The following is a 144,179-nucleotide window of genomic DNA, read 5'->3' as shown; positions in this document are numbered from 1 at the left end:
GAGCTACACGAAGTAACAACAACCATATGATATCAACATTTACCACAAACTCACATTTTCTTGTTGACAGTGTGTGTCCGTGATTGTAGCCTACCTGTAAATCTGGCTAACCCCCACTAACGTTGTTGGCGGGCTCGGGGATGAAACACGGCTGGCAGTAGCAACAACTTCAGGTTCATCTCCCGCAGGAGGAGGAGTAGGGCGAAAGAAATATCCATCTAGCTTGGACAATTTGACCTTTTGGTACTCCTTTTTATCTTTTTCTTTGCGTTTTGTAGCTCCACTTTTGTGTTTATAACTGCTCATGCTTAGGCAGTGCTCTGTTGAATGACAAGTGATTGATGATGACGTTGACGTTCATTTACGTATGATGTTGATGGACGGCTGTTGATGACGATTTTACCCAAAATACATTTGGAGACAATAGAAGGGTATCACTTGCAATTGTTCATGTTTTAATGTTAAATATGAGTGTGAAAATAGCAGCACAAGTTCAACTCATATTATAGGCTACAATGCTTTATACCTAATATGACCACGAACGTCAGTGCACTCAGTGGCGCGAGGCAGCAGGGCCCGCCGGCGAATATCTCGGGGGCGGAGCCTGCTGCCTCGGCGACGGGCCCCCATTGGGTCCCGACCGTCCCGGGCCCGGGGAGCCCTGCCCCTACAGCCCCCCCTGAAGTCCCGCCCCTGGGCCACAGGCTGAACACGTTGAGGCTACAGGCTGAACACGTTGAGGCCACAGGCTGAACACGCGCGCCAGACATACACACCTGTCGCTGCTGTGTGGAGGAGATTTCGCAACGGAGGAGTCCCGCGGCTGAAGGCCGCCATCCGCTGGGGAGACCTGCACAGCTGTTTTCTGCTTCTGCCGGTGCGGAGGCCTGATCGGGGGATATCGCGGAGAAACCGGAGTGTTGCCACACTGCTGGTTGCCTATTCCTTGCTGCTGTCCGTGGTTTTGTTTCGGGAACTTCGTGGATGCTGTTGTGCTGAACTGGGAAAATGGCAAATGTCGTGTTTCTGCTGTGCCTTTTTTTGACTGTGCTGGACAATGAGAAGATCGTAGTCATCCTGAAAAATCTGCTGGATTCGGGTCTGTTCTGTCGCCGGCAGTGGACATCCCCTGTACAGGTTCGGATGGGTTGCACAAACATTTGCTGGTTGCACTGTCGCGGACATTCATCTCGTCAAATGTCTGTCTTTCTCACTTGCCTGCCACGATGGTCCTTCAGAATTGTTTTTTGAACTCTAATCTCACTTTCGCGAAGTTTTCTGGTGACTCTAAAACAGTTGACAATGTTTGTGTGTTGATTAAGAGGAAAAGGTGCTTGGTATTTGTATTGTTGTTGCTATCGGGGAATGTACAGCCAAATCCGGGTCCACCTAGTACTTTTAGTCAAATAGCTACTCCTGCTGATTTTATTTCTAGATCGGGGTTAGGTTTAATTCATTTAAATGTGCGTAGTCTGTTACCTAAATTAGATTTTGTCCGTATTTGGGCGAGTTCAACTGATGCTGATGTCATTGTCTTATCAGAAACGTGGCTTGATAAATCCATCCTGGCCTCTGACATTTACATAAATGGTTACAATGTATATCGCACTGACCGTCCTAAAAAAGGTGGTGGCGTTGCCATTTATGTGAAAAATAAGTTTTGTGTAACAAATATGGTTTCCAAATCGGTTAGTAAACAACTGGAATTTTTAGCTGTGAATGTCGAAGTCACAAAGGGTCAACAGGTCATGGTGGTGGGTTGCTACAGACCCCCCTCAGCTGTCAAGGACTCCTTATCTTCACTGGCAAAACTGTTATCTCAACTTTCCTACAAGGAAATAGTGCTGCTTGGTGATTTTAATTGGGACTGGTTAACTTCTGTGTCAGAGGACTTTAAAAACCTGTGTACCTCTTTGAACATTACTCAGATTGTAGATAGTCCTACTCGCCCAAACATTAAGTCCCCAAATAAATCCTCCTTAATTGATCTCATTTTAACAAATGTGCCACATAAATACTCATCTGTGGGAGTATTTGCTAATGATGTGAGTGACCACTGTGTTGTAGCCACAATTAGGGACACTAAGATCCAAAAAGTGAAACCACGCATTATCACAAGGAGAGATAAAAAACACTTTGTGGAGCAGGGTTTTTTACACGATCTGTTTGATTTTGATTGGGGTAAGATCAATCTGTGTGCGGATGTAGAAACTGCATGGTCTTATTTGTATCTTGGTTTTATGAAAATTATAGATAAACATGCACCTCTGCGTAAATTCAGAGTGAAGGGTCGAGACAATCCCTGGTTTTCCGCTGAACTGTCCAGTCTCCTTCATGAGAGAAACAATGCCTGGGCTAAGGCTAGGAAATCAGGCTCAGAGGTAGAATGGCTACGCTTTAGGCAGCTAAGAAATAGCTTCACATCACAAATAAAAAGTGCTAAATCATAGTTCTATTTGTCAGTTACCACAGAAAATCTGAATAATCCTAGGAAATTTTGGAAAGCCATAAAATCGATTTCCACTGGTGATATTCCAAATGAGCTACCTCCATGCCTTACCACAGAATCTGGCATTATATCAGTCAGGGCTACTATGCTCAATTGTTTTAATAAGCATTTTGTGTCTTGTGGCTCGCTGTTTGATTCTGTCACTGACTGTGCTTCTGCTTCTGTGAACGCTCCAATCCTTGAACAATGTGGTCTGGAAAACCCTTTCAGTTTTACCCCTTTTACTGTTGGTGTTGTCCATGATGTTTTATCCAAGTTAGATCCTAGGAAACCGGCTGGCCCGGACAACCTAGAACCTTTCTTTTTAAAGATTGCTGTAGATTTGATTGCTCCACCGCTTACTTCTCTTTTTAACCTCTCCCTTAGCACAAATACAATTCCTAAAGTATGGAAGTCTGCTTATGTCTTGCCTTTACTGAAAGGAGGGGAGGCAACTATTTTAAATAACTATAGGCCAATCTCGAAATTGTCAGTTCTGGCTAAAGTGCTTGAACGACTAGTGAGTGAGCAAGTAAAGGACTTTTTATGTATAAATGATATCCTGTCGAAACATCAGTCGGGCTTCAGGAAAAAACATAGCACCATCACTGCCACAATGAAAGTTGTAAATGACATCACTAGTTTTTTAGATAATAAGCAGAGTTGTGCAGCTCTGTTTATTGATCTCTCTAAAGCGTTTGACACCGTTGATCATCGCATTTTAAAACAGAGGCTACTCAGCATTGGCTTGTCCAGCCTTGCAGTGGGGTGGTTTGTGAACTACTTCTCTGAAAGGTCCCAATGTATACACTTTGATGGGCTCACTTCTGAGTGGTTGAGCATTTCTAATGGTGTACCTCAGGGTTCTGTTCTAGGTCCACTTTTATTCTCCATTTATATTAATAGCTTGGGTGATAATGTGGAGGAAGCTACCTTACATTTTTATGCAGATGATACTGTGATGTATTGTGCAGGTACCTCAGTTAAGGAGGCTGTTGTTAAATTACAGACTGTTTTTAACACTGTTCAGACTCGGCTCTCAGCGCTTAAGCTTCTTTTAAATGTGGATAAAACCAAGTTAATGCTCTTTTCAAAAGCTAAAAAGTCACCAGAGCCTGTTTTTAGATATTGTAACCATGCAAGGAAAAAAACTTGAAGTGGTAACCTCTTACAAATACCTTGGTATCTGGCTTGATGACTGTCTTTCTTTTAAACTGCATGTAAATAACCTGCTTAAAAAACTGAGGGTTAGGCTAGGTTTTTTTTATAGAAACAAGTCCTGTTTCTCTCTTGAGGCCAGGAAAAGGCTAGTCACTGTGACCTTTTTACCTGTGCTGGACTATGGTGATCTATTTTATATGAATGCGCCGGCCAATTACCTCACCAAGATAGATGCCGCCTATCATAGTGCACTAAGGTTTGTGACAGACTGTAAGACTTTGACTCATCATTGTACCCTGTATACAAGGGCAGGGTTGCTTTCACTTACTGTACGGCGGCTAAATCACTGGTATCTTTTTATTTATAAAGCAATGTTAGGGAAACTTCCGTCTTACATCTGTTCCCTGATCTCACAGAGTATTGTAAATGGCTACTGCCTGAGATCTAAAGCTGTGGTTGTATTACATGTGCCAACTGCTAGGACTGTATTAGGAAATACAGCTTTTAGATGCGCAGCGCCGCTAGCATGGAACAGTCTACAAAAGGAATGGAAGCTAAGCAGTTTGATTCCATTTCATGTTTTTAAAGCTAGGATAGACGCTATACAATCAGAAAATATTGGTGTCTGTAAATGCTACTAGTATACAAACTGTAGTATCATATAATGTCCTTTGTTTTCTGTCATGTTTGTATTAATGTTTGGAACTAATTGAAGCAGGTCACCATTGTAAAAGAGGTCTATGATCTCAATGGGTTTTATCTGTATAAATAAAGGTTTTGAATTGAATTGAATTGAATTCCTGGTTCTCACTCATGTGGCCCGGGATCAACTCCAGGTATGGGAATAGGATAATAATTAGTATAGTTTAGTTTGACTAAATTATGCAAAATACCACATAGTATAGTTTCTCAAAAATATACAAAAAAACAACAATTAACATGTCCCATATGGTCTAGCCGTCAGGATTCCTGGTTCTCACCCATGTGGCCCGGCATCAACTCCAGGTATGGGAATAGGATTTTTATTAGATTAGTTTAGTTTGTCAAAAATATGCAAAAACGATATATTTTGGTATCTCGAAAATATGTAAAAAAAAAACAATTAACATGTCCCATATGGTCTAGTGGTTAGGATTCCTGGTTCTCACCCAGGTGGCCCGGGTTCAACTCCCGGAATAGGATAATAATTACTATAGTTTAGTTTCTCAAAAATATGCAAAAAAACAACAATTAACATGTCCCATATGTGACCTGCTCTATCGAAATCAGTCGCATTGACCCGAAGACACATTTTGAGTTGTATACACTGTTGGAATAGGAGATTCCTAGCTTTCTAATGATATCAGGATTGTTTTTGTTCTCCTAATATTAAGCGAAATATGTCACATTATATAATGACTGTCACCGAGTCATCATTTTGAGAAAAAGGCCTTCAAAGTTTCCTCTTCTCTGGAATCCATCGATCTGATTGATTATTAGTGGAGCAAATGATCAAAATACTACAGAGGGGAGATATTTTCGTTTGGAGGGGAAGCTCGCGAGTGTGTGTGTATACGTGTGTGTGTTTGTGTAATTTTCCGTTTGTGTGTATTGTGTTTGTTTCCCGGGTAAAACCCTCACGAGAAACACCGGCGGCTGTTATGCCTGCTGTGACGTTAAGTTACTCCGTTCTCCGCTTGTAATTATGCCGAAGCTTCAAAATGGTATTTATCATCTGAATTTGCCGAAACAAGTTTAATATTCTGAAAGCCAAGACTTTGTTTAATTGAAATCAGATGAAAACAAACTGTAACGGACCCTGCCGTGTTATCTATGATTACTATACACCTTACATTCATAATGTCAGCCGGAGGGAGGGGGGCGGCGCTGCGGAAGAGCAGATTGCGAGTGAGAGGTGCCTGTCTTTGTCCCTTTACAAGCTTCAAACATGTATTTATTGTGTGATTTTGGAAATAAATGTTTCATATTCTGAAAGCCAAGACTTTGTTTGTTTAAAATCAAATAAAACACCCGAACCCCGAAAAAATTGTTTTTTACGTAAATCCACGTTTATTTTGAAATGAGCCGTTGCGACTTCCGACTGATTTCGATAGAGTGGGTCACATATGGTCTAGCGCAGGCATCCTCAAACTACGGACTCCGGTCCGGATCCGGACCGAACCACCACTGTCTCCGGACTCTGAGCAAATTATACTTTTCATATGTATTATCTCTCTGTATTATATGTGAGACATCGCCACAACGCATTCGCAACGAGTCAAAATTCTCCGCTATGTCCACTGCAAACAGCGCTCTGCATGTCTGACTGTTCCACTGTGTTCCACCTGTGTGTGTCAACGCTTTGGTCCAATCACATTCAGCATCCAGTCAGCGTTTTTTTCCCCCAAACAATCTGCGAATCAGAGGCACAGTAGGGCGGGTCTTCGCGGAATGCGGGTGGGAAAAATGTGTGTGTCTCTTTCAACCTGTCTAAGTCAGAGCGAGAATTTAAAATAAATAAATTCAGAGCGAGAGTTAACAGCTCATCTAGTTCCATCTGTACTGTAGCTAGTAGCCTAGTTTCACCTACCGGGGTGGCAACTGACACCCCAGCTGCCACCCCAGTTGGCAGCTTTGTTTTGAAAGAAAAGTTGTGGCTCATCGGACATTTATGAGAGAAAGTCTCTAATGTCCGAGTGCAATTGAATGCAGCACAAGATGCACGTCATGTAACCCCTCCCCCGGTCCTGGCGCGAGCGTGGACATACGATTGGCGGCGATTTCATTTTGAACTGGACGGCGCAAAACGAGAAGCATTCGGACCCAAGCACTGAAGGAATGAGGTATTTGCGGTCTACAATGACAGAGAAGAGACTGTCAGTTTGGCTGTACTCAGCATTGAATCAAAACGCATCTAGAAGCTGTTGATCTTAATACGTTTGTGAGGCGTTTCGCTGAACAAGATGGTAATCGCCGCATTCAGCTGTAATAGACATGTCAACTTGATGCTCTGCTCACGGATGAGCATACACAACTATTAAGATGATGACCTTACGTGTGTAAATATATTTTTTCTTTGAGGGGGTCTGCCCCCAAAAAACTGTTTTAAGTCCTGAGAAAGTCAAATAAGACGGTGTGTAAAACTACACTGCCCAGGCAAAAAAAAGTAACCACTTTGATTGAACTAGGCCAGTAGGTAAGGACTTTCCACTGGATAATAACTGAAGTATAAAATAATGCATGACTGAAGTGATGGAGACCATGTTGAAGGCAAACAAAAAGAGGAAATAACAGGTAAAATCAAGCAAATCCCCCTCTCAGATTCCACAGCAACCAGAAGAACATAAATACTGGCTGGTGATTTGATTCATCAGCTTTGTGATGGAATAAAAAATGCACAGTGCATTTCCTTAGCTGTGGGTGAGTCCACTGACACCACTGACAATGCTCAGTTGCTGGTGTTTGTGAGTTTTTATGATGAGGTAAAGGGGGAGTTTGTTGAAGATGTGTTGGGCCTGACGAACCTCAGTGGACACACAAGGGGGAATACATTTATAAAGCAATAATGGGAATGCTGAATGAAAGAGGGTGCAGCTGCCTTTATTCATAACTGTGCAGCTCTTACACTGCGACTCTGAGGGGTCAAGCACAGACACAATAACAATGAAAACTGCTGCATACAGATTATTTTTGTTTTTGCAACCTCGTGTTAAGAATCTTGTTGTAATTGTTTAAAAGTTTGAATGACCGTGATAAACGGACCTTTGTCTTATTGAAACATTTATTTTGGACCTTTAAGATTTGTATTTGAGTACCCCTGGTCTAGCGGTTAGGATTCCTGGTTTTCACCTAGGTGGCCCGGGTTCAACTCCCGGTATGGGAATAGGATAATTATTAGTATAGTTTAGTTTGTCTAAAATATGCAAAAACGATATATTTTGGTATCTTGAAAATAAGTTTAAAAAAAACAATTAACATGTCCCATATGGTCTAGCGGTTAGGATTCCTGGTTCTCACCCAGGTGGCCCGGGTTCAACTCCCGGTATGGGAATAGGATAATAATTAGTATAGTTTAGTTTGTCTAAATTATGCAAAACACCACATATTATAGTTTCTGGAAAATATGCAAAAAAACAACAATTAACATGTACCATATGGTCTATCGGTTAGGATTCCTGGTTCTCACCCAGGTGGCCCGGGTTCAACTCCCGGTATGGGTATAGGATATTTATTAGTTTGTCGAAAATATGCAAAAACGACATATTTTGGTATCTCGAAAATATGCAAAAAAATAACAATTAACGAAGCAGGATTTTCGCTTAGCCGGCTAACTTCATGGAAAACTCCGGTTTTCCGGTCCTACGAAGCTGGTTCTTTTTTTAGCGGGCTAGATCTCCATGGTAACTTATGCTGTGCGGCTAACCTGCTCCGGAGCAGGTTAGGTTGCAGGCTAAGAGATCAACTCAGTGAAAGCACCGCCTGCTGACCAATCAGAGCTCAGTGTGCGGAGTTTAAAGCAATCAAGTCATATTACAGAAGAAAGGAAATACAGAAAAACTGCCGTTGCAGGAAAGACGGCCGGCAAAAATCACTGACTGTGTGAATGTGAAAATGAATAGAATATCACCTCCCATCTTCAGAGCAATCTGACTATTAGCGTTAAGAAAGCTTACTTAAATTATATCTTCCACAACATAAGTACACTGAGTGCAGACGTCGATGTGTCCCATTATCATTCATATCATATCATATCACTTCATAATGTATTGTGCTGTCCCCGGTATATGTAGTGTATATATCTTAACAGCCAGATAAACTCCCTCCGTACACCAAGACTCTGAAGACGTGAATCCTTTGCCCACAGGTTTAATGATATAAGGAAGGTGTGAAACTAAAAATAAACAAGACAAAATATAATCAATTCTATGATCATTTCTACATACACAAATATGCACAATGTATCAACACAGCTTTAACATTAATTGAATTGCCTTGTTATATTTACTGTAAGCTTTTTAATGTATTTATTGTAATTCTAGAACTTAAACAGTTATAAATGGCATCATATTTTAAACATATAATCAGCCATTTGTACATTTAACTCTCATTGCATTAGCCTTGTACAATATTGAGACAACTCGGAAGATCTCCAGCATTAAACACCACAGAATACAATATTTCCTAAAAATAATCATCTGTAATTGTTAATAACACAAACATAAACAATACTTACATACGATGCGATCAAAGGCATTAAGACGTATGCAGATGTAGCTGGATTTCTAACAAACAATAACACATTGTTCACAGAGCCATGTGTTGCCTATTTCCTCTCTAATGATCACCTGACACACCCATCTGATGATGTCATCCTGATTCTTAAAGGGACCACGACTAGGCACAATAGGCACACAAAGAATAGCCCAGAAAATGCAAACAAGAGTAAACTTAGCTGTAACAGAACACTCCCCGTCTGGCGTGATACACGTCACCCAAATCTAGAACACTTCCATTACCTAGCCATCTGGGGGGAGAAGAGGCACCATCTCTGCAACAGGCCTAAGAAAGAGCGAAGTCCCTCCTGGTTTGATGACCTTCACCTCGACCTGATGCAACTTCCCGTTTTTGTTAGGAAAAGTCTGTGTTGTCAGTCGAAGAGGCCATTAATATCTTGGTATTTGATTTGACTGCCACTTCTTGTATGTTTGAATGATTATATCTGCGGCCTGATTGGATTCCTCAACAGTGAATTCTGCCTCGCAGCAATGCCAGCCCTTACGATAGCTGTTCTTTTTTGGGGTTGCCTTGAACACACATGCGATGTGCAAGAGGTGAGTAATAGGAGTGAGTGACTCCCATAAAGAGGACTTGGTAGATCGCTGGGAACCAAGCTGCTTGTGAGCTGTTGCAGTACTCAAAGTAGACACTTGAAGCCGGATATCTGGGTCTGGACTCGGATCCACAAGATCATAGGTGCTCTCAGAGATACTTGGCTTTGGCTTGGACAGAAACTTGGGTCCAGTCAGCCAGTTAGTGTCTTTTAAATGACCTGGAGCCACCAAACGTGTTGCATGATCTGTGGGGTTCTGATCTGTCGGCACAAAAGGCAAATGGTCCAGATTGGGCACAGTACTTCCAAGGTGGTCAGCATCACAGGAGGTTTTCCCATCTGAATCCTGAGTGACTTGGAGAATAGGACACTCTAGTTCTGTGGTTTTCGTGTAGAAGCTGTTGATCGTCAATGGTTTGTTGACGCTTTCTAGACAAACATTGCCTACAATGACCCACCCCAGATCTAACTTTTGAGCATAAGGCTGGTTGTGTGAGCCATTTATCTGTTTGCGAACCTTATGAACTCTGATAACGTCCCGACCCAGGAGAAGCATGATAGGGGCTTGTGGCTCAATGTCTGGGATGAGGTGCGCCACTGACTTGAGGTGTGCATGATTGAGAGCCACATCAGGGGTTGGGATCTCATTTCTGTTGTTAGGAATGTCATTGCATTCTATGAGGCTGGGTAATGGGATGTGGACAGTTCCATCCAGAGACTCAACTTCATAGCCACTGGCTCTTCTTCCTGCTGATTCCTTCACTCCAGCACATGTTCTCAATGTGTAAGGAGCACTCGGACTTTGGTCACTGAACATTTCAAAGAACTGTGAACGAACTAATGATCTGTTGCTCTGTTCGTCCAAAATTGCATACAGTTTAATTGCTTTGTCTTTGTGGCCTGATGGATATACATTTACAAGACATATTTTGGAGCAGGATCTACCTGCCAGATCTCCGCCACAGACGTTTGTGCATTTGGTGGTGACATGAGGAGGAGGTGAAGTTTTCTCCTCCTCCCCGCCATGCTCTGGAGGAGGGACCACCTCCTCCATCCAGGGTGCTGGTCCAGGGTGAAGTGCTGTATGGTGTCTTTCACTTTTGCATTCAAAACATTGAATTTTCATTTTACAGTTATTCGCGAAATGTGATGACGAAGAACAGCATCTGAAGCACACATTATTCTCTTTTAGGAATGCCTTACGCTCATCAATGGGCTTTGCTCGGAATGTACCACATTTGCGGAGTGGATGTGGCTTTTCATGTATCGGACACATTTTATCAAAGTCCTCAGATCTCTTTGGGGGCTCACCGGTTTCAGTAACGACTCTGGGGAAGATCTCTGTTTTGTGGACAGAGACCTCCCGATATTTGTTTGGTTTCCAACCTGTCTTATCATTCTGTTTAGCTGTGTCTGTGTGGGAGGCGAAGTTGAAGCTCGGATCATTCCTCATGATAGCCTCCTGGCTGACAAAGTTCACGAAGAAGTCAAAGGGTGGATAGTGGACAAGATTTTGCCGCTTGTAGGATGCACCGACTGATGCCCACTTTTCCTGCAGACCGAATGGAAGCTTCTGAACTATTGGGTTGACGCCTCTGGCTGTGTCGAGGAAGGAGAGACCAGGAAAGTATCCTTCTGCTTTGGCAGATTGAAGTTCCATTAATAGATCACTTAACTTTGTCAGTTTGAAATAATCTTGATTTGTTATTTTAGGAAAGGTGTCAATGCGTTTGAACAGAGCGTCTTCAATGACTTCTGGTGAGCCATATGTTCGCTCGAGTCTGTCCCATGTCATTGCTAATCCTGCTTCAGGGTGATTTATGTGTATTGCTCTTATCTGTTCAACATGTTGTCTTGCCTCGTTACCAAGCCACCTGTGCAGAAGATCCATCTCCTCACTTGGTGTCAGGTTTAAACCCCGGGTTGCGGTCTGGAAAGACCGTTTCCATGCTCTGTAATTCTGAGGTTTTTCATTGAATTGAAGCAAACCTGTAGCAACAAGCTCGTGCCGTGCAAAATATCTCACAAAGTCATTCAGGTTTGAGTCGTTGTGATTGTAATTTGGAGACATAGGATGGGGCGATGAGGAAGGATTACCACTATGGTTTTGAGGCCTGTAATACTGTCCAGGAGTACAACGGTTGTTCTCAAACTTTACATTGCGTGAACCACGACCACACTCGTCTCCGTTGATGCCAGGCTGCTGTGAGGTAAGATGAGGTGATTGGGATCCAGAATTGGTTTGATGGAGAATGAAAGGTTTGGCTTCTGGTTTGAGCTGTGAATGTGAAATGCTGTCGCCAGGACTTGGCTTTGTATTTGCTGGTACATAATGATCACTTAGTTGAGGTTTAGCCTCCGTTATTTTGGCTTGGTCAGCAACATATTGCTGTGTGCGTAATGCTGCTTCCAATGATCCAGAGCTTAAACAGTTTTTACTCCTTTCTTTCTCAATGTCTAAATCCTCAGCAGCTTCAAATACTTCTGCTTCAGCTATAGCCGCAGCTGTCTCTTTCTGTATGTTGAGCATTTCCATAGATGCTTCCAATTTAGCTTTATCCAGCCTTAGATTAACTTCCTCTTCGGCGTAGGAAAGACGTGCTTTAGTATGGAAGCAAACAAGAGACAGAAGTATTTGAATTTTATTAGACACCGAATTTATAGCATTGAAAATAATTACTTTGAAAATCATGAATCTGAATTTGTTTTGCTCCGAATTTATCTATGTGAAATAAAAATGTAAAAATTCAAGTTAAAAAAATTCGAATGTTCAAATTCAGATCCCAAAAATTCAAGTGAAAAAAAATTCGACATCAAATATTTCGGTGTTTAAAATTCGATGTAAAAAAATTCGGTGTGTAAAATTCGACGTCAAAAATTGCGATGCAGCCTCATCCGGGCTACTCAGACAGGATACGCAATCGAGCCCTAATGCAATCAAACCGACTTCTGGCCTATCAGAGCCAAGCGGCAAACCCCGGGACAGTGCGGTGAAGCCCAATGCTGCAAACTGTAGGCGATGGATGCAGATGGGAGCAATTCCCGTAGACCCTTTGTTAAAATGTCCAACTTAACATCAGAAAATGAACATTCTAGCCTGGATCTACACAAACATATTCTGTATATAGTTAGATTCCCCCTTCATGACAACGGGGACTGCTGCTCCTAGCTCCTCTCTGCTAGCTCCGTTAGCTCCGTGATGCTACAGCGGCTCAGCTCTTGAGGAGAACACTACTTGAACTCGGCCATGTTTGTTGTGTTGGTTCCTGGTGGACTATTCGTCATGCAAATATAGGATTTATCTGCGGTTGAAACAGACCGTCCATGAATGCAGTTTCTTCGGTAAGTCAACCCTGCGTACTTTATGTTATGTTACTGGTGTTTTTATTAAGCTAACGTTAATGAATGTTTAGAGTTGGGGTAGCATTTGAGCAATCGTAGCTCCATCTGTGCTAACGATGCTATGCGTAGCATCCAAGAGTGTAAAACATTAAGTGGGATGCTACTGTATACCAAAAGGCTTCTGTGCGAGGTTGCTAAAATAAGGTCATCCTTGTACGTTAGATAGTTAGTTTGCTATTTAGGTTACTGTATGCATTGTTAAGGTTCATTTAAATCCGCTATGCTCTACTATAGCATAAAATAGACTAGCTAACGTCAACGTATTGTTGAAGAGAGGCTTAGTGTATATTAAATCAACCTCACAATGAAATATGTGTATCTTTAAAATATGAACGTCACATTTCAAGATAATAACGCTCCCTTAGATATTGTAATATGGTTTGTTGAACTGGAGTTATTTATTGCAGCTAACCGCCTATCCGACGAACGACCCAAACATTGTTGTTTTTAATATTATTACCAATGCCTCTTTTAATTGTGTTATCCTTACACTTGAGAAACAGCCTTATCGTGGCTGTACAACGGAACATGTAACTTAATTCCTGCATTTAAGGACGATGAATAGCGTAGTAGTCAATGCTTTAGTGACAAGGAAATGATTTGTTTAAATATTATATATGACGTTATCTGTGACTTCAGTGGAAATGAAGCTTATCCATTGCATTGCATTTGTTCAATAGGTTTGTGTCTTACCCTTACGTGTGTGATACATATGAATATGGCATATGAAAACAAATTAATTTGACTGACTCATGAAAACCTCATCCAAAGTAACAGTCAAATAAAAAGGACCTACACAATCAAACTGATACAGTATAAGGACTGTGATATCCAGCCATTTCTGAAGTATAACAATAAGATTATGACCTGTTTTTAAAAGAAGATAAAAAGTTGTTTGCATGGAAAGAAGTCTGTAACCCATGCATGTAACTTTACATCTGTTTGTTCAAAGTGTCCTCAAGGTGATCCAGACAGGCTGGACCAGAGGAGGAGAGACAGATCTGGAGTCCTAACAGCAGAGAACTTCAGCACGGATTCCAAGGTACACCTTTTTCATACTTTGCAAAGAATGCATAAAGTAATGACTCCAATACACTGACATACATGCCATTAAACATGGCTGAATACTAGATCACCTACACATCAGTGATGTTGAGTGGACTTTATTAGCAAAAGGTTACATTTACATTTTACCAAGCAACATCACATAGTGAGAGCTGCGACCCTTTGTCTTTCAGTGAGACAACCGAACAGAGCAAGCTTCCACAGTTGCACTAAGTTTTGATAACAGTTAAATATTATTTTAATAATACATTTATTTCAATGTTGATGAATTTAGAACGGTTTATTCATAATCTGATTATCTTTGTAGTAGGGCTGTGCGATTATGGCAAAAATCATAATCACGATTATTTGGGTCAATAATTGATATCACGATTATTTTGACGATTATTCATTGACCATTTATTGAACTTTAAAACAAATAATATTTTACCAATAAACAAGATCAACAAATATGTTGGAGCGCACTTCCAAAACCATACTAAACATATATTATTAATATGATAAATAAAAATAAATTAGACCAAAATAAATGAAATCAAATATGATGCAGTGCACTGTCACAACCTACTGAAAACTCCTTAACATATAGCCAACATTTTGGTAAAACATATTCAACATATTCCACTCAGTTAAACGTTGAAGGCTGGCCAACCGTCATGGTCCAGAAGTAACAGGAAATAAATGTTGAACTACAATTTAAGACCAAATAAAAATGTTTAGGCCACCATGGCAAATGCTGGTAGGGCTGCTCGTGTCATCTCTTAAAGATTTTTTGCAAGAAACAACAGCCTGTTTACATGGTCTGGTTTCAGAGATGAGCGCAGGCAGGTGACAATATTGCCACCTGTACTGAAGACCCTCAGCCACGCCCCGACACATGGGGTGACGCCGGCCAATCACAAAGCTTTGATGCGTTCAAGTGCATTATTCTGGCACAGGAAGATTATGTTACAGGACATTAACGATAAAACTGAATATTGTTGTTCTATTTTTAGACACATCTCGCGATCGACTGGTTGGGCACCCCTGGGCTAGACCATAGGTATGTTGTGGTAGCAAAGTAGTCAGCTGAAGCCACATCTCTCTCAACTTCCCCACGGCATTTGTCATATAGTGCAGGCAGCGCAGACCTGCTGAAATAATACCGAGACGGCATCGCGTAACGCTTGTCCAACGTGTTGACAAGTTGCTTAAAGCCCTGGTTGCTAACAGTGCTAACTGGGCACATATCTTTAGCGATGTGGAATGTAATGGCAAAGTACTTGCAAATAGTGGAAATAGTTTTACCCTTCTTTTTAACGAGTTGCTGCTCTTGTTCTGACATCTTCGCTCGCGCTGAACACTCACAACACATGTCACTCCCACGTGGCCGAGTGGGCTTTTAGGGAGGGGCGAAAGCGCACCCAGCAAAAATAATCGTATTTTGTCAATTATGCTGTTTTCATAATCGTCGCAAGCCATAATCGTAATCGCGATTAAAATACGATTAATTGCACAGCCCTACTTTGTAGTACACTGGTGGATTTAAAAAACACATTCAAATAAAAAAATCATTATATTTATGAACAAACAAACACACCTCTTTCTTAAATAACACACTTGCTCAGCAATAATATGTTTTTTGATATTTCTGTTAGGAAAGGACAGGCCTGAGAGACAGGACTGCTTCACCATGTTCTCTTTCTCTGAGGGTCCAGAAGAACATCCAAGAGGGAAAGGAGAAGCTGATGTGATGAGATTTAAGAGCATTACAGGACATTCACTAAGAGACACTTATATTGTAACACAAAGACCTGCACACTGAATAGTTTTATAGTCTAACAGGAACTTCATTTGTGTTGTTTTGTGTTTTACGTTGCACCTCAGAGACAGTGTGATTGTCAGGCCTATAAAGTTTGGCAAAAAAAAAGTCAGCTGATCAAATGCATTTGCCTCACTTTATGAGCTTCACATCACTTGTGCCTTGTGCCGCCGAGTTTGGAACGTCATAAATAAATGGTACCAATCTTCAGTCAGATGTGAATGTGTAATCTAACATTTTCAGTAAGAATAACGGACAAAAGGAGTGCAAATACAATTTATTGAAATGTGAACTAAAAGTTATCAAGCATGAACCATCACCATTTTTAAAAAAAAATAAAAACGAAATAATATACATAAGTTACACTTAATGTTAATCTGTTAATTGACAGGCTAGGCCTGTGCAGGTGGTAACAGCTATGCCCAGCATGGGCTAAGTTCTGTAGGTGCAGCTGGTGCAGGTCCTCCTCCATCAGGTCTGGTCCTCCTCCTTCAGGCCTGCAGGGAAAGACCCTCAGCCCTCGCCGGCCAAAGCAACAGACAGGACGTTCATGAAGCTGAGGTCTCCCACAAAGTCTCTAATCATCCATCCTGTGAATATGAGAGGGGAACAAATAGTGTAATAGATGCTTTGGACAATAAGAAATATAAAGTTAACTGTTGAGTTGCTCAGTTTTTTAGATTGACAGGGTTTAATAATACAAACAAAAGGAGAGAAATAAAGATTGGTCTTTCAATAAATTGTGTTGATTTTGTCTTTTGAATTGTTTGTCTAAAGTCAAGTAGCTAGAACTGTTACTTGTAGTTTGAATGATACAGTCTGGTTATAATGTGTGGAGGAGGCATCACAGGTAAGAGCACCATGTGTTGTGTTCCATCCACAACACATTGATGTGTGTGTATTTATTTATCTACTATTTCTTGAATCATTACTGTCAGTCCAAAACAAGAGATTTTGTTTTGGTAACATTTTCAAAAAAAACATTATCTCTTTTCCACTACACTATCTTGAATACTTTAGTTTTTACGTCACTACATTTATCCAACAGCTTTAACATTGTAAAGGTGTCACTTCGGACTCTGGGTAATTATGACAGCATGTCCTACTCAGAGCCCTAGAGTCTCTCGGGCTCTGGTCCTACTATTTTGAGAGTTTGAACAAACCAGACCTTCATCTATTAATGTAGAAAATAGTCGGCACATTACACCATTATGAAAGTAATAATTAGTTGGCTCATTGTTCAAATGAGCTCCAACTACAACAGTTAAGTCAACTCGTGCATCGGTAATAACAATAAATCAAATGATATAATATAATAGTATAACTTGTGTCTACTTTAAATACTCTAACAACACTTTCCTAATTATACTAGCATACTTTTACTAAAGTAACATTAACATGTTTAAATGTAGGGCTTTTGTAAGAGAGTATTTCGTATAGTGTAGCATGGTCTACTTGACTTATCTAACCGAAGTGATCGTTACGTTACTTTGCAAACCGTCCCCCCCCCCCCCCACACACACACAAAAGGACAGGGTAACGTTGTGATTCACTTCAATTAATGATAACTACGGAGCTTGCTAACAGCAAGGCACAAGGCTACTTCACTCATTTAGCTAGCTAATGTAAGATACAAATGCTGTCGAGCCCTCACTGCTTGTAAGATAAAGAGCACAAACTGACTACTTACCCGAGCGGCGAGCCCCGCTGTTCTCCGTCATTTTTCTCCCGGGTTGTTGTGATCACATGACTGACAAAGCCGTGCTCTGATAGGCCAAGTCAGTTTGATTGCATTAGGGCTCGATTGCTTATCCTGTCTGAGTAGCCCGGATGATGCTGCATCGCAATTTTGGACATCGAATTTTATACACCGAATCTTTTGACATCGAATTTTTTGACGTCGAATTTTTGGGATCTGAATTTGAACATTCGAATTTTTTTCACTTTAATTTTTACATTTTAATTTCACATAGGTAAATTCGGAGCAAAAACATTCAGATACATGATTTTCAAAGTAATTATTTTCAATGCTATAAATTCGGTGTCTAATAAAATTCAAATACTTCTGTCTCTTGTTTGCTTCCATACTTTAGCTGCTTCTGCTCTCGCTCGTGCCCTGACTGCAGCGGACCCAGTTGATGATGCTCTTGATCGTAGTTGGGAGCCTGAAACACGGGAGCGCGTGTTTAGCGAAGAAGCCTTTTCTGTCATGGCACCGTCTGATAGTGTACCTCTCTTTAGACACTGTTTTGACGGCCATCCAGTGGCTGTATGTGAATATGCTGTCATTGTCTGCCAGTTTACACTGCGTTGTCCTGCCCGCTAGAATACCGTATTTGCACTGTGCTGTCCCCGGTATATGTAGTGTATATATCTTAACAGCCAGATAAACTCCCTCCGTACACCAAGACTCTGAAGACGTGAATCCTTTGCCCACAGGTTTAATGATATAAGGAAGGTGTGAAACTAAAAATAAACAAGACAAAATATAATCAATTCTATGATCATTTCTACATACACAAATATGCACAATGTATCAACACAGCTTTAACATGAATTGAATTGCCTTGTTATAATTACTGTAAGCTTTTTAATGTATTTATTGTAATTCTAGAACTTAAACAGTTATAAATGGCATCATATTTTAAACATATAATCAGCCATTTGTACATTTAACTCTCATTGCATTAGCCTTGTACAATATTGAGACAACTCGGAAGATCTCCAGCATTAAACACCACAGAATACAATATTTCCTAAAAATAATCATCTGTAATTGTTAATAACACAAACATAAACAATACTTACATACGATGCGATCAAAGGGATTAAGACGTAAGCAGATGTAGCTGGATTTCTAACAAACAATAACACATTGTTCACAGAGCCATGTGTTGCCTATTTCCTCTCTAATGATCACCTGACACACCCATCTGATGATGTCATCCTGATTCTTAAAGGGACCACGACTAGGCACAATAGGCACACAAAGAATAGCCCAGAAAATGCAAACAAGAGTAAATTTAGCTGTAACAGAACATGTATCATATACAGTGGCGGCGGGTCATTAGGGGCAGGTGGGGCACAGCCCCACCTAGTGTCAGAAGAAAGTATTACAAATAATGATTACAAAAAAATACTAAAAAATAAATAAAAAAACATATAAAATATATTTTAAGGTCATGTTTAATAATCTGATTCGTCTGTACATTTCTGTTTTAGTCTGTGTTCTTCTAATTAGTGTCTAGAGTGCCGTTTTGAGCTGTTTAGAGCCATGTGGGACAAAACCCGATCCTGCCCCTCCCTCTCACAGTCTAAGTGAACGGTGATTGTAAAAACTACACTGCGCATGCTCAGAGTATTTTTCTATTTAATGTGTGTGGCAAAAAAATAATGACCGTAGGGGCATAGTGCTCCCATCCCCACCATACGTCATCTCTCACATAATTCAGAATTGATTGGCTGTAAGTACTCACGTGTGCAGTGCTGCGAAACGTCACGTGTAGTTTGAAGCAGCCAAGAGGAGACGAGAGAGCAGCATATAGCTAACATCACCAGCGATTAAAAGAAGTAAAAAACTGAAAAAAAATGAATGAAGTTGACCATTTACTGGAGCACACATTTGAGACACTTAGTCTCGGAGAGAAACTGGAGGTAAAGCGCCTCGGTGCCCACCATCCACCGGATTTCCAAATGGTCCAGACTGCGGGCAAAGTTAAACGTGGGTTTAACGCTGAGTGGTTTGCTAAAAAGAAATGGCTAACGGCGAGCATCCAGAAGAATTCCCTCCTTTGCTTTCCTTGCCTGCTTTTTGGTGAAGATCAAGGTACTTGGTCGAGGACAGGTTACAAGGACTTAAAGCATCTTTCGGAGAGGACAATGAAGCATGAGAGCAGCAACAGTCATTTGGAAAATGCCGTAAAATTGGGATTACTTGGAAGGGTGAATGTTGCAGCTCAGATTGACAGCGCCTACAGACGCGGCATTGATTCTCATAATAGGAAGGTGGAAGAAAACAGGTACGTGCTTGGTCGGATCATCACCTGTATTAAACTGTGTGGGAAATGTGAGACAGCACTGCGGGGCCACAACGAGTCGGCGGACTCTCTGAATCCAGGGATATTCAGGTCAATTTTCGAGACAATGTGTGAGGGCGATTCCAGGCTTCAACGGCACTACGAAGCTCAGCTTGTTTTCAAAGGGACATCAAGCACCATACAGAATGAACTCTTGGACTGCATGTATGATGTGTACAGGGAGGAAATAGCCAAGCAAGTGGACAACACATCATTTGTTGCCGTTCAGGCCGACGAGACAACCGATGTCTCCTGTAAATCGCAAATGGTGATTGTGCTGCGATACATTATGCCTGACCTCACAGTTACAGAGCGTTTTTTGGAGTTTGTGGAAGTAAAGGACAAAACTGGTGTAGGTCTCTCTAACAGCATCAAGGCTGTTCTGGAACCCCTGAAGCTGAAAGAAAAGCTAATCGCTCAGACCTATGACGGGGCGGCCGTCATGAGCGGTAACGTGCGCGGGGTACAGACGGTGATGAAGGAGACGTACCCAAACGCTCAGTTTGTTCACTGCTACGCCCACCAACTGAACCTGACCCTGCAGCAACTGTGTTCAGCAAGGATGAGCATCCTGAAGGTGTTTTTTGCAGATCTAACTGCTTTTTCCACTTTTTTCTCCGGTGCTCCAAAACGTGTTGCAGCTCTTGCAGAGGCAACACAGAGACGCATCCCACGGCCACCGGCTGTGAGATGGAACTTTAAAAGCAGAACTGTGAACGCGGTTTGGGAGACCCGAGATGCACTACTTCAGTGTATGAAGCATATACGCGCACAACCAGGATGAGATGCGGTCACCATAAGTGAGGCATACGGCCTGTCAAAGAAACTGCGGGACCGAGCATTTATGCAGCTCCTGGAGTTTTTTTCGTTGCTTATGCCAGAAGTGGATGTTCTATACAACACTCTGCAAAAACGAAGCATCGATGCACCTGGGATCAACAGCGCGCTCTGCCGTTTCAAGGAAAATGTTCAGAAAATGAGGCAGAAAACTGATGCATTGGCCGCCACTGCTCATGATGGAACAGACGAGCCAGGCCGACGAGTCAGCAGCACAGCGCCGGTGATGAAGGAGGCTTGTGACACAGTCATCTCACAGGTGGAACAGAGGTTCTCACAGAGTGACCATTTGATCGCTGCAAAGCTTGTTGACAGCTCATTCTTCCCACAGCATGTCCTGTCATTTCCTACACCTGAGCTTGACTGCGCCGTGAAACTGTGGCCTGCGTTGGGAAACAAGGAGAAGTTGAAGTCTGAGCTGACCGCGCTCTACCGCCACAGTGAGCTTCACACTGGAAACACTGCCCTGTCCTCTGTTGAAATCCATTCACGAGAACAACTTGGAGGAAACGTTTGCTGAGACTGTTATTTTGGTCAAAATAATAGTGACAACTCCCATGACGACATCCGAGTCAGAGAGGAACTTTTCCACCCTCAAAAGGATAAAGACTTTCACTCGCAACACCATGGGACAGCCGCGACTTAACGCATTGGCCATGCTTTCAATTGAAAGCCAGTTGATCCCCAAAGTGATAGACACATTCTGTCAGAGGAAGGACCGCCGTGCCGCTTTTCTTTTCAAGTGAGCCTTCAGCTTTGGTAAGTTCATTTATGTCATATATTTTGTTGATCTTCTGTGTTTTGCCTCTGCTGGATCGATTGATATTGTGACCTCGATGATGAGTGTCTGTGTTTTCCTTATATTTACAGTCTATGGTGTTTTAATGCTAAAGCATTACGGTTGTTGTTATTGTTAAGAATTACTTTGTGATGGTGACCTTTACTCCATGTATGAAGGTGCATTACTATGACATCCCCACGCTGTGTACGTAAATGTATGCGCTCACAGTGTTGCTCCTGTGGTCTTCAGTATGTAATTTGACACTCCCCCTCTCTCTCTCCTCCCCCCCCTCTCTCTCTCCTCCCTCTCTCTGTCCCCTCTCTCTCTCTCTCTCTCTCTCCCCCGACCTCTTTCTGCCCCCCCAGTTTTGTACACCTAGAAACGCCACTGATCATATATCTCCTTATCTGAGTCAGCTTCTTGAGCCCTATCTGGCCGTGCAACACTTACAGTGTCACATACTGTATGCGGAAGTATTATTTTAAGCAACACATTAAGTTGACGAAACACTCGAGACAAATGTAATTAAAGTCAGATCGTGTTTTAGACGGGGCAGTGATATCATAAACCTGTTAATGTACGCATTCAAACGCTTTTTCTTTTGGCTTTTATCCTGGATAAAGTGTTTAAGTCATGGATGTTTAAAGTTTAACTTCTTCATATTTGACTCGTATTAAAGTTCACTTTTCATTCAGGAAGTATGACGCTGCGCTGTCAGTGCGCTTCTCCATATTTGTGATTGGTCGAATGCTCCAAATACCACCCTTTCATGTGAACGCGCACCTAACTAGATAGGACACGGCTGGCTTGAGCGATCCACTTGATAACCAGCGTCGTAGTACAGTTTAGCGACAGCGCGTATGTTTTGGATTAGGCCAACCGGCTAACTCAAACATAATCAGGTTAGGAAAATCCAGCTTCGTAGTACAGGCCTCCGGTGGCACTGGTTCAACTCCCGGTATGGGGATAGGATATTTATTATTTTAGTTTAGTTTGTCGAAAATGTGCAAAAAAATAACAATGGACATGTCCCATATGGTCTAGCGGTTAGGATTCCTGGTTTTCACCCAGGTGGCCCGGGTTCAGTGTTTTAAACCTGCTAACACGTGACTTTATGTCAGATTCCTGTGTCTTATGTGGAGAAACGTGTGCAGTGGTTTGCAAAAAGTGCCATGTTGATTTGCAAATTGTGTGAAAAGCTGAAAACGTGTTTAGAGTTTTGGAGATTTAATTGAAATAATTGTGCTTCATGTATTATTTTAGTGTGTTAGCAATCGAGAAAAACTGTAACGTGCTTTAGATTATGCTCAGCAGTGTGTAGTTGGGTGGTCAAACCATCTAATATTAAAAATGAAGTGTGTTATATTTGATGCAAAAATGTGCATTTGGTAAGTGTTGATGTAGTTTTGAGTGCAGTTCTTCACTTAGCAGGAGAAATGTGGTGTTTTGCACTTTGGGTGTGTGGTTTTGTGAATTGTGTTTAGTGTTCTGAGAAACTGAGCAATTAAAAAAAAATTAGTGTTAGCAATCGAGAAAAACTGTAACATAAAATAAATCTCACGTGCCCCCTGCAGTACTCCAATGTACCCCTAGGGTTCCGCGTACCCCCATTTGAGACCCACTGGTCTAACGGTTAGGATTCATGGTTCTCACCCAGGTGGCCCGGGTTCAACTCCCGGTATGGGTATAGGATATTTATTAGTTTGTCGAAAATATGCAAAAACGACATATCTTGAAAATATGCAACAAAAAACAATTATCACTAGCGGTTATGATTCCTGGTTTTCACCCAAGTTGAACCCGGTATGGGAACAGGATATTTATTAGTATAGTATAGTTTAGTATGTCTAAAATATGCAAAATACCACATAGTATAGTATCTCGAAAATATGCAATAAAAAAACAATTAACATGTCCCATATGGTCTAGCGGTTAGGATTCCTGGTTCTCACCCAGGTGGCCCGGTTTCAACTCCTGTTATGGGTACAGGATATTTATTAGTATAGTTCAGTATGTCTAAAATATGCAAAAAATGACATAGTATAGTGTGTTGAAAATATGTCAAAGAATTGCATAGTATGCTATGTTGAAAAATATGCAAAAAACTACGTAAAAGGCATGAAAAGGCAAGTCTTAAACACGTTACATTAATTTCTTATTCTTAATGCTAAATGATTCAAGTCCAAAAAGCATAACCCATAATGTCAAATTCTTAGGATTGCTACGTGTATGGGAACAGGATTTATATCAGCGTCCGCTCAAGATTGTGAGAAAAATCAGATAATGAAAATATGAGTCAATGTGTAATCAAAACATATCCTCAAAAATGTCACAGTATAGTATGTTTTAAAGAAAACAAAAAAGTAATAGTACAGTATCTGAAAACAAGAAGGTAATTTAAAAAAGGTCGTAGTATAGCAAGTGGAAAAATTGCAAGAAGCCCTGGCTTAGTGTGTCGACAAAAAGTCCTAGTATAGCAAGTATTAAAAAGTCAGAGCAAATTATATCATAAGGTCATAGAATAGTATGTCAAAAAATATGGAAAAAGTCATAGTATAGCAAGTATAGCAAGTATTAAAAAGTCAGAATGTAGCAAGTATTACAAAATCAGAGTATACAGTACCAAATATTAAAAAGTAATCGTATAGTATGTCAATAAACTCATAGAATTGTATGGGAAAAAATATGAAAAAAGTCATAATATTTTATCACGGAAAACATTCTATGGTCTTGGTATAGAATGTTGAAAAATTGTCATAGTATATATAGTATGTTGAACATTGAATGTAAAAAGTCACATAATTTGGTAAAAGAGGTCATAGTATTTTATGTCCAAAAGAGATGTTTTGACATCACTGGTGAGCTGTCACCCCAGCTTTGTGATCTGCTCTAGTTGGTAGACTTGGTGAAGGTGGCTCTCTGCCGCTTTATCGCCTCACAGCTCTGAGGGTGAAGAGGACCCTGTTGGAGATGTTAGAGAGCCAAGACATCAAACTGTGACAGAGAGTGAGGATCTCATCACCAGAGAGCTGTCACTGCCACTTACATTGGCCATTGGAGGAAGGAGGGGAGACTGTGACCGAAAGGACAATATAAATTGACAGCGAGGATGAGCGATGGAGATAGGAAGGAAGCCATAAAAATGAGAGGCAAAATATTTATTATGACACTGGATATCTGCTTCCCATTGTCTGAGCCACCCCTGCCTCAGTATTCTGAGAAGGCTGAGTGGTTGTATGATGCAAGAGAGGAGCACTTAATTCCCTGTGATTTGTTCTGAATTGAGGAAGCTCCTGCCCTGTCCTATATAGCAGTATTCTATGTGCAGTTTTTTAAAAAACTTTTATTGCTTCCATATCTCTTCTTTTGACTCAGTACTGTATCTGAAAACTCTATCCATGGTGCCATTCATCCAAAGGAAAAAACCTTGATCGTGATTAATTATAAAACACAGTATTTCGAGCAAAAAACTATTTTCCTTTATAGAATTAAAATGTAGATTTAATTTCAATATTAAAAAAGACCTCTGCCTTAACATTTGTCCTTGAGTAATTTGGTAATTTGGATTGTCCTCTTTTCATCATCTCTTCTTTCTGCTCACAATTCATTTATACATAATTTTACAGAAATCGACTGATAATTATTACATTGCTGGATGTCATAACATGTTTTTGATGATTTATCTGTGTAAAGAATACAGTATGTCCCGTCCACTCTACCACTATGGCATGTGCCTTGTTTAATCCGTGTATATGTTATTAATGAGAGTGGATCTGGATGACATTACCCAATAAAAACGACTACAGTACAGTATGTGTATGAAGGCTTGTCTATTCATGTTGAATGCTGCTGTAAGATTCATGTTATAGTTTCTTAATGCAAACAAATGAAATCCTCATGTTCTGTTTTCAATGTTGCATATAAATATAATTTATTATTAGTCTTAAAAATTCTTTCTTACACTTTGTACAGTAACATGACAGATGAAATGCAAGCAGTTTGCGAGGAACATCATGAGTGCCAGAAACAGACAGGCTACATTATCACTATACACAATAATAATCATGAAGCTGAATAGCAACTAGGGAATGCAAAAGGATAGCCCACTGAGAATGTAAAGATTGTTTCAGAAAGATGCAAAGTTTGCATAGATGGCTTTACGAAAACTGGGACAACTGCCATAAAAAAAATCCAATACCAATTGAGAACGCTTGAACAGTACTGTTGCATGAAAGGAATGTAGTGTTTACAACTGTCACTATTTTTTTTAATCCCACAGTCAGTGTCATAACATTGATGGCTTCTGATATTAATGTACAAACACAGAAGTTTAAATCTCTGTTCTCCAAAATCACGGATGACTCATTCAGTTCTGAACACAGGAAATACAATTGAAAAAAGAAAGTGTTATGAACAATGTTAGATTTTTAGATTATCACCCTCTGTGTTACATTTGACCTCATACACTGTATGTCAATTATTTGGTAAAAAGCAGTGGTATTCAGTTGCATTGGTCCTACAAAAATATACTTATATGTTTCCCTTTTCTAAAGTATTTTCCCCTTCTTTCTGCCAGCATCAGGTTCCTTGAATGTAGGCAATATCACCTTGAACAACCTACAAATCCTCCACATCTGTCATGAATTTTACTCAGTCGAGGGAAATAGTCTTAGTCACCCTCTATTAAAGGGTGATATACCGATGTAATGAGCCAAATTGCCCGATAACAAACATGCAAAGAAAGTCAATAAAAATCATTACCAATGCAACTTATCAAAAGAATATTTTAAAGATCTAAAAAAAATCATGTAAAATAAGCACACATAATTGAAAATCAATAATTATACATGACATGAATAAAAAGTATTAAGAGTAGTTACGACAGCGACACTAAAGCTGTAAAATGGTTACATCATTGATTTCCTTCTGTACATGTAAATAAGTCATTACTGCAAGAGTCCACCGGGAGGTGCTATGATACAGTCAAACATAATGGAAACAAAATGTGAGGACACTGCAAAATATTCCATAACAGGCAGCATAAAATACAAAAAAAGATATGTATAAATAGGCATATTATTAAATACTATGTTATCACAGAACATATCCTCATCCATGGAGTTGCTATGGAGATTGGTTTTGGAGAGTGAGAGATGATTCCTCTGATCCAAGCCTTGCCTCTTTGACCTTTTATAGCGTCTCACTACTTACTCAACTTGTCTATAGCAAGGGCATCATCCACATATCCGCACAGTCCATCAAAAAAACAAAAACGGAGAGCTGTTTCCAGGGAAACTAGAGCCAAAAATATCAGGTTGTTGAACCAGAAAGGGAGACATAAATGACAGAGATTCTTGTTTACCCTCCAAGTTTTTACAACCTTTGTTGCCAAGGTTTAACTGGGTCATGGCTGAGTAGACCTGGCTGTTTATTTTTTCCTACTTCTCTGAGTGTGCACACACACCCACCCACACACAGTATCTGTGAGCGTGCATGTGCATATGTCATTGTGATTTGTCAAATGACTCGCCAGCTTTCCGGCGTCCCCCTCTCTTATCTTCTTTTATGTCTTCTTGCTCCCAGGAGTGTCACACTCCCTGGTGGGCAGACGTCAGTGTTCAGTCGCTAAAGGAACAAGGCTGTCATGTCGCCCCATCTCCTCCAGCACCTGGGCCAATCGACCAAGGTTGCCATCAGGAAAATGCTGCGCCTCCCACAAGTCCAGGATGACTCCTGTAGGACTGGATTTGGTGGCAAAGTAGTTAAGATACCTGTGTGAAGAATTGTGACAAGAGACAGGAATGAGTCAGAAATAAGTAGCAAAGGGTTAACAGAGATTAGTAGGTTTACTTGAATCATAAGGTGGGACATGGCAAGTCTCCTAACATGGTTTGAAAAATGATTTCAATCGTTTTTAGCTTTGCAATCTGTAGAAATATTTTCTAATGCAAACCATTTAAGACTCATTTTCAATGTTTTGCTCCATTACTCTCTACAGTCAGCCATCTCTCTCTCTCTTAGTCAAATGGTTGAACATTGGAAAAAGGTGCTCTTTAAGGATTTCAAGTAAATTAAGTTTCTTGCAATAAACTGGGCACAAAATAAATGTATATAAAGTTAAGAAAAACAGTGGGGAGACTATGCAAAATATCTGCTAATTGAGTCGCTTTAAGAAACTGAATAAATAAATACATTGAAATAACTTATAGAGAATTTGTGATGGAAATTATGATTTTAAAAGCCCATCTTTCACAAAGGGTTCACCCAGTTTTTAATATTCAAAATAAACACTTATAAATCCTTTAGTTTATGTGTGAAAAAAAAATCTAAATGGAAACTAATGAGCCATATTTCTACTCTTCTGTTCTGTATTTATCATCACTGTGAGTGAGAGGTTGGTTCAAGTCTCCCTGCTCGCTTCTTCGCTCCCGCCACACTCTGTCAGTGGCTTCGTCAATCTGCAGCTGCTGCCTGTGATAAGGCCTCCCCGCTGAGCTGGGGACCTTATAAATGAACACTCACAGTATCTCTATCACACACACATAAGACTATCAAAGACTCATGGGTGACGATTTGAAAGGAGAAGCGTCATTCTGTCTTTGTCTCTCTCTCTCTCTCTCTCTCTCTGTCCGTCTCAGTTCAGTCAAACTCAATTAATCTCAATTCAGCAGATGCCTATCAAAATGAGTCACATTCCCACAGAAAAGTCCAAATCAAATCAAAAGAGTCTAGTTATTTCCCTGCGTGATATCTTCCCTACTTCTAATGAAAAAAGCACAAGGCAGTGCAACCCACACCATGATGAAGAACAGGGAGGTTGTGTATGTTTGTTTATTTCTAAAACAAATCTATGTTATTCCTTCAGTTCATCTCTTTATTTTTAAAAAACATTTCTAATGGATGATTAATGAAAGCCTGCTACTGTGGCAATACTAAAACCGCTTAGGGCCTAAATCAGATTGTAACTCCTTTTTCTCTCGGACCGCCTTGGTACCCTACCCACCTGTCAAGGTTTAGTTTGTGGGCAAACATCCTCCAGTCGTTTCCCCGGGTCTGCGGTGCATCCAGACTGCCACACAACTTCTGTCGGATAGAGACGGGGATGCGGAAGGCATTGGGCCCCACCAGTGTGGTGATGTTGCTGGCTGGGTCCAGCAGAGATGTGTCGATACTCTGGGAATTCTGCAGAGAGAGGAGGATGAAGGTGAGACACACTTTTTTTTTTAAAGCATATACATAATTGAATACCATCATGTAGCTCAACATCGATACGTAGTACGGAAAAATGTTATTCGTGGTTTGTGTAAAAAGTAAAAATTATTCATTGTTGTCATACATTTATCAACATGAGTAAATTCTTTATTAGGATCCCCATTAGCACTAGCATGAGCATTGACTACTCTTCCTGGGGTCGTCACACACACTGTCAAACATACATAAAACAAAACTAAAACAAAACAGCTCATAATTTCATGCAATTTACAATGCTATATGAAGTGAAAACTAAAATGGTCATCCAATTTTAGCCATCATAAGGCCAAACAAAAAAATACAAATAATTGTACATATTAATAAATACAGAGCCACAGGCACAGTACAATTAGACTTTATAATACTGAGATACCTTTTTATCAAGCTTTTGAATTGTACATGAGAATTTCCATGAATGATATGGACGGGTAAATAATTCCAGCTGACGAGCGAGTGATTTTGAAATATATTTTGACATTAGGTGATGGAGGTCTGGCTACAGAAACCATAACAAGACCCAGAGACTAAATGAATCAAGGCACCGCTCTGCAGTGCATGTACTGCAATTCATCTCATTACTGAGCACAATGACCGAATGCTCCGCCATCCCTCAAGCTCTATCCTCCTGGCCAGATGGCCTTTGTGAAACAAGCGCTGCAAGACTTGAGTTTGATTATCCCCCCTCTGCTCTGCAATTGCCTGTAATAGGCAGGAGCCCCCATTTTCCTCCATCTTACTCTTTGTGGACATGTCAGCAAATAGGACATGCAGAAGAGGTTAAAATCACCACAACAAGTTAAGAAAGAGTATTGTTTCGAAGGAAATGCATTATCTTTATTATTCCGTTTCCTCTCATACATTTCAACTTAGCTGATCCTTATTGTGATCTATTGCATGTATATGTAGAATCATTCTTTATGCTGTTATAAATCAAATACGTGTTTAGTCTATATTTAGGCATGTGTAAACCCTACCTCTGACAGTGTAGTGTCCAGCTGAAAAATCTGTCCTTCTCCTTCCACCTGGCGCACGCATATCTTACAGGCCAGGTCCACAGTGCTGGAAGAAAACCGCTCCAGGGTAAAGCAACAGTGGAGGTTCCTCTGTGAGCCGCTCCACACTTGCTGAAAGGAAAGCTCCTGCAGAGAGGTGAAAAGGGTCGTATTTTTACTCAGCTTTCAGAGAGCATGTGGAAATGTTTAAATCCTATTTTTCGGAAAGGCTTTATGACGAGTTTACCTGGTACTTGGCTAAGAGTTTGCTCTTCCACAACGTGTGAGGGACATCGTGGATGGAAAGTCTCAGGTTGTGGGTGCTGTCTTTAAAGCTGAGAGTCTTTGGTTCATCTAACAATTTCCCCCCCATTTGCTTCTCCATCTGCAGTACCTCCTGAAAACACAAACACACACTTGTTAAGGATATTAAACCCTGTATATTGACCCCAAAACAAATGTGTCTTCTGTTATGTTGTAAACACTCTTTTCTTGCTTGAATTTAATCTTCAAATTAAATGTTTTTTATCATACATTTATCATTTTCCTTCAGGGCTTTATGAAGCTGAATATATGGCAATCTGAAACCATCTTCAATGTCCTTGCAGCAGGATCACTATCACTTCTCATTACCCATTCCCAAACTTAATAACCGTGTTTAATATCCCTGCTCGGTATAATAATCCGTCCTCATCTTTCCTGTAGGTAGATGAGGTATTGAACAAAAGGAGACAACAAGGAATAAAGGTGGCTTTTTCTGTGTTGGCGCAGCAGATATATCTTTCTAGCACTAAGGAGCAGCTTTTCAAATGCAAGTGCTTGTCTCCCCTTATTTTGACACGCCAACACGAATATTTCTTATTCTGCCTCCCACAGTTAATCTGTTGCCTGTGCTTACACACTTACTCGAAATAAGATCATTAGTGCTCACAAACACATTTAGTTTCTGCTACATTTAGAGACTGCTCTTGTAAAGGTCTTTAATGACATCCACTTAAACACAGACAGTGGCAGAACTTCAGTGTTAGTATTATTAGATCTCAGTGCTGCGTTTGACACTGTTGACCACAGCATATTACTAGACCGACTGGAGAACTGGGTGGGACTTTCGGAAACAGTTCTGAATTGGTTTGAATCCTACTTAAAGGACAGAAACAACTTTGTTTCTATAGGTAAATACACATCTGAGTTGACAAATATGACATGTGGGGTTCCTCAAGGCTCCATCTTGGGGCCTCTTCTCTTTAACATCTACATGCTACCACTGGCTCAGATAATGAAGAACAACAAAATAAGTTACCATAGCTATGCAGATGACACACAAATTTACGTAACAATTTCACCAGGAGACTATGCTCCAATTCAAACACTGAGTAAGTGCATTGAACAAATCAATGACTGGATGTGTCAGAACTTTCTCCAATTAAACAAAGATAAAACTGAGGTAATGGTTTTTGGAGCCAAGGCAGAACGTATAAAAGTTAGCGCTGAGCTTCAGTGTGCAATGTTCAAAACAACAGATAAAGCCAGAAATCTAGGTGTAGTCATGGACTCTGACCTGAGTTTCAACAGTCACATTAAAACTGTTACTAAATCAGCCTACTATCACCTAAAGAATATATCTAGGATTAAAAGACTAATGTCACATCAGGATTTGGAAAAACTTGTCCATGCTTTTATCTTCAGTAGACTGGACTACTGCAATGGTGTCTTCACAGGTCTCACTAAAAAATCTATTAGGAAGCTGCAGCTAATTCAGAACGCTGCTGCTCGAGTCCTCACTAACACTAAGAAAGTGGATCACATCACTCCTGTTCTGAAGTCTTTACACTGGCTTCCTGTGTGTCACAGAATAGATTTCAAAATACTGCTGCTGGTTTATAAAGCACTGAATGGTTTAGGCCCAAAATACATTTCTGACCTCCTGCTAAATTATGAACCATCCAGATCTCTCAGGTCTTCAGGGACTGGTCAGCTTTCTGTCCCCAGAGTCAGAACTAAACATGGTAAAGCAGCGTTCAGTTATTATGCTCCAAATATCTGGAACAAACTCCCAGAAACCTGCAGGTCCGCTGCAACTCTGACTACTTTTAAATCCAGGCTGAAGACTTTTCTTTTTGTCGCTGCTTTTAATTGAACTATTCATATCTTAGACTGCACTGTAACTTTTATCCATGTACTTTTTTCTTTTAATGTTTAATTGACAGCACTGTAACTTTTATCCATGTATTTTTTCTTTTAATGTTTATTTTATTAGCTTTTCTTTTTAATGACTGATTTTAAATGCCATTTTCTTAATCTCTTTCATTTTTTGTAAAGCACTTTGAATTGCCTTGTGTTGAAAAGTGCTATATAAATAAACTTGCCTTGCCTTGCCTTGCCTTGCCTACATCCCCTTTTTGCAAACATAGAGACAAAAGAGGGATACACACATGCAACTTGCTGATTATTTACCTTGAGTGAGTCCTGTGTGTCGTCCAGGCAGTACACTCTGATGTGATACTCCATGGCAGGGCAGGTCACAGGGCCAAAGATGGCTAGTTGCAGGCGCTTGGTGGTTGAGGCGCTGAGAGATTGGCCCACCAGACAGGAAGTACCCAGCGTCTCTGTCAGGATATGGCAGGACTCGTCCTCCATTTGGATATAACACGGCGTGGTGAAATTCTCTTCTCCTACCACCACCACATCCTACATGCGGACAGAGAGAAAGAAAATGAAAAAAGTGAGGAAGATAATAAGCGGCAAAACAGAAAAAAAAATATTATATAAAAGAAAAAGATGAAAACAAAAGTAGCAATTATAATGTTTCTCCCTCAAGTGCTGTCTTTTCATTTGTTAGCAAGTGAGTAAAGCCATTTATCGCATGTTCTTCAACATACAGTATAATAAAACATTTTGTTTTATTCCTGGAAATATGACTAATCAATCTATTTAGTCTACACAGAGTAATTTCAAAAACCCCTACATTAATTGAAATAATACCCATTTCATCAAACATAAACAAACAAATTCACAAATTGTTCCCTAATTTACACGTGTTGGAGCCAAGCAGAATTTTATTTTATTTAGTGCCTAAATGTATTTAATGCATAACAACACTGCATTTAAAACTCAATTTGTCACATTTGTAATTATTATACTGTTCAAGGGTACTTGCCTTTAACTCAGTATGTATATAAAATCATTTTTTTGGATAATACTCAGAGCTAAAACTTCACCTAATATGACTGAATTAATACCTAAGTCTGAAGCAGAGATGTGAAGAACAGGCTATTATCTAGTTCCATGCTCAAATTCAGTTTAATTGAAACTGAACTGATTTAAATGTTCAATTGAAGGGAGAAAAAACAATTATGGGTCTAGGCCTATTCGGATAAGCTGTGTCTTTAAAAGTGTAAAATACCTAGGTTCAACACCCGGCCAGAGTGTATATGAGGTAATAGAAGATTGAGTATCAGGACCATTTGTAGTTGACCCCTGTAATGGCACTAATGTCGGGAAATGTTTCACTACCACTAAGACCATCTCGTCTTAGACCGCCCCTCTCTCTCCATCCCTCTTGATCTTTCTCTTTCTCTCTCTAATCCAAACACTCCTTTGAGCAGCACATTGGCATTAATTCAGCCTATTATGAGAGACAGAAGAGGAATTACAGTACTTTATTGTGAGCTAGGCCGTTTAACAGCAGTATTATGGCTGATCATTAGACTCTTTAACTGCTCCTAAGGGATGGCACTGGGGCTCCTTATTGGGGGATAATTAGAGCACACAGTGGAAAAGTAGGCTTTTCCTGGCACAAACAATGAAACATGTAAACAAACACACATATTCACACAGCATAATTTATTCACACATTTCTGACTGCATTCATCAGCAGAGATTTCTCTTTAGAGGCGTGGGAGGATACATCTTTGTAGGAGAGTTACTGAAGCAGAAAGCCCCACATGTTCCTCATTATGTGACCTGCTGTCTTCATCATCACAACACCACGTTCTGCTCAACGACACTGTGTGTATGTTATGAATGTGTGTGTGTGTCTTGACGGGGGACGGGTGCAGCTTCCCTGATGCCAATATAACTGATTATCTCACTAGGTGGTGATGACTATAAATATCCGGGAATTACTTCTTCAGAGGAGCTCATCCCTCTTGTTTCTACAGCGGTGATGAATACACATTTTGACAGAGCATGTCATAAAAAGCAATATTTCAAACATGCAGCATGGAGGCTGGCCTCAGTGGGAAGACAAGCTCATATAAAGGAAGCTACCGTCGCCTTGGATATTACCATCTGTATTTCTGGCAGGTCAGAGATGTAATCAATAGCAAGCGTGTAATCACCACGGGAGACGAGGAGGGCGCGTACCTTCCAATATATGATATATAGATATTTTTCCTACCCAATATTTGCAATGACCAGACACATCATGAGATCTGTCAAAAGGTAAGAGAAAACGATTTGGTAACTTTAATATCCAGAGTTAAACTGACTCCAAAACTGAAATCCTGTTTCATGTTGGTGTACATGTTGTTAAGAGTGTGTCCCAAAGTTTTTTTTTGTTCTGTATTCTCGGCGGGCCAAGATAATCACTTCCGTGTCCATGCAAGTAGTCTTGGATATAAATAATCGGTTCACCGCTCTGATAATATTATCTTGGCATGAGTTGTTCAAAGTAACAGGCCTGAAGTTTTGAACCAACCAGCTAATCATTGTGTTGTTGGTAGAATTCTGAAACACATGTGCCCAGGTGTGCATTTTCTGTGGTGCATGGTGCTAATTGCCTTGTGTATCTTGATCTGAGTTTTACTGAAAATCCAACATGTAGCTGCTGGGGAAAGAGTAATAGAGAGTGTTGATTGTCTCTACAAAACAAGCTCCTATACAGACTTTATTCCAGGTTGTGTGCACACGTTTGGATACAAACAGAAGCCAGACTGGCTGCTGATACAATAGGTTACACCAGATTGCATCAAACATTCTGTACATGTACACACACACACACACACACACACACACACACACACACACACACACACACACACACACACACACACACACACACACACACACACACACACACACACACACACACACACACACACACACACACACACACACACACACACACACACACACACACACACACACACACACACACACACACACACACACACACACACACACTTTATCCCAACAAATGTCACCTTTAATCAATAGTCGTTTCCTCTTAAAAGTTTCAGTTTACACTGAGCTTTATTGGCTGCCCCTGAGCAATACATCAATGTCACAAAGACATGTGGGGCCAGTCTGTGCTCCATAAGTCATATCATCACATCAGCAGTAGAGATTGTGCAAAGACTGTCTGAAAGTGATGTTAATTCAGTCCACTACTCAATAATGAGCTGACACTGGGCCATATATTTCATATAGGCTGGGGCAGAGTAGTTGGATTTTCAATATGCGAGTGGCTTGTATGGAATGCCTGTGTAGACTCAACTTTGAATTTATATCTTATTACTTTAAAATATGCCATGGAATCCAAATTCTTAGAAAAAATGTAATATTTGTGTGTTCCTTCTACTGCTTTTAATTCTGCTCATTAAGGTTTTATTTTATATTGTAAGCACCTTCTACTTGAAAAAGGTCCAAGCACTTTCCTGCCTGTGAGAGTTCATTAAAAACCCAATTGAATGAAAGCTTACTCAGAAATGTTCTCTTGGCAGGTACTAAAAGGCAGTAATAAACGGCTACAACATTATTTGTATTGTATTATTATCCTATGTGTCCTAACAATTTGTATGTACAGTAGAGAGATGAAAACTGAAACCCTTTTTAGTTTAAGGCAGTTTATGTAATGAGGGTGGAAGCATAGGTTCTCTACAGATGATTTGTTTGTGATAATTGTACCTTTTCTGTGTGAGTGTCTGCATCTGTGTGTGTGTGAAAGGCAGAACACAATCACACTTGAGCCTTCAGCAACCCAACTTATCCTCATAAGCAACGTTAATGATGGAGCCTGCAGGCAAAGATTTTCCAAATACGCAAATACAGTACAAACAAAGCGCACACACACAAACGAGAATGGTCCTTTATAAATGGTATAACATAACAGTTTGGGGAAAAAACAGTCCCAGCCTGTTCCCTGCTATCAGAGGTTTACTGTTTCAGCACCTGGTTGCAACAGGGGTTCCCTCTGAGTGCTGCGCTGCACAAACAAAGCAGGGGAGGTTGATCCCCTTCACCTCCTCCATGCTATCATACCATGCCAATTCATCTTCTTTTTTTAATGCTCTTCCTTTGCTCTTTGCGTAGTAGAATTTTCAAACTACCTACAGTAATGCTCTATGTATTTGATGGATAAACCACATGTGTGGATCTTAGTTAAGGTTAAAACATATCACTTTACCTTCACATGACTCATTTATAAACTTGGACCATGGTGAAAGACATAAGAGTCTAATGCACAGCTTTCGTCGCATCTCACCTCCCAGTGGTGCTGCGGTGACTGGCTCTTGAGCTGGATCAGCCAATCCTGTTGGCCGTCAAACACAGCACAGTGGTGCATGGTGATGATGAGGGGACGGGTCAACAAGGCTCCGGGGGGCCCACAGCTCACCACAGGGCTTAACACCGTTTGGCCATCATCCACCGAGGGCCTTAAGGTGCACAGAAAATAACACACAGACAAACACACACAATGATTTTTAGTGGTGATGTGACAGCAGTCTCCTTAAGTGACATGACGGTGCTGACAAGGGTGAAGACAGCTCTGGGGAATTGATGAGGAAGACGGCACTGCTTACCTCATGTTGTCCTTCCTCTGAACTGTCACATACATCTCATACACTCTGCCCTGAGGAATGGCCCCTGCTGGAATAAGCAGACTCACTCCTGTGGAGCACAAAAACAGACAGACACACACACAAACAAGTAGTGTTTAGAGTTGTGAGGTACACCAGTGGAGTATTTACAACAATTTGTCCTGTGTTTGGTAGGATGTGCAACAAGACTAAGCCAAGCTGCAATGATGGATCAGTAAGAGAAAAAATGATTGGCATTGACCCGGAAACAGCCACTAACTAGTCTGTACACCTAACTCCAGCACACCAGTCAAAATGGCTAATTATCTTTTTTAGAGAAATATAGTAATAATCACAATTCCCTTGAGCCCTAACTTTATTGCCTGCTCCTATGGCACCAGGGAATGGTGTGACATTTCATTTCTAAAATCAATGGTCTCTCCTCTCTTCGTAGCATTCTCATATTGCTGCAGCAAGCATGATTTACATGTTTTCCATCTCAGATTGATTTGATATGATGTCCTGGCTGTCCGACTTGTTTTTAAGACTCTACCCCCAACATTCCCTCATTCACACACGTAGACTTACACATACAGACACAAACACACACACTATCTCTCTCTTTCTCTCTGGAGGGGCTTCTCAGATAGCTCATTGATTTCCCATGTCCTTGTACTGAACTTTTCAAAAGGTGACAGACAGCTTCTCCTGCTAGCTAGCAAGGCAATCACTAGTCTGCCACAGTGACGTCTTGCACACTGCCACTCTTCCTCACACTAAAGCTTCAAAGAGATGGAAAATGCATTTTAAGATGCAAAATACCAACAGCCACACTGACGATGCTGCAAAAATATTTCATTACTCAGACACACGGACAGATCAAATATCAAATGGACACTTTCCTCTCCCTCTGCCTATGTAACATGATGAGGTGGCTCAGCGAAACTACCAGCTCAGAACATTTTTACAGGAATCAAAACGATAAAAGAAAAAGTTAGAAACTGGAGAAGTCGGTGTATCCTTTAATGTCAGTGCTAGTTTTCTACGCCTGTCAACACGCATCTGTGGCGCGTCCCAAACAGCCCACATGTGTTTGAAGTGAGGACAGCATGGCTAATGTAAGCTGCCGAAACAGTATACCTCTAAGTCAGTACACTACTTCCAGTGCTCACACCTTAGCTATCCATCAACCCTTGCCATAATGTGTGTGGTTAACACACTGATAGGTTGCATATGGTTAGGCATAATATTTCAAGGTCACATCTGTGTGTGTGTAAAGGTTATACTGGTAAAGGTGGTAGAGGCAGCTCAGGTCTCAAACATCTGGAACACAATTTATATTGGATTTCAGTCCAGTTGGTTATTCAGAGATTTACAACAGTCTTTTCAACTTAGAAACAAACTTATTGTTAATCATTATTATTTCCTCATGTGTATGTGATATTTGCTTGAGAGTTGATAAGTAAAAAGAATGACAAATGTGCACATTTACTAAATTCTGCTACAGCTCCGACCAAAACAGACAAATGGCAGATAATGAGATTTAAGATTAACTATGAATTTGCAGGGACTTGCATATCCATCTCAATGATTAAAAAAGTGAATTGTTTTTTTTTTCAAATCTCTGCATGTTTTGAAATGCTTAACCGATTTGTGTCCAGTTAAACAAATGAAAATGTACTGATTCAGAGACCAAATGTGAAAACACTTCTTCTTATGGTCTGGTACATTACCTGAGTTGGGCACAATGAGGTGTCCCCCCTGAGAGCTGAAGGATCCCAGCGCGGTGCAGGATGGATCCCTGGTGCGGAGCAACGTCTGGGTCTGCGTGCGGCGGCCCATCGTACAGTCATTATTGTCCAGGAGGCAGTGTGGTAGCTTAGGTGACAGTTTAGAGGCAATATCTCCTCCCAGGTCATCCTGCGGAGTCACTAAACCTGAGGAGTTGTACACCTTAATCTTCAGGTTGGGAAGAGGGTCGAGCAGAGGGGAATTGGTCATGGGTATTTTGTCAGCCACATCATGAAGGGCGTAGACGGGGCCGCGGTACATGGCGGCCGCTGAGGTCAGGTCAGGGGGTGCTGTTAGGAGATCAGCTGGAAAGGAAAAGAAAGTGACAACTGTCAAGCAATGTCTTAAGAGAAGTTATCTTCTTTTCAACTGTGAGAACTGGTAAGAAAGAAAAATAACCACAAGGAAATGAAGTGTTGGCAGCAATCAACAAGACTGCTGCCTGGCTCTACTTCGTTGTTTATTCAGTCATTAGGGAAGTCCACTCAGCCACCAAGAAACATTACTCAGTCAGAGAAGTTACAGGCGCAGCTGTGATTCATGAGGAACAGATGGCATCACTAATGCTCAGTTTACCCAGTAGGTACAAGTATAAACGTTCAATCGCTGGGCTGAGTGGGCGGAGCAATGGCAGTGGGACCTCTCTGTCCTTTAGCTTCTCCACCACCTCTCTGTTTTCCCACAACACCAAGTTTCTACATAATATAGATGTCAATGTAAGTCACATAAAGCAAATAGATGTAGTAGTGTAATTAGTAGAAGAAGTGTTTGTATTCTTATTAATAATGCTTTACAAAACATAATTTAGGCTACTGTATCTATGTGGCTAAAAGTTGCATTCATTATTAATTAATTCATGTTTCAAATGCTCAAAAGGTCTAAGAAAACTAAATATAAAGCATAAACAGACAGTTTTTTTATCCGTTTATCCATCACCTTCAAATCTTGTCTTCACTTATCTTTCTCAGACATCTATTGATTAAGACAGCCAGAGACTACACTCAATATAATTATTCAATATATCTGTCAACCCACATAAACTAATAATTGCTTTATAAATATGTGTTAATCTATTTAATAAAATGAAAATCTGATTAATTTTAAGTTAAGGAGTGTTACACAGGGGGTGAAAGAAGGACAATCATTATTCATCGTCAAATAACATTGTGACATTTATTGTTGCGGTTCAACTAAGTAAGTCCAATGAAACCCTCAGACATTGCCAGTGCCAGGATAACAATGGATAGGGCGCATTAAGCAAAGATTTTGGTTTTGAATAAAAAACATTATTTCATGTCACTATTGTTGTCTCTTTTTTTCCAGCTTTTCTTTTCCCTAAAACTTCAGACTGACTATAAAGAAGAATTTATCTTAACTGTGCATTTCCCTGCTGCCTTTTTGTCCAGCTCATTACCAGATGTCCTCAACTCTGCAGTCTCACTTTTAAGGTGTGCGTCACCAGCCCAAATGTAATTAGAGTTTAATATGCATCATGCAGACTGGCCTTATTATGCCTTAATGAACAGTTTGGCCTCCCATCACAACGACAAGCATGTTAATAGTTTCATCACCTCGCCCGCACAAACATGCTGTCTGTATTCCTCTCACAAGCTTCCTGCTCATCTTCAGTCAAAATGGCACATTTACATTCACATCATCACTAACGCATGTCATGCCAAAGCTGCTGAGTCAAATATATCTTGATGGGTTAATATGGGTTGCTTATGCAAGCGACTCACAATGGCTGACAGCATGTGTGCCATCCAATGCAGGGTAAAACCTGGATACTTTAATATTTTTTTTCCCCTCAATCTAACAGAAATGTGTCTCTTATATCGACCGGGTATATTTGTTGACTTGTTCACTTAGGGTTCAATTAGATTTTAAATGATTTAACTACAAATTGTACATATATTTTGGTCTCAGTGTTGACACTTAATTATTGAAGCTCATTCACAGGTGATTTAAAAAGACAGAAAATCATGTATGCATGTGAAAACAAACTACAGACATACATTTATACAAACACATAAATATATATTCTGTGGCCTACCTTTGCGGGCAGTCTTGATGCTGACTGGCTGGAAGCCTCCATTGAGGGCGGAGGTATCAATGATGTCAGAGTCAAAGTCGCGGTGGTTCTTCCTGTAGATGAAGAGCGCCACGACCATAGAGATAACCAGGCACATGATCACCGCGATCACGATGCCCACATACAGCGCTACATCATCTGTACTGGGAGCCACTGGAAGAAGAGGAAGGGGTGGGGGGGGGGCAAAACACAAAGGAAAATTGTATTTTAAGATCTAATAAGTTCAACATCAACAGCTTTCTTTCCCCGAGCTTACAGGAGTTGTGATGAAGCCATTATCTGCAGACTAATATCCTGGCTTAGCATAGAGCCGGATATTAATAAGCATCTACTGGGAAATAAAATGCATACTGTCTTTTTTTAATGCCTGCCCGCTGTGTCAAATAATCTCGCTTGTATTTAATAATAAAGGACACTCTTGATTGTCCAACGTGAAAATAGAAAATTATGCTTGTAACACTTTATTGTCTTTCAGTTTTGCCATCTAACACTTCATTTTGGGGCACACAATTACTAGTGATTTTAACAAAGTCCCTGGTTAATATATCCTTTAATAACACATTTAATAACACATAATATGTTGTGTGTGAGAGGGAGTTAAATACCACGAATCATACCGATAATTAGAAACAAGAAAATACATATAATTATGTTAAACTCTGTGCACAACGGAGCAATTAATAAGGAGGGCTGGTCCACTGCCATCCAATGACACGCTGTCCTAACAAGCAGACTCAGAAGCGAGATCCAAAGTTCTGAAGACGGAGATATAGATGTTTTCATCTTCAAATTACCACGCCCTGTGTTGGAGTTCAGAGACTGTCTCTGTCTTTGTTCTTAGACACTGTAGATAAGATCTAGACATAGCTTGCATTTCTCAAATTGTCTTTCATCTCTGCCTCCTTCCCGGAGTCTTTCTGTCCACTTTCCAGCTGGAGAAACCTCTGTGATTAGCAGGCCTGGCATGGAAAGAGCGACTGTTGGAAACACAGACTCAGACAGGCACTCATTACCGATCAGACCTTTTAATGGATGCCTACTGACAGTCTGAACTTTCTGTAGTGTTGGGTAAAGAATGTCCTTCACTGTCACCAAGTTGACAAATGGGGGGGAAAAACATATTTAAAAGGTAGCGAAATGTCAGAAGGCATGTGTGAGCCTGTACTGTATGTGTGCATTGTTCAATGCGTGATTACACACTGTAAAGTATATGTCATTGGGCTTACCAAATGTCAAAGACCAAAGCATACACACACTTTATTATTTTAGAGAAAGTAAAGTTATTTTGATAAGAGCCACATATCTGTTTTTGAGATCAGTTAAGTATGCAAATGACAGAGAATCTGCACCAGTAGAGGGCAGCATCAGCCATAGATCCATACACAAAGCTTTCAGGACATGATGCCGAGCATTTGTGTAAATTAGCCTCATGTGTCTCAGGGTTACAGATGGCACTCAATCTGTGTCTCTTGTGTTCTCTTGCACAAAGGAGAAAAAGATGGAGAAAAGCAAGAGAAGGGAGTGTTTTTGTGACACTAAGAAGCCATACGTTTTTCTTTTTTACTACATCCTTAGCCTCAAAGTGTAAAAGTGCTTAGATAATTATTCTACAGCTATAACTCAATGTTTATTTAGTCGGATGCAGTTTTCGAAAAATCTATTCAAACAAGAACACCACTCAATTAGTAAAAAATCCTTCATATATTTCAAATTCTATCCACATGAAACTGGGTATGACCTTCATCAGGGCATTCATTTTTGCTCCCAGCATTAACATAATCATTAGAAAGTAGAGTTTCTGTAGGTCAAGATGTACTGAATGGCAACAATTAAAGAGGCGGGGGGAAGACTTTGTTTCCCTCTGCCCTGAAGAAGGACATGTGTGGCCTTACCCGCTCTTTTCAGCCTCGACTGAGACATCACATTAAAGAGGAGTGTCAAAATATACCCTCATATACTGGATGTTAGGACTCTAATCCTTCCTCCAGCAAGAGACGAGAACAGAAATCAGAGCAGGGAGCCAATGATGAAAGTCTGAAAATGTAATTTCACTGTGCTTCCTCTGCCAAGCTGCCCCTGCAGTTATTTAACATATATCCCCTCAGTCGAACAATCTTCTAGCCACGCTTTGATGATAAAGGCAGCAACCTGCTAAGTGTAAGCATTCAAATGTATCACTTAGATGAATACATCCCTTTGAACATGAGCCATTGTCGGAAAAGGAAAAGTACAAGAAATGGAAATGAAAGGGATTATTGAACACTTCATCAGGACGAAGAGATTTAGAGGGGAATGGTGAGATACAAAGAGAAATAAGTACACACTAGGAAAGGAACTATGGGTTAAATTAGAGCCAGAATCGGTGCCGGCTGAAGTTCAGGAGGAGCAACAGGGTAAAGGGCATCAGCTGTGAGAGACACGATAGAAAAATAGCAAGGAAATATACAGCTGGCTCGCAGAGGCACATTATGAGAAAAGACAAAGCGGAAATCAAAAAAAGAAATGCCCTAAGGTTGTTATCTGCAAGTACAAAAGACAGAATAGCAGTAATGAAACATAGATGGACATGAAAAAACAAAGGGAAACACTCTTTTGTTTTGTGTTGTTTTGTTTGCAAAGACGCAATGTTTAATTAATGATTTATCTTGGTTTAGAAATGGCCGCAAATTCCTTGTGCAAAACCTGCCAATGAAGATTAGAAAAAGAAAAACATATAAGAATGAATGGAGAAATAATGTGAACAAATAAATGATACATGAAAAAAACTCACATGAATTTCCAAAACCACTCTTTTCCTTTGCTTCAGAGGACTTCTGATATAAGGAACCTTGAAGAGATTGTGGGTGGGAGAGAGAGTAGGGAAGGAGGGGGGGGGGGGGGTGAAGGGAGAGGGAATGATGAAAATCAAATTCAAGCCAACATAAAAACAAACTCAACAAATGAGACAGCAACAAACTCATGAGTAGGAGTGATGACACTAGGAAGCGATATTTCTTGATTGTGCCCCTCCTCTCCAGATCTGTGTATAGAGTATGGAGATGGATGAGACGAACGGGGGGGAACATGCAGGTTCTGTGAGGAAGTGGCTCTATCCATCAACTGGGCTTAGTGCCTCAGCAGCAGCAGGACTGATCCTGGCAGGTGAGGGGATGGAGGGGCTGATAAAGTGCGGGCTCCAACAGTCAATAGAACCAACAGCCTTGTATATGTCGCTGGAAGGTGGATGGAGAGGTTGGTGCATGGGACAAAAGGAACCATTACGTTAGGAATGCAGGAAAGGGAAAAATGTTGAAGAGACAGATAGATTTTCTTGGGTGCCACCTGGGCTTTTGGTTGGCTTTTTTGTGGCATTTGTTTCGGAAGGCAGTGTAGAGTGGCAGTCAGGGTTAGTGCAGTAGTGCACATAATATCCAGTCTCACAGGGACATCCATAAACAACTATACAAACAATGAAGTCCTTATTGGAGAGGGAGAGAGCCACAGGCAGACAAGTGGACCGACGGGAAAATCAATGGCTTGATAGATGGGGCTGGTGTGTTCATGCAATCAGGCACCGGGTAGGCCGGGCCGGAGCAGGGGGAGGTGACTGTCAGGGTCAGTCTAACTGATGGCCCATTTGAACCCATCCTGTAGAGTTTCTATTCATCCTTCAGACTACAGTAGAGAAAAGCATGCTTCGGTGGGTGGGCTCCAAGGGAAATCTCAAACGCCCAGGGAAACAACGATTATTCCTTACTGACAACATAGTGCTGGAGAGGAAGGAGGGGTCATGGTACAGGAAACCACTGTCTGTGTTTCAACCATTACTTACTCCTATGTGGCAGGTTTCCAACCGTAGAGAAGGATACTGTCGTCTGGCAAATATGATGTCATTGTTAAAATAGCAAAGGTTCTTTTTTCTTCCTTGGTGGGGAATCTACATTTACTGAAATCAATGATTATGCACCAAAAATATTTACATTTAATTCAAACGTATCATCCAGTATCGTGTTAATAACCTCGTGTTCCAGGAAGGCTGAAGCGATCCTCCGCGTAATGATTTCCCAGTGTCTGGTGTTTGATAGAAATAAAGCATTTGCCCTTGCTGAAGTACATGCTCCCCCTCCCTACATCAATATGTCAAGAAAATGTCATGTCTGAGTGCAGCGTTACCCTAGACCTGGAAAACAACATTGGGAATCAACGAAGGTAGAACACAGAGGAAGCACAATACAGAGATGGAGACAGGTCAGCCTCAGTGAACTGTGAAAATTATACCCCTGTGTTAGAGTTTGGGAGAGGCAGAGTGCAACTTCTATAGATCAATCTGAAGACACATAACTCTGTTAACTCCAAACCCCAAACTCTCCGACAGTCTAAATGTGATAAACAAGCAGCAAAGTTAATTATAACCCAACTCTCTCCATTTTGACTCGGGTCAGTTGTGTTTCTGTGCAGCGTTGGAGGCTGAGCATCAGGAATTCTATTTCCAACTCTGGTTATATCAAATTCCTTTGCCAGATTTCTGCGATGGATTGCAATTGAAATGATTTAAATAAATTCAAACAACAGAAAATAAGATCAAGCTGCAATGGAATCCACAGACACGTGTTTGCTGAGATCCCAGCCCTGCACTGGAGGGAGCAGATCAGCGGTCTGAGGTGAGTTCAGATTGCATGCAACCTCCATTCCCAATCATATTTGCCATAATGTGAGCTTTTAGATAATGGGCCGTTCTCCTAAATGCTAGTGGAAATGGTCATTAGCATTGACATAAGTGGCTTCACCCTCTTAGCTTCCAAAAAAATCAATTCCTGAGATGATCCTAAATCTATATCCTTATGGCTTTATATTCTTTGCAAACTCACCATCAATCTACCCAGAACTAATGCATCTGAGGCAGGGAAGTGTAGGTTGAACATATGCTGTGCCGCAGAGGGAAATAAAATAAGATGAATAACACAAATAGCAGGGCGTTATTTTTCAGATTGCTCCCTGATGTTTCTATACATTATAGACATATGACCCTGGCTATAAAATCAGCTAACGCATTCCTCTCATGCTGATGTTAAATGAAATCACTGAGTTGCAGTCCATACAAACGGACAACAGTACGGTATGCGTTTACTTTGGACAGAGACACGCAGGTCCATCTAAAAATGCATATTGGAATATGATGTAATCCGTAACGTATAATATATAATGTCGACACCATATTGCAGGTATCAGTTTAATACCCTATAGTGCAGCAAAATCTCACATCAGCTGCAAACAGTAACAGCCAGCTGTATCAAATGTTAGACATCCAGCAGCTGAGCCTCTGTTATATTATTAGTGTCACAATCACCATCTGTAGTAGATTATACACATGACGGAGGCATCTGTGACACTGAGTGGGTCTAAAACCTTCAGAGATGTTTATTGGGGAGGATCTTTATTAAAAAAGACACAGAGTTTAACTAAGTTACTGTGCAGTATTTCCAGCTATTTCCTTCCCATCATCTTTCCTCAGAGATCAAGGTATCAAACACTGTAGCTATACAACACACGGTAAACACACACGTGTGCATCAGAGAAACTGCAGGATGACTCAAAGCTGTGAACGTATTATAATGGAGAGGCAGCAGAATTGTTGGCTCGACTAAACTGCACGGCTGTTTTTAACTTGCTGGAAGAAAGAGAAGCAGAAAACAATTTGCTGCCTGCATCAAAGTATCTGGCTGCACCACAAACTGACATTGGCCTTTTTTCGGCTAGCAACAAAACAGGAAAACCAATTACAGTAGAGAATTGTTATTTATGAGAAACAAATGTTTTCTCATCCTTGAGCCTTTTTTGTACTTTAAAAACATTGTAAGACTAGATTATTATGTACAATAGTGGCTCACTTTCCAACACATGTCATTCCAGGGAAAAGGAGAAAGTCTACACTCGTGTTCCCTCTCACTGGACCTGAGGAATAAGCACTTTTTAAATTAAGGTAATAATCAAAGCTGCCTGGTATATGTGAACCCCTTAATTACAATATAATCACATTTTATTATTTTAATAACAACTCCCAAATGCCTGTGACAAGAATAATTACTTAAAGCACTTCCCCATGTGGCCAAGGCTTTTTTTAACATACACTTAAATGTGCAGCAGAGAGAAAAGAAGTGCCGGGGTTTCTGCTTTAATGTCCCTTTTATCCAACATTTTGTGTGTATTATGAACAGGCAAATAAGGAGATGGAGTGCAGAAGACAGGGCGAAAGGCATTTTAGCATGCCTTATCGTTTATGTATGAGTGAGTCGAAACAGAGGGAGTGAGAGACAGGGTGAGAGTGCTATGCGGGGATGTGAAACACAGCGGGTGAAACTCATGGGTGCAGAAATGTCTCTTGTTGGCTGGTCAGAGAGAGTAGCAGAGGATTTGTCGGGTACTCACTCTGCATGCACATCCCATCGGTGCAGTTCTTGGACAGGAGCACCATGCCCTCACAGTCCTTTCCCCCGTTTTTGGGAGCTGGAGCGCCGCATTCCCTCCTCCTCCAGTGGGTGCACTCTGTCCCACAGGTGGACCACTTACTCCACACTGTCCACAGGCCATCCACTACCACACAACAGACAGGACAGATGTGGGGGGGGGGGGGGGGGGAGTGAACGAAAATGGACGATGAGAAGATGAAGAGAAACGAGTGCATGAGTGGGTGAGTGGATACGTGATCGAGACAGCGAGAGATATGTGGGAGAGAGACAAACACGTAAGGGTGGAGGCACAAACAGAGCGAAATATGCAAACACAGAGTTGTATCATATTTTATGTTTTTTTCGTTTTTTGTGCACCTATACCCTTTTCCTCCCACTACGAAGTGGGTTTATTGTAATGTGATGCCATACCTGGGCAGAGAGGATTGCATGCCAGCTTCTGGATGCCTTGCCCCTCACAAATGGCGCCGCCGTTGAGTGGAGCCGGGTTGGTACAGCTGCGTGTGCGTTTCTGATAACCACGGCCACAGCGGCTGTTACACACTGACCACTCTGTCCATGTAGACCATCCACCATTTACTGGAAGACAATGAAATGAAACATGTTAAAACACTACCTATACCAACCTCATTCTTACATTTATATTACATTTTCTAAAATAAATTAAAAGTTGGAAAAAAGGGAACAAAACCAATAAAATGCGCAAATTAATAAACATAGGCAACATAATTAAAGACCGTTTTTACAGACAAAATCAGGAATGCTAAGTAAAAGCACTGAGCGACACACAATTGCATTGCTCATTGTAAATGTGTATACTGTTTAGTTCTTGTGTATTTGACCCTGATATCTCAGGCTGTTACTTTGCCATGCAGTCAGACAGTAAATTCTGGTCAGATAGCGACATTTTCTATTCACTGATTTCTCCTAATGCCTTCCTTCCCTCTCTCATTCATCTCTGTCAGCGACTAAATCCAGTGCAGAGTGACACGAGGGCTTGTGGCTGAGAACAAGTCTGTGGCATTTGAGATGGTGGAACTGGGCCCCTTGGAGCCTCCGACTTTCAAATGTGACATGCTTATGAGTGAAGCCCAAAATATTGGACTCTAGAGGAACACTGCCAAAGCCCCACATTTCTGTACTGTCTGCTCTCTTTCCTCCGTGGATTATGGATCTATCTCCTCTCTCCCTCTTGTTCTCCTTTGCTGCCAGCTTGTGCTCCTGTTTCCAGTGTCCTTGTAGTAGGTTTGAGCTGGAAATCACTGAGCTAAAAACAGATTGCCTGTCCTTCTCACTTTTTCATCGGTATTATCAGACACAAATCTCCCTTATCCTTAGGGTTTCTCATGCTGCTTTATCGATGTACAAATGTACTTTCATATACTGCACAACTGTGCATAAAGGACAAGTACCCCATTGTTGGCTTGGTAAAAAAAGCAGACAGAACTTACAGACACAGAGGCTTGTTGTACTCTCAAGCATGACATCAAAGCAGTTTTTTGCCACTTACTGTAGTCCTAATAGAAAGCGTAAGTGACAGAAAAGCCTTGCACAGACAGCGACCCTTGTCCCTGAAATCGGCTTTCTTGGATTTAAAATGTGTGTTTCTACAACGCCCTTACATTGATCCCCACCAGCCACATTGTTCTCAATGTGCATGAGACAGCGGCGAAAAGTAATGAGAAAATTATAGATCTGAAACTTAACCCTGGTGAATGTATCAGTTTCAAGCATCTGTTCACTCTTGTGTCTCGTGTGTGTACCGATCCACATGCAACACCTCTTTACTCAGTGTGAATATGCACAGCCTCCAGCAAGCATTAAAGTTCCAGGCTGTACAATAACAGTCATGTTAGCTGATGTTAGGGAAACAGTGGGTGAGTCTGTGTGAAACCACAGCGGGGGTCCCTTTAAGTATGGCTCAGCCACATCAGCACCTCGCTTACAGTTCGGAAAATGACTAATCTTCCATCCCTTGCACACCTTCCGGCAGAAACAAAATGAGAGAATGTAACATGCCGCAGGAAAAAGAGGGATTTGCTTTACGCAGAGTGACTTTGAAAGTTGTATTTTGAGTCGAGGTGCCTTCTTATAGTAATTCAACACTTTTCCTCTGCACTAGTGTCTGACTTTACTGATCCCTCATGTGGCCAGTAAGGAGGAAATGTGTTTTTGGATCTCATTGACTGGTCTTCAATGTTAAATTAGTCGTTTTTACCATAGACGATAACTGTGGCGGTGGTGCTGCGTCTCTTGGCCACGATGTTCTTAGCAACACAAGTGTAGTTGGCAGTGTCAGAAAGGCGGGCCTGTTTGATGATCAGGTTATGGTCGATCGTGATGTAGAAGTTTCTGTCATCTGCAGGGTCAATAACTTCCTCGTTCTTTAACCACTCCACCTAAGAAGAAAAAGAGAGCAGAACATGAAAAGACAGGCAACAGAAACGTCTTTCAAACAGTAGCTGTAATAAGACATTTTGACCTCAATTAAAAGTGTAGAAAAAATCCCAGCAAAGTGTTCAAACAGCTATTGTTTTTCTTGTTTCCGCCTAAACTATCAAGTAGCAGTGTTCGCAAGAATTAGAGCATTTATGTCTCAGAGTTCCTGCTACAAAAAGTCAATGGCTATCATGTTCTTTGTATTCCCCCGTAGAACAAAACACCACAGAAACAGCAGCCTTACTAGACAGTCCAATTCCTGAAGCTGAGAGGTTCTCTGACCTTTTCTTATGAACTTCATTTCTCTAATGATACAAATATTGAACTCCTGGCGCTATCACAGAACAGGGAGCCTTTATTTTGCTGTAATTTACCAAGGTCCTTTTTCTCTTCAAAAGGTGTAAAGGTTATGAAGGTTTGGAAAAGAATAGCAGTGCCGTCTCATGATGCAGCAACACAAATATTTGCTGGCTCTCTGGTTTTCTTCAAAGGAGCTGTCCAGTGGTGGGAAGGCCTGGCAAAAAGCTAACTTCCTGTGTATTGTGATATCCCATGAGGAGCAGGGCCTGATAAGAGATAAGACCCTAAGGAGCAGTACAGGCAAAGATAAGTAGGAATGTTTATAAAGGGTCTTTCTCATGGAAGATAAAGTATCTCAAAATAAAGTGGGACAATAAGCTGATATAAGGCCTGCCGAGACAAAGCGGTGTGCAGGCTCACTGTTGTTGTTAGATAAACAAAAACAGCATGTAGTTATGCAGAGTCGTACAACGCATTGGGCATATTGTAAGACCAGCATTGTTAGAACTTTCTCAAAGGGAGAGATGCGCTGATTGTGACATGCACTGAGTTACATGCATCACCAGCTCCACAAGTATCTGTGTTTGTTTGAGATGACAGATATCAAAGACGCCATCAGAGTCACACCTCAGCTGCCTGCTCTCTTATCCAGTGGGAAAACATAGGAGAAGCTAGAAGAAACTATTTTTAATACTACACAATTATTTCATACCTAAACTCTACGTTCCCAATCTTACAACACAAACACAGAGCAGTTCATAAAACACCTATTCCCATGACAAACTGACATCTTAACAGACACTGGATACTCAATATCAGGAGAGCTATACAGTAACCTCTGTAAGCGGTGTATATTCTCTGCAGATTCGGTGCTTATGATTGTTTTTCTCCATAAACATGTATTAGCTGATTTAATCTCATGCAGCTGGAAAGGATGGGATTCACGCATAACATCTAGTAGCTTAAATGAAACCTCGCTCTCACCATGCAATAAAGCTGCATGACATAAATTGGGATGTATGCATTACATCTGTCACTCACTCAGAGACTGTTTTTAGACATCATCTTTATTCCTCATGATGCTACTTTTAAGTGTAACTCTAACGACCAGGTGTTTATATTGGCGCTAACTTTATTTAATTGTAAACTACATGATTCAATTAGCTATAATACCACACAGTTAATGATAAATGCAGTATGATAGGTGACCAAAGGTACAAACCATCTATGTTTATAAATCTGTTTTTAAATCTGTTTTTATGTATGGTTGTAATGTGTAACATGTCTGCATTAAATGACTAAACCTATGTTACGAATTGTGTTAAATTGTGTACTTACATTATTCTAAATGTTTCAAATTAATTTTTAGCATCGAAAGCTCCCAAAATGTGACTTTATTTTCAGTCTCGATGCACCTTTTCACAAAACACTTTTTAGATCTTAATCGTTTTTCTTTTTTGGAATGAAAGAGTTAATTCTTTAGACATCCTTATTTACCAGATACACAATGTTTACAACCTTATCTTAAAGCGAGTAGCCCCTCTGTCCTGTGTCCACTAGGGAAAGAGATTAATCTGCTTCATTCTGTGTTTAATCTCAAAACATTTATGCAATGGTTACTCCAGGAATTGATATCAAAGCCTCTCCATAAATTATAGCTGTATATAATTAGGCATTTCATTAATTTGCTATTAAGTTGGCTTCTGTTTTTATTGTAGTGCAACAAATCTGCCTTGGCACCTGCTGAAGTGGCAGTCAGACATCTGTCATGACTTTCGGGAGAGGAGCCATATTAGATGTATATAATAACTCACTCAGCTGTAGCTTCAGGTGACATTTGCTCCCCTTGAGGTCTGAACACTGAAAATATCTTTCATAAATATCCTCTTATTATAAACGGTATTGTTTTTATTCACATATTATACATAAGGTAAATAACGGTGCAATATGTTTATCTTTATGATGAATTCAGATTACAGGAAGGATAGTCGATGCAATGTATTCATTGCATGAGGATTATTGAGGCTTTTGTGATTTAGTTTGTGATAGAATGTCACTATTCATATTAAATATGTAACACATTGTACAAATAAGATACACATGAAAGACAATGGGTTTTGTTTACATCATTAATATGTTGTTATTTAGCTCCTTTCAGCGTGTGCAGAGCACCGAGCATTAGTAAGTAAAAGGTATTTTCTGTGAAAAGAGATCGACAGCTGATACAAAGAGGTGGTTATCCAATTGTTCCCCAATCACAGAGGCAGCCTCTCCAAACGTGCTGCGTTCAGATGTCAAGAGCACTTTTATATGAGGAGGTAATTAAAAATTGAACAAAAGAGCTTTTCAGCACAGATGGAGGGGTGGAAGGAAGACGGAGTGACGAGGGATAGAAAGTGGTAGAAACTCATGTCAGAAGTGGGAACGTGTGTGTGTGAGAGAGCAAAAGTGAGCAACAGTTCACCCATCATTTATTCTGTACCAACTATAATTAGGACTCATTAATAAAACCAGAGATGAAAAGGTAAGCCAATGTCTACACCACAGTGAAAAGATTTCAAATGATGAAATGTTGCAGAAGACTACATCTCACATGGCATTCATCCAACTTCCTCTCATGCCAACAGACTCAAACATGCACACACAGACACAAACTTGCACACACACACAGATACTCACAGCTCGTTAGCGTCTGATTGGCAGTGAAACATCCGGAGAGGTAATTGGCACATTTCTTGTCATTAACTAAGGGAAATTGCCACATGTCAGCTGTCATAAAGAGAGGGAGTCTTACTGTCTGGAGGGAGACAGCCAAGTGAAAGAAAACAATTTAAACTTATGAGAAAGTCAGACAAAAAGCCAGACAGGTAGGCACAAAACTGAAAAGAGCAGATTGAGGAGTGAGAAGGAAAGCAGGTGTACTATCAGTAGGAGGACGGTCACTAGTGTGCCAAAACAAATATGACACATCATCACGAGGAGGCAAGAATAAACACACCAGAATAAAGACGGGGAGTGGAGAAAAATGTTACAGAGAAATGTTTTGAAGAGGTAAACAACAATGCATTTGTAGGAAAAGTTAAAGACTTCATTGAGAGGTAAACAAAGAAGAAAGACATCCAACTGAAAGGAGGCTGATTTGTCATCTCGAGCTCTGGAAGAAGCACACACTGATGTATCGGATGGTATTGAATGTAATAATGAAGGTTAAAAAAGACCTATCAAAGGAAGGTGCTATATAACGTTATGATTTCTTAAAGATGAAACCAGATGCATTAACATTTCGTTTTCAGGTTTTTGGAGGGAGCCTATATGATGGTCCACATCCTCAGCCAGGTGACGGGTTATGACGCACATCCACTAGTAAACATGACAGGCTGCAGACCGGGCTGTAACCATGGAGTGGAATGTGTCAGGGTGTGCCAGCACAACACCAATTAGCCCAATATACACAACACACTGTATACAATCCACTCACTTGGTAGGAACCAGTGCAAGGCATAACCATTCATTACTCATCGCTGTTGTGTCAGAAATAGAAGGTACAGCCGAGTGTGGGGGTGGAGAGGGGTGTGAAAAGAAATGTTCCACGGAAATGCGTGAGACTCCTCTACAGAGAAGTCATTATGAGCTCTACTGCTCCTTCGCATGAAGTCTAACTATCTAAGCAATGTAATTTATTCCTTTGCCTTTTTTTCTCAGGATATATCCGCCGCAGGCTCGAATGACACACCTGGAGAGGGAGCCACAAAAGGTTACAAACTGATTATTCAATCATTCACTACGAGACAACAAGCCATATGCTCGGCATCTGCCTGCATGACAATAATGGAAATGTGAGCTGTATAAATATTAAGAAGCTGAAACGCACCATCAAGGTGTGATATCTCGAAGTGTGAGTGGAAGACTGTGTTTATGCCTGACTGTATTTCTTGCTTGTATCTTTGGCTGTATGTGTGTTTTTGAGGGTGGATGTGGAAGAGGTGAAATGGGTTGGGGGTTGGGTGAAGAAAAGAGGGTGGGGTTAGGTAACAGGGGTGGAGTTGGAGTGGTTGGTGTCCATGCAGAGGACGGATCACTGAGACTTGAGCCAGGAGTAATGACATCCTCCAGCTCTGTCCTGCCTAGAGCTCTCCACAGTCTGCTGAAGGAGAACAGTCATTTCTTAAACTAGCTCTAAGGACAGCCAGACACTTCACTGCTGCAACCCAGCCTTCTCCATTTTCTCTTGCACATGCCTCTTAAAATATGATTCCGAGAATGACTCACGGCCAACAGCACAAAAGTCATAAAAATGGGGGGAGTTTATGTTTTTACCACTGTGTTTGTGTCCTCCTTTTAGGGGCGGATAAAAACAAGTATGTAATCTTAGGTATAAAGTTCATCCTTGGTCCACAAAACAGTTGATTATATTTTGATCATGATGATTGGACAAGATGTCACCAAAATACTGAACATAGTTTGTAAAGCCAGAACCTTTGGGTAAACTCCAGTGTGGGTGGACAATGATCTGGCTGCAGAGAAGCATGAAACACATGTGATTGTATGAGGAATATCAAATAATAAACTAGTAAAAAATAAGGTTGCAGCTTTGCCAGCTGAAAAACTGTGTGATACACTCTGTGTACTTGGAGTCCTTGGTCCTTGGTTTCCTTTAGCCTTTTAAAAAAGCTCAATAGATAACTCCCCCAATGGAGAGGGTTTGTGCACAGAGAGAGGTCAGAACTCTCTTAGAATAAAATGCAACCTTCAGAAATATGAATTAAAATGCTTGAACTGATTCACAATCTCTGCTTGAGCAGCTTAAAAAAATGTCGAGTGAGAAATCCCTCATTTTCATGTCATTAACTGAAAATACCACCTGACATTGAGCAATTCAGCTTCCTTGTGATTCAAGGTTGCTTTGACAATTTAGATCTTTCACATTTTATTTCCTTTGCAACTAAACAAAGAAAGTGTTTAAGTGAAAATGGTGAAGGCTTGTGCATCAAAACATGAAGACTGGCGAGGAGGATTTCAGGACATGTGTTGGTCTTGTATCCTTGTGGTATAATTTTTTGGTTTTGATTTTGTGTATAGGTTAACCTTTTTGCATCCTTCTAGAGCCCTAAACAGTGCTTCTTATCCCTGTCCTATCATCATGAATATTCTCTCCTCTTTCTCATAGGTGGTCCGATGAAATACATATGCACAGAAAGAAAACAAATTCCAGTCGTAAGTTATACATGTAAATGTTTGTTAAGGCCTGACCCATTGTAGGTAACAGTAGGAAGGGCAGTGACGTGCACAGCTCACACATGTTTGGCTAATAGATTAAATCACAGCATTTGCAGGTGGAAACTGCAGTGATTGACAGGTGAGTGCCTGAAGGGCAATCTTTGGTTAGTTTCCAGAGGGATTTGGTCTGGCCTCCTGACACTTTCTCTCCCATGGGTAACCTTAATGGAAATGCACTTCCTGTTTCACTGGGCACTGAAGTGTTGTTACTCTTGACATTCCTGGGCCCTCTCATAACTACACTCTAGCATTTCAACTAGGAGGAAGCACTCAGCTATTTTTTTGACAAGGTGACCTCACTTGCTGCTGTTTGCGCTATGCCTCCACTGCGCCTGTTATGTGGAACTGGACCTAAAATCAACAGTAATCACTGACATTTACATGGTCTGATGTGTGGTCAAGGTGGATGCCGGATCTCCATAATGCTCCACAGTAAAGATATTCCTGCCAGATCAGATTATCTAACATAACACGTAATGGCCATAATCGACACATTAAGTCAATAACAAAAAGTAAGAAAATATTCTTTGAGCATAATTGCAAATCTGCTTTCCCCATGGATTCATAATACTGCATGTGAAACCGTTGAAATTGGGGCTGGCTCCTGTCCCAGCTGTCTAATTTAATCGGACTTTGTTTTCTCACTTCTCTGTATGAGGGAGTGTGAAGTAAAGATCTTTGTGTTTCTTGGCTTTCTTCTCAGTAAAGCCAATGGACTTAATCATGGCAGCAGGGCCTCTTCCCTGCAGAGCATCAATGACTTGTTACCCATGATAACACGGCAGGACCTCGGCTGACTGAGGAGATGCCTGAATTAAAATCCTGCTTCCATGGAAACAGGCTCAGCAGCTTGCGGTGCTGCATCACCTCTGAACTCTTGTCTTTCTCTCGGGGCTGTGACAAGTGCACTGAAGTGGAGATGGAGATGGAGGGCATGGGAGAAGAAAAGACGAAGGAACAATAAGCACATTTCTTTCCACAAAAGGAGATTTAAGTCCATTTTATGAGCCTGCCACATGTTCTTAAGTATGAAAAGAGGCCACTTTTATTTCTGTGGAGGCCCTTAAGATGTTGATTAAAGAGCTTCATGGAGGTATTCAAAGAGAATCAGCAGTGTTGGCCAGATGAAAAGTCTTCCATTCCCATCTTTACCTTTATTACTCTATGGGCAGCACTCGGCAACTGAGACCACGTAACACAGAAACTGAGCCTTTGCTGCCAAATCACTCCCTCTCCTATCCTTCCTAGAATAGTCTCAACAGTTACATTTTCCTTCTGCTATTCATTTCACATTTCTCAAATATTCATGGCAATGGAAAAGTGTAACAATGATTTTTAGGGAGTCTGGTGAGTGTCTAAAGTATTCAGACCATACAAGAGGTTCAGATGACTGAATCCTTGTGCTATTTATGAAACCTCACTCTCAGTATTTCAGTCATCGAAGCGCCGGAGACCGAAGTTCCATTGGTAACGGTCTCAAGGAGAGCCAAAATAAATGCAGGCTGCTTGTTTTCTTAGTGTGTGTGTGTGTGTGTATGAGACTGCGTGTTTGTGTGTATCCCACGTCTCAGGGAGTATCTGCACACCAGAAAACCAATGTATCAAGTGTGAATAACCTGACGAAAATAAGGGCCAGGATATTTCAGACTCAACTCCTAATGTGAAAACCTCTAAGATGTCTGAATGGAACTCTTTCATAACTTCTGTGAGGAAACGCTGCTGCATCATCACAAAACAATCATGATTATTCAGCATAATGTTTAGATTTAAGTGCAAAAGCTGCTGCAAACTGCCAACAAAGACTCAAAACCACTTAAATAGAATCACAGAATGTCATTACTGTGGTAAACCATCGTGAAAACCTATAATGTAAATCATCTGAAAAGTGGGAAGACAAGACTGACACTGGATAACATCAAGTAGCGCAGTTCCACTTTGTAATCTGAGATCAAAACCAATTGTGATTGACTAACTTTGATTCTCCAGAACGTGGGCTTCGTAGCGCTGTGAAGGTGTGTGTGTGTGTGTGTGTGTGTGTGGGTGAGTTATTTAGCTTACTCATCGTCTAAAACAGCTGCATAAATGTGGCATCAAAGCATATCATAACAAAAGTGATCTTTATTAAAACTGATGTAAAAATATTAACAACCCCAATGTTATATATTATATTGTTAGCTTTAACACTATTTGAATCATGAAATGATAAAATGATAAAGTGAGAGACTTTCATCAAAAAAACGTACGTTTATAATGAGATGGCAACAAAAGCATGTGTCAACTTTCAGGTCATCATCAGCAAATATCTTTTTGCCAGACAGTCAGCCACAATAAAATATATTTAATAGATAGAATAGACTTTCAGTGCTCAGTTGAGTTGAGCAGACAATGCCCTTGATGGTACTCTAACATAAGAACATCCGCGTGGAAATGCTGCAATGTGAGTTTTTGTGTGGTTGCAGCTTGGCTTCTTTAAGAAATGTTGAACCCTGCCACACAGCACAATGTCCATCACATCCAGTCCACATGTTTTTACAAAAGTGCTGTAAGTGTACGGGTTTATGGCTCAGCCACAGCCTGCCATCCTGCCAGCCTCTTCCTCGCTAGGCAGAGCCTGCAGGAACCACAGAGCGGACTGACAGCCCACTGGAGGCCTGACAACAGCCCACTGGATCCAACCCCGACAAACCTCAACAGCTCCTCTCCCTCAGCCTCTCTCATCCCCCCTATATTATTTTTTGTCTCTGAGAGGGTGATATATGACAGATTTTCCCTTCTCAACGGCTGCTACACATTGCTGCAGATTCATATGTAACCACAGACTTAGCCCGTCTGCTTTTTCCTAAGTTTTTTCTACTGCAGGCATGTGTGAGAAAAGGCCTGACAAACACAGATGAAAAAGCAGCATTCAGTTTTGTCCTTTTTTCCACTGAGACAGCTGGGTTTGAGCTGAGAAAAAAAGAGGAAAAACAACTTGTGGAAAGGAACTGTTGTCTTTTGTGTAGCCATTAGGTAAGTATGGGTAATTAAAGGAGCTGAAAAAGTTCCTTTGTACACACACAAAATCCAACTTGATCATAGAAGGAAAAGTAAACAGAGAAAACAAACATTGCGCTCAGCGAGAATATGGACATGCAGGGAGAATTTTAATCCATTCATACAGTCCTTGGTTTCTTTTTTTAAGACGTGGATTGCCACACATCATATCCTAAATCTTCCTCTTATTTGTTGAATAGATGGCTTTATATTTAAAGCTGAATTCCCTTGACAGCACTCAAATACATACCTTTACCCGGTCTGAAAACCGCTATTAATGTTGACAAGCCTCCTACAGTAATTACCATTCATTGTAAATCTGGGTTGCCACAGCAACTCTATACTGTATCTCAAAAAGCATAGATGTGTCATGATTGGACTCAAGCTGAGTTTAATAGCTGCACTGAGCCAATCCAGGATTGACAGAGAGGCCACAGACAGGCGGCAAAATCACCAATACTAAATGGCTGTTACAGCAACACTGTCAGACTGAAGCTTGGATTGTATAAGGAGAGTCTGCCGAGTGCCAGTCCCAAACTTTCCTCCATTTAGCCTGTCAGCACTTTCAGCGGGGATAAATGCTGTGCAGTTCCACTCACTTAACTCGGCTTTTCCAGGTCAATCACAAGCCTTAACAGAGTTCAGTCCCAACACCCCATACTCAAAAAAAAAATACACCAAAGCCACCCCACCCATCAAACCACCCTTTCATCCTCTATTTATGTTCCTGCAATCTCAACTGAGCCTTTTCAAATGCAGCTACCACAGCGCTCCACTGTAAGGCAGGCAGGAAGTAGAGCAGGGAGGCGATATTGGCTGAACTAAGGTAACAGCAACACAACTGGTTTTCCCTCCTACAGCAGATAATTACAATTTTTCTCCCTCAGACCAAATTCCAGTGACTGGCCGATGTCCAGGAAATACCAAAACAGCTTTAATAGCCCTGGCAGTGGTGGAAAATACTTCCTTATCTGTGCGCTGGACTGTGTCAGATTTATTCAGTTCGTTATTTCATTACAACTTCTGTTATAAACGGCATTCACAATGGAGGCAAATTCTGCTATCCACACAGTTTCCACCTTTTATATCATAAAAGAACAGAACCACACTAACAAAACATATATTACATGCTAATGACTATATATGCTATACAAACAATTATGTGGGAGTTAAACAGTTTAGCCTATCCATTATATACCTAAAAAAACACACCAGAAATGATGGGGACATTTCAGCAGAAGCTAAACAAAAAAAAAAAGATTCAGAGAAGCTCTTCACATAAACCTCTTTTCTAAGCACCAGTTTACTGGATTTGAAGCGAGAACTTTTGACCAGGCTTAGTCTGGATAATCACAACTGCCTGTGTTTCTATGGTGAACATGTTTGAGTGCATATTAGAACTAATCCTTTCAAACAAAAAATACAATTATCCTTATAACTACAGTTCCCTGGCTCAGAGAAATGTATTTTCAGTCTTACCTCAGCAGCTGGGATGCCTTCAGGTGGGCGACATTGGAGGAGCACTTCCTGTTCGAGGGACACTTCCTTCCCGAGAGGTTCCTGGTCAAATGTCTTCCTCAAGTCTACAATGAACAGAGAGAAAATGTCAATATTTACATCAGTGACAAGTAGATATGAGGGTTATATTTGACAGCTTTGTTTAATGTTAAATGCTTAGTCAATCAATAAAATAGTATTAGTATTCTCAAAAAAACTTCACAAGAAATGCAGGATAACTCATGAATAATAATGTGCAGAAGAAATAAAAAAAAAACTGCCACTCTCCTTCAGCACACAGATAACCCTGCCTGTAGTAGATGGAAGGAAGATAAGGAGACTTGCCCTCCAATAAAATATCAATTTTTTGTGGAGTGAGAGCCCTGATGGAGTAGCGCAGGGCAGAAATAGTGGAGCTGACAGGGCAGGATTACTGGAGGTGTCATGCTACACTGAAACCCAAAGCCCTATAGACATATATCATAACCTGCTGCACAGACTGAGACAGGGGCAGCGGGCATCATACACAACAACATCAGGGAGGGATGAGAGAGAGAAAATTGACTTAATGGGTAGTTGAAGTACTATTTGGGAGCTTTGGAGTCACTGAAGCATCAAATCTACAATCAAAACCTCCAAACTCCACATATAACATTTCCAAAGTCTTCACAATATTCCTGGCAAACACACTCTTTGGCCTTTTAACTGATGCATTCAATCTAAAGCAGTAACCACATCCACCACAGTATGCTTTAAAATAACATGTTTTTCTTACATAACATTTATATAGAACGTGGCATGAACTGAACTCTGCCATCGTTAAGGCAGGACAGTTCTGCTAAGAAAAGATAAGAATGACTTAAGAAGAAGAGAAGAGAGAACTAGAGACTGAGAGAATAAAGTGAACCATACTGTATAATGAAGCTCAAACCTTTGAACTAAGCGAGAGATATACATGTTATGTGCGATGCAGCTCTAATAAAACAGCACAAAGGATGCAACAGTAAAACAAAAATAATGGGAGTCTGTGCCATTTTTTTATTTCTAAGTTTGTTGTACCAATACATTTCTACCTAAACCTAACTGTGTCCATGGAAACAAACCCAGAATTGACGTGTTTTAGCGATTCAATCTTTGGAAAAGATAAGGCAATTCTTCTTCAAAGAACACCATTAATAAAGTAATGGGCAACTATTGACATGGTGTGCTTGGATAAAAAAGTGATTTATTATATTAGATAGCTTTACAATGGCAAATTGGTTTTGAATTCATGCGAGTATAGGGTAGACTGAAGCACCTACAGATGTGCAGTGACACAGATTGTATGGCAGAGTTTGTGCTTTAAAAATCAAAGAAGACTGCCATTACAAGTCACTACGGAGCCTCCCTGGTGACATTGGTGAGAAAAATATTAATAAATAATAAAATAAATATTTCTATTTCCGTACAAGTCTAATATTCTTGGGTATAATAGTTATATAAATGGAATATGCTACACAGTGTATATCACAATAAATAACTGTTCATCAATGAACAGCTATGGTAAGGACAAAACATTCTCACTACAAGTTTATTTTAGGCATCACTTCATGCGATAAAAAGAGCCATCACCCTAAAACCTGATCAAGATGGAGATACAAAACGATTTCATCACTTGCTTTCCTTTTTGTTCAATGGGTATTACATAAGTAGACATTGTACTCAAATTGAGACATTTCACTGTTGAGCATAGAGAAACTAGATCATGTTCGCATTACAGAATATATCATCAGGAAGGATACACCCGGGGGCCACAAATAATACCTATAGTCATTTTAAGGTTCATTTTTTATTTGAAATGAACCTTAAAATAACAAATTCAATGAGTTCCCTTGTCCTAATTCAACATTAGTGTGTGTGTGTGTGTGTGTGTGTGTGTGTGTGTGTGTGTGTGTGTGTGTGTGTGTGTGTGTGTGTGTGTGTGTGTGTGTGTGTGTGTGTGTGTGTGTGTGTCTTCAGGGGAATATGCCATAACTCCACACATTTTAATGTATTATAAAATCTAAAAGCATGAGTGTTGAATTGATGCAATTTCAGTAAAAGTCTGCAGTGAAATAAAAAAAAGGAATGACTAGAGGGGTATATTCTGGGAAATAGCTTTATGGAATTTGATTCAAGGACAAACTGTTTGTTTTCTAGGATGGAGAGGAAAGGTAATGAATAGGATAGGAAAGTAGCAAAACTGTATCAAAGGGGTACTGTAGTTGAAGGTAGTAGAGGTCTCCCACTGTTGATTGGATATCAGAATTGTATTGTAGAGATGGATAATAGTTCAAACTGCATCCAACAGATATAAGAAAGCAATAGCTACAGTATGACTGGTGAGGAGGAACAGCAGTAGCTCCTTCTTGATATGCAGCAAACAGCCAAATCTAATACATGAAATGCTATTTCTACATATAAAGCTTCTAGAGAGTATGCAAGTATCCGCTGGGCACTGGCCTAGATGCTCAGTATGCAGTATTGCAGCATGCCATTTAGTGGTTGAGAATGACCAGTAGCCACTTTACTGGTGGCGGTGTCCTTGGCACGGTCCACAGCAGATTCAGCTTGGACTAGAGTGTTTTACAATCGAAGTAAAAACTCTGATTACGGAGCCACACAACCTCCTTAACTCTAGTAATGGGAACACAGTACGTTTTAATTCATGCAGATTAAAAAGAAATATTGTTTGGACAGTTACATTCCTGTTTGTGCTGCTAGAAAACCCACAGTCATGTTTTTACTCTTTTATTGTCATCCAGACTGTTCAAGCCACAACTACTACCCAGCTGATGTAAAACTGTACTGAACATTACAAAAAAATAGCCTGAATTACATATCGTATAAATAATGGCCAGTGTTTGCGAGTACATTTGAAATATTCATGATTGTATTACTCATACTTCTTTCAGCAGAACAACTACAGCTTGTTAAACTAGAATTAAACAGCCAGTTTCTGTTGTGTTATTTCCATCATGATTTGCAAACCTTTGCCATTACTCACGATGAAGCGCAGTAAGTAGCATGCAAGTGATTATTTTGCACTGTACTGTATGTTTTATTGGATGTGGGTTTCAAATGATGGCTCTCCTTTCCACACTTCTCATAACCCTGAACGGTATACTGTGGGACACTGAAGGGTGTGGGACCAGCTGAGTCGACATTCCTGCGGGAGTCACACCATTCCCTCCTCAGCAGACAACCACTTTCTGCCCTGCACGCCCACAGAAGGATACACATATGACAACCATTACCTTAAGTAGATATGTTTAGCTACTTGTCATGCTAAATTACACCAGCCTCACATTTCAGAAACATCAACTCTTAGTAAATCATTACTTACTGATGCAAACTTAAAGGGATAGTGGAAATCCGCGAATTTTGGGTTTAACTTATGTATTTTTATTAAAAATAAGCATAATAAACAATTTTTTTTTATTTCATGCGCCTAGTTTCCTTTTATTTTCAATTTTACTGTGCCCTCTCAATGAAACGAAATACTTCGGGAATCGTCGGGAATCTTCGGGTGATGACGAGAGCATAGGAAGACGGGCACAAACAATGGCGGACATTCAATAGCATTTGCATGTGAATAGCCGAGTATATTGCCATAAATATGATGATTGATTATCAGTAAAAAATTCTACGTGACACAACGACATTGGATTAACCTTGAGATGCGTTTTTATTCCGTTGAACACAACTTTTGATCACAAATCAAAAAAGGTAAGACGTAATTATTGTAATATCTTTGGAACCGGATGTTGTTTACTTTCTCTTTTCTGGCTGATAGCTCCAGGAATTCGAGGTCTTACAGTGATGACATTACATGTGTGGAATCTGTGGAGTCTCAGCTTTAAATCGTATATCTTGTTTGTGCAGTTAAGATAGTAATAAGGGCATTTCTACCGTGTGTTGTGTGTAAAAAAGCGTTAGCATTAGTTAGCATTGTTTCGCTCAATGCTAATTCAAAGGCTTGGTATTACTCTTGTGTTTTTTCTAGCTAACAATTGTTCTTATTGTCAGTTAGCGGAGTTTCTTACCTTTAAAAGGGTATGAAACATTAATAGTTTCATAAATGTTAAGAAGCCCTGTGACATGTGAGAGAGAGAAAACGGTGGGAGGGGTCCACTGGGGGGACCTTCGGGATTAACTGGTTAACAATGATTAATATTTGTAAAGGCTACAGGTGATCTTAAGATGCGTGAGCTATGCTTAGGGACCTACCAGTCAAGATTATTTGTGCGTAGGGGTGCATCATCTGGCGCCTGGTCCTGGTCATCCTCGCCATTGCCCATGCCGTGAACCATCACCTCGGGCTCGGGCTCGAACAAATAAGGACGTAATGGTCCATCGTCTGGCTCAATATTGTCACCATCGTCGCTTACTGAACCGGATTCAGATTCAGTTCCTAAAACGACATTTTCGTAGGAAAGCCGAGAGGATGTTTCTGACTCGCTATCATCACTGGATACCTCGTACAATCCTTCTTCTTTGTCTGGTATATTTGCCCTTCCACGTTCATTCTGCATAGACGCCATGGTTTGTTATCGTATCGTCTTCCTAAGTTTTCGTCACTTCCGGTTTGGCTGAGTCGAACATTTCGTTTCTAAAAAACTTCGGGGAAGCTGCAATAAAGTGATTCTAACATGCGTAAGGCATTTATTATATTTTTTTAATCAGGTGTGATTGTTTTGGTACGTAATTATGCTTGTATATAAGTTAAAACGAAACTATTTGAGGTTCAATTTCCACTATCCCTTTAAGTATGACAAGAACTCTACCAAGTTTTAAATAATGAGTAACGTCACCAGCATTAAAGTTGAAGTTATGTTGTACTCGTAAAATTAAAAGGCCACAAACAAACAAGAAAATCAATTTCCAGCTTTCTCAGTAAACATTACCCTCCGACAATCTTTTGGCATTTCAGTTGATTTGATTCACTTATTTAATTTGCTTCTGTGCACATGCTTTTATTGCCTCTCTTTGGCGAGCAATCACTGCTCCCAAACTATGGAGGCCAATCAAAATGCTTTTGTGGAGGTCGCAGGAAGAAAAGGCAATCATGGGGAATATACAGATTCTCCCTTAGTCCAACAGCCACACACAAACTCTGACTATACTCTTAGCCAGAGTGGCCTATTTCCGCAATTCTAAAAGCCAGTTCTTCAACACAACAACCGCTCAACTCGCCAGCGCTGGCTGTGACTCACAGTCTGATTAAACTGTATATGTTTAGATGATGGGAGAGGAGACGAAAACAAGCCCAGTTTCCATTAGCCTAACAGAATGGAGCCTGGCTCTGACAAGAAGCCTGTCTGAAGAGAGAGCACAGGAGAGGAGCTAATCCATTCAGTGGAAGCTAATGGGAGGGGAAGAGGGGTCCATTGTGATTTGAGGGATAGGTTAGTGCTGGAAGGCTGCTCATCATGGGTGATTATAGGAGGTGGAGCAGCGGGAGTGGGCTCAGCGGGAGACGGGTGCATGATGATTCTGATTCACCAGGCTAGTATAACATAAGCCGTAATGAGAAGAGCTAATGGTGTTTGCAAAAGAGGGAATACACTGAAATCAAAGATAAATCGTACAGCAGTGGCGAGCCATCAGGGCCCTCTAGGCCCTCTGTGAGGGCCTAAGATATTCTAAAAAATAATATTTTAAAACATTAAAAAAAACATTTTTTTAAAAATATTTTTTGAAATATTTTGTTGTTGTTAAATGTTTCATTAGTTTTACAAAATAACTTGATTTAATTGTATTTAAAATAACATTTCTAAATAAATAAATCCTTCGAATCTGCCTGTTCAGTTTCTGTTGGAATGTGAAGGGTTAAATGCCGTCTCTGCGAGTTACTGTGAAAACCATGGTGAAAACGGGAGAGCTTGTTGGTCCCTCTCTACATTCACAGAGGGCCCGCTATAGTAACTCAATGAGAGAGTAAAGTCAAATGACAGTACAATTGACCAATCATATCTTCCCTCTAAATGGGCGGGTTTTATTATCGCGGACTTTATGACAGTTCCGCCCGCCGTGAAGTCTATGCAAGTGTTGCAGTGACGCATCCTAAAACCCGGAAGTAAGCTGCGCTCGGATTCCCTCGACAGAAAGCAGTGGGATTTCTCCATAGGGTTTTGGAAAATAGCTTGAAATAAGGTCTGTGGAAAACGAACCTGTTAGATAAATGCACGTTTTGTTCAGCCGGATAATATCCACATGTCTACCCTACTTTTATTATTTTCGAATCATAAATCTAATCGATAGGTATAAAAGTCACGGCTCGCCACTGTCGTACAGCATACAGGGGTAAAGCATAGAGACTAGAGAGAGAGTTAGAGAGGAATACAATAGATGGAATACATTGAATTCAAAGAGAAACTGTACAGAAAAAAGCATAAAGAGAGCAAGAGATACAATGATGCAGAGAACAAAATGAGAATTAGATGAGAGAACAATTGAGAGGGACAAGTATATGATTGCCAACTGCCTCTAAGTAGATAAAGTTAAAATCGCAGATATTGACTCCGTACTGTGCTGCTCCGCTGTACCTTAAAGTGCAAACAAAATCATTGTGACAGTGGCACTGAGTTGCCAGCCAGACATTAAGCTCAAGTGATATCCCTATCAAGCCCTATCCAGCAGTATATTTGATGCAGACTAAAAAGCATACTGCAAGCCGGAGTTGCATCCTCTGTCTGTTTGCCTCAAAACAGGACATGTCAGTCAAGATACCTTGAAATAACTTAAGACAGGATTGAAAGTGTGATGATCTAGGTAAAAGAAGTCCCTTCCGGTGAAGTTTTGACAACAATGTGTAAGCTGTTGTGTTATGCAATGTGTCGTTTTTTCAGAAGCATTCCCTTGATGTCACAACTACAATTATAACTCTGCCTTCCTCCCCGTGTCCTTTGGGGTTTCATTACTTTTCAGATTTTGATTGGCAGATCCTTTGGGAAACGGTTAAAATGAGCCCAAAGTTTAGAGGCAACAAAATATTTCCCATTACTTGGAAGCCAGTGTGTAATGCATTTCAGTAGGAGGACAAACGCACAGGCAGAAAACAAATGAGGACCACCTACAGGAAGAAGAGGGAACACTGGCATAAACATGTGCCGCAGCCTCTGTGTAAACACTGCAGCAGCTCTTCCCTGTTCCTCCAGGTTATACTGTACACAAGGAAGCTGATTTGGATTCTGCCGGCTTTTTACCAGCTCAAGTTCAAAGGGACACTTTAATCCCATGTTAGTAAAACCTTTTTTTCACTGCTTCCATCTCCAGTATCTGTAAATCTGACACAATACACAAGTCGGTCTGTTAGACGCATTTCCTTGGCAGGCGAGAGACTTTGTTTGGAGAGCAATACAAAGATGAGAGAGACGATAAAGACGGAATAATGGGCTGAAGAGCAGGATGGAGGGAGGGGAGAATACTCACAGGCGATGCGGACATGGGATCTGCGGCTCTTGGTGGTCCCTGCAGAGCTCCAGGCCACACACTGACACCAGAAGTCCTCCGGCCCAAACAGCTCCTCCACCTGCTGCCGAGTGATCTCTATGCTGGCCTCTCTCACTACCAGGCCTGCGAGGAAAGACAAAAAAGAGAGGGAGTTATAGCACATATCAAAAGAGAACAAAATGACCGACTTAAACAAACCAAGATAAAACAGTTGATATCATAAACCTTCACTAAATAAATCCATTAAAATGTATTCCTTCACCTTGGAGCGAAACATTTCAATATTGGATCACATCAAATGATTCAGTACCATTTATATCAGTCACATCACATGCTTTGACACTTGGTATTTGTGTGCGTGCGTGTGTCAGTTAGGCCCTGATGCCAGAGCGCTGAGCTGTTTGGGCCCGGGCCCTGTGGGGGAGGATTTGAGGCGTCATGGCTACCAAAATCCTGTTTGCTAACTCCTCTGATTACTGCTCATCTGGGTGCCAGGACCCAAACAAACAAATCATCCCCAAAACAAATGCCTCTACCCACAGCTGCCCCTCTAGAGCAGATTATGCTTCTGCTGCTACAGTGTGTGTCCGTCGATCATAGGATTTGAATGCATACATTAATGTATGTGGTGCATTCGCATTCACTGAAGTTACAGATGCTTCGTATGTAATGTCGTGCCTTTATCCAGGTTAATTGATCTCATTTTTATTTTTATTTAATGGAATACTTCTGAGGAAAATGTTAATATGAAACCCTTGACTAAGACATTATGCAACAGTGAACACCATCATTTGATACAAGACATGAAACGGAAAGACATACAAATGATTACCCCCACCAAAAATGTTCTATTTGTTAGCATTATAACTTAAAACAATTAGTTGTATGGTGTAGAATAGGCAACTAAAAACCATCATTTAGTTTAAAAGATCCTAAACATGGGGATGTATCATTTTGTATAATTTTTCGCTTATAGAAACATCATTGGCAGAGGTCTTTGTTCTCCGAGTGACCTTCTAGTTTTATAACCCTTTAATTCTGCTGGCCTCCGGAAACCTGAATTGCATGTTGGAAACACTTTACAGGACGCGATGACTTGATTCGACAGATTTTTTCAGAAGAACATGCTAAGACGATGCGTTGGATATCCAATGCCACTTCATCCCCCAAAGTGCTGCTCTATTACGTTTAAATGTGGGGCCTGAGCAGCCCACTGGAAATAAAAAAAAGTAAAGTTGCCATTTTCCTGGAACTGACATGCTCATGACCATGGTACCAATGATGTTAAAGTGGACTGTGACATTCAAATGATGCCCAGTTGCTACTGAAGGGCCTTTTGTGTGCTTAGGAAACATTCCCATTACTCCCATGAAGGATGGGTCTACAGATTTATGTTGTCCGTCTTCAGATCCTGTCATCAGTATTACCAACCGCTATTTGTCCGGCCCTGCAGCTTTTAATCCCACTCTTCAGTTCTTCAGTTTTGGTGATGAATTGCTCTGTAGCTGTTTTTCATTGTTAGCTGGAATAATGCCAGATACTGGGATTCTTCTGTTGTAGTTGTAGTACATTCAATACATGATTTAATGAGTTATGCTCACTTTTCTCGTAATGAGCAGTTACAGCATGTGCAAAGTTATAGAGCCTGTCTTTATTATTCACAATTTAATTTCAATTTTGCTGTCTCTTACTACAAAACTGCATCTCCCTGAAAGCGTTCAGCTATTGTCACATGGCTCACTACCATGGACAATCAAACAGGGATGTCATTTTAATTAAAGAAACATGTATATATATATATATAAACATCCCCAACACAGTCCAGTGGAAAATAACACCATTGCCTGCTAATTCATAAACAATATGCAGGCTGCTGAGGAGACACAAATGACATGGGCTACACAGAGAGCATGCCTTAATGGTGTGGCTGTATGTCAAAAGCCCAGAGAGAAGCCTACTAAATTACGCTTGTCTAAACATAGGTGTATTATTAGGTTGGTGAACTAACGTAGACTATTATAATGTGTTAAAGTTAGCCAGCTAACTATATTACTTGTTAAATCAGAAACAGAAGCTTCTCTTGACAGTTGTTCCATTATACGGAATAAAATAAAAGATAAATACAATAAAATATAATGCATTATCAGTGATTCCCACAGCATGTTAATACTTTGGGGGGCCCCCAAAGTATAATGGCTCCCCCCAAAGTATAATTTGTGTGTTTTTTTTTTTTTTTTTAACTCAGTGAGCACTCATTTGCATTTGCATTGGTGGCAATGAGTGCTCAGTGAGTAAAAAAAACTTAAAAAACCATAAATTATACTTTGGGGGGAGCCACCCATAAATTATACTTTGGGGGGAGCCATTATATTGGTAAACAGCCTCTATGGGCGCGAGTCCAGACCCACTTTTGGAATCAAATGATGACGTCAGTGGGATTATCTCCTTTATCAACTCCTAAGCATCCCCGGGACAACATCACTAGCCCCGCCCCTAAAAAGGTGTGAACTTGAGCCAATCAAGGACTACTACTACTAGGTCGTCCTTAGACAAGTTTGCCAACGGGTTCGCCAATCCTCACGGTCCTCCATACACCCGGCCAGCTCTGTGGAGCTTTCCACCCCCACATCCTTCCTCAGCACCTCCACGTATGTTGGCGTGGGGCGCCCTCTTGGTCGGTGCCCGTGTGTTGGCTCCCAGAGTACTAACTTGCCAGCTGGAAGTTCCTGGTGTCGATGGCAGTGACCTGCACATTTCAGTTTCCTGGATGCCACCTTGTCACTCAGCCTGGGTAGCCCACCAGGACTAGCCCCGCTCCTAAATTTTTGAGAGATTTGTGAGGAGATTTTTTTTCACGCACCCCCACCCACCCCACCCCGAGTCGTTCCCCCAAAGTATATTTCATTTCTGCGGGAATCACTGGCATTATACTGTATACACAAATTATGTTTCAGTTTTGTTTACATTTACTATTTTATAGTATTATTTTTATAACGGAGCTTACCAAAGACATACATGTGACATCATTATCAGGTCAATGACTCACCGTGTTCAAATGTTCATTCGATGAGTAACCTTATCTTTGCCTGAAATCTAGTTCAATACAAATGATTCACAACCTGCTGAACAAGAGATCAAATTGACCCTTTTAAGGCATACTGTGAACCTCTGCCAGTAATTTAAAATCTGTGTAGTTTAAATTCCGTAAGCTCACTCATACTTTAATATATGTATCAAGAAAGCTTTAATCATCAATTTGTATCTTTTACCTAGATGATTGGAAAATGATAATTGCCATGTTCCTTTAATTTCCCAAAAATGTAATTCAGTTGAGCTTTCATGGCAAATTGTATTGCATAGTGATAGGAACGAGTATCACAAAGCATACAAATCATTATAATATAGTCTGCTATGGAGAAGAAATCTTAAGGAATAGAGGTTTCTACCCAAGTGAGACTGACGGCATCTAAGCTCGGTTTTTATGTCTATCCAAATACACATTACCTTCATATTTGTGTACAAAGGTTCAGGATCTGTCTTACAGTGCAAGTGGATTTACACAGTACTTCTCAGAATTTGTGATTGAATGAAAAATGCAAGGAGACTGGATGGTTAAAAAATAAACATGCCATTTTACTTCAGGTTCAGTGCATTCACACAGCCTCCTTGTTCTGGCACACACAGCAAGCACAGTGACATCCCACACACCAGCTTAGCTCTCATGTAAAATTTACACTGTGTGCCGACAGGCAGAAGAACAGCCGCGTCTGTTGTGTGCGCATTTTCCTCTGCATGTATGTGTGTGTCCACATGGGTCCAAGGATGTGTGTCTGTGGTTGTCTGTACTGTATGCCAATGTGTCTGAGAAGATGTGTAGTGTTGGTTGAGGAATGTCAAGTATGGATGTGATAGAAGTGTGAACATCACACACAGAGTAGGAGAGGGAAAATCGATAGTGGAAACAATATTAAGAAAATGAATTCTCTAAGGGTGTAAAACACATGCCAGAATCGTTTAATTCTCTATGTGTGCTCACAAAGTTTATGAATAGGGTTATAGTTGTGAATTATCTGTCTATAAGAAAAGCTCTCTGTACCGTAGAATAGCTTCAAGTGACGATGAAGACTCTAAAGAGTGGACTACATGACTTCATGGTTGATACTAGAGCAGGATTAAACTCTTCCTGACGTGGTGCACTTGAAACACATCAGCAGGATCACTCTAGCAGAAGAGAAAGGCTCTGAAGTGAGCCGGCTGACCTCATCCAGTGACTTCATGTTTGCTCAGCTAGCAGCTTTTAGTAGACTGTATAGCATTACAATGATAGCAACAAAGCAGACACAGACTTCCACTCAATTTGAAACCAAGAGGGCCAAAGCAAGTGTGGCTCATGTCACGACCAGCGATGAGGGGCTACTTCACACGTCAACGTGGCCATTAGCAGAAATGATTGTACAATAGGTCCCATTAATAGGCTGGAGTAGGCTCCTCATTGGAGATGATTTATTATTAATGTGGTCATTAAAGTGAGCTAGCCTAGCACTGGCTAAGATTATTGATCAGACAAGTCGGGGAGAAAAGGAGGCATTGGTCGTTGAAGGAGAACTAAAGGAGGAGGAGGGGGTAAGTGCTGGGATTATCCGACCAGATGAAAAGTATACTCATCTTTGATCTTCTAACTCATATCTCAAACAGAGTGACAAGCTGTCTCCAGTGTATATTACATTAGTAGTTTCTACTATACTATAATTAATTTGTCGCTCATTCGCTCAGATCAATGCTCGTTTTGCTCACAACTGCCCTCAACACTGGGAGGTAAATGGTACCGTGTTCAGGTGACAGCGGTGACTCTCTGAAGCTAAATCATCACTGCAGGAGACCATTTGTAAAAATTGCCTTTGTGCTTTGTTCCTTCTCAACACCTTTTCTTTCTTGCCTCCTGCTAAGTGACATTGTGTACATGCAATCTATGGCTTCTTTTTATGTATGCTCCTATTCAATATCTGAGTTTACATCAGAGTGGCTCATGGTACATTTTTTACACAAATGAAACTTCCTTAGTCTGAGCAAACTGAACCTTAACAAAAGAACAACTTGCTTGCTTTTACATCAGATGCATGTGTTTCAACTCCCAAATCGACAAAGCATTGCTATTTGAAATTGTAGAAATTAAACCACGCTAGTGTCACTTTCGCGACACATGGCCCACTCTGTGTCACATCCAATTAAAAATACTTTAGACAGGCATATTACCGGCATGAGGTCTCTTTAAAAGGCCCAAGGGAGAGCTGTAGGTAAGTTGTTTCTTGCTGTGAAACCATTGTGCAGGGAAAGGCTGTCAGTGAATCAAGCCCCCTATTGCTAATAACATTGCAACTACTGATGCCACACAAATTATACTTTCAGTAGGAAGTTGCTTTTCTATGACGCATGCATTTATGAAAATTATTGTTATTATTTGGTAGATTTAAACTCCAACCCTATTGTTAAGCCTTTCAATACCGGTGCTCTATTTAAAGTTCCAAACTAATTTGATGCATGCAAACAAACGTCTCTGTTGTCCCTGTTTATGTATATGAAGTGAAGCAAGAACGCAGTTGTCTTGTGAGCATTTCCAACATCTGGATAGAGATTCGCCTGTAGCCTAATTGAACACAGACATTTGCAGTTCCTGTCCTCAGTCTCTGGCACTTTCTTAATCTCATTATCTCTTATTTCGTCTTATTTTGAAAAGATCATGAGCTCTCGCCAACATGAAAGTGAGACATAGAGACAGGACGTAAGAAAAAGAGAAACAGGGGGTGTGGAGAGAGAAAAGGAGAGAGGGAGTTATCCAATTTCTTCAAGCTACACTGTCAGTTGTATTGACCGAACTGGCCAGTTTCTATCAGTGCTCTTTTTCTGTCAATCTGGGGAAATCAGAGAGCAAAGGAGTGGGTTGAGAAAGGCTACACACATCCACTGGGCTCCTGTGTGTGTGTGTGTGTGTGTGTGTGTGTGTGTGTGTGTGTGTGTGTGTGTGTGTGTGTGTGTGTGTGTGTGTGTGTGTGTGTGTGTGTGTGTGTGTGTGTGTGTGTGGTGTGTGTGTGTGTGTGTGTGTGTGTGTGTGTGTGTGTGTGTGTGTGTGTGTGTGTGTGTGTGTGTGTGTGTGTGTGTGTGTGTGTGTGTGTGTGTGTGTTGGGGGGCGCAAGGGCATAAATGAATGGATATCTGTGCAGTAAATAGCCGGTGGATATGGCTGTGTAGAGTGGGTGCTTGTGTGATGTGTGGGATATTTTCTATGTTGATGCTTTTAGCATAAAACTTTCTGACATTAAGGCTAAGAACCACTGAAACCCTCGCCATCTTCTTTGTCATAATCAAAACCAAGAAACACATCCTCAGATCTGTGAAGTCTTCCTAAAGTACACCAGGTCAAAGTGAAAGGATTTTAAGTTGCCATTCAGGTATTTTTTTCAATACTCCTTTTATATTTGTGCTGGTTACAACACTGCTTTGTGTGCTTGCAACAATGCTGTATTTTTCATATAGGTCAGTAAAAGAGCACTTGCAACATACAACAAACAGACCTTGAAGGGTTTATAAGTGTGTGCTTAAACATTTAAATCAAAGTGATGGAGCAGCTGTCCAGTTGTCTGTGTCTGAGCATGTAGACGTGTGTGTGGCAAAACAGTGGGATGAAAAGGGTAAATGCGATGTGATTGGTACCTGTGGGCGACAGAAATAACTCAATTTCCTATACAGGAGCTGAATGCAGCCAATCAGTGCTAGGCTGTTGTGTGTAATGGCTCTGGTGCCTTCAGGGGCTGAATTCTGTTGAAAACAACCCTGCTTGAGCTTCACTACCTTTACTTCCACTAGAATTGTACAAACATAAACACACAATCAAAGGCACACACACAATAAGTTGAAGTGTGAGGATGCCCCAAAAAATAAGAAAAATGTTCTTATTGTGAAACTCTGAATCAGGCTAGTCAGCCTAAGGTGATAAGGGGATGCCACTTTTGATCAAACAAACTAGCTTTTAGAGCGATAAGAAAAGAAACATTGTGTGTATGTTTGTACAAAAAATTGTTGCCCACCCGCCAAAAAAGATAATAATGCCCACATGTGCTAACTGAATAATGAAAATGTTTGCCTTTCCAGGAAGTGGGATGCACTTACAGTACACAGAAGTCATAGGATGAAATCAGGGGTGCATTTTAAAGCATAACAAACAATAAATGTTGTGTCATGCTTCAGGTTAAGTTTATTTAATATTTAACCAATACTATGATCTTTCACTAATCCTGTTTTGAGTTAGTCAAACCAAAGCATAAAAATACCAGGAGTGGAAATTGTTGGCAAAACAAATAAAATACATGAATTATAAAAAGGTTGCAGTGGTATGTGGTGTGAATTTATGTCATTATGTTCATCAAAACAAATATTTTACTCACCAGAGTTTTCGTCGACCCGCTCCTCCACAGTGTGCTCCTTCTGGTGAACCCACTCGCTGTTACACTTAAAGTAGATCTGCGTTGCAGGCGTGGCCTTGCAGTACAGGTTGACCGGCTTGTTCTTCACTATATAGGCCTCCTCCGGTTCCATCAAGAACACAGGCAGAGGCTCAGGGGGGTCTGAAGGGAATGTCTCCGGAAGATCGCCAAGACCAATAAAGTCATCGTCAACTGCGAAGAGAGAGATGGAGAAAGTGAGGATCAGATGAAAGGGAAGATGAATGGAGGGAAAACAGAGGCAGAAATCCCCAGAAAGAGAGATAAGAAATGGGTTGTGAGGGAAAGAAAAGCAGACAAGAGACAGAGGGACAGTGTATTATAACCACAGTCTTTGCATGGGATTATCCACTCACAGCACACAGTGAAATCCCGATCATTTGATATTTTGGAATGTTTACACAAGTGTATTTTAGAGCGCAGGAAATTCTGGGGTTCCTCTCAGGCAATAAGGCTGCATGGATTTACAGAAACTCGGCCTTGCTTGGTCTAACCACAACCAGCTACTGCGGAGAAACCAGAGAGAGGCAGAGCCAATAATGAGAAGCAGAGTTCAGAGGTTGACTCTGAGGAACTGAAGTTATAAGCTGATCTCTCTCTGTCTCACAGTCTCTCTCTTGCTCCCTCCCTTTCTCTTTGCTTTTGTCTCTATCACAGAGACACACACTAGCTCACAGACACATGCACACACACATGCAGCACATCTAATGACCTCAGGCTTTTGGCCCAGTTTGTGCCATTCCTCGGATACTTCTGCACTAGACAGATACGCTTCCCTGTAATTACAACTCCCTTTCATCTCCCTGTCTTAAATCACATACACACAACGGCATATGTGCGTGCACTCGCTCACACAACACACATGCTTGCAGTGCAACAAAACATCGCAAGCACACAAATATATGGGCATACACGCCCACGAGCGAGCGCGGCTAACTTTCTAACTCTTTGAAGAGAAGAGGATGAAGCCTATACTATACGCCACCCCATTTGTCACCTCCAGAACTGTTCTATTCTTACCATCGAACCGGTAGACATCAATTATTCACAAGTGGGAAAGAAAGAAGGCAGAGTAGAGAGAAAGATACACTGAGAAACTGAAGGTGAGACGGAGGGAGAACAGAGAGAGACGGTAAAAGTAACTCGGCCAGACAGACATAGATTGAGACATCGAAATGCAGTTGGGCAGACAGACGGAAACATAGCACAGGAGAACAGAAACAGGAAGGCAGACTGTTCGGATAACAAAAGAGTTTATCAACCCATCAGTAATTCTTCCATGTCCTTCTATCTACCCGTCTCCCAGTCCTGTGTGGACATGCTGGAGCCTTGTTGTCTGACAGAGGTTGCCTCCTGGATGCTTTGGGAGCACTAAATAATGTCTCGGCTGAGCAGATATCTCCCCACGATGTCTCTCTAATGTTATCTCTCCCTCCATACCTGCCACAGATTGAAGTTGATTGCTAGGAAATGAAAGGGCAGGGGCAGCCAATCAGAAACTGACCAAAGTCACCCTCCTCATTGCGAGGGAGGAGGTTTTGTCTGTGTACTGTGGTGAAAGTGTTTGTGTATGTCGGTATGATGCCGGAGAATTCTCTTTGTATGTTTGTGAGTGTGTTGCTTCCCATCAGAAAAAAGTTCCAACTTGTGCTACAGTAACTTCCTAACCGGCTGCTAATTGAGCAGAGGCAGTACAACCTTAGGTGACCGCTGACCTTTCAGAGTAACCTCCTTTCAGTTTGTGTTCGTGTGGGTGCAATCAGGAGCCGGAAGAAGATAATTAGCTGTTTTAAAAAACGTTCATCTTCTGCTGTCTAAACAAGAAAAGAAACTTGAAACATTGTCGAGCTTGTCGTCCTTTATGTCTTTATGAAGGTGATGACTCTTTAATGTAGAAGTCTATTTCAGCAGACCTTGGCTTAGTCTGTTATTTTCTGCTTCATAGTCCTCAGTCCACCCACATCCTTAGTCAGGGGACCCTGACCCAGAAACAGGCAAAGACAGCCAAGGAAACTCATTAAAGATTGTGTTACCCTTCTTTCACCCTCCATTCCCATTATCTCTCCATCTCTCCATCTCTCCATCTCTCTCTCTCTCCCTCCTGGCTCCCTCGCTCTGACGAACTGTGAGGCAGAGAGATCTGAAACAGCCATGAAAGCGTCCCTCCCGTCGCACATGCTCACACATATACCCCCGCGCAAGCATTAATGCGCACAGAGGCACACACAAACTCGCTCACAGATATTCGAAATTCATCAACTTCCTCAGTGCGAGAAATAATAAATTCAAGTGAATGAAACTAGCCCTCCAGTGAAAAATCAGCCCAGAAATGAAAAAAGACACCACATGACAAAATGAAAGACCCTGACTACTTCCAATCACACTGCACCCCCACCAACCCCCCACATCCCAACACTCAACACCTCCCTCCCTGGTGAACAGAATACTGAGAGCAACAAGAAGCTCAAAGAGAAACATTACTTTTTGCTGGCTCTTCTCCCACTGTCTCCATTCATATGCAATGAGGGACATTTCATGATAAAATACTTTGAAGGTTTCTGCAGCTCCATGTTCAAGATGATGTCATCTTAACACATAGCTATGGTTAATCAAAAACCTGATACTGACCTTCCTTTTACAAATGAAACATGCATAATGACATGCTTTTCTCTATCTTTTTTAGCTTTCCCTTATTGTCCCTTTAATAGAAACATTCATATGGCTTGCCGCCACTGTTTGATATGCAATATGGATCTTTTCAAGCATTTGTTATTCTGCAGGCTTGATTTTAATCAGAAAAATTTGCCTCCATATTGAGTATTTAAAATGTAATGAAATATGTCCTCGCAGCTCTTTTATTTAAATTATATTTTCCTCTGTAATTGGGGTGAGTTTTTCTAATTCATATTGTGAGTCTTATTAATTAATATTTTAATACTCAAATTGAATATTAGTTGAATTTTAGATCAGTTCCACATTACAACTACAAAAAGTTTTAAATGAGCTGCATACAGTATTGCCCACAAAATAAAGTAAATGAAAGAATAATATTTGCTATCTTTCGTTGTCAATGAATCCATCAAGTAGAAGTCTTGATAAAAAACAATTTAATAAAGATGAGAATTAATCAAGTGGGATGAAAGGAGCCATGAGAGGGTCTTGGCAGCCAGCCCCTCTTTGGCTTGAGTCAGCCGCAAAAGCTGTGGGAGTGAAGCAATATCAAGGGATGATTACATTTTTGGACATAAGCAGAACAAAGTCAAATGTGTGCACTGGCACACCTACACAGAACAAAAACACAGCCTTAGAGGTAAGAAAAAAAACACCAAGCTCTTAAAGAAATGTGCACTAAGAGCCAAATCTTGAGCAAAAAAAACCGTATTTATGTAATGTAAATATATAAACTGTTGCATGGAGACACCCACACCAAACACAAAGAGATGCACATTTACTGTATGAGGTTAGAGTTTGCAACCTGTTGGTCTACTCAGAATGTGGTGAACAGCTAACCAATACCCACACAACTTGTCCAATTAGCCAAAGTCCAAGTTTCCTACAGAGTACTTCTTCAACAAGTTTATATTGGCAGTATTTTTGCTTTAACTTTGTCTGTGAGTATCAGCCCACCGAATCTCAGACACTACCGGGGGTTAATGACTAGCTTACATCAATAGTTTCCATTAGAAATGAGCACTGGCTGCCAATATTACGAATCATCCAACAACTGGAGTTCAAGTACAACTTAAAATGAGCTACTGTACAGCAATACCTCCTGAATCTTTATTACCTCTTACCACTGCAATCAGTACACCACTATTACCGGACCATCAATTCCATAGTCACGCTAATGAGGTCTTTTATGCTGAGAACAGTGAACACTGATGACAAAACATCCACAACACATTAGACAGGGAGTCAGTTTCCAGACTGCGATGACTTTTATCCTGGGCTTCAGTTTCTCCTTTATCGCCTTTTCACAAAATGCACTTCAGTAGATAAATGCTCCGGTAATTTTACCGTTTGACATCATATGTCAATAATAAGTCGAAGACGATGTTCCAGGAAAAATGTTCTGGAAATTTGATTACTAATGAGCAGAAATTACATGTCAGGAGGAAGAGCACAAACAAGATTGTTATGTACTGAATCATCAAAAATGGAAGTCTATCTTTGTAGTTAAACTGACGATAGGGTCTCCATCCAAATCTTTCAAATCCAAAATGCAATAACTACATTGTTATAAAGATAAGGGCAGAGTTATGTGTGAAATTGATACACATAAAAATGCAGTTCCACAAACACATACAGTTTGTGCACTATGCACTCAATGCTTTGTATAACGTCCAGAGCTATAGTGGATCTATCACCTATTTTCCTGTATTGTACGCCTGTTAGACTGCATTTCTCACACCATATATTGTGTGCGAGTGTCTGCGATAACAGCTTTAGAATGCTGGGCTCTGACACCACTGTGCAAGATAAGCTCTCTCTATTTTATCACTCACGTAGATTTATTGTCCCAAGGAAAGCACTGTATCAGTGGGGCCAATGTTTCCCTTCAATCAGGGGAGAGTCAAGCATGAACGAGGATGAACACTGGCATAAATCTCCTCCCTCTTCATTCCTGCTTTATTCCTATTTATCCTCTTCACCCTCATCTCTGTCCCTCTTGCCTTCTACCTTTCACTTTTCTTTCCACTCGGCCTCCTCATCATTCTTATATATCTTCCCGCTCAAGATATAGAGAAAAATATCAGTAAGTGGTTGACCAGATAGGCAAACACCGGGGAGTTTTACTAGCCAATGTTTTGCTATGCCGCAATGGAAAAGGACAAGAGGTAGTTTGCAGCTGAGTGGTCAAGCAGAATAATAAACCACTCAGCTGTCATGTCAATTGAAGCAGGATAAATAGGCTGTCAATCAGATCTACCTATAAATGTGCTTTGAGCACACCTACCCATTATATTGAGTGAACATAAATCAATGGTAACGGCCTCTTCTAGTCAATACTTGTTAGTATTGGACTTATACATCCCAGTGCATCACAGTGGCTCTAATCAATATGTATGGCTTTTGTTTTAAAAGCAAAATCCTTTAGAAGCTCCATGAAAAACAGGCAACGTGAGCAGAGGCTTACTTCCACTCTAATGTCTCTTTCCAGCCAACTGCTTTATATACACTAATGTGTCTACACACTTTATCTGCAAGGGACTAACGCTTGGCTGCAGCAGGTATTTATTGATTACCGTTAGTGGCCAGTGACCCCTCCCTCGCCCTGTCCTATCTGAGCCTCTCTGCTAAACACACTCATATTTCATCTCTGGGGAATTTTGCCATCACACTAGCAGTGGAGGAGAAGTCTAGAAAAATCTGTCCTTAGAGTTGAAAGACAGGTGGCTCCAACATTAACCTCCCAATCAGTTCACGGCCCAGAGTCAATGCAGGCCAGAATCACAACGACCCTTGCTCACAAAAATGGCCAAATAAACCAAATGAATAATTCAATCAGGGCATTATATAGCGGCCCAATTCATGGGTCTTATCTTTACCAGAGTATGTGATGAAATTGGAAAAATGAATCTTCACAAATTGATTTAGCCCACTGCAGTAAAGAGCAAACACACACAGCTGACAAGAGAGCAGTCGTGGGACTGGAGATAAGCATTTCAAATCTATCTACTAAGAAATGGACATTTACCCAATAAACAGTACCCTGTGTTTACCCTTCCCCCTTTTATCCATCTCCTGTGGTGACGTTAGGTTATTAAAAAGCCAGAAAAAAAGGGAGAATCTCTTAAAAAAAATAACATATTGTGAAAGCAGTCATTAAGTTAATCAATTTCAGAGCACATCAACATTACTCTATTCCTGTCTTTGTGCAGCCAGTCATGTCTTTCTCATTGGGGGTGTTTACACGTTCTCTCTGGTCCTTATCCCTGACCTTCACTCGGTCCTCTCTGGCTCCACTCTGGCAGGAGGCAGCTGGTGGTTGCCAGGGTCATGCTAGGCCTTGGCTACTGTCTGTCCAGTCCCATCACAGCACCCGGAAAGGCAAGGTCAAAACATCATGATAATTAAAGCTCATCATTTTCATAAAAAAAAAGGTCAGACACTTCTTCCGGTAATAGCATTAAAGAAAAATGGGGAAAACGTGGATATGAAATTAAGAAGTTGTGCCAAATTATAAGTATAAGATCTATAAATTGGAGCGGCTTTGGCTCAAAAGAAGAGTCTGTATTTCACAAGGGTAGTGGTTCAAAACCCATCTCTTACTTCTTCCTGATTATATCTAAAAGTGTCCTTTGGCAAGACATTGAACTCAAAGTTGCTCTTGAGCGAATCTTAGGATAACTGAAAAGCACAACGTCAGGTAAGGATGGGGTGGAACTATAGAAATGAAGTCCATTTACCATTTAGAAATAGAAAACAGATGGCACTGCATATGGCATTTACTAAATCAGACTTTCATTGTTTTAAAATACATTTTTCGCATTATAAATGTTTTTTATAAACTGATATAAATTGCTTAGAATCAATATAATAGTCCCTATTTATAGTAAGATATCCAGAGGTATCCACCTTCTTTAGTCCATGACTAACAAAGAGTAAGTAAGAGAATTATGTAAAGGGATGGAATGACTATAGGTTAGGGATCTCTGTAATATGAACAAATGGTGCTCAAGTGGTATTGACATCAACACCATCTGCACAACTGGTTAACATGTACAAATCACATCTCAGATGAGCAAAGGTCACATTGCTTCAATGAACCACCAGGTAATTATCACTGGCAAATAAAAAGCTGTTTTCCATTCCTTTATTTTGGTCTTTGATACTGAAATGTTGTATACATCTGTTAGCTGTATTACTTTAAAGTAGCTATTAATTGAATGCTTTTTAATGCATGACCAAGTAACATTGTTCATCTATGTATTCACATAGTACGATCCTGGTATTTTATTGCTCTTACTTACAATCTCAGTTTTTCTGCTGCAGGTCTAAATGCTTTTCCGCTCACTCTTCAGTAGTTATGGTTTTTCAACGTTCTCTCTAAACTGTATATTCCCACCCTCTCCCCTCCCCTCCACACATTTGCTCCCTCCTGGATGAAAAGCCATTTTGGTGGTTGATTGGAGAATGATGCTGCTACTTAGAGAGTCACTCCATCAGCACCAAGAGAGGAGAGGAGAGCGCAAGGAGAGAGAGAAAAGCTCAGGAGGAGTAGTGGCTCCCTGGGGCGCTGTAGCTGTGATGGGTGAGCTGTCAAACGCCCCATTGTCCAAATTACCCAGCAAGCACCATGTCACCACTCGGGACTAATTTACGGTGCAGTGCGGTGCGGCACAGACATCGCTCTCTGAGTAAAGTCCGCGGGAGAGACAAGCGTGGGTAAGGGGTGTAAGGAAGGAGTGGTGGGTCCAACACAGCACCTTCCAAAGAGGTAGAGGAGGGCGTCAAAGACAGACAGTCCCAATGCAAACCCCAATTAACTGTCTTTATGCTTCAAGGCCTCAATGACAGGTGTCAATATGATTATGTGTCATGCCCATGTGCCTCCCGGCCCACCCACTGCTTGACAAACACACACATTCACTGATGCACAAACACTTTAATACAGTTTAAAGCATACAGAAGCCTCTTGCTTGACTTCACTTGCAGCCATAACGACTGGTCCTTTTAGCACAAACTGGCATGCCCATTCACTTGTCACATGTCACACCCCTGGGTGCCCCAATGCCAGACAGGGCCTTCTCACTACCTCTTACCGATCGCCGGGCTCTGGAGTGGAGCGGTTCTTGTCAAAGGAGACGTGTTGCACTCTCTGACCCCACACTGTGCCCAATGGTTTGATGCAATGCCTCTATTTTGGCTAATTGGCTCAGAGCAGCGGGCAGCCCCGTTCTGCCACCAGTGAAAAGACAAAAAGAAAATCGAAATGCAAAACACACAAAGAGAAAGAGGGTGATATGACAACCAAATCACTACATCATAAAAAAGAATTGATCCAACAGGCTGCCACATTAATATCAGGGTTTCCCACACATAGACTATACTTGGGCGGGCCGCCCAGGTATATTAACGGCCACCCAAGTATATTTCGCGACCCTTTTTTTTTTATTTTTTTTTTATAAGTTTTTTTTTAATTTATTTTTTTTTTTTATTCGTCCGTGACCACGACGCCATCTGCGATCGATTAACTTGTGGACAATGATCCCTCGCTCCCTTGCTCTGATCTCGCCTCGTTAAGTGGCCTGCCTCACACAGGGTGACTGGCTGTCTACATGATGTGGCCTGCCAACATGGCCACTGTCATAGAGATCATAAATCAAAGCCCTTGATTGGTCTCTGTGTGTCATTCAAGCTCGGGATAACCTCAGCTCAGGTGAGGTAAAGGACTCTCTGAGTGTTTAGATAGTTAACTTAGTCTAAGTTCTCAGTGGGTCTCAAACGGTGTGGTCACCATTTATGTAAACACATATTTCCATTTGAGAGGGTAGTGATTGATCTAATGGATAGTGAGGTGGGCTGAAGATCGGAAGGCTGTGAGTTCAAATCCCGCCAGGAAAACCACCACTAGTGTGCCCTTGAGTGCCATCTTTACGCAAAATGATTAAACAAAATGAAAACTTTTTTTTTTTTTTTGCGCACCCCCACCCCCCGCCCGCTGCCACCACCCGCCCAAGTATATTTCAGATCTGTGGGAAACACTGAATATACCATGAAAACATTTCTTTATTTTCTTTTTTTATAGAAGATACAGTAGGCATGTTACCTAAAAAAATGTGTCAACATGAAAACAGTGAATATGGGAAAAACAAGGAGACTGCCTAAGTTTATCTATTATTGGTGTCATGTAATGGCAAAACATGATTCCAATGTTCATACTGATTCATTTTCTTTAGTTAGAGACTGTTTTTTCTTTCAATGCAGAAGTCAGTAACATAATGCTTACAATTACATATTTTTAAACACCAAGGCAAGGGCAAAGAACGCACGCATAGGTGTTTTAATGGGGACAATAATGATCACCATCCCTAATGACAGCAAAAAAGGCAACTACTCAGTCTGTCCTTCATAGTGTGTTGTCAATGTAAGAATGCCGTAGAGTATGTGCCACCCCCTACATGTGTACACACTTCCCACATGCACAGTATATCCTGAAGCACTCAAATGTCCAACCCTCCTAACACAAAAAGGAGGAAAACATCACTGGCAGCACTTTATCTGAAGGACAGAATGTGTGAGACACAGTCCCCAGAGCACGGTATATTCTCCATGTCTGTCACTGAATCTGGCTGCATGCTTAATCCCCAGAGACACACCCACACAGCCTCCATACTCACATCCACCTCCTAAATCTTATTCTCACCATCTCGTCAATCAAAATTGCAATCTGTGAAACCACAAAAAGGCATATAGTGCTTTAAGATCTCCTTTTTTTGTTGTTAAATGTTCTCTCTTGAGAACTGTACCCTCTTCTGTGCTCCCAACCCTGCTGCTGAGCTGAGTGCCGAAACCTGCAGCCATCTACTAAACACCTCAGATGTGATGGGAAATGAGGAGATCAGGATTTACTGTGTGCCGTAATACACCAAACATGGGTGTATGCCCTAATACAGGCTTTGATGGTGTAACTCTAGGTGTGCGTGTGTGTGGGGGGGAGGTATGTGTTTGCATGTGAGTACATGTGTCTGTGTGTGATGGCTGAATTAATGTGACAAGGCAGATGTAATGCAGAATCATAAATCTTAGCCCAGGGATCAGTAGAGGGGGAGCAGGAGGTGATATATTAAAGGGCACACACAAACCACCGTTATGATGCTGATAATAAAAACAAGAACCAGGCCGCAATAGCCAGCTAATAGACATGACTCGGTATATGGCCCTGAGGGTTATGACATGCACTCACACATGCACGGGGCACCACACTACACAAATACACAAACTCTATCCGCTTTTCCGGCAATTTATTATGCTGCTTTCAGCCCAACAGCACAAGTGTTAGATATGGCTGTAATGCTGTTAAAATCTTAATACTGTTGCACAAGCTCGCAACATTCTAATTCTTTACTAACTGTGCAGAGCGCATTGGATGGGGCTCTGAAAAACATGGCAGCATTTGTGTTGAGAATACTGTAATGATTCACTGTAGCAAAAACAAGGATGGAGCTAGCCAGTGTAAGTTAACAAGCATCGCTGTCAGAAAGCACCCTGACCAGCTGATCAGAAATCAGACTGTTTCTCAACAGACTGCTCAGCAAACTGTGACAGCTGTCACTAACAAATCAGATGGTTATTCACTGTAAATGCACTGCCAATGCATTTGTATTGTACCCCAGAGACCGGATTGTTTGTTATAATTAGGAATGTCATATCATACTATAAAAGCTGATCTATGTTCATCAATTCTACTTCATTTTCTATAGGTTTTCATAAACGTTATAATGCTGCTGGTAGAGAGCAGGAGTCATTCCTCTTGCACCCATGCACTAGGCTTAGCTGCTCCAGCTGCAGATTGATTTCCCAGGAATTAAAACAATAATGAATGCAGCTCCTTATATAAATGTACTCCTGAGAACACTTGTTATTCAGCTCACATTTATAAAAATACATAGCATTGGGCCTGTGTCCTTGCAAATGTGACATACCTGGTCTTTGATATTGACAAGGCATTAAAGAATATTCCTCTTGGATCAGGATGCGTAAGCCTATTCAGTACATTTTACAGTATGCTCGCTCAAATGAGGCAGCAGAGGAATCAAGCTGGAATTGCACCATGTTTGGCTGCCTAACAATAGTTTTGTGGTGCAGAATATATTATTGTTTTCGATACCACCAGTGTTTCCTTCTGCATGTTTATTCAATGCTAGCCCACAGTAGATGCTTTCTGGGTTTATGCCCTGAAAGAAAAGTGCTTTGTAAGCTTTCAATCTGAATTGCATGCATCACGCTTTGCTGCACATCGGCTGCAGTACATTTACAATTGCAGTAGGGTTTGTTATTTTGTAGCAAAACGTTACCTGATATCTCAGGACTTTGAATCAGTATTGTTCATTTGAGGGCATCTCATGTCTGCAGTTTGATGTGTGGAATAGATAACTCTCAACAAATGTACAAATCCTGCTCCTGGAAATACTTTATGCTTGCCAGATTTAGCAAATAATCCCATCAGGCTTGTTGTGCTAGTTTAAGAGGGAACAACAGGATACAAAAAAGCTGTTGTTTCAGCCCATTTCACGCTGTTCCTTTCCCTTGTTATATTGACTTGTAGGGGAATGACAAGATAGCTGCTATTACACATTGGATGGGGTATCATATTGATATTGGATCTTATTCCGTACACTACATATCCAGCTTGGATCATCGATTGCATCCTTTCTAAGCTAAATAGCCATCTCTCTCTTAAATCACTGCCCCCCCCTGCCTTCAGATCCCATGGTTGTTTGGGTGAAAGGGGAGTTTCCAGGAAAAACATCTTTACTGAAAAATGTACTGTAATTGTGCCGCTTCTTTGTGGGGTAATAAACACTGACAAAGGTGGAAGCACATGAACACAGATATTGTCAGTGTGGCCCCGTTCAAACACGGTATCAGAGCATCAGATATATCCGGGATGTTATTATATCCGGCTGAGATAGACAGCAGATCACACCTCGAATCAGAGTGCATCTCAAATATATTTTAGTTGAACACTTTGGATCTGATTCTGGAAACGACAATGTATATACTAAACTACACTTAAAAAAGCGAGTAAGTTGTAAGAAATCCGAGCGACAGAGAGAAGGAGAAACAAGACACGCCTCCTTTTTTGTTGTTTGGAAGCTTACTCTTACCAAACAAATACTGCAAATATGAGGCCATTCTTTATGTTTGATGTAAGAATGAGGTCCGAATGATAACATCCTGACACTCATTGCGTCTTCAGTCCGTTCATGTTTGTATTTAGAAACACTGACACATGTCTGCAAATGCAAATGTTGTTTAAGTCCAAGGGATACAAATCCAAATACATCTATTATAAATATAATATAAACAAAATCTTGATATATTAATTCATTGTCCAACACATACAGTAATAGGTAGAGAAACACTCACATATGAGAACATGCACGCAGACACACACAAAGAAATACCCAAGCACGCGCAGCCCTTACACCTGTTAATGGATGTGTTAAAGGGAAAAAACACTTGGTTTGGATGGAGGGCAGTTAGTGTGTGTTTGTTTTGTGTGAGTGTAGGGGGGGGGGGGTGACTGCATTAGGGAATCACACACCCAGCTCCTCTCACCAGGGGACTTCTGTTAGCCTGTGATTTCGCCATGTTACCCCTCCCAGCTCTCTCCCCTCCTGCGCTGCTCACTGCCGAAATAGGTCAACCACATATAATGGAGGGGCAAGGAGGAGCAAGTATGTGCACCCCTCCCCATGCCCTTCCACCCCACCCTGCCCCTCGGCACTCCCCCCCCACCCGTTACTGCCACCGTCCAGCAAGCGAAAGCAAGCTATGGCCCCCCCCGTGGACACTCAGGGGCTGGCTGAGGAGAGACAGGGACAGCCAGCCACAACATGCCACCTCCCAGCCACAACAGCCATTTACCCAGCCACGCTTGAACAGAGCGGATTCCAGAGTCTCACGTGGAATGAGCACACTCACAATATATATTTGCACCAACGAAGTGAATTGCTCATGGCTGCAAAATTAAATGAGGAGGGGAAATTTGGAAATATTTAATAATGGATATTGTGGGTATTGTGTGGAACTGTTTGCAATGGTTCATCACTGTCACTCTCCTAGGGAGCATGAGATGGATGAATAGAGAGAGGTGGAGGCTTGTGAAGAAAACCTGTTTACCAGGAAATCCAATAGATATGGGACTTTTCAACAATTTTACATTTTAAAAGGTCAATTTTAAATATACAGGGAGAAAAGTAAAGTCTGAGAAAATTACTCAAATGACATCACCAAATAATTTCAGTTTGTAGTTGCAGGCTATATTCCCAATGCAAGTTCAACAAAATATGGCTCTGCTGAGTTGCATTATGGGAAATAGTTGTTATTCTGTTGTTTTTGGAGCTTGGCCTCTGTCGCTATTGTCATTTTGAATCCTCCAACTTTAGGAATACCATTGCTGAAGTATATTTCTTTTGTTAAGCCATTTAACTATTTATAAAAATGTATCAAACTATGTATCGACAATGCATGCCAAATAATTTTCAGAGTGAGACATGCAGCTCTGTGTGTCTTCCATTGTATCGTCATTTTGAGTACTCAACACGAGTACAATCTCATGTGTGTTCATGTTTTTTCTTCTCCCAGGGGAGTCACCTTTGTGATGCTCCACCATCAAAATATACACTCATGTATTGCCTTAAGGAAAATGGACGAGAACAAGTGTGCATATATACTGTACAAGGATAACCTAAAACACAACCTAAATACAGTTGAGTGAAGAGACCATCTGTCTTTGCTCTGTTCCCTAGCATGTTAATGGAAAATGGATGGTTTTATTAACAAATCAGATTTATTTAAGATAAAGTCTTATTTGTAAAAGAAGTCAATAGGTTGGTTGCATCCATGTAAACGTAGCTATCCATTTCAAGGGTAAAACAGATATGCTGCTATTTAACATTCACAAAGAAGTTCGCTTCCATAACTATTTTATACCGTATGCAAATCATACCACAAAGACCAAATGATTCCTTAGGGTTGAATTATCTCTCCCCACTTTCCTGCTCTTATCTTACTTCCATCATTTGAATCTACCTGTACCCTCAACTCATGTTGTCTTTCCTCTGCAGTCTCCACTGGCTGTGACCTTTTCTCCAGTGGAACAGGATACTGCCCATCTCCATCTTCCTCATGCATTAATGATCTGTGGTAAGCTGAGGGCATCTGTCTGACTCCCAGCCTGTCCGCTGCTCACACACTTCCAAGGACGGATCTCAGCCAGAGCCAAGCTCAGCCACATTCCCTGTCAGCCACAGGGAAATGCAGATAAATAGCCACAGATTGCGATAGCTCCACACTCTAAAAAAAAAGTGGATGCTGCCCCCTTCTCATCTCCACCACATACATCTCTTTGACAATCCCCAGTGGCAGATATCTAAAATACTGGAGCATAGAGATGACAGCCGGCAACTGACATAAAGAAACTCAGCCAATTATCCTGGTTTTATACTGAACCTCAATGCAGATACAAGCAGCTGAAATGAGGTTCATTCATGGGGTACCATTGATTATTCTCTTTCATACCTTCTGTTTGTTAGCATTTAACATATACTATGATAATAAGAGCTCAAATGAAGCATCGACCATTTTTCAAGTTGCCCTGATGTCCTTTTCGCAGCATACTGTATTTCTGCTGCTCTTTCTGAAAGATCTCCAAAGTGCTCTTTTGGCAAAAGCTCAGACTTGTCAAGTTCAGGGAGGTCTAAAAAAGAAAACTGAGACACAGTGATCTTGTAAATCCTGATGCAGCCGAACATTTGGTACCAATAATTAGTTCTCAAGTTCTACATAATGTTATTTTATTGGTTACAAAATCTATCTGTGTTTCCACCCTTTTCTCAGCCAAATCTGTTCTCAAGACCTTGGTAAGGCTGAAGACAAGGGGATCATATGCAACAACTTGGCGTCATCTATCTGTAGTGACTTCCTAAAGCTCTGGACCATTTGTAAAGTGTAGCTCTCTGTTCACCACAACAATCTGATAAGGCTGCCTCATTATTCAAGATTCCTGGACTCCCCTACTTGAGGCACCAGCACTTAAAGTGCAGTTAAAAGCTACCTCACACTGAAGATATTCCTCCAGTGTGACAATTCACTTCTCAGTTATTCTATCCTCCACCTATGCTGCTTTTAAATTGTCTGCTATAAAGGCAATAGCACTAGAGGATCATAATGACAATTGGAGTGCTTATACTCTCCAAAAAAGCATATACCAGGCCCTTGGGTGGACACTTTGAAAGTCTCCTATTCCCTTTCGTTGTTTTCATTCGAGGCCTAAGCAAGTCTGAACAGTGAAATCCAAGATAAAACCCAATCTACTGCACCAGTTTGAAGTTTTATAGACTTTTAAAACACTTGCTCAAAATGTACTAAAATCGATTTACCTACAAAAAAGATGGCTTTCTTAGATTGCCCTATACTTGATGTTCTTCTACCAATTACTTTTAAGTTTAAGTTATCTGTTTAAAATATTGCATAGTAGATCAGTAGATGAGCAATATTCTGTTTTCTCTCTGGCACTAACAGAAAGTAGGGAGATGTTTGCTGATACAAAGTAAACATTCATACAGTTGGGAATATGATCTGAAGCTTTAACTTCTGTGATAGTTCCCTTTATGGCAACAATGGTGAGCAGCTTGGCTAAACAGGGACATTGTAATGAGCCCCTTTGGTGTATGTATCTCACCCCGTCACCTGCCGGGACTCCTTCCCCAAAACCCTAAGATGCATTCTGACAGCTGCAGAAATCCTCATCTGGGGAGGAGGGATGAAAAGATTTCTTCTATGCACCTCCCCGCCGCTCCATAACCAAATATTTGACTTTGCTTGTGATCCGCAGGCCTTGAAGGCTTCTGTTGAGCTTTTCCACATGACTGATCTCTCTTCTCAAAGCAGGTGTTAAAACATAACTGACACAGAAGCCTCACTAGTAAACCAGAGCGACAGAAGACAGCAAGAGGGTGAAATGTATGATTGTGTATGATTATAACAACAGTGTACCTCACTATTTATCGGGCATTTTATATATCCGATCCTATAAATAACTCTAGGCTCAAAGGTTAAATTAGACATGACATTACAATCAGATAGGAGCGTGTCCGGCTCCCATGCTGATGAAACTCCCTGAGGTTGCTGTCTACGGTGAGCCCTTGATGTCACACTCCTACACACATGGCCTTCAGTCATGGAATAATACACACGCAAACACACATGCATTCTGAACATGCATGCCCACCCAGGAGCATGCATTCAATGGCTCACACTAAGGCAGACACACAAGATCCATGAAGAAACTTCACAGGGAAATCAAGCTGACAGATCAAAGAGTACACACACAGAGATGAACCTTTCAGAATGTTTGAAAATCTACCAAAGGATGTTCTCCTAAAAAGCAATTATGCCTGCGGTTGTGTTAAGGAATGACCACTGCTGTTTCCCGCTCATATCAGGATTCCACAGATTGTAGTGGGGTATTTTTATTTTTTTAACCCAGCCAATGCAAGCTCAAAGCAGTGCACTTTAAATTCAAAGCAAAGGAATACATGTTTTGTTATTTGTTCAGTTGTCAGAAGGTGTAAGTAATGACATGATAACTAGTCATGTTAGGCGTGAGTTAACTGTATGGTTTTCAGTTTTAGTTTGATTACCATGTGTTTCAGAATGTGTCTAATGCATCCTGAAATGATTTCATGAATCAAAGGTGTATAGCTTTCTCTCATCCCATTAAGGAGCAGCTTATCCTTGAACTTAGTTTATAACATGAAGGGTTTTGAGTTGACAGCAACTATTAACAGCTACTATACTATGAAGAGCTGCTAAAGTGACATTAACTGTCAGATCATATTAGTCAGTAATCACAATAAAGTCTGACTGTACACACAGTGAACTCATTGGATTATGTTATGCCTGTGCTGCATACTCACGTGCAAACACAGATAAACCCACATGTATAAATACATAGACATGTAATTCTGGTGGACATGACCTAAAATCAGTAATAAGATTACATTAACGTCAGAAAAACATATTTGTTGTCACGCTAGCAATGTAGCCGTATACTGTATAATCCGTCTACCTCTTTGTTCCCGACTAAAATACCTTAACAATGCAATGGATTGTAAGACATTATATATATATATATCTTTATGAAATGTGCAAAAACATTCCTGGTCCCTGAATTTTCCTAAGCAATGGGTTCCTTATTTTTCTTTGTCTAATACCTTTTATTTTATGAAGAAATACCTGATAAAACTAATAAAAGTATCAGCGTTGTGTTACGTGTTTATCAGCAGAGGTAAAACAAAATGTAAACATTAGTATGTTAGCAATATCATTGTAGTACAGTTGTGCATAAGTATAGCCGCACAGAGTATAGGCTGCAGACTGGGAAGGGCAAATTAACAAAAGGATTGCATGGCTTTTGCTTTGCTGCCGCTAAACCTGCGCAAATAAGACAAAAAGGACTGTGTAATTCTCAAAGCACCGGCAAAGGAGGAAATGATCCCCTAACGGTGCTGCCAAGAAAATAGCGTCTCAGTGCTCTTGTGCAAGTTTGCACACATGTAAATGAGGTAATATGCATGCATTTGATGCAAAATTGGCCATTTTCTATGCAAATAAGCCTCATTGCTAAAACAACCCAACTCACAAAGATCAGTGCTATAGTCATTTGCCGTTACAGTGAAATTATTAGTATCTTCAGAGAGTTGGCGGTAACTGCAGCGCAAGCCATTTACTGTCCACGCCCAGTCTTATAATTCACCGTGGCAGCATTTAATGGTAATTGTTACTTTGTCCTCGGCATTAAATTATGTGCAATTAATGGTGATAACAGCAGCCGTAATCCATCCTTTATGAATAATCCTGGGAGTCTTTATACTTATTTACTTACAGCGTGACTTTTCAAAGACACTGGGCTGATTGGTTGTATTGTCATTTTATAAACATTTATAAGTAAGTAATGTATTCATAATGTCAGCAATTCAATATGATTACTGTACTTCCCATATACATATATTTAAACCAATTGTGTGCATACTGTACCCACTAATCAATTGTTACACACACACAAATACGAAAATTAAATATACGCTATCTCCACATGACATGTGCATTCTAACACTCGGTTGAGTGACAGTCAGGCCCAGGAGATACACACCAGGGGGTAAACACAGTGCCTTAATAGAGCGAATGGAAACATGGCTGGTAAGAGCGGAAGGTGACAGGGAGACAGAGAGCGGTAGCTACAGAGGAAAAGATGGGGTGACATGGGGAGATGGGAGGGGGACTTCTCCACAGGCTAGTAGTTCAGCTCACATCACCTTGCCAAAACTGTCATTGCCCCCAACGTCGCCCCACCTCCAAACCAACCCCCTCCCCAACCCTGTCTCCCTCTGTTCTCGACAGAATGATTAATGGTGTATCTGGTCATGCGAGCACCACTGTTCCTGACTACACTAAACATTATCATAACTTTTTTTCTATGAGACTATGAAGAGCTTTATGAAACACAAAGAGGTATACTAGAAGTATTGTGGCCTATTTTATCTATGTGTTTGCATTGTGTTAATAATAGGAGTAATAAAGAATGTGCACTCGGATTAATGACCCAGTTCTGGAGGGAGAACTGATCAAATCAGCACCATATCACATCTTATCTCCTACACACTGGAATAATCTAAAACTATTAAAACCCCAAAATGATCTTCCATGTACTGAGGAGAGGACTGCAGCTCAGCGCTGAGCATCTCCCAGCACCTGGGTCATATTTTCCTAATGTCTTTTTAATATAGTCATGTCGTATTCCTGCTGTTCTTCTAAACATTTCTGCCTATCATGTGCTGTGTAGTGTGTCAACAGCACCATATTAAAGGCAGTATACCATGAGAGTGGCTTACAACTTTCATATCGGCTCTGTATCCCCACAGGATCTATTACTGTTTATAGGACTTTACATTAGCCTCTGTCTGCTGCTATTATCTCCTACACACTGCTGGGGACACACTCAGCATATCGCACTCCACATTTTTGACAATGCAGACGTGCAAACAAAAGGACACACGATGTACACACTGAGGGGTACAAATGCAGAGATATTGAGTACACAAACGAAGAAGAACGCATGATACAAAACACTTCAAAAGCTCTATCTTTTTCTTCTATCTGCATGTTACGGCTGCTGTGTCTGCCTGCTCGGTAACCTGTTTGGGATTGTCTGCAGCTGTGTGTGATTATGTAAATGAGCTGTGTGGTTGCCCCAACATCATTGGCTGTCATCTCCTGGTCCACTTCCGAGGACACTGATTGGAGCATGCCGGGCCCGACGTTCTCCAATCCCTGTGCAAGCCCAGCGCACACCTGCTGGAGAGGACTACAAAGCTGGGGACATTCATCACTCTGGAGGCTCTGTTGAGTGAACAGATGCCTCTCGCTATTTGCTCTTCATTCTGGGGGTTAACTTGTGTGGACCGTGTTATTGTGATTAGATGTGCTTAGATTAGTTTGATTAGATGTGCTTAGGTTAGTTTAGTATTGTTTGACTGTTATCCTAGCTGTGTTTTCTTACAGCCTTCCTTTGCTAGTTGTACCACTTTTACAGTGAGGTTTTGTTTCCTTCTTTATTTAGTGTGTGAGTATTTAGTTTCCCTGTACTGTATGCGTTTAGACTCACTTTTTAGAGTCCTCCCTTAGTTTGGTTGCCCCTTTAAACTTGCGCCCTTGTGGCCTCTATTGTTTGTTATTTAAACCAGTGTTTGTGGCAATTTGTGTATTTCAGGCTGCTTGCCCGCCATTTTGTTCACCGGTTGTGCAATAAAACAGCTTATAACTTTTACCAATCCCATTCTGGTTGTGTTGCTTCCCGTTGATTCCCCTAGCGCAGAAGGGAACGTAATACTGCATCAAAAAAGTGTGTTGAGCTCCAATGTGTTTTATGGTAAAAAATAAAAATGCAATATATTGTAGATATGTGGCCTTTCCAGACAGCCTGCAGAGATTTCTGTTTTATTAGAGGTATCTGCATTTTCTATTTCTCTAATCAAGTAAGGGAGAGGAGGAACATGCACCATGTCCTTACAGATGGAAAGCCTCATTCTCAGCCTAAATTATTTCGCTGTATTGACATAGCAATGCTGTAGGTGCCAAAATAAAAGGAAATTATTTATAGTTCTGGGTAGACTTTACCCTTTCATTGTAAAAAATCCAACTCGACGAAGCGTTATGGATTTATTTCTCGAGAATAGCCCAAAGTAGTGACATTTACATTCGATCACATCCACTTTGTGTTACAGAATGGCAACAACAATGGAAAAGAGAAGGTGTGTACTGACTTTTCTAGATGAGCAAAACTTAATTTAGTTAGAAAATAAGAATGTATGACCCCTACCATTTTGTGAGGAAATATAATGAAGACCGGGCAGAGCAATTAAATGTTCTTGGAGGATGCTAAGGCCTTGTGTCTAATATAATGGAAGCAGAGATTGCACACACCTATCGTGAAGGTAGGCATCTACATAAAAGTGTAAATCAAACTTTATAAGCAATAAAGACTCTCCTTTATAGAGGTTGATAAGGATAAGGAAGTACAACGGAAGGGAGACAAAGAAAGAGCTACAAACAAGGAAGGAGCTGTAGAAAAGAAAAAGACAAATTCTGAGGAAAGATGCAGTGCCCAACAAAAATCCACAATGTTTTCACTCAATTTGCAAGGAGTAACAATTAACGGGAACTGCATACAATATTTTGAAATAGAAACAAGCATAATCAATAAACTGGGCAACAATCAAAGGCTGTGCATCTCACATGACTCCACACATTTATCCGATTATGGTAATGCTTCTGTGTAAATCCAGACGATATTATGCCTGATGTTTTCTATTTGATACCCCACAGTTTAATGGGTTTCTATGCAGCATCAGTGACATGGAAGTGTGTGTCCTCTAGTGCCAAGCTGTGGGTCGCTCTAACATAACCTCAAGACCCTGTACATTTCAGGTGCCATCCAGGGACTGATGCCAGGCCGCAGTGTGCCAAAGGCCACAGAACTCGCCGGAGAAACATCTGTGTGATCTGCTGGACGGGAGTCTAAACTCACAAACACACACTGATTCCCCTGAGCATGATGAATACATCTGCAAACTGGTGTGAACATGTAAAACATCTACTTTTAGGAGGATAGTATTTATCTGTAACATTTTGATGACAAAATAATTCGGAAAAATGCTAATATGAGGTCGCCAATGAATCAAAATGAAAGCTTGTCTGGCTGTGAATGTAAATGATATTAAATCCATGCGTCATTACTGAATTAAGTCATCTAATAAGTTTACACTGCGTAATATTTTTTGTGTCAGTAAAATCTAGCACTACATACTTGATAATGTGTGTAGTGCGGTCTCATTTATCTCTGAATAAAAGAACTAAGCCCCATGATTAGAATATCTCCTGCCTGGCACTTCTTAGACGTGGTAGGTGTTCACAGACCATCCTGGTGAAGCCTGAGGCATCCATCAGACTGATTTCTGAGGTTGTGACCTCAGCACCCCACAGGGTCAGGTGGGAGGTCAGGGAGTATGTTACCTCCCTTCATGCCTCGACAAAGGATCCATCCTCATTTCAATCTTATCTCAGTGAACACCTCTCCTGTCCGTTTTTAAAGGCTGGTCCGCCTACATGCCAGATGTTATTCAACACACCCACATCACATTTGTCTTAATGTTTCCTATGCTGAGCCAGACACAGCGTCTTTTGTTAGATGCATAGCTGTGTAAAGAGCCACGATCAAGATGCGGCATGTAGCAAATCAAAAACAACAACTTTATTTTCCTCCTCAGCTCAAGCGGATGATGTACCCCCTTACTTATAATTGCACTACTGATTAGGCTCATCCCACTGCATATCTCCGCCACTTCACAAAGCTCATCACGCACATCTGTTCCCAACAGCATCGAACAAGAGGCACATTAACAAACAAACAGATAACAATTAGTCACGTTTGAAGTCCTCGGTTACATGAGAGAGAAAGCTGCGATTGTTGCCGCTAAGGAATCACAAATGCCCCGCTGCAGTAGGGGGCTTCCTGGAAGTAAACTTTCAGCATTTTGCGTCACGGTGACAATGCATTTCAAATCAGAAGAATGTAGGGAAACGTACATGAACAATTCTACTGATGATGTCTAAACTCCAGATTTAAACTGGAACTGGAACAAATCGCTCAATGTCTGCTAGAGACACTTGCTTAAGAATGTGAAGAGCCGCCGAGCTGTCAGTCAGGCTGCATTAAGAGACGACTGAGGACACGGCTGAGAGTCAGAGGTTAAAGCCATTACTAGCTGGGTGGCTCCACTTTCTGACCTTTAACCCTCACTTCCCCACACACGATATGTCTTTACTCCTCACCACTTCAAGTTAAAACGGACCTGGTTTGGCAGCAGGTGTTATAAAGTATACACTAGCATTTCTTCTAAAATAATGTTTAAAAAAAGGACACAAACTACATTTGCATAATCAGTATACACAACGTTACAGTTTAATAATTCACTTATTTTGATAGTATTTCATCCATATTTCTACTGCTGTTTCTCCTAGCTACTTAAAAATCCTTTCTTTTACCACACCCTCTTTCCGTTTCCATCTTCCAAATACTTTACAGTTGCTGTCCTTTTATTTTTGATGAGAGAGGGGAACTGGAGGTCTACCCCAGTGCACTCCCAGCCTTATGTTTTAATATTTAATGGCGATGTGCAGTAATACCAGCCAAAAAACACATACACACTCACACTCATGCACGTTCACACTAGCAGTGTGTGTTGCTGGTGAGAGCAGGTGTCGTTGGCGAATGCCAATTGAACTGGTCCATGGGTCAGTGAGCCTTCCTGTTTCTCGCTGTGAGGAAGTGTACGGATATATTCTAGCAGAGAAGATATTGTCGTTGCTTGAGGGCGTTTCTGCCTTCCACTGTACGATAACTGAGTTACTCTTAGGCTCTACAGTAAAGTGGAGCGGAACCTCTGAGCCACGTGCTGACATTATGGAGAGTGTAAACTTGTTTTCTTTGCTAACCGGGAGAAGATGTCAAACAAGGATGAGCTGGTAAGCAGATATATTTAAAAAACACTATCTAATTTTGAAATTACCAGCCTAGAATACATTGTATGTCTCATTCACAGTGGAAAAATAAGGAGATCAAAAACATCATAGATCAATTCTGTCCACAGGCACACACACACACAAACACACACAGACATAAACCAGTAACAGCTAACATTTCTATCTCCCTGAATAAACACATGACACATAAAATGGTTGCCCTGACACAGACATTATAATATAAATGAGAAAGTCTGAGTGATGCAGAGTAACACATGCCATACATCTCATTAGGTTAGTAGCCGGCCAACGCTCATTAGTCTAGCTCTCCCCAGTTATGCAAGTTCCACCACCAAAGCAATGACTTTTGGTGCATGCATGTTTAATTCATACTAGGGAACTTTGTGAAATGCTCCAGATGATTCTAACTATGCAGAGGAGGAAAAATGTAGCAAAAATACATGAACATGCTTACCTGTATGCGGTGGAGTCAGCAGATGGAAGGAAATGTGGAATAGAGGGCAGAAGGGAAAAAGAGGGAAAGAAACATAAATTAGCAAAAGCATATATATATTCAAAGTTACATTCAAACATTACGGCAAATATTTGATTTAAGTGACGCAATTGGAGGCACTAGTTTCTCAGTTTGTACGCTGGGAAGGATGTTTCTCAGTTCTCAGAACATAAATATAGTGGAACAGTCGATGAAAGAAAAAGAGTGCGTGCCCCTGAAAGTCAAGCCCATGCCCCCTGTGCATTCACATGGCTCTGCTTCAGAGATGGAGGAATTCAGGAGGAACACATGTTTCCGGGAGCACCATCAAGTATGTTGAACACAGTAGAGTTTACAGAGGAGGGGAACCGGCTTTAATTAGAGTTAAGCAGACCTGGTTCTATTTGTTTTCATTTGCGTAATTTATTCCCTTTCATTTGGCAGCTGGCTAACATGTCCCAGACCATCAGAGCAACCTCGCCTGAGGTAAAAGGATACGGCTGGCCTTTAGAGAGGAGGGCTGGAGCAAAGCCGGAGAAAAAAAGGAAGAGAAGCAGTCTTGTGTAGTTTATTGGTTCACAGTTAAGGCCACCTGTTATGTGGATATACTTGCAGGGGCACATGAATACCAATGGAGGTGATCGGATGCCATATTGCATGCAATCCAGCATATTTTCCTTTTAGGTAAACCCATTTCCTACATTGAAGGGCTTAGGGGGAAATAAGAGATGAGTAGGATAAAGGTGGGATGTAGCCTAAAGACCAAAGATGGGTTATTAGATATTTGGACAAGCGCTCCAGACTACATAAAGCCCCATGTGCCTCCGGGGAGATCTGCTGATGGTTTTAAGGCTTTAGTCTGTCTCTGTAATACAAACAGTCAAGGAACACAGAGTGAGCATAAGTGAGCATCTGTGAGATATTCTATGGCAAAGAAGAAATCAATCAAAAGCTAACATCTGCCTCAGTAAATGGTTCTCTACTGCAGGAGAATCTACAAACCATAAACTCCAATATGGAAGAGGAAATGATCCGGGAAGCATGATCTAGATGCCTGTCATTGTTTGCTCACAACCACTGCTCTTACACCCATTTCTCCCTCTTTTCTAATGTTTTCCATTTAGCTCTTGCTTATATTGCAGTGAATGGGCCTCATAAGATTACAGCTAATGTGTATACATCTTGGCTTTGTGATCACATCGCCATTGAGGCTGCTTCATTTGATGTAGGCAAACAGGGCTTGAATTCAGCAATAACGTATCATTTCCAGCTTGTTATGAAAAGCATGTTCACAAAGAATAAACAAAACATGCCTCAGGCTTAAACTAAATTAGATGCAAGGGCAGAGCAGCGCTGAGTGCTTTAATCTTTTTAACTTTTGTGTCATTGTGTAAATTGGAAAAGCGCAAAAAAGGCCCATCTCTATTGGCTGCAGGCACCAGAAGGCCACAGTGTTTGAGAGAACAAAGGGCTTGCACAGGGAAACACATCACATTTCAATTCATGACAAATGGTTATAGTTACGTCTTTTTTTATTTTGGGGTCTAATGACCGCGCCTGCTTTCAGTCAAAGCCTTCCTGCGAGCAGCTGATCAAGCCCAGGTAGTAAATGTACAGTCTGGTCAGCCTGCAGGCAGCTGAGGGGTCTCAGAACATCAATAAAGGGTTAACCAGCACCTTTAAGATTTAAAGGGGTAGTAAGTGGCTCCATTAGCCAGGCTGACTGCAGCAGCCGTAGGGGTGGAGGTGGAGGCACGGTGGATGAAGGAGTGAGAGACAGGAGATGAGGTGCCCCTGAGACATCAGTCCAGGGCAGAACAGAGAGGAGGGCTGGAGGGCAAAGTTAAAGACTGCTGCTCAGGCATCAAATCAAAGCTATTGCTTTACCTTCAAGCTTTGAGACAGAAGCAGCAGTCGTGAGGAAAAGAACAGGAAACACCACAGGAAATGAAAGAGAGACTAAGAATGGGTTTCATACCACTGGGCCTCTACAACTCCGCAGTCTGCACATCTGAGTGTGATCAAGCATCAGTGCTGTTGGTATTCAACTGCTTGCTGAGTTTATGAGCCGCTCCAATCATTAATCAGGTATATTTCCTGCTCTGCTCCCTCTCTAAACTTTGACTGCATGTTGACATGTTGGCTATAGGGAGCTACTGAGGGATCCTCCAAACCGGTTAAAGAATGAGTATTTATAACGTTGCCACTTATTACTCTCTGTCAGGGGCCCTATATTAGTTGCTTGTGTGCAAGGGTGATTGTGATTGGCCAGGGTGCCTGAGGGTCTAAACCTCCACCCATGTGTTCCACCATTTGCACAATTTTTTCGTGCAAGCTTTCTTTCCAAGGAGTTAGCATAGATAATCTAATACAAAAATCGGAAGTACAAACATGCAACTATGCTGATGTCTTCAGAGAAAAGGAAATGTGTGTCAATTTCCATTCCATATTCAAACTAGAACACAAAACTAACATAAAATACAACACATTCCCACTAACCTGCAATGAGATCTATTACACAAATTAAAACTGTCCAATCTAGGCTGAGTCTTTATTATTCCCGCTCAAATATACAGGGAGGTGTCAGTTTTAAACGGAGCTTAAGTAAACCATTATGAAGCAGGGAAAACCATCCAGAGCAAAAAAACAGAAGAGACACTCCATGCATTTACAATCCTGTGAGCTAAGACCTTTGAAGTGACTAATGTTGACAGCAGGGACTTCCTGTGTAGAGACAGAGACATTCTATACAGAGAAACTGTTCCCCAAATCACTTCTGGAGAAAGTAAAACTAACAGGAGTATCAAAATATGTCAACCTACATGTACAAATTCACACACCATGTCTGTTTGAGTGTTGGCTTCAGTGGTCTTTCTGGCCCTCGGTGTAAATACACGGATAATACGAGTAATGATAGCCTCCCTTTTAATTTTCCAACCTTTTAATTCGCTAATCTACAGCTTTCATTTCAATTTCAACACATAACACACAGTCCCTGCTCAGCAGTTCTGCCCTGAAATAAGTGGAGGTCTCAACCCAGCACTTTAATAAATGTGTTAATTCAGAGCTCACCAGGCAGAAACAATGCCAGCATGGGAGATAAATTCCCCAGCGTTCATTTCCTCTGTCTGTCTTTCGGCTGATGCTGAGCTGGAGATGGCCCATGGGGGGGAAATGAAGATCATACATCACACCGAGGCATCCCTGTGACTCTAACATTGCTGCGTCTCCGCTCTCTGTCTGTGCATCTTAAGAGTGAAGTAATAACACCATATGGCCATTTATAGTACATGATGCATAATATAATTTAATGGCAAGGGAATTTTGTAGTGGATAAGAAGAATATTTAAGGACCTTTTTACATGTAGATGTGATTTAACCTAGAAGAGTCTTTGTAGGCGAGGCTGTTACAAAGATACAACTTTGCACGTTTTCTGTCAGGGTTTGCAATGTTCTCTATGTGTGTGCCAGTATGTGTGTGTGTGTGTGTGTGATTAGCCACTGCACACTGACGGGGGCTTTTTATTACTGAACGAAACCCTGTGGAAATGCTGCCTCTACTCAACCTGAACGTTTCTATTATTAACTCTCAGCGCCGCAAAATCCTCAAGGCGAGTTCCACTGGTCTGTGAGGGAAAACATCTTTACTGGATAATAGCCCTTCTTCTAATTACAATGCTAGCAATCACAAGCACACACTGCATCGAGAGTAAGGAAAAGGTGGCATGCATTATATACATAACTCTAGGAAGGTTTGAGTTTGTTGAAGCGGTGGTAAGCTGAGCTCATTAGCGCAGGCTGTGAATATCTGGATGACACCTTATCAAGAGGCTTCCATCAGATAGCACCGAGTTAATCACTGTTGCAGAAACCAGTGACTGCATTAGAAACAGCTCGGTATGTGACTCTCATATTATATTACTGCCTCGAGAAGTAAACTTGTTCGGCAGTCTGAGAGCAGAAACAAAACGGCTGATTCACTGGGTATGAATGGAGGTCAATCAGCAAGCTAAATGGAGTAAACAATGAATCTGTGGTGCAGGACTTTCCCTTGGGTATGTTTAGTTGTCTGTTTGATCCTCCTTTTATTCTTTCTTCCTCGAATCTGTGTTTGCAATCTCTGATCGAACTCAGTAAACGGAGGTCAAAGGTTAAGTTGCTCACGTCTGGGATTCTTCACAAGGCTCCTCATTCCTGACCGACTAGCACCGTAAACACAGAGGCTCGTAATCTCCTCTCCGCGCCACATAAACACACATTTGTACACACACAAAAGACTCAGGTTCCAGGCCATCGATAAAAGTGCACACCACCCCTCTTGTGTCACTTAGTTCCCCGCCCTGTTCGCTTTTAATGGCTTTTTGAAGGGGACTGAAAGCTTTTCTCCTGACTCTCGCCCCCAGATTCTTTAAACAGTTAATTAGTGTGGTGGGACTCTGGTGCCTCTCAGGTCTGTCACACACTTTGCGATGCCAGTCAGGGGCACAAAGAGACACTAATCCCAGCTTAACTGGCTGGCTGGACGCAGCGAAGACACAAGACAACTCGACTAAACATGCTGTTAAATGAACAGAGACCTTGAGGGCTATAAAACGATATATCAACGTTAAAACATTTTTTTTTAAAGCACATTAAAAGTTGTCAATGTTAACTGATATATTCATCTTTAAGTGAAGGGCTATGTGATAAACCCTTCCTGAAACACACAAAAAGTTACCTTAAATCAATTGCCGAGTCCTATATCATGTTCTCCTTGGGCAGCCCGGATATGACATCATCATTGTAAAACCCATGTTTTAAGGCTCCCCTTTAATGGATCAGAGGACTCATTAGCATGCATGAAATATAACTTCCAATCGACATATAACCTACTGCAACTCTTCCTGCATAGCAAGAGCACTGACTTTCAGGCATTCTTCCAAAATCACTGCCTTCCAAAAGTCAGCCTGGATCCTTCAATATTAAATAATTAAATACCGATTTCTATCTTCCCTTTATATAAAAAATATTAAAAAATCAGTTTTGATTAAACTCAATGACATAAAAAATGTAATGGCCTATTGGAGATTTCAAGCTTCACAGTTCTGTACTTATAAAGGTGCTAAATAATTTTTGTCTGAGTATTGATTCAGGTAAAATAAATCAGTTTTGCTGCTGCTTGATCTTAGTACAACCAATGCTATGCCAGTGTTATGCCATATTCTCCTGTTTCATTTTAAAATGCTGCTGCTAGTTTATTTATCACAATATCCCTCCCTGGCCAAAATAAAATCCTATCTCCTTGGGAATATAAACCCAGTATGGCTCTTAGATATTTAGATATCCAATCTTAATAAAGAGCTGTTTTGTTCTCCTGTGCCTTTTAAGGATTGCTTTCGATGGAGCTCTTCCCTTCCTTTGTTTAATTTGGGGAAATGTAGAACTTATTACTGCACTGTAATTATATTTCTAGTCTATTTTCATTTAGTCCATTGTTTGTTATCCTATTTCATTATTTCCTAATTTGTTTTTATATCTTTTTAACATTGTTGTTAAAAAAAAATGAATTTCCCCTGTGTAAAATATGCTGTATAAATAAAGCTGCCCTGCCTTACTCAGTTATTGATCACAGTGTAAATCAAAATGGATTTACAAGTCTGTTCCTCATCTGAGTCACTGTGTTACTCAAAGCTGTGCTTTTAGTGGGCTAAACTGTAAGAACTGCAGGAATAAATCATAAAGAGAAATGTACCCCTGGCTCCAGAGGTTGAATTAATTAGCTTAAGACCCTTTTCTAGACATTACGTATTGTATGGATCACTAAACCACAATGTAAAATGTATAACATTTTAACTTAAAGGTGTCACCGTAATCAAAGTCCTCAAACAATAGTGTTTACTGATCCCTGGCTGAGACAAGAGAATTGGAGGATCATGCTATTTCTTTCTTATTAAAGGTGGGGTAGGTAAGTTTGAGAAACCGGCTCGAGAAACACTTTTTGTTATATTACATTACATTGCATTTAGCTGACGCTTTTATCCAAAGCTACTTACAATAAGTACATTCGACCAGGAAGACACAACCTTGAAGAAAACAGAATCATATAAGTACATCAGGTTTCTTAGAGCCAAACATTTCAAGTGCTACTCAACTGGCTATAGATAAGCCAGTCCTTTATTAGTATATAAGTGCTCTGTTAGCAGTTCTTTGTTAGTAATTCTATCGCTCGAGGTGAAGTCGAAAGAGATGAGTTTTCAGTCTGCGCCGGAAGATGTGCAGGCTTTCTGCAGTCCTGATGTCAATGGGGAGCTCATTCCACCATTTAGGAGCCAGGACAGCAAACCCACGTGTTTTTGCTGATGGGAACTTGGGTCCCCCTCGCAGCGAGGGTGCAGCGAGTCGTTTGGCTGATGCAGAGCGTAGTGCACGCGCTGGGGTGTACGGTTTAACCATGTCCTGGATGTAGGAAGGGCCAGATCCATTCGCAGCATGGTATGCAAGTACCAGTGTCTTGAAGTGGATTCTAGCAGTTTCCGGAAGCCAGTGAAGGGAGCGGAGGAGCGGAGTGGTATGGCAAAATGTAAGAAGGTTGAAGACCAGACGAGCCGCTGCATTCTGGATGAGCTGCAGAGGTCGGATGGCACATGCAGGTAGACCAGCCAGGAGGGAGTTGCAGTAATCTAGGCGTGAGATGACGAGAGCGTGGACCAGAACCTGCGTCGCTTTCTGTGTCAGCTGGGGACGTATCTTCCTGATGTTGTAAAGCGTGTATCTGCAGCAACGGGTTGTAGCAGCGATGTTTGCAGTGTAGGACAGGTTGTTATCTAGGATCACACCCAGATTCCTTGCAGTCTGAGTCGGGGAAACAACAGAGGTGCCGATGTTGATTGTCAGGTCAAGAGTGGGACAATCTTTTCCCGGAAGGAAGAGCAGTTCAGTCTTGTCAAGGTTGAGCTTGAGGTGATGAGCAGACATCCACTGAGAGATGTCAGCTAGACAAGCAGAGATGCGTGCGACGACCTGGGTCTCTGAGCGGGGAAAGGACAGAATTAATTGGGTGTCGTCAGCGTAGCAGTGGTATAAAAAACCATGCGGGCTAATGACTGATCCGAGCGAGTTTGTGTACAGGGAGAAGAGGAGGGGACCGAGAACAGAGCCCTGAGGGACCCCAGTAGTTAATTGACAAGGGTCGGACTCGGACCCTCTCCAAGTTACCCTGTAGGTGCGGTCTTTGAGGTATGAGGTGAGGAGGGAAAGTGCTGAGCCTGAAACTCCAAGTTCTTGGAGAGTGTGAAGGAGGATCTGATGGTTCACCGTGTCGAATGCAGCAGACAGGTCCAACAGGATGATGACAGAGGAGAGGGATACTGCTTTGGCAGTGTGCAGTTCCTCAGTGACAGCAATGAGAGCAGTTTCTGTGGAGTGACCTGCCTTGAAACCAGACTGGTGCGGATCCAGAAGGTTGTTCTGATGGAGATAGCAGGAGAGTTGTTTAAAGACAGCGCGTTCAAGTGTTTTAGACAGGAACGGGAGTAGAGAGACAGGCCTGTAGTTTATAACATCAGACGGGTTGAGAGTGGGTTTCCATGGAATGCTCTTAACATCCCGATAGCAATGAATATTTTAAGTACTTTGACAAAAAATCCATAAAAAAATGTCATCTGTGGAAGCCGTAGTACTGTAAAAAGCACGACCAATCATCTGAGCCGGCCCGGCTAAAATAACTGGATGGCCTACCTGCCTGTCAGCTTTCCATCTGTGCACAAACTTTTCTCGTGCCCTCATTGGTCTTGTGCGCGTTCGTGCGTGTTGGAGGAGGGGCTCTGTAAGGAAGTGGCAGATTTTTTTCCGGCTGTGTATTTTCAAATTCTAGCGCACTCGAGCTGGTTTCTCCAAAATTACCTACCCCACCTTTAAGCTTGAAGAAGAAGATGTGACTCGATTGGGAATTAGAGGCCCAAGAGTGATGTAGAGAATGGAAAAAATAGGCATGTGGAGAGGTCACATCTCTGGAGTGATGGAGTTGAATGAAAGTGGCTCAGTGTGAGGAAAGACATGTCTGACATCGTCTTCAAAGGAGAAGTGAGACACAGAAAGCAGGAGGAAATGCATAATGCTGAGAAGAAGCCGAGGGGTCGGGTTATTGATTAAGAGAGCAAGAATATGTCAGAGGAGGCAACCCAGCAAGGAAGAAAAGGGTAGAGGTAAGAAGGTGGGATGAAAAGGATGACTAAAACGGCAAGAGGAAGAGCAACGAGGGGAGTTGAAAGCAGGTTCAATCAGCAGGTAAAGGAGAGAGAGAGAGATTGAACGTGTGGGTATTGTGAGTACGGCTCAATTATACCCACACATCTCTAAAGTAAGCCTCTTGTGGCTGATGAGCGGATGCAAGTGGAATAGAGCAGGAGAGATAGTGATAGTGAGATAGTTAACATGTTCCCAGCTATCCCCAGAACCCCTGTCGTCCCTGCCAGTCAGCCGGCATCCTGCTCTCTTCCTAATGAGTTGTTTACATCCACAGCAGTAGATCAAACCCTCACCTCCAAACCATGGTTAGCAGCATCAATACCTTCAGGTACATTAAGGAGCATTTTCTTCCCTATTTGAAAAACAGGGGCAACAACATTATCACAGTTATAAGCATTTCTCTTCCCCCAGTTGATCCCTTATTCCTACAACTCCTATAAGGATTGTGTCAGACTTCTTTAATGACCAAGATTAATACTAAGTAGCATTATGGTAATGTTGGTACGAGACCTATCCCACTTTATTAAATAAAGCTGCTAGAAAATGAATTCGATTATGGATTCTGCTGTTCCTAATGGAGCGTGGCGGAGAACAATGTTGACTTTTCTTCTCATTATTGTTTTGATATGATGATCAGGGCTCCGTGCGCGCACACTCGTACACACAAGGAGACACAGATTCAGGCTTCAATCAGCATCTAGTAACATATAATCTGGCATCACAGCGGGGATTATTGCTATGTCGCTCCCGTGTGTGTCTTTGTGTGAGCGCAGAGGTGCAGAGCGAGAGACAAAATAAGAGACAGCTAGAATTACTGTACGCTCCACTGCATTCCCAGCACTCCCTTTCGAATTTCACCAACAATAGAATCATAGCTTTGAAAAATAGCTGCAGCACTGTTGAAGCACCCCGTGAAGACTGGCAGTAGCCCAGAAATCTAAACTTCTGCTGTGAGAATTTTTAAAATGTACAAACTCTTGGATCACAATAGCTGGAATATTATGCCTTTACCCCCTTCTGAGAGGAGCCCACGGATCTCTAAAGGCAGAAACACGAGAGCTGTCTGAATTAGGCTAGATTTGGTTTGAGGTTCACCACCTGTATGTGTGAGTGACAAAGGCCAAACTCATAAAACCGTACCCTGGCTTTGAGGTCTCCCCTCTTGGGATGATCTTTCAGATGTCCTCCGTCTTCTCTGCTCACACCCTCAATTTCAGCACAGAACACTGCCCTCCCTGTTTCTTTTTCCCCATCTCCCCCGAGTCGCACACACCAGAGCACTTAACCTCAACAGGCCTCCCCCTACTCAGTCTGCCCCCGACACAGACGCAGCGTCACATCAACTCGGCTCATATTTAGCCCAGGATATAAAAGATTAATGGAAAGAGAGGGGGGGAATCAGTGTTTGGGTCTTCCAAAAGGCTCTCCGCTCCTCCAGTCCGGGAGCTCTCGCCTGTGCACCCGTGGAACTGTAGAGGGCCTGTAGTTTTTAGCAGAAGTGCTGAAAGGAAGAAGGCATCATGCCGAGCTTTCCAACCTGGTGTCACTTTCAGTTTACCTTCCCCTGCTGAGAACCCTCCACCAATGATTTGGGCTGCAGCACACACTTCTTCCCTCCCTGAAACAAACAATGACATCAAATACTGTGTCTTCGGGGATCCTTGAAAGAAAAAGAAGAAAAAGGCAATCTTTGAAATGTTGACAACTTTCCATTAAAACGGGGGAGTTCTAGCTGCAAATGTAAACACAGCAAGCGATGGAATTCATTGTGATCCCCGTTTAACCATACCTACAGACTGTTAATCGAATATGTAGAGACTTTGTCGATAAACATTTAAAAGGAGCTTCTTCTTTATATGAAGAGATATAGCCTGGAGTAAGGTTACTAAAGGAAACACAATTGGATAAAAAGATAAATCAATGATGTAAGTAGATTACTCAGCGCCGTCTATTTCTTTAAGCAATCTAAAGTCTCTTTACAATCTCTGACCTGAGACACAGCGAGAGGCAGAGACATCCTGATGAAAAACACACACTAAGCTTCTCTCAGCACATCAAATATTAAGAGCCAATATTAACCCCGTCTTTGTCCCCTTATCACCACTGGAAACATCGTCACGAGAGCGCATGTGTGTGCATGCATGTGTTTTTATCTGTGTTGTGATGTGAAAGTAATTGTGACAGAGGCATGTGTGAGGCAGTAGCTGTGAAAAGGGAGAGGTCACTCACAGGGCATCGCTGCAGAAAGGCACTCCCTCGTTTTAGTCTTGGGAGTTGCTTTAGAATGTGAATGTTTGTACAGAGTGGTTTTCAGCTCTCAATGTGGGATAGGTGGTATGGGCAGCACCGAGCCTAGGAAGCTGACCTCATTCAACACAGCAGCATAACCACACTGGACCCCACCCATCGGAAAGTCTTTCCATGGCCTCCCTTCACACTCCTGAAGTGTCAGAAGTTCAAATCTGTTACATTTCACTCGCATGACTGATCGTGCTATTTTTTTAACCCACATGTCAATAAAACATCCAAGCAAAACACCCCATAAAAGCCAGCCCAGGGCAGCGGTGACAGCAGAAAGCTCCCAGAGGTTGATTTGGGGTACATACGAACTTCTTTCAACAACAGTTAAGGTTGCAGAGTGTTACAGAACTGTCTCACGCTCGCCCTCCCCAAATCCCTCTTCTCTTGTTTGGCTCTTCCCCTCTCTCCACCCTCCCCACGACTACTTTGATCAGTACCCGAGACACCTCAAACACGCTCTCTCATAGAAATAAAACAGAATATAAAATCGCTGGGAGCACTCGCTGTTACTGCAGCAGCTAGGGTTTGGAGAACACAGAAAGCTCATTCAGTGGCAGCCATGTGGCACTCAGCCGGCTCGGGGTGGGATGAGGTAAAGGTTGAGGGTAGGCAAGGCTGAGAGGTGTGGCCCACTTCGACAAAAGTGTTATGTTCGCTCCCTATAATCCTACAGAGGACAATCAAATATCTAAAATGGTCGCAAAAAAGAACCAGCGTTAAGCTTGAAGTAAGTAACATTTTTATTTTTAAACATGCTTGCGACATCTCTCTAAGAGTGGCTGATAGATCCACCATTGTAATTTCTTTTTACAATTTTAGATAAGATTTTGGCAAAAGATAATAAAATGTGTAGCATGCATATTATATGTTCTTAGAATGAATTATTTTTAATAAAGACGACATGGTTAACATTACCTGATTTCAGAATGCCAGATTATTGGCATTGTGACCATGTCTGTATGCGGATGTAAGCGTTTAGCCCAAAGCACTGCTGTGCCTCACAGAAAAGTTTGTTCAATTGATTATTGAACAAAAATCTTAAAAAAACAAAAAAGCAAAGATCAAAGCGATGTAGACTCAAAACACACCTCTACAACTATCTCTTTGTTCAACGCCCAGCCCTGCAATCTCTGGGCACAGTACCTTATTCATTATTCAGGTACCATGGGACTAAATCGATTTCCTGCCCTCACCCCTCAACTCTCACCTGCCTCCTCCTCCTCTCAGGTCAACATCCCAGCCGCAGTGCAAAGGGCCCGGCCACACGAGCCAGTATTCAGGGGTATTTGGCAGAATAGCCCGCATTTGAGCCGGTTTAGGATTTCACATAAACACACCTTGATCCCAAAATCTCAGCTAAGCCTGTTTCAGTTTCAAACAGCAGGAAGAGAGCTTGCTCAAACCCTTATGCAGGCTGGCTGCTGGATAGATCATGTATATTATAGAGACTCTACACATGCACCTGGCTGAAAAGACCATCTGAATGTAAATGTCTTCAAATGAATTAGTATTACCTGTGCATGTGTGTTTGAATATCTAGGGTTCCACATGTGCAGTTTCCGAGTGTGTGTGTGTGTGTGTGTGTGTGTGTGTGTGTGTGTGTGTGTGTGTGTGTGTGTGTGTGTGTGTGTGTGTGTGTGTGTGTGTGTGTGTGTGTGTGTGTGTGTGTGTGTGTGTGTGTGTGTGTGTGTCTGTTCATAACCCCGTGCATGCAGCTGCCCTCCCTACAGGGATCTGCTCCTTCAGACACATTTTCACCTCATCTGCGTTTAAGGGCATTAATATTGCACCAGCCGCGGTGGCAGGGTTAAATGGATGACTGGGGGGAAAGAGGGGGGCTGAATGTCAAATGAAATCACTCCTCCTTCCTTCCCTCTCGCTTCCTTTCCTTTTGCTCTGATCCGGTACGACAAGAGGAGTTCAGGGGGATGCTGTAGCTGGCTCTCCGCAGAGACAAGATCCAGAGGCCACAGTACCAGCATGTGTTCTCTGTTTGGAGGAATATATGATCCTTTTCATCTGCCTGTACATTAGCGGCTCCCGCTGTTCCTGCTCTCTCCTTCCCTGTCGCTCTCCATCCAGCCATGCATTTATAATATCCAACAAAAGGAACCAGAAATAAAAAAAAGATAGGAAAAGATGCAATGTGTTGCAGACTTTCGACTGCTTCCATTACCGTCAACAAAGCTTTTTTAATCAACCAGCTAATTGTTGAAGTATAAAATGAGTACTGTTCAAAATTAAAAAATAAATACTTACAAGCTTGTTAACATTTTAAAAGGTGTCCATAGAGACCCGGATAGTACACGTAGCACAGTGCATTATCCAAACCATCCCTTTCACATTAATCTGCCCTGCTGGGAATATCATGCTATGCAAAGAACAAGGCTTTTCATCCTGCTTCTGTAATTAAGTCATATTGCTATCATTGAATTCATCACTGAGACATGTTGGCTGGGTAAGAAGAAGAAGAAGAAGAAGAAGAAAAACAGAGGGGGTGGGCTTGGCGGCCGGGTAGATTGACATCATCGAGGTCACTCTGAGGTTAAGTTAACAGGCATACGAGCTTCTAAAAAATTAAAAGCCTGAGCTCATGAAAGCTTCACTCTGAGCACAAGTGGCATGACCTGGAGGATTTGTTAGAAGAGTGCAGTGTGGATGGGCATGCAGACACACACACACACACACACACACACACACACAGTGCTGGTGTTAATGCACTCGGCTTGTTGATCAGCTTCCACATGGGTAACCCTGACACACACGCACTGACACACACAAACACACACTTCCATTTTTCTTGCTCAAAGTCAGACGAGAAAATTCACAAACCATTGCCAGTGATTGAGTGCTCAGTGGAGTGAGCAGCTGCAGATACACAGCAACAGGACAGATGAACAGACAACGCTGCAGGTGGACAGATCATAGATCTTTCTCTCTGTTTTTCTTTCTTTTTTCTCTCCGTCTTCTCCCACATATGCACACGTGCACAGCAGCGGTTGCGCTTAGTGAAGTGTGAGGTATACAGTTAGCGTTGTTATGCAAGGTCATGGGGGCAAGGTGTCAGTACTCCATCTGTGAAGTGTTAGAATGCCAATTATGAAGAGGCTTGAAGTACAAGGTGTGCAGAACTGAGGCTGAGGGATTGGCGCCAGAACAAAGAGCTGTTTCTTCTTTTTTCTTTAAAACATTACGTGAAGGTTCTTTCCTGTTGGTTATGTCCTGTCTTATTTACATTATTATATATTTAGCCAATACCCCAATATGATTAAATTGGTTTTCCTATGTGAACTGGTTATCCTGTGAATTATTGTCTTTGTTATGACCATTATCATAACTCTAACTAATACCATGATATGATGAAATTGGTTATTTTGCTTATTTAATCAGAAAATATGATTGTGTAAAGACGCAATGTCCCCTCTCAAAATCAGAAACAGATTTATCAAAAAATAATGTTTACGCATACAAGGAATTACATTTATAATACATGCATAAATGTGAATCTAGTTTGATCTAGTCTATGCCTTTTTCATCTCTCTCAGCAATCCTACATTTGTGAACACCCAAAGATTGTCCTTAGTAGACGCATTCAACCAAATAAAACATAGGTTGTTATTTTTAAAGCTATATGTGTTAAACAGTTCTTTGAGCTTCTGTCTTTGAATAACTTTGACAACTATTGCCTATTAAATGCCGCTCACATCTGTCAGTGGCGGCTTGCCTGTAAACAAACATGTTTTGACAGCAGAGATCCAATGAGTTGATACAGAATAATGAGTCAGTTAGCATGAGGGAAAAAAGCAAGCTGCCAGGCCCATCTTTCCTTATTGACTACCTGCCTCCACTGACCGTCCAAGCTCTCTTGTCCATCTCTATTTTAAGACTCATCTTTGAAACACTTAGTCAATGTGTTTGCGAGTTCTTAAGCACAAGTGGGGAAAAAAATATCTTTTAGGTATAGTGCATTCAGGATGTCCTTGGGGTATGTGTGGAAAATGTCCAAATTCTAGATTTTCTTGACATGTTGGACACAGTAGGATAAAATGTGCCATTCATCATTCAAATCTCTATCTGAGATTCTATATTTCCCAATTCCCCAAGCCATATGTCATTTCATTTTTCACATGTGTTGTTAAAAATGGATAAGATTGTTGAGTTATTCATCCCCTCTCACACTATTTTTAGGGTTTCAATAAGGGGCTTGTCATTGTTGCTGAGGTTAGGTATTCTGCACTGGGAGATGGATCCAGTATTGGTCCAAAAATCTCTGTGGTTCGTTGGCCCAGATGTGACTGCTACTGTCCCTGTTCCCCTGAATACAATGAAGCAGGCTCATTCACTGAGTCTGCGCTGCTGAGCCAATGCAGATGTGACACGGACTGCTGCAGATCTAGCACACAGCATACATAACTTATAGTAAATGAAGGCAAAAAGTCTATATTCATTTGGATGAGTCACTGAACTGAATGAAACAAGCATTTGGTGTCTGATTTCATCAAGGTGTAAAACAGGAGAAAAGCGCAAAGTAGACTAGGGAGGGGAATAGATATTTTGGAAATGAAAACTTAACTGAACAAAAATTGTATGTTTGACACAGAAAGTCTATAATTTATAACAGCTCTGATCCAAGAACTTGGTTTAACTGAAAATACATTTCCCCACTAACAAATAAGTGTTTTAAAATAGAGGGAAAAAAGCAACAGTACATGATGAAAGTATCAAAGAACGCTCTGTGGGGGAAAGCAACCTTGACATTATTAGCTCAATTAAATTTAACTATCTCCTGATATTCAAAATATACTTAATTTGATCATCTCATGCAGCTGTGCATTGATCGAAACCAGAGGAAAACAGGAGGCATCGGTGGAAATGGTGAAGGATGGTGAAGGAGACAAGAGTGTCATTTATCCACCTCCAGGTTAATTGACAAGATAATTACAGAGACTGAGGGGAAGGATGAAAAACAGCAGTCAGGGTCACATGCATGCCTCTAAGTACATTTTAGGAAGGGTAGAAGGGTTCTTGAACATGTGCACATGTTTTGAAGTGCAATTTATTATGCTGGCAGCTGTATTTGTTTATTTGTAATGAGTGAGTACGTACATGGAACTTTTTTTTTTCATGGGAAACTTGGCTCCTAACAAGCTACTTTTGTTAGTTTCCCGGACAAACATGGCAGCAGTCTCCAACACAGTGGCCCGACTGGCCAAATTGTTTCATCAAAACATTTGGAGAACATAATCAGATGCAAACAATCTGAAACCAACCAGAAAAGTTCAATTGAAAACATGACAATTGCAAGTTGTTAGTTTTTCGTATAGTGCCAATACCATATAAAAGAAGCCTGCAAAATATTTAAATAATGGTTTTAATATTGTATAAATAAAATATTTAAATGACAGATATCTGTTAATGTTTCCATAGTTATATTTCTACAGTAAAATAAGAACACTGTTCAGTTGCCATTGTCAGAATCAAGGAGGTACCATAGTACCATAACTTTTTATGTTTTCAAATTGTATTTGTCTTTAGTACTTTGATTAAATAAACTTTAATTAATGCTTGTGCAGTTTTGTTTTCTTTGATTCATCTAAATTGTTGGCAACTGACACGAAGAGTCATTTCAACTTGTGGTTTAATTGCTATGAATTATTTTAAGTTGATTGAGTTACGGTTCCAGTGATGGGCAGACAGGTCTTCTCCAAATACACAAGTAGCCTAAATAATAAGCAGGGGGAGGGAAAGTTGAGCTTTGATTAGTATTTTTATTTTAATAGCACTCATAGTTATTGAGATGCTCTGTATAGTCAACCTTATTTCACAAATGTGAAGGCATTTTAATTATGCTTATGGTTGTTGCAATATTTGAAAAGGTTTGTGGCCCTGTTCTGCATTTCAAAGATAAGTGGTGTTTATATTCTGTAAAACACATACTCAATGGCCCCTAAAAATACCCTGAGATATTACTGTAAAGCTCAGGTCATTTTGAATACAAGAAGGTCTTCAGAGAATTAGCATAAAAGTCTAGTACAAAGCACAGAAAGAGAAATGTAGAAGATTTTTTTCCAGCATTGTACGGAGCAATAAGACTTCTGAGTCTAGCCAAAAGGATGTCAGTGAGTCATTCATTTTGCCCCCGGGGACCACATTCAAGCTTTCTCATCTCTGCCGTCCATTCTCTCTGTGTCCCCCTCTTTCTCTCCTGTGCTACGGCTTTCTTCTTCCCTTGTTCAACAGCTGTGGGGCAGGGTTAGGGTCAAGGGAATCTCACACACACTCACACACACACAAGGATGTGCTACTGTTAGGCTTGAATGCAGCTGAGGGTGTGGAGGCACAGGGCTGGATTTTCCCATGGCTATGGTTAACTGCTGGACGTATATGAAACTGTGGGGAGACCTTCACTGCCCTTTGGATCCCTCCCCTGGCCCCTGGCCCCTGGCCCAGAGGCTGTGTCTTCTCCCCTGCTGGGACACTCAATGGACTCTGTGTGCGTATGTGTGTGTATTTTGTGTGTTAATGGCCAATCTCAGTAGGGTTTCTGTCATTCAGTCATAAGCCATTCAGCTACCAGCCCCAATATTGTGGGCTGCCAGCTCCTTGCCGAGGGAAAGTCATCCGTCTTTAAAGACAAACTGTGATCTTTCCCTTCAACATAAAAACTCTGCTCGTTTCTTTAATGCCCCACTTTTCTGTAAGTCCATGATTCATTTCCTGAAAGTCACTCTCTTGGTAAATATGTCCCTTCCAGTTTCTGTCCCCCCCCACTGTGTTTCGGACTCAGAAAATAACCGTTAGCCAAGCTCGTTCCCTCCCTCCTTCCGTCCTTTCTGACATCCATTTCGTCCCAGGGTCTGTGTGGGACATCTCCTGCTGAGAGAGTTGAAAGCATTCCTCTACCTTCCCTGTCATCATGGCTTATTTAATAACTATCCCAATAAAGTCAACAATAAGGCCCACGATGCAACCCCCCCTACCCATTGTGGGCCCCCAACCCTCTCCCTCAGGTCTGATGAATGGGGCCATCAGGCATGCCAGCTGCCCCGGAGGTGAGCAGGCTGCCCCCGCCGGGCAGCCAGGCCACCGAGCCAGGGGGAGGAAGTGGAGCCTAGCGGAGAGGGGCAGGGCTGGGCCGGCATGCCAGAACTCACACTAGGCAAAGCTTGGACGGAGAGAACTAGTGGAAATATGGAGGAACACGGGGAGGGCCGGTGAAGCAGAGGGGTGCAGGATGTGTATGAAAACAGGGGTAGTGCCCGGGCGCCAGCAACACAGTGGGCAATATGGATACGCTCACAACATGTTTTTGCTCACTGCTTGCTCATGAATTTCCACTTCTCTTGACAACAGTCATTTCATTGTCTGCTAGGCAGTACATTCATTATGGAAAGCCCAGGACAAAATGGAAGACATCCAATTCAAAAGATTTGCATTTCTTAAACGTGTTTTGCATTAATTAGACAAAATGTAAATGCTGTAAATGTATAATAGTGATGACTCAGGAGTATACTCTACATAAAAAGCTGATATGAGGCTCTAATGCAGTATTGTAGGTGCATCAATTACAATGTGTATTAGGGCTGTGCGATTATGGCAAAAATCATAATCACGATTATTTGGGTCAATAATTGATATCACGATTATTTTGACGATTATTCATTGACCATTTATTGAACTTTAAAACAAATAATATTTTACCAATAAACAAGATCAACAAATATGTTGGAGCGCACTTCCAAAACCATACTAAACATATATTATTAATATGATAAATAAAAATAAATGAGACCAAAATAAATTAAATCCAATATGTTGCAGTGCACTGTCACAACCTACTGAAAACTCCTTAACATATAGCCAACATTTTGGTAAAACATATTCAACATATTCCACTCAGTTAAACGTTGAAGGCTGGCCAACCGTCATGGTCCAGAAGTAACAGGAAATAAATGTTGAACTACAATTTAAGACCAAATAAAAATGTTTAGGCCACCATGGCAAATGCTGGTAGGGCTGCTCATGTCATCTCTTAAAGATTTTTTGCAAGAAACACCAGCCTGTTTACATGGTCTGGTTTCAGAGATGAGCGCAGGCAGGTGACGATATTGCCACCTGTACTGTACCCTCAGCCACGCCCCGACACATGGGGTGACGCCGGCCAATCACAAAGCTTTGATGCGTTCAAGTGCATTATTCTGGCACAGGAAGATTATGTTACAGGACATAAAACAGAATATTGTTGTTCTAGTTTTAGACACATCTCGCGATCGACTGGTTGGGCACCCCTGGGCTAGACCATAGGTATGTTGTGGTAGCAAAGTAGTCAGCTGAAGCCACATCTCTCTCAACTTCCCCACGGCATTTGTCATATAGTGCAGGCAGCGCAGACCTGCTGAAATAATACCGAGACGGCATCGCGTAACGCTTGTCCAACGTGTTGACAAGTTGCTTAAAGCCCTGGTTGCTAACAGTGCTAACTATCTTTAGCGATGTGAAATGTAATGGCACCTGTAATATCTCTGTGTCTCTGCGAGCTCGTCGCGTAGGCCGTTGCTCTGTACAATGCGTCCTGAATCGATGACTGTGATGATGTTGTGGATGAAGTCGAGCGGGCATCTGCTTTTTGTTGTATTACTGCCCGGTCGTATTGCACTTTGTGGTTGTATTTCAGATGATTAAAGAGATTGGTTGTGTTAGCGTGTGGTGCCAACACAACCTGGTAACAAATCCTGCACTGTACTTTATTTTGCTCCACGTCGGACTCCTGAAAGCCAAATAGTGGAAATAGTTTGACCCTTCTTTTTAACGAGTTGCTGCTCTTGTTCTGACATCTTCGCTCGCGCTGAACACTCACAACACATGTCACTCCCACGTGGCCGAGTGGGCTTTTAGGGAGGGGCGAAAGCGCACCCAGCAAAATAATCGTATTTTGTCAATTATGCTGTTTTCATAATCGTCGCAAGCCATAATCATAATCGCGATTAAAATACGATTAATTGCACAGCCCTAATGTGTATGGTATACGCATTTTAGATTTGTGTATGACAAGAATGGAGAAAGTGGGTAAGGGTGGAGGAGGCCCACTATGGAGCCACATGATGAATCCTTAATTTGGTAAACACACATTGGAGCTCATATGCATTAATCTGCCAGGCCAAACTCATGAATTAAGAATGGGTTGATAATTAGAGTGAGCTAGGCATGGTCATACAGAGCAAACACACAAGAGGGACAACTGCCCAGCAGCCGGCAGAATAAAACTAAACCACAAATGTTCAGAAAACACGATGATCATTGATTATTGGCAGACCAAAGCTGTTTCCGTACTACCTGACATAATTCTTAACTCTGCCCAAGTTAACAGCATATGCGATCCCCTCCCATCCACTCCTGCCAAATAGCTAGCCATGCCCTCTATTCATTACACGGCAGACTCCCTGTGCCACTCGTATAGCTGCTGCCAGCCCTAGGTTTGTTGTGCAGGCACACAGACATGGACAATTGGTCAAAGCAACAAAGCTGGCGTAGAGAAATCTTAACAGAGGAAAAAAAAGAGTAGAAGCTGAATGTTTCCCCATCACACGTGTATCTTAAACTGAAAGAGGAAGACCTTCAAGATGAGTGACTGTTATTCAACTGGGATTAAGCATCAAGTCTGTGTAAGACATATGACTGAGGCCGGGAAAAAAGTACAGTATCGACATTCCCAACACAATTTTTCTTAATCTAAGCTTCTGGGGAGACAGGCTGGATTTACTCAAGGATAGTTTGCACGCCAGAGTCTTCTGACTACCACTACCTTTGATTTGCTGCTATATTCCCTAGCAGCCGCTGGGTTATCTGCCTTCCTACCTTAAAAAGATATTTTATCTACATCCAGCTCACTTTCTCTCTTTTCATTCCCATCCCTAGCCATTGGGGAAATCTTTATTTTTGTATCCAAGCAAACATTTTTATAAATGCAAACAGGCTCTCTGAAGACAGCTTCAGAGGAGAGACCTGCCCTGTACCTGAAAGCGTAGCAGCATGTCTCTCCTGGCCCCGGCCCTCAGAGAAAGCACAGCTGTGTTGAATATTTCCCTCACTCCTCAGTTCATCTGAGGGTGATCTGAGCCTGGTTAGCCCCCAGGATATGAAGTGGTAAACAGGCCTGACTATCAAAGCAAACCACCCCAGTCAGAAAGACTGGAATATGAGCCTTTGAACACTGAAGCTGTGGATGCAGGCAGGCGGCAGCTGGGTGGAGCGCAAAGGCTCCCTGACTGTAGATGGCTTGACCCAATGCTTACAGAATGAGGAAACTAGATTCCCTAATTAATCAATGGGCAGTAGAAGGATTGTCTGTCCACTGTAGCCATTACTGTAATCACTGTACATTAGGTGGTAAATGGCTTTAACTAACTTAATCATCACCCTGGCTCTAATTGATTATACATTAGAACATTGTTGGGTTTTTTCCCACACAAATTGTGTAGAAGAAACTATTGCCGCAACGGTTTATTTTATGCCACATATCTTTAAAAAGTATAAATATATAAATGGTGAATGATTGAGGAACAACAATGACAGTGGACTGCATTTAAAGTAATCCTGGACGTATTTGATGTTTGAATGCTTTCAAATATTTAGAAAACCGACTCCAATTCACACTATGGACCCTCATATCTAGAAATATAGGCCGTATAAATCCATCTCTAACACTCAAAAATGTTTGTGCAAAACAACACAAAAGAAAGGCATCTGGCAAGAGATGGTTTTCCTGAGGTGGGTGGCACAGCTTGGAGGGTTTTGAAAATAAATGTAACATTTAGTATCAGGAGAAGAAGCTTCTCTCCAATTTCTAAATCAATATGGCGAAACTTTGGATCTGGCTCCAGTCATCTTTAGGTTCGTCATTTTGGCTGAGTCTTAACCACACAAGTCATTCACTGAGGAGAAATAGACAAACATCAGCTTTAATGGCCTAGCCTCCACGTGGCAAAGAGATAGAGGAAGCAGGCAGCGAGGCACCAACAAGGCCATACTGCTACTGCCCACATCCTCAGTTCGACCCATCACCTAAACACAGGCTCGTGCTCCAGGGGAAATGACTGGTTGCATTTAGCTCCACTCATCACAGAGTACTATTCATCTTCAGGAAATAGCATGCTCTGTGAGATGTGTTTAACTCGAGAGCATCAGCAATAAACGGAGCTTATGTCCTAACCACTAGAATCTTGTTGGTTTTGAAGAGAAGTCAGTGGAAACAAAAAAACTGGAAAGATTTCCTGTCTTTTTTTTTCACATGATTGTGTAGCACGCGTCTACCTTTTGATAACCATCGCCATTTAGTGAACTGTTGTGTGATTGAGAAGCACACACCCCAGGTCAGTGTCATCATTGCACTCTCACATTATCTCATTATGGCACGCAGAAGGCCACAGCCCTGGGGAAAGATCTTCACCTCTGTCAAGTTGTGTCAAACTCTATAAACGTCTCTCTGCCCACGGCAGCAAATGTGGCCGCATTATTGAAGGAGCTAATGCTAATTAATGCTAACAGCTCCATCAGAGCATGCCTAAAATAAACAGAGATTAAGTTCGTAGTAGAATTTATGTTTTATCAGCCTTACACTCAACTGGAAACATCATTTGTCAGCGCAATCACTGTCAATTCCTTTCACACATGGAGCGTTAAAGAAACACATGTTTGATATAAGCGCTGGCCTTTGTAAGCTGTTGAAAAGTACGGGATAAAGAAAAAAAAATCACATGGAAACACTGAGTTCATGTATTTCTTTCACACACAGCTGGGCATGTTTTGCTGAGTATGTCACCAAAATTAGCGGTGATGTCAATGATGGATGTCCCTAGGCAGGACGTACTTCAGAACCTCCCTTGGAGTGTTTCAACTTTCATCTGGAATGGACTTCCTTCACAGACTGTTTAACCACAGCCGTTTTGACAAAGGATACATTTAAAAAGACTTTAAGGGTTGAAATCCCTTTCATGTCAAAGGAATGGCGAAAGCGGTTGAGCAAAAAAGGGGATATTTTACGGGAAAAATGAAACAAAGAAAAAGTGTAAGGGGGCACTGGAGAAATCCTGTGTCTTAGTGTCCCTCTGGCCCTGACCGCTTCCACTCCTCACTACCACCGCTCAATATCCTTTCATTTCTCTAGTGTTTACAATGCAATTTCTGCAAAGAATCATCGGTTCTGCTGGGAAAATGCAGAATCTCTGGCCAAATCCGATGCTTTCAATTGTTAACTAAAGCCATGTGACATCTTGCTCCTCTTCCTTTAAGACATTATTTTCTTTGCGGCTAAATTGCCATTTCCTTTGTGAATGGTCACGAATAAATAAAAGAGGAAAACCAAAGAGACAAAGTGACAGAGAGAGAAAGACTGGATACGTGTGTGTTCTTGGTAAGCTCCTCAGAGGTGGGTGAGGGCTGTGAAAGGCCACATTGTTGGTGTCAAGGCCAGTCAGCATCAAAGGGGTGATTCAGGTTGTAACAGGAGTCTCTCTCGCTCTCCTTTCCTCTCTCTCTCTCTGCACACACACTTACACACTGTTCCACTCAACTCTCTGAAGACCCCAAAAAACATGGTTTACTGTTCCCCCTCACAGCCGAAGAACACTATTTGGAATTGACGTGTAAACTCAGAGTGAGGTCGAAGGGCACACAGTAACACGGTTCAGTGTGTATGTGAAAAGTCAGGTATTTCTTTTCCCCTCACTTCCACTTCCCTCAAATATCCCCCATGGCTCCAACAAATCATTCATGAATGATATGTTGTCTCTGGTAATGTCAGGGAACTAGTTTTTTTTCTTTTTAAATTCCCTCTTACAGTAACCTCACATCAACTCTGCACAGCCACAAACGGTTGTGTTTGGGTATGTAAATGATATTGTTCACAAAACTCTTTCCATTCCGTTCAAACCGAGGAGTGGGGAAAACTGCAGGGCTTATTGAGAGCTTTAATTACACCCACCAAAATGCATTATACTGGTGACTTCTGTGTGAGTGTGCATGTTTGTGAGTGTCTATTATTGTATAAATTAGTAAAGTTAGACACCAGGAGCTGCGCCACCGTGTCAGGATGAGATTTAACGAGCTTTAATAACGAGCTTTAATGAGCTTAATTAGCAATCCATGCGATCCCCATGGAAACACCTCAACCTCACAGAACCCTGCGCCGGGTATGACGAGCTTTCTATTGGATTACTTTGGCTAATGTCACTCAGACACAACGGCGAAAACAAACACGGTGCTGGAGGAGAGGCAGAGGAGGGGATAAAGTGGGAAAACAGGAGATGGGTGTCACAGAAGGAACTTTGGCAGTGAGGGAATACCTACTGGGGATAATGGGAGGAGGAGGGATAACCAGCAGAACCAGGAGGATTAGTGTCACTCAGAGATTAGGCTTGTGCACAGTAGACACAGAAGGACAAGCCCCTACCTCTACACCTTTTCACTCCAGAGATAATTGTGCTTACAAACATTACTAACCCCTTCATAGGCTTACTATTATTTAAGCTTGTTCCCTAATCACGTCCCTTTCGTTCATTTTCCAACAACATGGAATTGAACTGGCCTGTTTGCAAACAATGAAAATAAATGTAAAAAATATATATACATAAAGTTAAGCATGATACTAATTAATATTTGCCGATGACTTGCATTTGTCATAGTTATAATGCATACAACTTTTTATAATGCATTATTATTATATTACATAATATATGAATATAAGTATAGGTTTATGATGCATTTGTAAACATGGTTTGAAAAACAAATGTCCTGGATATATGAAGTATGATGGTACTCACTATAAAATGCTTTACAATGTTTCATAAATGTAGTAAAGCACCATGAATATTGATAATTTCTTAGATTCTTCAGAGCTATTAGCAGACAGCGCATGTCTCTCAAGTTTACTTTGATAAGTTAAAGACATTGCACTTTAAATTTGCATCTTCTTTTGCCATCTTTTGGGAAGTTTCCTTCAATCCTGTGAAACATGTCAAGGTGAACTCTAATATTTATCAACCCTCTTCTTCTTCTCTGTCTCCATGATCAGTTTGCCTTGCGGTGACTACGGGGAGGTTCTGTAAAGTGCAGACCGACACTGATGGAGTGACCTTTCAGATAAGCATGATAAAGCTGCCCAAACCCGCTCTTCCCTGTTCTACCTCTGTTATGTGCGCACACACACTGCCGCACACAAACAAATGTGAGTTTGCATGTACGCACACACAGGCATATCTGATAACCTCTCTGACAAGTCGTCCCCGAGGGATTTTGACACATGCACACACACACATGCAAACAGACTGGACCTGACTATCGGTTGTCATCTGGCAGGTAGGGTATCACTGGAATACGGGGGGGCCTTAGTGGTTATATAGAGGTCACAGAGGTCTTTCGGACAACACAGTGCATCTATACATTGTGAGCCTTGGGCTGGGCTATGCGGGAGGTCATCTTTCACCATTTATCTGCCAGATTCTCTCATGCCTGTAGCGAGTCTCTTCGTGGTCTCTATATATAGTTCCCTCCATTCCCAGGACTCTTTGTGATGCCCTGCTGCGGCGGGAAGAGTCTGGGGCTCATCATTATAAATCAGCCTGTTAGAAGGAATCAAATGTTAAAGAGCTTCTCTCTGGACTCAAACTGAAGTCTCCATTAGTGCGGCCGGAGAAAATGGTTGCTTGCATGGCAACACACAGCAAATCAACACAACAACCCTTTTAATCACCCTCTCTTGTTCTCATCGCTATTTCCCTCCCCCTTGCTGGACTCCCACTGATAAAGTCATAGGGAGGGGAAGCATAGGTATGTGTTTACTACCTCATGGGATCAATACATTGTTCATTAATACATCTACATCTCATCAGTTCTCCCCCGCTTATCTGCTCTATAATGTGAAAATACTTCAGATGTGTTTTTGTAACCTTGCATAGGTCAAGGGAGATTAGTGGGGAGGAAAGGAGTAGATTGTAAACTCATCTTATCCCGGTGTGGTCCCTGGCAATGGGGTAGCACTGCTGACAGTACACAGATAGCAGCCGGTGGGATGTGTGGGAAGGCAGAAAAATAAACCGGGCCACACAGCAGGAGTGCCCGGAAAAACACTGATTAGAAGGCAAAGCGGCAGATACAGAGAGTCCGACAACAGAGCTATAAAAGAAGAAGAAGATGCTGTGTACCAAATTCACACCACATATGCACGCACACACACATAGACACAGACTATGATTTCATTTCATGTCAGCCTTGAGGGAGGGCTGAACTACTCGCCTCATCATCCTCCTTCTCGATCGCTCCGTTCTTGGCCCGCTGCACGCCTCCGGGGCCAGCGAAGGCAGCGATTAACGACAACAGGGCAAGTGTGTATAAGTGTGTAAGTGTGTGTAAGGCCTGATCGTTAGAGCAGCCAACTTGTGTAATACAATTACAGAGGCTGCAGAGAAACTGCTAATGTGCACGCAGGCAGCTCCGTCAGATGGATCAGGTATTGAGTTTTCTATGCTTAATTCACTTTCCAGCACACACATGGGTGCATTAGTTAGATTAGAGTGGCGGGAGGGGACAGGAGGTGGGGTTGGTGTACCGCCGAGCAGGGCAGATTTGTTTAGTGGTGGCTGTCAATTACAACCCTGACCCTTGCACTAAATGGCTGCTCTTCCAGTGAAAAAAGGAAAAGTGGACAAAAGCCAGACGTGATTGGTAAAGACATGGCCATTTGGTGCAGAAGATAACAAGTGGCATGTTGTGGAGTAAACAATGGTCAAAACACTGTGCATAATGCTACACCAATAAAACAGAGTGCTGGGGCCTGAAAAGAGAATGTGACCATCAGTAAGATTAGTGAGGCAATGTTATCACCAGATAGCCGCAGTGATGGGAAGATACAAGGCCGCTGGTGGATGGGTACTTAAAAATATGAAATGCAAGGCAAATGATTAGATTTGCTCTTTTGAAAAGTCTTGTGCAATTTAAGAGACTGATTGCTGAAAAACTACTTACTCCTTTTTTTTGCTCTTTATAGAATGCATTGTGTTACGTTTAAAGGACTTTTTTACTTACTTACTTTTTTAAGACCATCAAATCCAGGTTTTATTTATACTTTTAATTTTGAAATATCTTATTGTTATTTTCTATTACAGAGTTTCTTTGCACATTTTTACATTCAGGAAAATATCTTTTGTACACTTTATTAACCTTCATTACAGTGCATATCAATTGAAGTACTTTAAAGTACTAGGTTTGAGATGTTCAACCTGTGGATCAAACTTGAATCGGCATATTGCCCATATTTAAAAATAATCTATTATAAAAGCAAAAAAAGCTCACAAAAGTAGGTAAAAGCTGTATTTCAGTTATTGGGAAAACATGCTAAAAAGGTCCTCACATGTAGGGCCATTAAAGCCATTGTTTTTGCTGAAACTGAAGTCGCTCATTTTAAGACTCTCAAGGACTCAGGAAGACAACTGTAATGCTGGGTAGAAAATAATTATAACTCTGTTCCGGAGACGATAAATAAATGAAATCTAACAGCAGCTCTTTTTCTCCAGTAGCTAAATGGGCAGCAGGACAGGCCCCGCATTTTCCACAGTAAACACCTCCCACCCATGTAAACACGTATAATCACAACAAGATGGCCAATGCAGCTCAGCTCGTAATTGTATCACTGCAGTGAGATGAATGAGTGTTAGGGGGGAAGGGGCCATTATTGCTGTTTGGGGCTGATTGAATTAAAATGTCTGCTTCAATTTCAAGAGACCACCCCAATACAAAGAACATAGTCTGTGTGCGTGCAACTGGGGCCTTGTAAACGTCTACAAAAACACTCTTTGTAGGCTCTGACACTATATTTTCCCATCTGACACCCAGCCTCTTCTTAAAGAGTATAAGTAAAGTTGGATGTGACAGCCTGAGCAGTGAAACCCCTTTAACCACTGATAGATGTGAGACAGCTACATCCCCTCATTGTGACAAATCCATCAAAGCGCTGATCACTTTTGTCCTCCCCCTCTTCCTGACCTTGTTAGGTGCCTGTGTGAGTCGGAACTGCTTTGACCAATCCATTTGACTCCATGACCACCGGCTTCAGACAGAGCAGCGTGTTAACAGAGTGACCGCTGCGCTGACACTCCTTGGATTTGACATGCCCCGTTAAAAACACCTCAAACAGTATACTTCTTTCTCTCAAGCTCCTATTAAAACAAACTATGGCAAAATAACCAAAATGGAAGCTAAAATGTAAATATTCCAGCTTGAGTTTCTCATGCCACTCGCCCTCAAATTCAATCAATGTGGAAACAACTGCCAGTAAGAGAAATGGCAGTCCAAACCCAAAACAGGTTGCGCTGGTATCTGGTGTTCCACAGAAAAGCAACACAATAAGGCTCAGATTACCCCGTCAAATTTCCCCAAAAAATTGCAGGGGGTTGGAAACGTGCATGTAAGCGAGTTGGTAATGCTCAAAGCTGCCCAATCCTTACAACACATTGGATTGCCTAAAATTGTTGAATTTGTTTACCAGATTTTTGCCTCTTTTCCACGAACAAAAAGCCACACAAAACCGCCCAGAATAGCTGTGGGTTAATGTGCCTGAATCCTGGATGCTCTCAGTGTGTTCATCCTGTGGGTGCGAGCCGCGCAGCTTAGGAGTAGCTATCTCTGTCTCGTTTCATTCCTTTTCTCCACCTCCTCCTTGACTCATCCTTTGGCCGTTATCATTGCTTTTGTTGGCGAGGTCTCGGGCTAGAGCATGCTGCTAAATAAAACATTTGGCATGGAAAAAGAGCGATAACAAAAAAATGTGGCTAGCAGAAAGCTAGTAAGCCTTTGTAGACTTGTGAAAACAAAAAATACCATGATTTAGTAATGTGCAGCTTTCTAAATGCGCCGGGTAAGGAATGGGGTTTAAACAAGCAGCTACTGAAGGGAACTCATCAGGAGGTATGATTTACCAGTGCGCTGCTCCTTCCTCTACACTCCCCCACCATCTCTCTCCAGTGTAGCCCCCTCTGCCTTTACCTAAAAGATCGTCTTACCCGACGTCAGCCTAAAAACCATGGGAACCCCTATGCATGGTGTGTCACCGCTGAATTATCCGTTTCCGCTGCACATGCTCCAGCATATCTGCAGCAAGCCATTATGGTGTATCAGTTTACAGTTGGTGCGCTGACTCCAGTGCAGATGGGGAACTGTATGGGGTCATAGTTTATTGAGGTCTGGAATTAGAGAAACAAGCCTGTCATCTAACAAAGCTCGCTCATTTTTTCCAAACTCGGATTTCATTTCTCCATTACCTTGACTTGATGGAGAGCAGTTCAACAAAACCCTCCACTGTGTACTTCCTACCAGAGCAAGGGAGAACATAATCCCAATAAACGCACAGTATTACCATTAAAGATAATAGATCTGCACAAATATTGTCCTATGATCCCTATTACTAACAGTAGTAATACTATGCATTACATCTGTAAAATGTGGTAAATGTAGAAACTACTCCTTTATGTTGTGATAACACTGCAGGCTTGTTCTAGCTCAGGTAGCTCAGTAACGGCCAATATTTTGGCTTCCATGCCAGATGGATTTGGAGCCCTCAGATGTGAAACAGCAAACAGGAGTCGTGTTTACTGTGGGAATGCTCATCCGTATACAAAATAGGGCCAATGCAGCCATTTGACCTGGTTTAGGAAAAACTCCTGCTTTTTTTTCTCTCCCTCTCCTTCTGCATTTCAGGGCATATAACACATCAACATCCATTATTCATCTTCTGCCTACTGTTTGGTTAGCTCCTTGAAGGGAGCCAATGCACAGCTGGAAGCACTTTGCTGCCAATCTCTTACAAAACTTGAAAATCGGCATTTGTTCTACAGTACATATTGTCTAGTAGTGTATTAAAGTAGGCATTCTTTCAGCCGATGATGACATGCTGTACTACAGAAATGTTGCAAATGTGATTTGCTCAATCATTTTATGTTCGAACATCATGTAGGACAAGCAGGGACTGACACATTGAGCTCATTAGGAATTCTGACATTTTGTGCAGTGAACTTTGGGAGCTGCGCAGATTTCTCTCTGTCATTATCAACCTCATCTCCATAGTATTCATTAACTGAAGAATGTATTCAATTCAAAGAGAATACAACCACTTATTCTCCATGCGGAACCAAATAATTTGGCAGATTTTAAACATTAAACCTTTTGGTTCCCTGACAGTTTCCTGAAGTATAGACCAATACAGTGCAGTTTGCCTTCTCTGGCAAGCACACAAATTGTAGCAGCCTCGACAGTGTGCTTTACATCTTAAGTCATAAAGTAACCCTTCACCGTGGGGCTTCTGTCTGGGCCCCATTTAAATGAGACCCATTGAGCCTGCCCCAGTTAAAACACTGTCTGCCAGTACTTAGGTCACCGGGGACTGATGGTGGAGATATGGCACACACACAGGCTCACAAACACACGCTGTACAAACACAGGAAAAGTGCTGACACCCAACAGCAATCTCGAGTTGCAACCCATTACTGGACTCACAGTAACAAAGCTCCAAAATGAAGAATAAGAGGTCTCGCAGTAGGGTGTACGGGTTGGTGGGTGTTTGGTGGTTGTAGTGGGTGGTTAACGCTTATTTTGCGTTCAGACCTGACTGCAGAATCCAAATGTTTCCAAGATGCTGGTCATGAATTCCCCCGTGTTTGTTGAGACTTGTACAGAGTAATTACAGAAAAACAGACACAAACACCAGTTCATGGTTTCAAAAGCATAATGTTTTTTTTAATCCTCTTAACTCACATTTCGACTTTTCTCTGCCCTTGTCAACATGGAGGGTTGAGGGGTTCAATCATACAACAGTGCATACCGTTTGTGAGGCTTTAATTTAGCACCTCATTTAACTCGGTAAGAACAACAACTATACAGGCTGGCATTGTGACACACATTTAATTCTGCCCTCTGGTAATGGTCTGCTCTGTTTAAAAGTCTGTTTGGCAGCTCTGTAGATAACAGATGGAAGAAAAATGAGGGGAATTATGAGAAAGATTGATTTCCTGGGGATGAATGGTCTGGTATTCACACGGATTTATCTGAAACAGACTTTCTCGGACTCTGTTATTATTGAATAAACACACTCGCGCATACACACTATGGCTCCATATGCGGACAAACCAGAACACACACACAAAAGACTATGCTCATACAGAAAGCTAAAAAAACAGAAGCAAACTGAATTATGAGAGTCTAAAAGAAAATATTGTTTGAAGTGATAAGGGGTGAAAGGGTGCAGACTGCTAAGGACACAAGTATGGGTTTCTTTTCAAAAGAAGATTACTTCTCATTTCCATAGGTGGAAATCATTAGTTCTTACAAAGTAATGCGGTGAGGTCAAATAATTATTTTCTCGTGGCCTTTCCCTTACGTCTTGTAAAAATGTATTCCTTTAGAAGAACAAGAACAAGCATTGTCCTGCTAGGCGTCCCAAGCACATCTCAAAGGAACCGTAATGTAAACCAGAGGCTATAACTTCTCTTGTGGCATCTCAAAGCAGACACAGGAATGGAGCAAAAAGAGGGAATGGAGGGTTGCAGGCGGATAAAGTCCCTCATTTGAGCCCTATAAAAATACAAGGAGGCACAAACATTTATCTGTGGCAAGGCTTTCATCGGATGCTTTAAGTGCGCCGAAATAACAGAGAGCAAGATGCTGATAAAGTGGAGACAGGAAATGGGGAGCGTGGGTCTCCTGCTCTCATGTTTCAGCCGGGACCAGTGGTCCCATACCTGCCCCCCCTCCCTCCTTCCCCCCTCTCTCTGTTCTGCTGATATACATATACCACAGCCCACCCCAACAAGACATTAGTGCAGCGTCTGGAAACTACCAGGGCTCTCCACAATGCAGAGATGTGACACATTCAACAACACAACTAAGTAAAAGCTCCAGTCTGCAGGTACATACAGTACAATGCGTAAAACACGTGAGGGTTTCACAAAATACACACGTCAGCTTTGCAAATGACTTATAATAAATAAATACTGTTTCTATTATTCACAAGGGCTTTTATATATTTGCTTTAGTCCCATTCCACTCGTGAGGCTCAGGCAAAGACACAAGACAGGGCAAAGCCAGGATTAAGGGTTTAGCTTTGTCAATCAGAGTCAGAACAGAGGGAAAGATAGCAGCTGTATTTCCTTTCTGGAGGGAAGGCTGGATTTCCATAGAGATGTGAAAGTTCAGGTGATTGCCAAAGCCTCCACGCAGTGAGTGTGACTCAGGTGTTGTGAGTCACCGCTGAGATCATCTCACTCATTACCGACTCAGTGGTACATTCCCCCTTCTCATCAGACCCTAACATATAGGCTGGCTTTAACTTCAAAGGTGCCCCGGCGGCGACAGAGCCCACGATTGGAAGAGCTCCTTGAGATAAAGATGTGTGTGCTTTAGACTGTATTTAGAACAGTCTGTGATAGATGTCATCATCTATCAAAGTGACAATGTCTACATTTCAAAGGTTTGTTTTTCATGCAATTTCTACTGCTGTGTTCATGCCTCTGTCTGCAGTTAAAAGGTATGTGACTTGTGTACAGAACATGTGTAGGTGAGATTAGTTTCGCTGAATCACTGGATGTGTGTGGGATCGAAAGTAGCTCTGGCTGAGGGTATAGGACACATGTTACACTCTCTCCAATATATTTTTGTGTAATTGTTTTTGACATTAGATTAAAATCATTCTGGAAGTACAAAATCAAACTACTTGTTTGTTTGTGTGTGGACAGAGCCTGGCTAATGCTTAACCAATCAGTGCTGGCAGTAGCTATATATTTTGCCTACACTCAAGTGCTAGGAATGTTTTTCAGCCGATTCTCAAAAAAGCATTTCCAAACATGGCTAACATTTTATTTTAAGGGAGCTCCCAGTTTTTAACCTGCTTCTTTGCCCCATAGATAGCAACAACTGAGATAAACTGGGATTATCTCACACCTTGAAACTGCATGCAGTGCATGTTCGGCCCAAATGTCCGGGCTATTGTTGCAGCTTCTATTATCTCGCTGTGCCATATTAGGACTGTGCTTGCTACTTTATGAAGTAGCTATCCGCCAGACTGCTCCATACTGGGTCGGGGAACCAAGACGGCAGGGAACAATGTTAAAGGACATTGGGGAAATAACAACATTCCCACTAACTCTGCCTTTTACTGCTCATCAGCACTTTGAGCTTTTTATAGTGTCTGTGTGCATGCATAAGAGTAGCAGCATTCCAGCAGCATCCCAAATCCCCCCCTAACTCGGTCTATGTTGTACCCTAATCCTCTTTGCTAGGTAGAAGAGCATGTGTGGCAACAGTACAGGACATTCATTTTTGCTGTATCCACAGATGATTACAGCAGCTAAATGATGGAGACGATTAGCATATAATTATATAACAAACATAGAGAAAAGCTGATAAGAGATATGCACTATATAAGAGTAAATGAGTACGAAAAAATGAAATGACAGTGTTAACTTTTCAGAAATGTTCCTATCTTAAAGTCACTCCCCATTTACCTGCCTTTGCAGTGACATGTCTTTAACTGATTTCCTGTTAGGAAAACAAAAATGTGGAAGGACATTAGTGGTTGAGCAACAGGGGGGAGGCCATGATGCCAAATTAAAGGGCAGAAGTGGAGTGTGTACTTATACTCACTCGTGATGTGCTCTGTCAGCCCTGCTTCTTATAATGGCATGGGAAGGGCCACTTAACTCATAATCACTTCTCTCTCCCCCTTTGGCTCTGGTGCTCCTCTCTGCCCCCCCTCAACCCCAGATTTTCTGACTGTCTGCTCTGATCTCTAATCATAAATGAACTGCAGATCAAGAGCAGGGACAGTGGTGCACACCCCCTTCCCCCTTGGCTGAGATCCTGTAATCACCGGGCTCTTGGCTACTAAGAGGCCAACAAGCCTTTGAATGACAAATGACTGTAGCTCTAATGCATCAGCCACCTCTCCACTTTGAAGAGTAATTTTCTGGCAGAGGGGGTATCACAGGTAGGAAATCAGGTCAGCACCACCACCATCATCATCTTTAGAACCATTATGCCCTTTCTCATACGGTAATTGAAAGTGAGACCTTTTTACACAATTATTTTCATTTGCCGTCAAAAGCCTAAAAAGCTAGACGTGCCATAATATGTCACGGTAATGCATGCCCTGTGTTACACTTTGACATACTCAAACTCTTAGCAAACACACACTATCTAGGTGGTGCGATACATTGTGTGGAGACACAGGTCAGCCGTTCTGGCAGAGGCCTGCCTGTCAAGTGCTGCTACTTGTGCCGGGCTCTGCTAATGGACTGCTAATAGAAGTGAATGTTGCACTGTGAAGCTCCCCTGTAGTTGAGAGTGTCACACCGGGTGATTAATGACACACTCTCCTCTCCTTCCCTGTCTGTCCCCGTCCTCGCTCCATATCACGCTTTCACCCTGTTCTCTCTCTCTCCTCCAGCTTCCTCTCCACTGTTCACCACTAATCTTTCTGTCCCATTTGCCTCTTTTGTGTCCTTGCGATCACCCTCATCTCCCTCTCAACATTGCAACTATTTTCCTGTCCTTTTCTCCTCTGCCTCTCTGGGAGGAGGGGGGAGATGATGGAGATGATGAAGATGGCACAGGAATCAGAAATCATATTACACTCCCCGACGGTCGGGTTATTTGCAAAGCACCAGTTTCACAATGCCCATAATATGAAAGCAACAAATAAAAGTGGCACGCAAACCTCCTACAGAAACCTCATTAGGAAAAAGAAAAGGTGGGAGGGGGGGGGGGTATGTTTACTTTACTGGAAGAGGCATCCTTCAAGCAGGCTGGTCAGAAAGCATAAACACGCAGAATAAACACTAAGATTGCTTCTGGGAACTTCTTATGTCTGTTTCATCAGAAATGGTTGACACTGAGGTCTTCTGTATGCGCCCTGAGCGTTTATTGATCTTAAAAACCAGGGGATGAGTTCACATTTAGCTATCGTACACAAATTATATTTAGTTTTAAGGACTAATTTGAGATTATACTTAGAAATTAACTCGGATATAATACAATAATGTAGTTTATCAGATCATTGTGGGAAAAGATCAAAAATATACTTTAGACCATTTTTATTTGTATCTTGTTTTTAAGTAAACATTTTGTTTGTGATTTCTGTTTTTATAAGATTCACAATATTTCAAAGGATTTTTGTTGGCTAGTCAAATATTTCTGAGGCTGCTGCGTATGAACTCATGACCTCAGTATTTCTAAAATCCCGACTACAATGACAGTATTTGCCTCCACCAGCACATCACAAAATATATCATCCACCAGATGACTGCAGCAGAACTGTTCCCAGCCCTCTCTGCTCTATGTATATTTCCTGTCATCATAAGAATAGTATATGACATCAAGTGAAGCAGGGAAGCAAACTCAGCAGCCACTTTTCACAGTAATTATCACTCGCTACCACGCTCCGTCTGTGGCTCAGCTAGCAACCAGCAGCACCTCTGACCCTCACTCAACACGGTCATATGGTACACACACTGTTTACTTTGCCCTCTTCTTTCACCTGTGTGTGAGGGAGTGTGTTACTGAATCTAAATTTCCATCAATTACATACAAAAACTGCTTGACTGTAAGTGTTTCATATTGCCAGCTCATGGCTCCTGGCAAAGGGCTATCACAGTCTGTAATTTACAACTGCGCCTTACTCACAATGTGCTCATTGTGCATACAGGCCCTGTTTATAGAATGACCGCAATGGTTGTAATGTTAGCGGCCCCCAAGGAGCCAGTTGTCAGGCCACAGGGAAGCCTGTTAGAATAATAATGATAGAAATAACATTCATGTTACCTGCACTCTAAAAAGCGTGTGGTAAAGACGGAAAATAGCAAAGTCCTACTGTGCACTGAGTCACAATATGTTTCAGAGCTACATATAATAAAGAAACTTTAACATTCTCTCCACAAACAGTCCTCAGAGGACACATCATCAGAGAGCGGGGAGCAGCACAGACAGTAACACGGTAAAAGCGGAAGAGAGAGACATAAAAGCAGCATTGTGGAAAAACTGAACTGATCTGAGGAATCCCTCAACACAGGGCTGGACTTTATACTTTTATAACTTTACTTTACTGCTCAAACACAGAGATACAGTAACACGTCTACGGCTGTGCTGGACTAAAGCACTACAATCATCTTTACAAACAATTGTGCCGTCACAATTTTATTGACAAAGCAATTATTGATGATTTAATCTATAGATCTGAAAAACTGAGTTTATCTTCAAAGAACCAGACAAAAGCACCACTTTACCAGGGATGACTCATTCAGCTTGTCGAAAGGGGCTAAAGAAACCTAAGTCAACGAAGACCAAAAGGACTAACTATTCAACAAATTAATTACCAGGGAGCAGCCCTAAACATTTCAGAGGTAGGTTATATTTTGGTCAACACTTAAAATGTAATTTTCTCCATCCCTATATTTAACATATTAAACGGTGTCTTCATTTGCAGGTATTTTCAACCTCCCTGAAGCAGCTTTTCAATGTGAAATCAATAAAGAAAGTGTAGCTCTCGCCTTGATTCACTGACCAGTCTTTTTCCCGGATGACAAATTCTAACATTTCAGATTCACCCAGTAGAATTACAAAATTATTTTTACATTTCCCTCCTCCAAAAAGAAAAAACTGTTTTAAACATCTCCTGCTGGTTTTTTTTCTTCACATATCATCATGACATTCCTCATTCTATATTCCCAAAACAACTTGACATCCTCCATCAACTTTTACAACAACATGCACACAGATACGGACACTGCACATATTGTTCAGCTCTGCCGGTGTGCTGAAAATACCAGGAGTACATCTGTTCTTGCACCAAGGGTTCCCAATCAAGCTACTGTCACAGAGCTCCCTGCTACCTTTCTGGCAGCTCCCAGCTTATATCTGTCTAAACCTGTCTCCTTTGTCAAGAGTTCAGCAGGTTAATGAGCACTCTCATTTCCCAGCACTCACTTCAGTCTGTAGACAGGGTGAGAGCGAGTCCTCTCAAAAGGCAACGTCAGGAATTCAAAATAACTTGCAATAGCCAAATGAAATGTACCAAGTATACACATATTAAAATGACTCCAAAATAAAATATGCAGGGAAGGGGTTTGTTGTACGGGGAGCGCCAGGGTAAGTGAGCCACTTTAATCACCAGTAGTTTTACACTGAGGAAGTGACTCTCCAGTGATTTAGGAATGTGTAGAGCTCATCAGTGCCCAAAAATAGCGGGGCCCATTAATTAGTCTCAAACAATGTTCTCCTGCTGTATTGACTTCTTAATGGACAGAAAAGGACCTTGTTCGTATTCCCATCAATGACACAGAGGCTCTCTGGGGTTTAGAAATGGGTATTATGTCATCTCACCCTGCCCTTCAGAAACCGGACCTGTGCTGTTTTTCATTCTTCCTCGCCCTCTCTTGCTCATTAACTATGTAGGAGTGAGATGAAGGTCTAGAGCAGCTAGATAAGGTTGCTCACAGACCCTCATGGCTGTCTAGGATATGTGCTCGGACACCCAATTTAAGCCTGTGTTGCTTTTGCATGAGCAGCCAGAACTTTCCAAAAAAAACATGTCATATCATTGAGAAATCTGCCTCTGTAAGCCTTTCCTTGCTGAAGTCTGTCTGCAAGCCCACATTCTGCTCATTTAATCCCATCTCGTCTTGTTTTTCAGCCATAGTTCATTCAGAAAGAGCAGACATACCACCTTAAATCCAGAGGCATACACACTTCATCTGGCATCTGACACACATGCACAAACACATACTGAACATTAACCTCTCTCACAGATGGCTTCCTCCGAGCTCCCTTTGTTTGACAGACAATCCCACTCAGGAGAGAGCAGATTAAGTAAATGGCTTCAGGTGTTGTGGCATTATCTCAATGCTTTCCGTAACTGACAGCTACTACGGCTCACAGAAAAACATCTTTCAACAGACGGCTCTTTTCTGAGGGAAAAGGCTGGAGGAACCGAATGAGGGTTAAAATACTCACTGGTTGAAGATGAATACACTGAGAGGGGGGAATTAAAAGGACCTCAGACACTTAACCACTCCACATCTCAAACATACCGATTATTCAGTTCTAATAAAGACCTGTCCTCTGAGCAAAGGTCAAGACTTTTTAATATAGAAGATTTAATAGCTTCATTGGACTCCGACACAAATCGTCCTTTAAGGATCTCAATAATGGACATCCAATTTAGGAATTAAATTAACTACACATATGTATGTCAAGATATGATAGCCAGTAATTAACGATTTTGCCTGTAATTTTTCAAACTGAAAACCAAGGAAAAAGCTATTGAATGAACATCCAAGCGTCTATAGTTTTCTAATGCCCGCAAGAAATGTCATAAGAAGCAGTGAGAATTGGTTCATGAGACAGAATGTTAATATAATTTAGTTCCAAATATTTAGGGAAATAATGGTCTATTTGTTAAATGTAACCTCCAGTAATAGTATTCAGAATTTGCATTGTTATTGCTGTCAATCTAATGGTGCATAACAATCTTTAAGGATACATTTTAGCAAGATCTAAAACAAGTTACCTAAATATGGGCTCAATTTTATTTTGATGTTATCTTGGAAGCGCTGTTGGAGCACAACAGCACTTCTTGATTTATTTTCCTAAGGAAACAGATGTGATAATGGGACTGTTTATTTTTACACATAGCAGCCACTTGTGTTTTTCACAACTGAATAAAGAAAATGATATATTTTAAATTAAAGTGTGGTTTATTTTGTTCACCTTTTCTTTTTTTCCAGCAAAGAGTTAGTTTGACTTTATGGTTTTTCATATTTAGGCTAAAGTATTTATAGTTTAAATCTTAGGCCTTCTTTTTTTGTACACAGGCTTGTCTTGATTTCTCTAGTAGCCAAAAGGTGAGTCAATATATTGTTTATGCTAGAGTGTGTGTAAACTAACTTCAGGTGATTGTTCCGGTCCACTACACCCCTGCTGTAAGCCTCGAGGAGTTAACAAACTTCGAAACCAAGTTCACAGGTAAAATATACACTTTTAACTTTACCTTGAGCCACTCCGATATCTACCAGGAGAAAAAGCAGAAGCCAGGACAGGGTCAGCATCTCAGGAGAGGATCTCGCTCCTCTTCCTCTTCCTCTATCAGTTTGTGCACCGTGCCCCATGATGAGGAGTCAAACTCCGCTCTGAGGCAAGTCCGAGTCTCTGGAAATTGCGCTCAATCACGCGCAATGTTCGCTCGCTGTTGTGCGCAACGGTCCAAACGTCACCCCTCAACACACCGAGCGCACAGCAAATTGGCTTTGCAAAAAAAATATCCAGCCCGGTGTTTTGGCATTCATATAAACTGTGACAGTTTATGGAACAAGAGGCGAGTGCATCGCCCTCCGTCTGTAAGGATGTTGCATTCAAATCTGTCTCCGTTTGCTTTTCCTTTGAAAGCTTCACTTGGTTTGTCTAGAGGTGTGGATCGATGTCTTGATGCCCAATTCATGCTCCGATTACTCCCACACACAAAATCAAAGTCCTCCGGTGAGTCCACTCTCTCTGTGGCACCTTTCACGCGTGCAGCCAAGTATGTGTGAACCGTGTGTGTGCGTGCTTCGAGCCTCGCGCTCCACTGACGGGACTGAACCGGGGGAAGGAGCAGTCTCTGCGGGCTACCTTGCTCCTTCAGCCAATCCAAGTGCTCCGCAAGTGGCAGCGCTGTCTCAAAACCTGGCCCGGACACAGCGAGGAATGGATGGCATCATTTCAGATTGCATGATTTATGGAAGCCTTGAGCTCAATGTGGCGATCGTTGAAGTTGGTTATGCCTACACCTCTAAATTACGTACCAAATTCTCTTTGAAGAAATAGGTGCTTGTGGGTTATCTGTCTCCTTTTTTAGTGTTTATTCCGACTCTCTAAATACGCACTTTTTTTCAGACTCTCTAAATAACCCTAACCCCAATCAGTTTACTTTTTATTTAATTTGGTCTCTACATTTATTTCAAAACATGAATGAATTACATATGAGCCACAGTTGATTGATTTGATATGTAAGTTGTGGAAGAGTGTGATATAAATACCTCAATGCATTTCAAGTTTGTTTTTATAGTTAAACTCAGTGGTTTCCAACCTAGGGGTCAAGCTTACTTCTAAGGGTCACAAGATAAAAGGAGCGGTCTTGAAATAATAAATATTGGATAATTTGACCTGCTCTTGTTTCAAACAGTGAAACCAAACCATTTGAGTATTTTAAAGAGGACATGTCTTCTCTGCGGAACTTCTTTGAACTTAAAAACATCTCAAACATGACGAGGAGCCCCCAAAAAAGTGGTTATCTCCCGTGCTGAAAGATGAATCCAATGCAGAGGTGCTACAAAGTGCAGTTCCTCAAATGCCCATTTAAGGCTGGCTCCAAAAGCAAATCAATCATCAAATCCCAATGTTAAATGCCCAACTTGAAAGCAGAAATTAACATGTTTACAAACTGGTACAAAAAACAGGTTTGGTCACTGCTGAATTCCCCTGTTTATAACAACTACAACCAGAGATGGCAAAAGTACACACATCCTTTACTCAAGTAAGTAGAGATACTCGTATTTAAAAATACTCTGGTAAAAGTAGAAGTACTGACTAAACTTCTTTACTCAAGTAAAAGTAAAGAAGTGTAGGCTTCGAAATGTATACTTAAGTAAAAAGTACCCATAACTACCAACTGTTTTAAAGATTACCTGACCTCCCTTTATATTAATAGAACAATAATATCATTGTTAGCTAATGAATGTTTCCATGCTGAACAACGGCAACATGACAACGTTTTCATTGGTCCCTCTTCTTTAGAGAAGACCAGGAAATGATGGATACACGGATCGTATTCAAATCAATAGGCACGCAATGACTCTTAGTAATAATGATCACGCCACCAAACACACATTCAAACTAAAGTAACTAACCTGTTTTGAAAATGTAAGAAGTAGAAAGTACAGGTTTTCAAAAGTTAAAAGTAAAAAGTCGTCAGAAAAATAAGTAGTGGAGTATACTGCAGAAAAATTTACTTAAGTACGGTAACGAAGTATTTGTGCACTACTTCCCACCTCTGACTACAACAGTAGTAAACATTGTAATAATTCTCCTCTCCATAAGTATCAAGTAGCAAAACATTAAAATACTATAATAATATTCAAGTAAAAGCACCTCCAAACTTAAGAACAGCACTGGAGTATCATTTCACCAGAGTGCATTGCAAACAGGTGCTTCCGTTTCCTTGTCTCTGTGTATTTTGAGAACATAAATCGTCATTAATTTAGCGCAGGGGCTGCAGCAGGAAGGCATAATTTATCTGACCGGGCCCCGCGCTCGCCCTTGTTTCTGTCACTCTAATTGTTATTTAGAAGTAGTAATAGCATGTCACAAAACCTGATCAATAACGACCTCAGCCTAACAGACATACTCTGGAACACACAGACACATGCTTTTGCATTGAAGGGGGACATTTGTTTGAGCTATTCTGATAAAAGACTGATGAGTAATCACATATGCATGACAGATGTATAGGCAATGCCCCCGGTATTTCATGATTAATGTGAAATATGAGCCTGACACTATCTCTGAACTAAAATGAAACGTAATAAACTTTCACAATTTCAATCTAATTTAGGAAGCATGGTATCCATCTCCCCTCTATCAACATTTTATTTTTAATGGACGGAGATGTCAGAGAAGCTGTCATCTTGCTGGCATTTCAATTTCAGGTAAGATGTGAATGAAATTGCTTTTATTCTTCACTCAAAGTGTTCTAGGATGGGAATTATAGCCGATGTGTGGGTCTTCAATATGATAGTACATATTGTATGTTCTACACAAAGCATCATATGTGTTGAACAAGCTTCTTTTGCCATGTCATGAAAGCATAGATTGAACAAGGTGCTGTATGTATTCCTCATGGATGGTTGCTGACTCCACAGTGATGCATTCAGGCTGCTATCAACATATTCCACATTATCCCAAAGGTGCTCTATTTGGTCCAGATATGACGAATGCAAGAGTCAATCTGAGGTCATGAAACAATCTTCGACGTGTGCATGTGAAATGACATCTTATCTTGCTGCTTGTATTCATTCAAACAAAACAAAACTGCACTAGGACTGACATGAAGGCCACATATTGACCCTGTCACCAGTATGTCAGATTATAAACCAGGATTTCTCAGCATGCGCTTCATTTTTCCGCTCCTCAGTCATCCAGCTCTGGTGATGGCTCACATAGCCTCATTTTCTTGTTCTTTGCTGACTGGAGAGGAAAGTGGCAGAGCCCTCTGCGGCTGCAGCCCATCCAATTCAAGGTTAAATGATGTGTGCTTTCTGAAATGTCCTTCCGCACACTGCCATTGTACTGAGCTGTCATTTATTTGTGGCCTATTAACTTGAACAAGTGTTGCCAGTCTCCTCTGACTTCTCTCTTGAGCCACTGAGGAGCCACCGATTCTGAAAGCAGCAAGTCACATCCTCTGCTTGAATGAGCAATCTATATTGTTTCTGTCTCGCTCTAAAGTCTACTGTGTTAAACAATTTAAGGCTATTATAAGTGTTGATATATACTTGTTTAATTGATTTGACGTCACACTGACGTAAAGAATAATTACATTTAAATATGACATTTAAAAACCTCATAGAACTCAACTAAAATGCTTTAGTAAGAAAAGCAACTGACACTTTCTGTTGCCTCACAGAGAATTGCACCAAATCAATACTACTAATGTATGTGGTCTCTCGTTTGGCTGTGAAGCGGCTATAGGTCAAGGTTAAAAATGGTGTGTTTTATTTACTGCCTCCCAGTGCACAATATTTAGCAATGACAGTATTTAGTCTGACACAGTGGTAGATATATTTTTCTGCACAGAATAAAAAAGAGAAGAGAGAAGTGTTCAGAAGAAAACATTTAGCTTTAAACACTCACCGCTGACCAGTCTTAGCTTTTTAGGAGTGATGTAGCGTATGTTCCAGGAGCACAGAAACAGAGGCGTAAATGCCCCCCAGCTTGTTAACATGGCCCTTTCAGCAAAGAAAATCCTCTCACATGCTCACATGCACAACTTTGTTCAGAAAGGAGCATTTTTGCCCACAGCACTCCTGCTAGATGGATGTTTTAGTCTCACAGGAAACTTGACACTGCAATCTCAGGAGGGCAGCCCTGTGTGAGATGCTGGAAGTGGAGTGTCCAGAGCTAACAACCCCGGCAAGCTGAAAGTCCCTTGAAACAAACATTTTATGCCCATTTTAGCTTTCAGTTTAAGAGCAACTGAACTCTTGAACTACAGTATACTTGCTTTACAAATATGCTTTATTTATGTGTGGCCCATTCTAAGTCACTCAGCTGTTTACATCTGAAGGTCTGATAATGGATACTGAGTGTGTGTATTTTATATTCATGCCTCCAAAGTTGGAAGTGTGAAAACCCAATTTTCATCCCATTTAAATAATAAAAAACACAATATACTATGTCACATTCTGTTTTTTTAAGGACAGGGAAAACATGTTAATTATGTCATTGGCTGTTATCATTAAAAAGAAAGGAGAAGGAAGCTGAGTTGCTATGAGGTGTTTTGTTAGCTTTTTCCACTCCAAAAGGATAAACCATATCCTGTTGTGTTATGAAACACTTAAACATTTACTGACATATTGTTTTAGGAGCTTCCCTGTCTTTTTCCAAACCAGCAGTATGTCCATGTATTTGGTCGTTCCATCACTTTGACCCGGAGACTGAAATATCTCAACAACTTTTAGATGGATTGCCATGACATTTTGTTCAGACGTTCACGCTGAAATATAATATGAAAGATCTCTATTTGATGGATTGTTTTCAAATGTTTTACTCAAGTTCAGAGTTGGTTCACAGATGATGAATCCTAATAACTTTTGCAGTCCCTTGTAATTCCATCCGGATGTTGACAGTTCTGTTTTTTTGTGAAATGTCTCAACAACTGTTGGATGGATTGCCATGAAATGTTATGAAGGCATTAATGGCCCCTTTCAGGATGAATTGTGATTACTTTGGCTATTACTCTTCATCAGGTTTAAATCTTAAATCGTCCATTACTCTTGTTTAAGACCAAATATCTACAAAATTAATGACACTGCCATTAGCCTTAGTTGTACTTTGGGTTGGCGCTAATTAGATAATGTTAGATGACAATGTGAAACAATGACCTGCTAAAATAAATGTTGTTGTTAGCATAGTGAAAGTAGCCTTTAGCTCAACGCACCGTTATGTCCAAGTGCAGCCTCACTCAAGCCTTGGTGCAGACTCTCAGTCTTGTTACCACATATATTCTTCATCCTGTGTGCAGGGATGTTTCTCGGAAACAAATGCCAGACTGACATCCCATATCCCTGCTGAGAGCTCGCAGGACCTCTCTGCCTCTCTCGCCAGGCTGTTGATCAATTAGACAGACAGTCAGCCAGATTGATAGGCAGCCAAACAAATAGAGATATGCAGGCAGACTGATGGTTATGCAGAGGCAATGTGATGCAGTTTCTATGCTGGACACACTCCTCTATCTCAACCCATCCCCCTTCCAACCACCACGACACATACACACAAATAGGCCTCCGCTTCTTTCTAATTTTAGAGATAAACATCACTTACTGAAAATGGAATTGGAAATTAATCACAGCTATAAATGAAGTCACGTTTAGGGAAATCATTCTTCCTCATCCATAGAGTTCCAGGTATGTTATTCCTCTCTGGATGATACTTGCAGAACTGCAGGATAAAGAGGAATTTGAATGATGACAAATGGCATAATATGTTTTGCACACACAGCAGTGGTTTGGGGCTGAGTTTTCTTTGTCTTCTCTATTCTTTCTTTTCTTACATCACTGAGCCACAGACACACAGTGAATGGTGCTGATGGCAGTATGTGCCACACAATAAAGCTGCTTTCCATCGCTTTGGGCACACTTTACTGCTGCTCTTGATATCAGTATTAAAAGTGATTTGCAGCGCCGTATGTGGCAAGGAATCAAAACTTAATTTAGGCAGATAAAGATGCCATTTGGGGAGGAGATAAAGTGCTGCATCATGGGAGATGTGTTCCCGAGCCTGCTCTCAGCTCCTCACCCTTACAGCGCCCTCAGATTTACTAGCTCTTTTTTCCTGCTCCATAAAACAGCAAATCTGCTAGCCAGGCGACACAGGCAAATGTTAATGGATTCATTTGTCAAGAACCTTCCACTTATTTACAGTCCCCTTCCATTACCGTCGCTCCTCCTGTAAGAGAAAAACCCGTGGCCAAAGTCAAAATATCGATTTGCCTGTCCATCACGACTGTGAGTCATCCTGTAAAACTCACAAAGCCACAGACACTGCTGCCACCAGCAGGTGTTTAAACATGACAGTTACATAATCATAAGCATTTCCTTTTTTTGAGGATGGTAGGGTGGGGGTTGGCATCTCCCATCATTGCAATTATGTAATGTAATTAGAGTAGATGAATAAATGTTATATTAAATAGTTTCAAATTAAAAGCATTATTTTGTTCAAATATCATTTCCATTATCCGCAGGCTATGTGGAGGAAGTAAATTATTTGTCACAGCGCTTAAATCAGTTTGTACGATTTTCTGGAATAATTTGCTGCTCTTTTAAAATGAATGAAATCCACACAACCAGTGAACATTTCAGCATGGGGAATGTTTTCATTTATTCATTTTTTGTGTTGCAGATAGGGTTTGGAGTGAGGCAGGGTATTTCATATTTTACATTAGGCGAGAGGAGAATGATTCAAGAAAAACCCATGTTACGTTAATACACCTCAATTTTTCGAACTCAAAATTAAATTTGCACTTTGACAAGAGAAGCCTGAAAAAGGTCCATTAATGCTGTTTACCACATATACAGTACAAAGAGCACTGAGGCTGATTATAATGGCGTGCTTCAACTTCTTAGACTACAATCTTTCCTGCAGTGTGACTACTGACACAAGCCAGACCTTGACCCTGTGCACCAGCTACTGATAGTTCAGACTTCTCTCTTAAACACTCAGCCTGGAGGAAGGTGAGCGCCATGCTGTGCCATGGGCCAGAACCCCCCAACATATCTTATATCTTCTGCACTGCCCAGGTTTTTCTGTTCTTTGGCCACTGGATCAAAGCTTCAAGCTACACTCTGTTTAGTATCTTTGCAAACCTTCCAAGATCAGATCTGATCCAAGCTGATATCACAATCTGAGCAGGAATATGACTTACTTCAGATTCACAGCTACTGACGTGGTGGCATAGGTTGGTTGTAGTTGTTGTAGCAGTAGTAGTATATGGTAACACATTTCATGAATCCCTCTTGGGCACATTTCTTTATAACAGAAACATCAAAAGCAATGTAAGATGCAGTGCCAAACATAAGCAGGTCACACACAAGCCATCGGCTCATACATATGCATGGCCAAATCACTGATTCGAAATTGCATCCTGTATATTATGCAAAAAAAAGCTAGTGTAAAGTTCATTCCTGAAAAAAAAGAATACATGTGATGTTTATCATGTATCCCTTCCTATGGAACTAAAGGTTTGTATACAGTAGGATGCATTGTTTCTCTATGCTTACAGTTCCTGGTGCTGTTGTTGTTTTTCTGTGAAACCGATGCTCATTAAGGCTCTTCAGATTACAGTCACTCAAAGAAGACTTTACATAAGCAGCAGCATGGACGGCTGCTTTCAATAGGAGAGCGGCACAACAATATCTACAAGGCAGTTGTAGGATGTGTGATTCATTGTTTAATAAACACTGAGTACATCCTTGAAGAAAACAATGTTCTCTCTATCCCCAGCATGCTGTGAGTCAGATCCACAGAGGTTCCTGCATGGCCTTTGCTAAAAGCTTCTGATTATCTCTCACTGGCTTCAGCTGAGAGGCTCCAGTCTTGTGGCGTATACAGCGCTGCAGCATCTCTGCCATACATCTGTTTCATCCCCCATTATTTCCTCTTTCCTCCTCGTTCTTTTTCCCTTTTATACAGTCCCCAC

The 144,179-nt window shown here is 41.3% G+C and overlaps 2 protein-coding genes and 1 non-coding gene across 7 annotated transcripts; 1 reads left to right on the top strand and 2 right to left on the bottom strand.

Moving 5' to 3' along the window:
• The first annotated feature begins 7,607 nt into the window (after positions 1-7,607).
• On the top strand, positions 7,608-7,679 carry trnae-cuc. The gene has a single exon. It is a non-coding gene; the product is annotated as a tRNA-Glu (tRNA).
• A 716-nt stretch (positions 7,680-8,395) lies between these two features.
• On the bottom strand, positions 8,396-12,072 carry LOC117538967. Its single transcript, XM_034204985.1, has 2 exons — positions 8,862-12,072; positions 8,396-8,519 (listed from the first exon to the last, which is right to left on the bottom strand). The coding sequence occupies exon 1, from the start codon at positions 11,992-11,994 to the stop codon at positions 9,292-9,294; it is 2,703 nt and encodes a 900-aa protein (XP_034060876.1). The 5' UTR covers positions 11,995-12,072; the 3' UTR covers positions 8,396-8,519; positions 8,862-9,291.
• A 13,253-nt stretch (positions 12,073-25,325) lies between these two features.
• On the bottom strand, positions 25,326-136,854 carry unc5c (unc-5 netrin receptor C). Of its 5 annotated transcripts, XM_034204571.1 has the most exons (18): positions 136,221-136,854; positions 107,400-107,459; positions 74,251-74,481; positions 66,791-66,934; positions 59,321-59,424; positions 49,011-49,191; positions 47,204-47,371; positions 46,752-46,916; positions 43,117-43,173; positions 40,308-40,499; positions 38,197-38,559; positions 36,467-36,554; positions 36,148-36,319; positions 32,118-32,351; positions 29,911-30,060; positions 29,646-29,810; positions 28,424-28,602; positions 25,326-27,191 (listed from the first exon to the last, which is right to left on the bottom strand). In XM_034204571.1, exons 1-18 carry the CDS (start codon positions 136,336-136,338, stop codon positions 27,032-27,034), a joined length of 2,931 nt encoding a protein of 976 aa, XP_034060462.1. In that variant the 5' UTR covers positions 136,339-136,854; the 3' UTR covers positions 25,326-27,031. The 5 variants fall into 5 exon arrangements, with proteins under 5 accessions (XP_034060462.1, XP_034060471.1, XP_034060479.1 ...); XM_034204580.1 differs by lacking the exon at positions 43,117-43,173; XM_034204588.1 differs by lacking the exon at positions 107,400-107,459 and having other exon boundaries at positions 136,221-136,853.
• Between the last annotated feature and the right edge of the window lie 7,325 nt (positions 136,855-144,179).

This window comes from Gymnodraco acuticeps, unplaced genomic scaffold (genome assembly GCF_902827175.1).
Source record: "Gymnodraco acuticeps unplaced genomic scaffold, fGymAcu1.1, whole genome shotgun sequence".
NCBI lineage: Eukaryota > Metazoa > Chordata > Actinopteri > Perciformes > Bathydraconidae > Gymnodraco > Gymnodraco acuticeps.
Note: the sequence above shows the minus strand (reverse complement) of the source record. Positions and strands in the feature narration are given on the sequence as shown.

Bases quoted from the DNA above. Each gene is read 5' to 3' on its own strand.
- LOC117538967 (XM_034204985.1), bottom strand. From the start codon at position 11,994: ATGGAAATGCTCAACATACAGAAAGAGACAGCTGCGGCTATAGCTGAA.
- unc5c (XM_034204571.1), bottom strand. From the start codon at position 136,338: ATGGGGCACGGTGCACAAACTGATAGAGGAAGAGGAAGAGGAGCGAGA. The intron at 107,460-136,220 runs GTAAAGTTAAAA...TGTTTGTTTCAG, and splicing joins AGATATCGGAGTGGCTCAAG to GGAGGGAAGAAGTGTGTGCT. The intron at 32,352-36,147 runs GTGAGATGCGAC...GTCCGCATGTAG, and splicing joins CACCGCAGCACCACTGGGAG to GATGTGGTGGTGGTAGGAGA.